The sequence below is a fragment of the Eumetopias jubatus genome, unplaced genomic scaffold (genome assembly GCF_037043125.1).
Source record: "Eumetopias jubatus isolate StellerSeaLion01/CBP00866 unplaced genomic scaffold, mEumJub1_p1.0 scaffold_12, whole genome shotgun sequence".
Classification (NCBI taxonomy): Eukaryota; Metazoa; Chordata; class Mammalia; order Carnivora; family Otariidae; genus Eumetopias; species Eumetopias jubatus.
The window spans coordinates 33,211,151-33,348,628 of record NW_028274818.1 but is presented as its reverse complement, the minus strand read 5'-3'; the positions used below and the strand labels follow the sequence as shown (position 1 = coordinate 33,348,628).

The 137,478-nt window shown below is 47.4% G+C and overlaps 5 protein-coding genes across 6 annotated transcripts; 4 read left to right on the top strand and 1 right to left on the bottom strand.

The window, feature by feature from the left end:
• Window positions 1-3,743: 3,743 nt before the first annotated feature.
• On the top strand, window positions 3,744-7,168 carry CUNH1orf116 (chromosome unknown C1orf116 homolog). Its single transcript, XM_028120345.2, has 2 exons — window positions 3,744-3,921; window positions 5,388-7,168. Exon 2 carries the CDS (start codon window positions 5,828-5,830, stop codon window positions 6,911-6,913), a length of 1,086 nt encoding a protein of 361 aa, XP_027976146.2. The 5' UTR covers window positions 3,744-3,921; window positions 5,388-5,827; the 3' UTR covers window positions 6,914-7,168.
• A 48,414-nt stretch (window positions 7,169-55,582) lies between these two features.
• On the top strand, window positions 55,583-66,825 carry FCAMR (Fc alpha and mu receptor). Its single transcript, XM_088017038.1, has 6 exons — window positions 55,583-55,618; window positions 58,654-58,726; window positions 62,984-63,322; window positions 64,473-65,229; window positions 65,885-66,003; window positions 66,641-66,825. The coding sequence occupies exons 1-6, from the start codon at window positions 55,583-55,585 to the stop codon at window positions 66,823-66,825; spliced, it is 1,509 nt and encodes a 502-aa protein (XP_087873164.1).
• Window positions 66,826-77,278: 10,453 nt separating this feature from the next.
• On the top strand, window positions 77,279-94,399 carry PIGR (polymeric immunoglobulin receptor). Its single transcript, XM_028120050.2, has 11 exons — window positions 77,279-77,444; window positions 84,602-84,697; window positions 85,448-85,792; window positions 87,170-87,823; window positions 89,198-89,530; window positions 90,103-90,420; window positions 91,303-91,468; window positions 91,838-91,959; window positions 92,929-93,060; window positions 93,186-93,244; window positions 94,304-94,399. Exons 2-11 carry the CDS (start codon window positions 84,655-84,657, stop codon window positions 94,397-94,399), a joined length of 2,268 nt encoding a protein of 755 aa, XP_027975851.1. The 5' UTR covers window positions 77,279-77,444; window positions 84,602-84,654.
• A 6,885-nt stretch (window positions 94,400-101,284) lies between these two features.
• On the top strand, window positions 101,285-119,055 carry FCMR (Fc mu receptor). Of its 2 annotated transcripts, XM_088017227.1 has the most exons (9): window positions 101,285-101,473; window positions 102,747-102,848; window positions 108,610-108,945; window positions 109,677-109,808; window positions 110,790-111,012; window positions 112,828-112,958; window positions 113,305-113,460; window positions 113,744-113,802; window positions 116,078-119,055. In XM_088017227.1, the coding sequence occupies exons 2-9, from the start codon at window positions 102,830-102,832 to the stop codon at window positions 116,252-116,254; spliced, it is 1,233 nt and encodes a 410-aa protein (XP_087873353.1). In that variant the 5' UTR covers window positions 101,285-101,473; window positions 102,747-102,829; the 3' UTR covers window positions 116,255-119,055. The 2 variants fall into 2 exon arrangements, with proteins under 2 accessions (XP_087873353.1, XP_087873352.1); XM_088017226.1 differs by lacking the exon at window positions 102,747-102,848 and having other exon boundaries at window positions 101,286-101,473.
• Window positions 117,868-122,216, bottom strand: IL24 (interleukin 24). Its single transcript, XM_028120108.2, has 5 exons — window positions 122,046-122,216; window positions 120,836-120,898; window positions 119,808-119,966; window positions 119,276-119,350; window positions 117,868-118,176 (listed from the first exon to the last, which is right to left on the bottom strand). Exons 1-5 carry the CDS (start codon window positions 122,214-122,216, stop codon window positions 118,093-118,095), a joined length of 552 nt encoding a protein of 183 aa, XP_027975909.1. The 3' UTR covers window positions 117,868-118,092.
• Window positions 122,217-137,478: the final 15,262 nt, after the last annotated feature.

The following is a 137,478-nucleotide window of genomic DNA, read 5'->3' as shown; positions in this document are numbered from 1 at the left end:
TTGACCTTGCAACTGTCTTTTAAACTAAATTCTTCCAGGATTTCATTTTAACATAAGAGTGTCACCTCTGGCCTTTTCAGACCTTGACTGAGATTTTCAGAAGGAAGATAGTACTGCCTTCCTTTGCTATAACTGTTGGTACAGTGAACTGGAAACTTTTTTTTCCCTAAGAGTTGGAGGCCAGGGGGGAAGCTACGTAGGCCATTTCTCTTGTTCATTTGACAAAGTTTAGGGAACTTCACTGGAAATAAACACAACATCGAGGGGTGGTGCTCAAGAGGGAAACTGGGTTTGTGTCAGCCTCTGGGCTCATGTGCGTGCCTCCCAGACTGGGGAGGTGATTGATGGTGGCTGTGGGGGTGGGCGTGGGTGTGGGGGTGGGCGTGGGGGTGATGGTGATGGTGTTGGCTCGGCTGGCAGCTAACTGATACTGCACAATATGTTTTATGTGCAGTATATCAGTATTTGTTCCCGACAACCCTATGTGGTTGGTACTATTGAGGACCCTGTTCCTTCTCTCCCATTTAACCCAAACCCTTCTTTTCTAAACTCTTGTTGCCTTACTTCAGTTTGTTTTGATCCTAGATGGATCTTGCCTTTTTCTTATTACAAGAACAGTAGCAGTTCTTACCTTATTCATTAAGTATTTACTACCAACTAAGCTGTGCTAACTGTTCTCATTTAACACCACATTCACCCGATTTAATGAGAAAAACGGAGTCGAAGAGTAACTTGCCTCAAGTCACATAACTGGAAATGGTGGAAGTGGGATTTGAATCCAGATCTGACTGCCTCCAGAACCCCTGTACTGTTTGGAGTGATGGAAATGTAGGTTAAGCCCCCTGATTCAGAGAAAGAAGGCCACTAGGAGCGATGGAATCTCCTTTCTGACTAGACTGCTCCCGCCCCCACCCCCTGCCAGGCCCTCCCCACCTGCGCTAAGTCCACCCTTCTGCACGTGCCCGAGCCCGCTTCTGTGTCCTTCCACGCAGGCTGGGAGGTTTGGGTGACGGCTGTTCACGGCCCCGTCCAGCTCTCTGCTTGCTGGGCGTCCCTGCCACCACGCTGCTCCAGGGCTTGGGCAGAGCCTTGCCAGAGAGCCTCAGCTTGGCTCACACGTGGCTTTGATTATTCTCTTTTCAGGCCGGCTTGGGACACTCTCCACTTCCCTCCACTTCCCCTCTGGGAGCCCTTTTCACCGTACCCCCGCACCTTGCTTCGGGCGATGCCCCAGAGGGAGCTGTGGCCAGCGGGGCCTGGCTCGGAACCCGTGACCCGCCTGCATCGGCAGCTGTGACAGCATCATGAGCACCACGTCCACCCGCTCTGGATCTGTACGTACTCCTGGTCCTGCCGCCTGGCCGGCTCTCTGCACGCCCACCCCGCCCCACCGCTGCCCGGCCCTGCCCACCACCGGCCCCACTGCTCCTCCGCTTTCATCTTCCTCCTCAGGGAGTGAATCTCACCAGTTGGTATTTCTCCTCTGATTCACCCTGGTTTTCTAGAGAATAAGGTGGGACCGCCCCAAAGAGCAGGAGGACAGATGAGACTTGCTCCCGGTTTTCATTGATTGGGGACTAAGTTGAGGTGAGAGCGAGGGCCAGTGATCTGAGCTCCTGGTGGAAAGGATGGATGGTAGATCCCTGGAGCACAGGTATTCCCGAAGTCTCCTGCAGCAAGCTACATTCCTTTTAGGAAGATCAAAGAGAAAAGAGTGATTAGGAGCCTGGGTTCTGGAGCCAAGCAGGTCTGAATTCTCTACCTATAAGCCGAATGGCCTTGGGCAAATTACTTAATTTCTGTAAGCTTCAGCCTCCTCAATTTTTGGGTGGGGATAATGTAAACACTGAATTCATAAGGTCTTCTGGGAGAGTACAAGACATGCATATAAACCACTTAGCACATGCCTCTATGTAGAAAAGAAATAGTCTATCTCTATGAGCAGCGATTCAGAATCTTCCAAAGTCATTGTGTTTAACAGTGAGTGTGGCATGTAGTAAATTGTAATTTTTCTGGGAATGAATGTAAATCTCAGTTGCCGTAGGCTGATGTGAAAGAGTGAAGCCTGCCGTATGTATGTCCAAATGTAAGCATGCCTTTGTTCTTGCTGTTCATCATGTACATAATAACCCTTGAGAATTTATACTTTATTGCTTTATATCCTATAGAGGTACTTGGAAATTTAAGGATTATAAGGATCTCTACCAAATGTCAAAGATGTTTAATATAGTCCGTGAGTTTTGATATGTAAAAATTGAGTAGAGAAAGCAGTGCACACACACACACACACACGCACTCCAAAGCGCCCACAATCTGCATATCATTTCTTTTTGATCTGAGATGATGGGACCCCAGAGACATCTTTCTGTTTCTGTTAGGCTGAGGCCAATATGAGCAGTTACATACTACTGGACACAGAATGTGGCAGGGATTAAAGGTTTTCAAAGTGCATCCTCCACAAAGGAGAAATTCAAAGTTAGATTATCTTTGGCAAGGCTATTTTAGGAAGAAAAGGGCAGTAAAGAAGATTTTGTTCAGGGAACCCCTGGAATTGACTTCAGGACTTCCAAGGGCTATATGTGGGGCTTCCTTTGACATGTAAGCCTCACTTTTGTCAACTGACAGATGGCTCTTTAGGAGCCAGGGGAACTGGTAGGGTTATTCCGAAAACCATCTCCCAGGATATATTTAGGGCTGTCTCAAAATCTTCCCTGGCCATCTGAGCGGGTCTGGAGAATATATAACTCTGAAGTATCTCAAATATCAGGAAGAGGGTTGAGATACACGCCAGGAAGGGACTCAAGCCAAATTTCTTAGATTTCCATTTGCCCTTTTGGTTTTCCCTTCAACCTTCAATTTTAGAGAGTGACTATTCTCTGGATCTTGCTGGCCTTGTAGAACATAGGCAATAACCATTTAAAATGGCCATAACACTTTTTCCCAAATATCCCTATATGCTTTTTCATCATGACAATCATTTATCTAATATCTACTTGATATTTCACACGAAGTTGCTTTCTCCTCCTCCCACACCCATCCAGTTTCTCTCCCCTCCCCCCTTCAAGTTAATATTTGCTTAAGAAATGCACACTTATTTGAATGTTAGCCAGAGCCAAATGCCATCAAGAAAGTAAATACACAAAGGAAAAAATCCTGTATGGAATGCATTTCAAAGTCAAGTATAAATTATTTAGTAAATGTATCTGTGGCTAGTCATGCCACTGTTCCCATTGGCCTGACAGCCAGTGGTTGGCGGCAGTTTCTTGTTTGTCCTCATACTGTCCTTGACATAGCAGATTACGGATGCAAAAGTCCTTTGAAAAGTTAAAAACAATACCATTCAAGTTTAAGGTCAAATCATGATGTTGTCCATGTCACTTAGGGCTAAATCAGAGACACACAAAGTGAAGCGCTTGACACAAGTCACACAGAGGAACTGGAATTAGAACCTGGGACTGCTTCTGATCTGTTCCCCTAAGCCTTCCAGCCAGGACTGGGCAAAAAAGGTCAGTTGCCATCTGGCTGCCCGGCGCTGGGTGCTAGCGGGCCAACAGCCCGGCAGTGTCTGCCCTGTCCATGCCTGCAGTTTCAGGAGGCAATCCCTGCAGTGCACATTTGCAGAGAAGCCTCTCGGAAAGGTTTCCAGCTCTTCAGCATTCCTTCATGTTCTCAGCCCCACCAGTTTCTGTGGAGCTCCCTCTCACAGCTCCCTCTCCCTCTCTGTCCTCCACGCCTCATTCCAGAGTGATAGCAGCTACGACTTCCTGTCCGCTGAAGAGAAAGAGTGTCTGCTCTTCCTGGAGGAGACCATCGGCTCACTGGACACTGAGGCTGACAGTGGACTGTCCACTGACGAGTCTGAGCAAGACACAGCTCCGCAAGGCCCCCGAGCTCTGCCCATAACCCAGCCTGCTCCCCAGGGTAAGAGAGACTGTCTGGGGTGGCACCTCTCGCAAACCCAGGAAACCAGTACATCTTTATGGCGGCTTTGCACCTCGCTTGCCCTGTGCTCTAAGGGTCATGGGCAGAAGGAACAACAGCATTCCTCCCACGCTCCTGGCTAGAATTAAGGTCTTGTCCTGGAGAGGAGGAGGGACTGCTGACAAGCCAGCTTCCTCTGTCTTTCTATGAAGTATCAGAGAAGGCCTGGAGGGAAAAGCGTTTGACCAGCTCCCATTCTTTCACAGAGTGAGTCTGAAGAGACATGACCACAGAGGTGGGGGAGGCATTCAGGGAGCAGCGGGTGGTTGCTCTGGGGACACTGAGTGAGTCTGGAGAGCTAATCTGGATGATCCAGGAGGATCAGGTTGCAAGAGATAAGAGGGAAGCGCTCCTTTAACTTCAGTGGGTGGCAACTCGAGGCTCCTGTGAGAGAGTGTGGAAAGCCAGTAGTAGTGAGGCTCCATAGAAGGGGGACAGGGTGACACACAAGTGTGGCCATGACTGTGGGGCCATATATCCTAGAGTGAGAGGGCACTTGACTCCCGAGGACAGCCCCACTGGTATCGGGACTGCAACCATGTATTCATTCATTTAGCGAATCTTAATTGACAATGTGTTAGACCCTCTGTGGAGATAGAGCAGTAAATGGGGGCAAGGACTGCACTGCTCCCTGAGACTGAGTCCGTGGCCCAGTGGGCCCGATACACCTGCCTAGCTTGCTGGAAGGAAGGAGCCCATGTCACTCTCTGGTGTGCGGACAGCTGGAGCATCAGGAATCATTCAGGTGCTTATAGAAAGTGAAGGTGGGGGGCACGTGGGTGGCTCAGACAGTTAAGTGTCTGCCTTCGGCTCCGGTCATGATCTCAGGTCCTGGATCAAGCCCTGCTCAGTGGGGACTCTGCTTCTCCCTCTCCTTCTGCCCCTCCCCCTGGCTCATGCTCTCCACCTCCTCTCAAATAAATAAATAAAATCTTAAAAAAAAAAGAGAGAGAGAGAGTGAAGGTGGAAGAAGGCAGAAGTCTGGTCAAATCAAGAGCACATCGGCTATTGATGCTATTCATGTTCAGTGCTTCCCTGGACTCCGTTACCTGGGCGCCCACCCCAGGGTAGCTGGAGGGCCTGTCCTGAATCTCTCCCCAATGCCAGTGTTTCTGTAGATGGTTAGGAAGAGCTCGAGGCAAGGACATGGAGTTATGTGAGGCTGCTCTTGCCCCAACCCTCATGAAAAATTAATCCTCGGCTGTCGGGAATCTGCTTAGTGTCCATCTGTCAGTCTAAATGATATCCAGGCTACAGTGTGGCCCCTTTAAGAGCAAATAATCAACAAAAAAACAAAACCCATTGCTAGGTGGAGATCAGAGTTCAGGAATTATTTGCTTTGCCCTGGGCAGCAGGGTTCTCACCTCTGTCTACTCTTCTTTGCCTGTTCTCCGGGACCCTCACAGGATATCCAGGGGAGAAGATCGTTCAGCAAGGACCAGAGCCAAGGAGAGGGACTCAGCCCAGCTCAACCCATCTGCCTGAGCCCCAAGGCCTGGGCCTCAGGTCTGGCTCCTATAGCCTCCCCAGAAATATCCACATTGGCAACAACCAGAACCTCAGGAAAAGCACCACCCAGACTAATAGCCACCGCCCAGGGGAACCAGAGGGGCTCTTCTCCGAGCCTAAGAAAGAGCAGGTCAGCCAAAGCTGTGAGGCCAACCAGGCTCCGGCCGGCCCCCAGCCGCCTGCCCGGCAGTTGGACACGGTGCCCATCCCTCCGCCAGAGGCCTTCCAGGACGGCCAGCACGAGCCACGTGAGCAAGACCACCTGCCCCTGGGGCCCCGGCAGCAGAGCCGCGCATCACTCCGCCCCCAGGAGAGCAAGGACACTTCCTCAGAGGCCATGTCCCAGAGGGCCAATAAGAAAGGCTCGTCGGGGGAACTAGGGCAGCCTCGGCCTCCTCCCACCACGTCGTCTCAGAATGTGAGAGCCAAAGACGCTCCCGTCCCACCAGGGGGGGACCCCAGTGCCCGGCTTGCGCCCCTCACAGCCTCTAAGCCCCGGAAGCTGCCCCCCAACATCGTTCTAAAGAGCAGTAGAAGCAGTTTCCACAGCGAGCCCCAGAACTGGCTGTCCCGCCACTCAGAGGCCGGCCCCGGAGACTCGGGCCTGGCCTCGTCCTCGCTGCAGGAGCAGAAGAAGGCGCGCCGAGAAGCCCTGGAGAAGCTGGGGCTACCCCAGGACCAGGATGAGCCCAGCGCCCACTTAAGTAAACACGCCAGCTCCACCCGACTCCAGGGCCCCCTCCAGGCTCGGGCTCCGGTTCAGCCTGCAGTTCCAGCTCAGGGCACAGCCGCCGTGCCCACTGGAGGAAAGGCTCCAGCCCCAGCTCCAACACGGGGACCTTCTCCGGGGAAGGCCCTGACTCCCACTCCTGCTCAGGGGTCTTCTCCAGACAAGGGTTCAATTCCTGCCCAGGAACCCGCTCCAGGGAAGGCACCAGCTGCCAAATCCATGCCAATTCCTATCCCTATGGCCCCCGGGGTAAGTAGGCCCCTGACCCAGCCAAGGCCAGACCCAGGGCTGACTCTCCAGGAGAGCAACATCCCTGGCCTGAGACAGATGACCTTCAAGTCCAACACTCTGGAGCGCTCAGGCGTGGGGCTGAGCAGCTACCTCTCGGCTGAGAAAGACCCCAGCCCCAAAACCAGCACCTCTCTGGGCAAAGACAAGATGTCTCCTAATGTCTTGCGTAACTCGCGGCCCCGCCCTGCCTCCTTGGGCACGGGGAAGGACTTCGCAGGGATCCAGGGGGGCCAGTTGGCTGACCTGGAGCGGGAGCAGAGCACCAAGCGCCTGTCCTACCAAGGACAGAGCCGTGACAAGCTGCCTCGACCCCCCTTCGTCAGTGTCAAGATCTCCCCAAAAGGCATCCCTGATGAGCACAGAAGGGAAGCTCTGAAAAAGCTGGGACTGTTGAAGGAGTAGTCACTGGCCCCCAGCATAGCCCCACACAGCCCCTGCCTCAGCCCCTGCCATACAAGAGGAGGCTCGGGGTCTTTCCCACCCAACAGCTCACAGCTTGGGCACGAGCGGGCTTCTCTCCAGGGCTTTCCTCTCTCTGAGGCGAAGGGGAGGGAGAGGTAGGTCTCCAGGCATACGCATACGTTTATATTCAGAGTGGTTGTGTCAATGAGTGCCTCCCCAAATCATCCTGAAGGTGATTTCCACAAGACAGTGTGTGTGTGTGTGTGTGTGTGTGTGTGTGTGTGTGTGTGTGTGTTTACTATAGGCTGTATATTTCACTGAAGCTATTTATATGACGCAAGGAGTCATTGCTCAGAGTTCTGCTTGTGTTGGAGATTTTCTTACCCTGGGTAGAATTCAGCCCAGCCAGAACTGAGGGGACAGGGGTGGCTAAGCCTGAGAAAAAAAGTCAGATGAGACGATGGATGTGCCAGGGGCATTAGGCAGATGCCGGGTCGTATGAAATGTGGGCCTCCCAGAATCCCCGCATGGAAGGAGACTGGCTCCTACCTTGTAGGATCCCTCTCTCAGTTCTGAACTTCCGGACGGGGCCCAGGAGGAGTAGCTTTGTCATCTCCCCCACTCTACCTTCTCACTGTCCCCAGCCCTGAGGACAGGACACATCCCTGTAACTAAAACTCTGTTAACTGGGGGTGGGAGGGCTCTGGGTGGCCTGAGGAGGCAGGGTAAGTGACCACCCAGCACGCTTCCACTGGGGAAGATCCCGGCCCGGGGGCCTGGCGAATTTATCATCGCAAACGGTGCAGTGATCCCTGACGCTGCTGTCCCTAACCTCCTGCTGCCTACCTCAGCCTGCACATGACTGACCCCAGGGCTGGGCCAACCCTGAGATGGAAGTCTAAGCCCTGAGGCTTTAGAAATACGGAAGAACTATTTGAGGCCTTTGTCTCGGCTACTGCATGTAGTTTTGTCTGTTTCTATGGGAAGGCAACCCAGTACATTCTCTGCTAGTTATTCACAGAATATCTGAGCTGGGAAGAATCTTAGACAGGAAGGAGACTCTCATGTCCCACACTGTTGGGGAAGGGAAGCGACTCATCCGTGGTCATTCTGCCATCCTGTAACAGAGCAGGGACCCTGGCTTCTCATTCCATGCTGTCTGCCGCGTCCCTCACACGGCACCCTCAGGATCAGCAGTCATAGTCAAAGGTTCAACCCTCAGGCCCTTCAAGATCCTAAGGTGTCTTCTGAAACATCAGAGATTAAATGTTGCTCAAGACCATATTGAGTGTTGTTTTTTCTACTATGTCTTTGGAAAGTAGCGCTATAATAACTCATTGTGAACCCCAATTTCCTGACCATGTTGTGCAACTTGACGAAATGCCAAGAGAGGGTAATAGGAGTGGGGGGTATCGGTTTGTGGATACACGCTTGGAAATGAGGCACAGCTAGACATGACCCCTGTTTCCCCTAAGGAAATAAATATTGTTCACAGCCGTGGTTGGTGCAGGATCCCCAGATGTGAGGGGCAGATAAGGGGAACTGTAGTTGGAAAGGTGCTCGTGAGGTCGGCTGAGCATTTCTGGGCTGTATCCTTAGGGAACCAGCACTGTCAAAGCATAGTATTTCTGAAAATGTTGAAAAAATTAAGGTACGGACAACAAATGGCTGCACCCTGTCATGGTATGTGGGGTGTGGGTGTGACAGTTTCTGTATACACTCTCACACACACACCCAAAATCCTGTGGCCTTCCTCGCCCTGGGTCAGGACCTGGTCTGTCAGAGCTGATAGGGACTCGCACAGCTAGCCAAGCCATTCCTTAATACAGACTCCCCCAAAGAGAGAAGGCCCCTTCCTGGAGGACTGGTTTGACACATGCTGTGTTTGGTTGAACTGCTTCATGTGTGTATTTCAGGAGAACCTAGGAATGATCACTTAATTTTTTTTAATTGCCCTGATTAATAGGGAAACTTGGTGCTACCCATAAAGTAAGACTTGGGAGGAAACCAGGGCCCTCGCATCAACACAGGTGGGTGAGGAGTACCTCCTCTTAAATCCTCACTCCCAGGTAAAGGTAATTATTTCTCCAACAAAACATACTACATACAGCTTGCCTTCTCACTCTGCATCCTCAGCCGGTGACATGCCCATTCCCCCAGCAACTCCCTTCCTACTTCCCCAGGTCTTTGCCCTCCAGAGGGCATGTTTTACTCTTAGGATGGTCTTTGGGATTCAAGAATAGGATAATAAACCCAAACCCAGCTGTTCTCATTTTGAAGAGGGGCAAGGGAACCCAACTAGGGACATTTGCCATCCTGAAGGTGAGGCTAGACCGACAGAAGGAGTTTTATCTATCCTCTTTTAGCCATATAGGATTGCTCTTCATTGGATGGAGGCGAGAGTGGGGTCACTGCTGTTTGTCCCTTTTTGAAAGATTTTGGATGGAAGTTGTCAAGGCCATTCACTTGATTTTAAAAAACCCGTGTGACAACTCTACTTCCACTCGGCCTTGTAACTCGGCTCTAGCCTGCTATAGTCTTGCTGCTACTGGGAACAAACTATCTGCCAAACAGAGGAGCTGGCTTCTCCTCAGCCTGACACGGTGGGATCTGTGCCCTCAAGTGTGTTGACAGCTGCTTCTCTAAATCACCCCTCATGTGTTATCCTGGGAGTTCTGTACCCCTACTTGGTGTGGTAGGGCCAAGTGCTATCCTATACAGAAGTCGGGGGATGGGCCTGGTCACCTCTCAGGTGCCTCCCTCCATCATGGGAAGTATGGTCTGGCAGAGGCCATCCTGAAACCTGGCTTTGCACAGGCTTGCAAAAGTAAGTATTGATTCCATGGAAGAAAGGGCAGGTGGAGGAGTGGAGAGCAGGCCCTACTTGATGTTATGGGTTAAAGCTGGAGGTGAAGATTTAAGAGTCTACAATACGTATAAGCGTGCGAGATGAACCACTCCATCCCTGATTCGTGATCACATGTGTAGGAAGAGGAGGATCATACTGTCAAAACGTGAAACTCATAGGCTAGAGAAGGTGGAGACCAGTGGGATGGGCAGGAGAAATCATGTCCTTCTCAGAATCTAAGGAGGAATGGGGCTGTAAGGTTCCCATGCTCTTTTCCTCATGTGAATGACTATAGAGCATATAGAGCTGGGCTCAATTTGACCTCCATCACTTACCAACATGGGAACCCTAGGGCTGTCACTCTAACTTTCCAGACCTTAGATAATAATACCATCCTTTCAATATCATTGAGGTGAACAAGTGATATAAAATATATAAAGCTCAGTGCTTGACATAGTGTAGATACTCAATACATGATAGTATTGTCTTCTGCATCTTATTTCTTTCTTCTCAAAGGGACCAAATGGAGACAGGGTTGGAAGCCAAGAGCTCACCCAATTCAGCTCTGAGAGGAAATAGGAGAGATCTTGCTGCAAGTAAAAGTCCAAAGTACCAACTAGGCTTTGCCACACCCTCCAGGTGACTCAACTTCACCCACGCCAGGATTCCTGGAATTGGAGAAGAAAGGGATCAGTGTGAATATGGTGTTTGTGTCTCAGTGAAGCCAGCTTCTCTATTTCTAAACCCGGCTTTTGATTTATCATCAATGTCTTGTTGCCCATGACCATGTAGTTTACTTTTTTTGCTTCCTTCAACTTCCTTTTGCTGTGTGGTTCAGGAAACTATATGTTGTTCTATAGTTACTCATTTTTAAAATGGAGAAAAAGAATAAGCACACATAACAAGGGGGACTGATGGCTCAAGTCAGGAAGAGATAGAGACTAGAAAAGGTTTCAAGCTTCCTGGGGCATTTTCTAAATAAGGTAGGCATCTTTCAGGAATGAATCAGGCGTTAGTTGGCAGGAAGCAAGAAGGTGTGTTGGATGACTCTGCACATCCCTTGGGATATCAGGGCCCGGGGAATCACGGGAGACATTGCCATCATCACTGCCACCATCTGCCACCACCATCATCATCATTGTCATCATTGACCCTTGGCATGTAAGTGAGGTAAGAACAGGTGACGTTCTAATTCCAGGCTGCCATTCCCTCTTGCTCATGGTCTATCTGGATGGTTGTCCTTATTTAGCACTTGCCATGTATCCAGGTTTCAAAATAATCTGAAACAGAATGGTATCCTGGCAAAGCTCTGGACCAGATGAGCTTTAGTGAGTCACTTCATCTCACTCATAAAATGGGGAACTTGGACTGGACTACCGCCTAGATCCATGCCAGCTCTGAAACCTATGTTAAAACGAGTACAAGCAACTTAATTAGAAACACAAACACTCTGCCAAAAATAATCACAATTTAGTCTAAGGTAAAATATACCTCATAGAACCTAAGACCTGGAAGAAAAGTTTTAGATTATCTAATTCAACCTCCCACTCAAAAAGGAATTACATCTATAAGTGGATAAGGATATAGTCAGAAAGATGTATGTCTGAATGGTTGGGTAGATGGATGGATGGATGAATGGACGGATGGATGGATGGATGGATGGATGGATGGATGGATGGATGGATGGACGGACGGACGGATGGATGGATGGATGGATGGATGGATAGATGAGAGAGAGGAGGGGAGAGGATTGAGAACATGGCCAAGAGTGCAAGCTTAGGAGTCAAGCTGCCAGCTACTCTGCACCTCAGTTTCCTTTTCAGTTTATTTTTGACTCCTTTAACTTCCTTGGGAAGTTCAGGGAACTATATGCTATTTTACAGTTATTTAGTATGACCATGGAGTATAAAAAAAAAGGAACTTATAATAGGAATGAACCCTGTAGAAGCAGTAATAATACTTACAGTTGCAGTTGTTATGAAAACAGAATCCAAATGAGATAATACATATGAAAAACATATAGCACATTGCTCAATAAATGGAATCTATTGGGCACCTGGGTGGCTCAGTGGGTTAAGCATCTACCTTCAACTCAGATCATGATCTCAGGGTCCTGGGATCGAGTTCTACATCGAACTTCCTGCTCAATGGGGAGTCTGCTTCTCCCTCTACCCCTCCCCACTGCTTATGATCTCTCTCTCTCTAGAATAAATAAATAAAATATTAAAAAAATAAAATAAATGGAACCTATTAATATTAGTATCGTATACATATGTAAGTCAGATGCCAATGGGTGCCCTTGAGGACTGGATGAATATTAGCCCACCCTTGAATTCCTCAGCCTGGAATAGTCAAAAGCCCTCCTCCAATTTCCAGAACCTGCAGCCAACCTCCTCACGATGCTGTGTTCTCTGTGTCTGGGTGTGCTGTGCCAGGGCCTCCCCACCCTGCCTGCCCTCCTGCTCCATGCACTGCTGCCCCATTTCACTCTCACTGTCCCCACTCCCAGCAAGTTCATCAGACCCACGCCAGGCCAGACTCAAAGCCCAGGCCTTTCATTGACTGGCATGGGAAATCAAGTTACTTTAAGGGGGTTTATTGTTTTCTGAGTTTTTAGCTAAAGACTGGGGTAGGAGATATCGAGAGAACCAACGCAAGGCACACACCTGCCACCACCTCCCAAGCCACCTTTTCCATCTTCTTTTTCCCTCCTGCCGTGCTCCTGGTGGAAGTTCTCCCCATCACCCACCCACCCTCAGAGCCCCTCATGATCTGAGCTTCTGCCCCTAGAGACTTTTCAAAAAATGTCTTATCCATGAGTGGGGCTATCTTCTTGAAATGAGCTCTGGAATGTTCTCTACCTCCTTACCTTCAGGCCTGAAAACAGGGAGGAGGAAACCCCATAAGATCACTTTTGGCATCTATACCTCCAACTGATACCGACCGCCACTACACTCTTCCTAAGGAATTCAAAGGGGCTCCTTTCAATTCCTCCCTGCTGTGTCCATCTGCTTGGATATGGGGAGAAGTCTGGTCCCCTTCTCCTCCAACCCCAATCCCTCGGCAGGGGCTCTATAATAGCCAAGGTCCCATGGAGGTCTTGTGAGCTGCGGGGATATGGTTTAGTTGAAGTTAGCTCAAATACAGCATCATTAGCATTTTAGGGTGACTTGAAATCGGGCACAATTGCAGCCCTGATCTTCTGTCATTCCACTTCCACCTAGAGGGGCAGGGACAGCCCTGTGCCTCTGACCTCACCCACTGGGAAGGCACAGTCTTCTGATAGGCACACTGCCCTGAGCAGCCAGCCTCCTGTAAGAAGAGATTGGGGCGACTACCAAGGCTTTGGTTTGGGTTTTGTTCTTCTGCATGGAACTGGAATATCTTCCTGCAATATTCTGATTTGTAATAAGAAATACACTTCTGGTCTTCATTTCTGTCCCTGTTTCTGGCACTGAGCTCTTAAAAACCCTTGGGATTTCCTGTGATGAGAGAGATAAGGGTATCTTTTGTTATATTAATGAGGTGACTTTGGGAAAGCCCCTAGAGGGGTACCTGGGTGGCTCAGTTGGTTAAGCGTCTGCCTTCAGCTCAGCTCATGATCCCAGGGTCCTGGGATTGAGGCTTTGTCGGGCTCCCTGCTCCATGCGGAGTCTCCTTCTCCCTCTCCCTCTTCCCCTCTCCCAGCCCATGGCCCTCTCTCTCTCTCCCTCACCTGTGCTCTCTCTCTCACTCACTCTCGTTCTATCTCAAATAAATAAATAAAACCCTAAAAAAAAAAAAAGGGAAAACCCCTAGATCACCTAAAGTGGGGGCTGGTTCCCAGGGGAACGAACCAATCCAGAGATTAGAGTTTGGAACTTTCAGTCCCACCCCCACCCTATCCCCCAGCTCTGGGGAGGGGAGAGCGGCGAGAGGGTAAGTTCAATTGCCATTGGCCAATGATTTAATTAGTCATACCTATGTAATGAAACCACCTTAAAACCCCGAAGGACAGGGTTTGGAAAGCGTCCAGGTTGGTGAACCAGAGCACATCCACCACAAGGATAAAGCCTCCTTGTTTGGGACCTTGCCCTGTGTATCTCTTCATCAGGTTGTTGATTCGTATCCTTTAATATCTTCTGTAATAAACTGGTAATCTCGGGAGTAAAAAGGCTTCCTGAGTTCTGTGAGCCACTCTAGCAAATTAGTCAGACCCAAGGAGGGGCCGTGGAAGCCTCTAATGTGCAGCCAGATGCTCGGGAACACCAAGGACGAGCTGGACTTGACACTGGCGTCTGCAGTGGGGAGCCGTCTTGTGGGACTGGGCCCTCCATCCGACTGGAGTCTGCTGGTGACCCTGGGTAGTAGTGTCAGAGTTAGATTGAATTATAGTTCACCCAGCTGATGTCGCAGATTTGCTTGGTGGTGTGGGAAGCCCCCCTTACTGGAACTGGGTGCAGATCATACTCACTACGCTGCTGCCCTCTTATTTTCTGACCTAAGTGTCCGGAAAACCAGGGCAGAATCTGTGCAGCTTGGGACATTTCTCTTCAGACCTCCCCTCCCCTCTGTGCTGTGTGCCTCAAGGGCCTAACTCTGCTTCCACTTCAAATTCAACACATCCAAACAGACACAGGTGGGGGACCCCTCCAACCAAATCTGATCCTTTTACAGTGTCCTATATCTCAGTGAGCGGCACTAGCATCCATCCAATCCGTAAGCCAGAAACCAAAACCTCATCTGACAGGGCCGTGTCCCTGACCCTCAGTAATCAGTTACCAAATCAGGGCAATGTCACCTCCAAACACTCAAACCTGTCCTCCTTTCCTCTTTTCCGCTACCACCACAGCTGCGCTGGGGCCCCAGCATCCCTCTCTTGGACCTGGGTGGCAGCTTTCTAGTTGTTCCTTTACATCCATTCAAGCCCCCTCCAGCCCCCTCTCTACCCAGGAGCCACACTTTTCGTCTGTCATGCACTACTTCTCATGTAAAGAATAAAGTTCTAAGAAAATGCGCATGTATCTGCACATTCGTGCAAGAAGAAATACAGCAGGGTTAAACCAAAAACGAATGGGATTGATTACCTACTGGGAGGAGGTGGGAAAGCTGTGAAAAGGGGCAATGGGAACAGGGTAGGAGGGAGGAGGAGGACGGTCCTTCTCTGAGTATACCTTTTCGCATAGCTCAGATTTTAGAACTGTGGTAATGTCTCACATATCCAGGAAATAAATATGTAAATGATAAATAAATAAGCAGGATGTGTGTGTTTGGAGGAGGAGGGTGGAAGGATCCCAAATGAAATACAAACAACATCAAATAAGCCTAATCATATTAAAGATGAATGTCCCACCACACTAAAGGGAACGAAGAAGAAAAGAACTGGTCTAACTTTGAAAAAAAAAAGTACTTTGACTATGTGATTGCTTCATGAAAGGGACGTACATGCAAAACCACCTCCAAAGACCAAAGGAGCTCTAAGACCTGCTGACATGCCCAGCTTGACGAGAAATGGTTCAGTAAGGGGACTGAGGGGCAGAAGCATGTCTTGGACAGCTGCAAGACCCAAGACACGTAGGTCTCTGCAACCTCGACTCCGTAAGACCTGCTTTTATTACTCTAGAGCTGGGAAGTATGTGCTGGTAGACCACCAGACAGGAAATGTTGTATCTTCAGAGCAGATAAAGGCTATAATACCCCAAGGGTGCACTTAAGGGTGTGGTTAGACAAAAATGGAAGAATGTGGAAGCGGGGGCTGTACTGGAGAAGGCTTCAGGTCACAAAGCAGTCATCATGGCACATTGGTCCAAGACGGTGCGAGTCCGGTTCACACAATGATGTCAAAGGCTGAAGACAGGTTCTCGTTGATGAAGGTGTGTTTCACATTTATGGGTTAGCTTTCTGAATTTACTTTATGTGTATTATAGGATCGGGCAAATAAGTAACTTTATTATGGATGAAAGCACTGGGTTTCTCACTGTTGGAGAAGAGAGATAAAAATAAGAAAACGAGGAAGACTAGAATAAACCTTGTGATTTTGGATTAGATTTGGATTAGATTCTCTTCTGGAGAATCTCCAAGAAGAAAGCAAGGTGGGAGGCTGGGTTGGTGTGCTGCCCTGTCCTTTCCCGGTGCTGACCTCTCCCCATCTCGGCCTGACTGCAGACAAGGATGAGGGTGACCACCCCAACAACAGCTTCAGTCCCTGCAGTGCCCATGACCGTAGGTGCCTGCAGAAGCACTTCGCCAAAATTCGAGACCACAGCACCAGCGGAGGTATCAATAAGAATTCATAAGTTTTTAATATATATATACAGACAGGGGCGCCTGGGTGCTATGGTTAGTTAAGCATCCAACTCTTGGTTTTGGCTCAGGTCATGCTCTTGGGGTCATGGATAGAGCCCCAGGATGGGCTCCCCACTCAGCACAGAGTCCACCTGGAACTCTCCCTCCCTCTCCCTCTGCCCCTCCCCCCTTCCTCCACCCCCACATACTCTCTCTCTCTCAAATAAAATAAATAGATCTTAATATATATATACAGACAGACAGGTAAGTATAGACAAAGATATAGATGTGTGTGTATATTTGCACATATATTTCCTGGTTCTGTTCATTGAAAGGGCTTAGAAACAATGATACCCCAGTCCCAATGAACATGTCTAGCACCCTGATCTCAGCTTCTTAATATAATTCCAAAAAGGGATCCAGGGGTCCTTAAAAAACTCCAGGGTGTGGGACACCTGGGTGGCTCAGTTGTTAGGCGTCTGCCTTCAGCTCAGGTCATGATCCCAGGGTCCTGGGATTGAGCCCCACATCGGGCTCCCTGCTCGGCGAGAAGCCTGTTTCCCCCTCTCCCACTCCCCCTGCTTGTGTTCCCTCTCTCACTGTCTCTCTCTCTCTGTCAAATAAATAAATAATATCTCAAAAAAAAAAGAATTGAAAAAAATTTTTAAAAGCCCAAAAAACTCCAGGGTGAGAACATAGAAAGAGCAAGAGGGGCCCCAACCATCTTGTGATGTCAAAAGTAAGGAAGTACTCAAACAATGGTGGGAGCTTGTCAGGACAGAATAGCCAATGTAAAGGGTCCTTCTGTAGCCAAATATGGAATAAGTTGAGCAACAAAAGAAATGATAATCATGAGCTATAACTCACAGAATAAAATAAATATACATGATTCCATACTGATATAAATAAATCATTGGATAAATAATTAAATGGGAGTTAAGAAACAACTCTTTGTTTTAGTAGCTTTCCAATCAATATGTTGAAGGAATGATGGAAATAGAAAAATTACAGTTTGGCAGACACCATAGTAATAATTGTTGCAGGCAAAAATCATTAATATATGTTAAAATTAGTGGAAGAAAGTATGATGGGAAATAGGATTTTTGCATAGTCGCAAGGTATCCTCCTGCAACTTATGTATTAATTGAAAAGGGAAAAACAGTAACTTTGCAATGAAAACACTTGGTAGACACAAGATGAATCAGTGATCAAAGCTAACATCACCAATTATGATGCATATTGATACCAAAGGCCTCTTATTACACCGCACGGAGAAGGACACAATGTCACGGTATTCTTGCCAGCAATGCACAACCTGAACTTAAACGTGAGAAAGCATCAAATACCAATTGAGAGACATTCTACAAAAATAATCGGCCAGGATTCTTGAAGAGCACCCTGATGTTGAAAGACAGACTGAGGAACTGTCACACATTGGAGAAGATAAAAAGACATGACAAATGCATGCCATCTAAGATTCTGGGTTGGATCTTGCATTAGAAAAGGACATCCTGATTCACTTTTAATAAGTGTACTTATGTAACATGCTCACATTTGGGGAAGCTGAGTGAAGAGTATGTGGGAACTCTCTGAACTATTTTTGGAAATTTTCTAAAGTTGGAAAGTATTTAAAATTAAAAAGTTTTGAGAAAGATTTTTTTTTTTTTTTAATAAAAACCTGAAGCAGTCATGACCTGGCTTCCCCACTGCTCTTAGGACAAGTCCAAAATTTTAAACATGGACTCCAGCCCCAGGCCATCCCTCCAGCCTCCCCTTTCCCCTCTCTGAGCTCCAGTCACTCCTGTAGTTCACGGAAATAGTCATTCTCTTCCCCAAGAGCATTTGCTAATAACTGTTTCATTAATGTCCACTCCTTCATTAGCCTAAGCCCCGTAAGACCAAAGACCACTTCTCTTTTTGGTCATCATTGTATACCCAGCACACAGTATGTACTCAATGAATATTTATTGAATGGATAAAGGAATATGTGGTGGAATTGGGTGCAGGGTGCCACAAAGGCACATCGTTCCTACAGGTTAAAACAAAGATGAGACAATTCTGATTTACTATGTCTCAGGTGAACCGTTTAAATTTTTCTGGCTCTGCCCCATTCATATTGGGACTTGCAGGGTGGTAGGTAACCAGGCGTTTCGTCCTCTTGGTAGTCAGCCTTGAGAAGCAAATGTGTGGACATTGTCTTCACCGAGAGCCTGGGAATTTACTGAGGAACCCCCTAACCAAAGATGAAGAACTTCATCCTAATTTCCCAGGAACACACTCATGTCCCTGAAAGGTAGTAGAGAACAGGGTAAAAGGGTAGACTCTGGAGTCAGATCCCAGAGCTCATCTTGAGAATTGTAAGGATCGGCAACTTCTACTGAAGTTAAATATATACAAGACACAGAGGTAGGCACTTCACCCACACTATCCTGTTCAATCCGTACAACAGCCCTAGTAGAGGTGGAAACTGAGGCATAAACAGGTTAAGAGACTTGCCCCAAGTCACACAGCTAACAAGTGGTGTCAGGTCTTGAAGTCTGGCTGTTATACAAACTTCCTAAAATTGTCTTTTCTTTGCCATCTTCTCAAGGAGGTGAAAACTGTCCAGCCTCAGGAGATGTTCCAGTGCGAAAGGTCTCTTAAGAGCCCACTCCTGTGGCCTCTCTGCTCTGCTCGCCTGTCACATCAGGATAGGATCCTGCCCTTTTAACAGCATCTGGAGGGATCATCTCCACTGTTGAGCTTAACTGGTGAGTGACTACATCCAGGAATTTGGGCCCAGGAAGATTGGGCACATGGTCAATAAAGAACCTTCTGGGTGGGCACCTGAGTTGCTTAGGAGGCAGGCAGACAGTCCACCCCATCTCTGGGTCTAGTTCCTTTCCTGGGGTTCATCTCAAAGAAGCGACTATCAGCTTATAGAAGGCTTGGGGCTGGTTTTGGCTTCCTGCTCATCCATGTTAGTGATCCTTTTCATGAGCATCCAATGACCTGTCTTCCTCCCTTCATCCCCCTTCTCATGCTCCTGGTAGCATAGGTTGACCATGAACAAGTCTTCCTCATTCCTCAGCTCAAACCTTTGGTTTCTTCTCCTTCAGCCTTGAAGAGGGGAAGCAGGGAAAGGTTCCAGCATATGGAGTGGAAGACCTGATTCTTCCATCACGTGGCTGCTGTGTGCTCTTGAGCAAGTCACGTCACATCTCTCCTACCTTCTTGATTCACAGAGTTGTTGTGAGACTTACATGAGATACATATTAGGGAAGCACCAGGAGGTCTTTTCAAGGCTGTGCAGATGTTAGTAACTCTCCTTACCCCTCCGTGCTAGAACAGAGACCCAGAGTACTTCTGCACAGAGTTGCTGGCATAGCAGCTGCAGCCTGCCCAGTGAGAGGAAGCAGAGTTCTGTGGCTTCGGCTACCCAGCAGCATTTAGACTACAGCTTGTCTCCAGGCCGCTGGCATCCCTGCTGGATCCCACCGAGGCTGAAGACCTCCTTCCCTCCCATCCACTTCAACTAACATTTCAGATCTTCAGAGAGGCCTTTGTTAATGCTCCATCTAAAAATGACCCTCAATCTTTTCCTTCGTCATACCACACTTTAGTGCTCTGCCTAGTTCTCACCACTATCTCCTATTTTCTTACTCATTTGCTTTCTCTTTCCCTCACCCTCAACCAAAATTAAACTCTGTGAAAGCAGGGGCTTTGCCCATCTTGTAGAATAATTCTTGGCCCATAATAAGCATTTGACATTATGCCCCAAAACAAGCATTTAATAAACATATGGAAGGTGTACTCTGAAAGACAGGAGAGAGAGAGAGCGGGAGAGAGAGAGAGAGAGATTCTGGAAGCTAAAATAAAAAAAAGAGTTTTTAGAAGGAGACATGGTCAACAGTATCAAATGCCCCAGATACATCAAATATGACAATAACTAAAACATTTCTATTGGATTTGGAAATTTGGAGGTCACCAACAATCTCAGCAAAAGCAATTCTGGTGGAGAGTTGAGTACGGAAAGCTAACTTGAGAGTTGAGTAAATGGAAGTGAGACAGTGAGCGTAGATTTAAGCTTAGCTTTAAAGGTGGAAGAAAGCTAGGGAAATTGACAGGTCATCAGGCTCAAGGAGGGTTGTTTTGTTTTGTTTTGCTTTTGCTTTGAGATGAAATAAATTGAGCATGATCATACGCTAGGAGGAAAAATTCAACAGAGGAAAAAATTAACTATGTAGGAAAGGTGATCATTATAGAACAAGGTTCTTGAAAGAAAGGGGGGTTGCAATCTAGTGAACAAGAATGAATTCTTCTTGGGGAGAAAGGTCAGCACCTTCTCCTCCAGGTCAGGGGAGGAGAAGGAAAGCATGGAGAGATGTAAAAAAAAAACAAAAACACCGAACTTTATGGGCAGAGGCTGAGAAATGGAAGGAGTTCCCTCTTCATGGATTATATTTTCCCTTTTAATGTCAGTCGGTGATAGCAAGAGAAGTAGGGGAAGGGTAAGACACTTGATAAGAGAAAAGGTATAGAATGGCCATTGTAAGTAAGGATGAGAAATACAGTGCATTTGGAACGAAGACAGACAAGAATGTGTGGTGACACTGAGGTCTCAAATGAGGTCAAAGACTACCCATGTACTCTTAAGGAAAGTGTGAGTGTGCAGAGAAAGGAAGGTGGTGTGGGGTCAATCCAGGCTGGAGGGAGTACATGGTTGTCCTCAACCCTGGTGCTTTGACTGAGGCCCCCTGCCTCACCATTACACAGCTACCACATAAAAACACCCTAACAAAACACAACTGTTGTGCAGAAACAACTGCCCCAGTTTTCCACTCGGTTAAACTACATCCCCAGCTCTTCTCCCACCCTTGCCCATTCCCAGAACTTGTGCGGACCACTCCAGCATCCCGACAGTACCTGAAGTTGCTGTCAGTACCTGCAGGCTGCTGAAAGGGAACTTTAAGATATACCCTCGAAGCACTGAGGAGTTGGTACTATACTTCAGAGGGCAGAGAAGGCACATTCTGGAAATGGTCTGGGGTAAGCAGAACACTAACGCTGCCTTCCAGGGTCATCTCAGCCCCTTGACATAAGTGGGGGAGGGATGAAAAGTGGGGAAGCATGTTTCAACTGGGGCAGGAAGTAGGAGTGCTCTGTGAAATACTGAGAGTTTTACAGCTCATAGAAGATGCAGGGGCATGGAACAAGGAACTGACTGGAATGCTCGCATCCAGGGCCTCCGTTTGGGCACAGGCTGAGGGCCTTCCTAGGTGGTGTTCGTGTTCAAGGAGTTGGGATCTGCACATCATAACACAGGCTGGGGGGAAATTCTTCCCTCTCAAGTTTTCACTTCTCATTCCAGGTGGAGAGGAGGTGATTAACCCCTTCCTGAGACACGCAATTGCCTTCAAGGCTTGGAAGAATCTAACAAAACTCATTTTGTATCGTTTACTGTAGTCAATGCCTTAACTTGTTGATGGGTGGATGGTTGATCTACATGAAATAACATGCAGTTTATGTCCAAACCTGAGAGAGAGAAAGAGACTTTCCACACAGACCTTTCAAACACTGTCTATGGGAGAGCTGAGGCTAGAATCAATATTTAACAAACATCTAAAGAACTTGACTTCTCATATTCAGGCTTTGAGTTGCAAGGAAGGGAGTTCCCAGTCTAATGGGGGAGACATAGATTGTGCCCTCAGAAAGCATTCCAATGTGAGAGCCATGCATGCAGATGAAAAGCACCACAGAAAGAGGGCAAATGAGCTCGATTTGGGTGAGGTACATAACCACTGAGGGAATGGGGAAGAGTGTTGATAGACGAAAGGGAGCTAACCGGAAGGAAAGGATGTTGAGCTCCATCTTTAAAGGATAAAGTACTTCATCTGAGAAGCAAGCAGAAAAGAATTCTTTAACAGGCTTGAGTTTAGAAGGCGGGAAGGAAAAGATGTAAGAATCCTTTGTCCCGAAGAAAGGTAACTGTGTGTAGTCATTCATCGAATCCGTGTCATCCCTGGACGGGAAGCCCTGAGCAAAGACGTCATCATGTCAGCCCGTCCTCGGGTGTTCTCCCTCCCAGAGCAGGGCTGCTCTCTTTCTCCTGCACCATTGCATTCAGAGCCACCCACAGACCGGAGGCTCTGGGCCGCCTCCCACCTCCGGAAGGGGCCAGAAAGAAAGGTAACAATGAGCCAATGTTTAGCTCAGGAGACAAAAGGCCCTTTGATAAGACCCTGGCCTTGGCGGACTCCTCAGCTCTGCAAATAAGCTTGGACTGCGTTCAGGAAAAACAGGAGCAGGAAGCCGTGGTCAGTGAGCAACCCCCTGTCCCTTCAGAGGCTCTGGCTGTGGTATGGACCCTACCGTTTCGGCCCTGGCCTGGAAGTCCTACTGTTCATCCCCTCTGATCAGGCCCTCCTCACACCCAGAAATTCCGTACTTGCTCTGATAATGATGGGAGCGGGGCCAGGTAGCCATGTGGAGAGAACCAGGACTTGCATCCACTCTGGACGGCCTGATGCTTGATGCTGGGATCAAGACCTGTCCTCGAGTTAGTCCCTGAGCCTGCATTTCTAGAGGCCCATCTCCTTGGCGAATCTGGTATTTCAGCTAATCACCTTTCCAAGGCAAAATGTGGAAAAGAAAACTAAGCAGATGTGCAGTTCTGCAGGGAAACAGAGGTCCTGAGCAGGGGCAGTTGGCTTGAGAGGCCAGTGGGCTGGGGGCCATGAGGAGCCCCTCAGGGGGGGTTGGTGGGGAGGGCAGCCAGGCAAGGGCTCTTGGCCCAGACCCCAGGAGTGGTGCTGGCTACACCTGCCTCACTATTCCCCAATCATCCTTTCTGACACATGGTTTCAAGTCCCTCCTCAAGCTGCGAGATGATCTTCCCTTCCTCCCCCGCCATGTTGCTTATCCTTCCAGACTTTTCTTGGGATAAATAGAAGACCCTCTCCCAGATTGGGCCATTTTATCCCAAGGAGTGCATTGTGAAATCAAATCTTCCAGCGCACCATTAGCATAAGCCTTTCTTCCCTTCTAAGTTGGGAAGGGGAGTGGAATGTTTTATAAGGCTTTAGGAGGAGAGGGGAGAGCCGAAGTTCATCTGGTTTCAGGAATAGTTGGTCAGGACTGGACTGTGCTTACACATTAGCAACCATTGTTTGGGCCATATGAGTTTTTTCAAGGACATGGAGAGAAAGAGCTAGGGGCTTGTGATATTGTGATATGTAAGAAATATATATTTGGTCTTCACACAGAGCTCCTAAAGCCCTTGGAATTTCCTAAATGGTGAGAATAATAAAGGGGTTTTTGTTATGTTAATGAGGTGAGACTGGGGAGGTTAGGGGACTGTGGCCTGCTCAGACAGGACAAGGAAACTCCCTGCCCTTCCCCATGCCTTGCCTTCCACATCTCTTGCACTTGACTGCTCCTGATTTATATAGCCTTTGATAATAAACTGGTAATCTAGGAAGTAAAGTGCTCCTCTGAGTTCTGTGGGCTGTTCTAGCATATTTATGGAACCCAGAGAGGAGGTTGTTAGAACCTCTGATTTACAGTTGATTGGTCAGAAGCACAGGTGACAAACTGGCCTAGTGATTAGCCTTGGACGTGGAGGAGCCTTGGGGACTGAGCCCTTAACCTGTGGGATCAGATGCTATTGATGTAGAAATGTTGGGGTTCAGAGCCGATGGCCAAGAAAGAATTCTTGAGATGTCTTCGGTGCAAAAAGGTGGTTTTATTAGGCACGGGGACAGGACCTGTAGGCAGAAAGAGCCGCACTGGAGTTGTGAGGAGTGACTGGTTATATACTTTCAAGTTGGGATGGGGTTAGGGATAGAATAAGTCTCTAAGGAATTTGGAAGCAAGGTTTCCAGGACCTCAAGGGGCTAGCTATTGTTAGGAAAAAGTCATTTACTACAGTCTAGTAAAACCTGAGTCATGAGACCCTTCAGATGTAGATCAGTGGGTCATATGCTTGGAGATTGATTGCTAACATGTATCTTGAGGGGTAGAGATAAAGGAAGTTTCCAGAGGAATTTTTATATGTCAAAGAAGACTTACAAGATCCTGGAGGTCAGGATAATGTCAAGCTAAGGTTGCCTTTTGCCCTTAGCCAAGTATTAACATGGAGGCATCTGAGTTCCTAAGAGGAAGGTCACCCTGCCTGTTTCAAGAACTTGTCAATAGACTCTAGGCAGTAAGGAAATATAATCTTTCCCTTTTGCCTTTGTTCCCCACAATACTATCTCCAGGGAGTCAGTGTCAGAATTGAGTTGAATTGTAGGACAGCCAGCAGGTGTCCACAAATTGCTTGGTAGTGGGGGACCTCGCCCCCCCAAAATTGGAATTGGATCTAGAAAAAGAGGGTTAAAGTCATGTGTGTGCAGGAGGGGCTGGGGGGACAAGCTGCGGGGGACAAGCACAGGAGAGAGCCAGCATGGAAAATTCAGTCTGCTAAATGTGAAGTCTTTTCTGAACAAATAAATGCATACCCCTCTTTGTCCTTTAGCATCAGTGCCTGCCCTCCTTTGCTCCAGCCTGCCCTATGCACCCACCCCTCCTCACTGCCCCCCCTTCCCCTCCCCCGCCCAACACACAGACGGAAGAATCAGGGATTAATGAGACCTGGGCTCTGGGGAGGGGAGAAGAAAGTAGAGAAACCGGCTTAACAAGGACAAAGGATTCTTGCCATTCTCTTCCCAGGCTGAGGGGGGAAAGGAGTAGGGGAGCAAGTGAGGTGAGCTAGTGGAAGAAGAAGGCAGGGCCTCCAGAGGCTGGGTGCTCTCCCATCAAGAGCAGAAATGGGGGCTGTGTTGTCTCCTCCATGCTTGCAGTGGGATCTGAAGAAGGCAGGCTGCTGACCGGCCCCGTCTTGCAGGTCCAGGCAGGAGGAGAGGGCATGGTAAGTTGCCTGAAGGAGGATGGAATTGGGTGGGGAGGGGAGAAAAAGCAGAGCGTAGACAGATTGAGCTGGGTGCCATGCAGAGCCATGCTGATCCCAGATGCAAGATGGGAGCACCCGGTGCCGCCTGCACGAGGGCTGGCTTCTCTGAAGGCTGAGAGGGTCTGAGGGTCTTGGATGTCCTTGAGCATTCTCTCCTGCCCAGTTCCACGCCTCTGGGCGGCTCTCAGCCATTGAACAAAGCATCCGCCAATCACTCAGAGGTACAAAACCCAGGAGAAAGGAAGATCCCCAGGCTAACGAGGGCCAGCAGTGCCATCCCCTCATTTGACCCCTGTCCCAGCCTGATTGGATGGCCACCACACCCCCATGCCTGGCTTCTGCCCCTCCTGCCCTCCAGGGGCCCCCCCGGCCAGATGGAGACTCTCCTCATTTCCTGCTTGGTTTAGCTGAACCAAGGCTGGAATTGTTTCCAAAGAATTTGATAGGAAAGTGTAAGAAAGGCAAAACCCTTAAATAAGAAAATCCGAGAGCCGTCACAGCTCAGACCCCTTACTGAAGTGTGACCACATGCTGATGTGGCTGGCGGGGGTCCTGGTTCTGGGGCTTCATCACAGAACACTGGGGGACCAGGTGCCGTTCTTGTCTTTCCCCCCAGCTCCCGGCACGGAGCCTGCCATCTTACAGGGATTGGGCGAGTGTGCATTGGGTGAATCAATGAATGGATTCCCAGCATACAGGAGTAAAGTGTGGCTTTACTCAAAGGCCACTTGCCCAAACACCTGGGGGCCCCCAACCTCTCTGCAGCCCTGTCCTCAGAAAGCAGAGCATATCCCAAACCAATTGACCACACAGATGAGGCTAGTGTGGTGGGACAAAGTCCAGGGTGTCTAGGATGCTTCCCTGTAGCAGGCTTAATTCTCAGTAAAGCAAAACACTCCTCGTTGGGCTCTGGGTAATGCCCCTCTTGATCTTCCTTTGGGCCTGTCTTTCTGTGGGTGCTGCTGTTCCCCTGTCTCTCTATACCTCCTCCGTGTTTCAGCCTCTCTGCCTCCCTTCTCTGTGTCTCTCTGGATTGGAGGCCTGAGTCTGAAACTGGGATCCTCCCAGGCTGGCCTCTCCGACCCTGATCTTCAAAGGAGCCCACCGCACCTTCGGGGTGTTCGGGGCTGAGCAGATATGCACAGACAAAAAGATAGCAAGCATGCCTGTCAACACATACAGCCCCAAAGACACACGACATTTCCTTAGGCTACGGGGATGGGTGCATCCAGATATTTTACAGTCGTCTTGTTTTGTAAGAATTATGCACACTTGAGTAAGACGTTGGCATTTTATTTTTCTTTGGAGGTTCTGGCACAAATAAATGAAAATACCTATCCCCACTGCAGTGTATTTTCTGTGAAAAATAAATTTGCAAGGCATTGTGTCAGCCAGTCCTAGGCTCCCTCATCCACACATGTAAAGTGTCTCATGTTTTACAGTTAACCAGCAATAAAAACAAGTAAGCATTTTTCCCCCTTTTTCTTCATTCTCTGACTGAAGCTCGTGAGCTATACCTGTAATTTATAACACAAATGTGTCACAGATGGTGGATTTACTGGAGTAGGGAGACAGGCTGAGGAAAAAGCGAGAAAAGCACTTCACTAGGTCTTGATAGTAGGGTGTAGGTAACTCGCTACGTGCCAACAGCGCAATGGATTTATCTGACTACCTCCTTTGATAAACAGCAAGAGGAAAAGTAAAAGATGGATGTGCAAGAGGGCTGAACAATACTTGCCCCGCACAGTGATGTCGATAGGGTGCGTGCTTGATAAACGAGCAATGGCTGGATTGGAAGCGGTAAGTCAGAGGGAGAAGTGGTTCATGACAAACCAGTTCAGAGCACCAGCTCTGAGATGGTCCTCGGAGCCCCGGGTCAGCCTGCCCGTCGCCCCTGATCTCTGACACTAGCGATCTCTCCACCAGCCCGGCATTCCTCCGGGGACAGAACATGCCCACAGTTACAAGATCATTTGGATCTCAAAACACAGAAGAGGAAGCTGAGATTTGTAATTCTATTTTACAGATGAGGAAGCTCGTCTGTTGGAGAAAAAGATTATGTCACTGACCCAGAGTCCCAAGGGGCTGCTTCCACGGACCAGAACCCCAGGCAGTTAACCCTGACTCCCGGGCCAGGTGGACTGTCAGGCTCTAACTGCATCCCCCCGAGACTTTACTTTGGATTCAACTGGCCACGTGGCTCCACCCCGGATGCTTCCCCGGGGACTGACCTCGTGCTGCTCCTACCCCGGGACTGATGTGGCAGGGCACACCTGCCATGAGGCTTTTAGAGCCAGGTCCCTGCCATCGTTGTGCTCATGTTAGCTCAGGAAAGTTTCTCTATACCCAAAACCACCGGCCTGTGACATCCCCGGCGGAACGGTCTCCTCGACTCTTAAATGGGCTGGCAGATCACATCCACTGGCCTGCCATGCGATGCGGAGGAAAGGTTGCTTTCCTGGGAGGCAAACACCCAAGCATTAGTTCTGGGACCTCTCTGGCTAAGTAACGCTAGGCTGGTTATTTCACCTCTTTATCTGCAAAACACAAGAGAGCAATACACAGCATTCGGGGCTGTCCACAGGATTAAAAGAGGGCTCTTTTATGAAGGGCCTACTAGGTGCTCAGCAAAGGCTACCTCTTTCCCTCCTCCTCCATCTGTCCATCCCTCCTCCCTGCCTTTTCTTCTTTCTCCTTTGCTGAAGTTCAGCTTACATAACACTCCCAGATGATCTTTCTGGAACTCCACTAGCATCAGGCTGCCCTCTGCATCACAAATCTCAAATGCCTTCCCATTGCCTGTGCCGCCAGCCGCCTCTCTGTCTGCCATGCAGGACCCTCAGCTCCAGACACGACCTGTCCTCTCCACGCTTCCTGTCTTACTACTCGGGGAACGTGCGCTGTCTGGTTGTGGGGCAGGCATTCGTGCCGACTTGTTCCTCTCTGCCCTTCCTTCTGCTGCCTCATCCTCCTGGAATGCTCTTTCCCGCCTCTCCATCGCTGCAGGCGTCCCTCGTGACCATGTGGATCTCTCCCTTCTCTGATTTCCAATTTCATTTACTTTCGTATCAGTTTCTTCGGTACCAAATCACGGAGGCAAATATGTCTTCAGGTTGTTTCCTGTGTCTCTACCTTTTTCTTAACAACTTTACTATCTGTTTCTCCAGGGCAGACCGAGGTCATGTACCTCTCGGATTCCACACTGGCCAGCAGAGCCAAGTGGGGACATGGGATGAGCTCTGGACTTGTGCCTCCAGGCCTGGGTCCAAATCCTGTCTAGCACTTACTAGCGATGTGATTTAGGGAAACTTGTTTTTGTTTTGTTTTGTTTTCAGCTGTAAAATGTGTAACTTATCTTCATCAAAAGGTTGCTTTATTTCAAATGTATTTGTCCATTGAATAATATTTATTGAGCATCTACTATGTGCCAGGCCTGTGCTTTCAACACACATAAGCTCGTCTAACACTCATTATTTCAGTGTGGTAACCTCAGCTCTGGAACCCCAAATCTTAGCATAGAGTTCCTAGGGATTAAATAAATTAAAATTGTAAATGAATTTGCATGATGTTTGATACAGAGTAGATGCTCAGCCAGTCTTTGCTGAATCTGTTAGGTCCTCAATAAATTGAATGTAACTGACTCACTCAAAGACAGTGCTGAAGATACAGTAGTGAGTAGGACAGGTTCCCTGTCCTCATGGAACGTTCAAGTCAGTCTAGCAAAGGATGAGATGGACATTAAATAAACAGCGACAACTGTCATAAGGAGTATTTTTGGAGCATTTAATGGGACCGACTGTACTGTAAGGGGTAGAGTATTGGGGTAGACGTCTCTGAAGAAGATGATCAACTCACATCTGAGGGATCTGAAGTAAATAAATGGGAAGAGAAAGAGAAAAGAGTTAAGAGGTGGAGAAGGTGGGCCTTCCAGGCAGCGGAAATAGCAGGTGCAAAGAAAAGAAACCACAGAGCCTTCTCCAGGAACTTGGGCTTAGCTTGGGGAGCAGTGAGGAGAGAGGGGCAAGGGGAGGCTGAGGTGGGCTCTTCTAGAGCAGAGCCTGGCTGGCCATGCTGAGGAGTCTGGACTCGATGCACGAAGTGGAGGACCCCCGGGGGGAGTCTTAGGCCAGGGGGAGTCACATGGTTAGGTCTGTGTTTCGAAAGCTCACTCTGGTGCTGTGTGAAGAATGCGTAAAAGGGTGACAGTAGGATTCAGGAGAGCAGAACTGAGTGAAAGAGACACCAATGCCTGGAACTCTCCCAGTAAAGACTCCAGAGTGTCTGTGGGTCTAATATCTGACTTCAGGGGCCAGTGCGCAGAAGAGCAGAAGTGGCCTCCAGTCCTGAGCGCTGTCATCTTCCTGAAGCACATTTGTCCCAACCCCACCACCTCTTGCCTTGTCCACACTCTTTCTGGATGGACTGCTTTAGGGTAGGGGTTAAACTCCCCCCCCCAAAAAAAAACCAGCACCACCCCATTCTGAAGTGTGGGCTAAGCCACAAACTGGTTTGAACTTGTCAGTTCAGGGCTGGCTGCAAGGCAAAGACCTAGCTGGCCTGGCTCTGGGCCGCCTGTCTGCATTCCTGTGCCCACACTCGCCCTTGGGAGGTCAGGGCAGAGGCAGGGCCCTCCTGCACCCGTCCCTAGCCTGGCGGCTGGCAGTAGCCCAGCCTCTGATTACATAATCTGGGCCCAGGGCATGGCTCCACCCTCTCGTCTGGGCTGGGTGGCTTCTGAAGGTGGGGTTAATAGGTAGGTTCTGGGTCAGAGATGGGGAAATAGAAACGAATTTCTGGTCTCCGTAGTTCTGCCCACTAAGAAATGACGGTCTAGGCTTTGGGCATAGCCACAGCTCCCACACCCCAGGCTCAGGTGCTTCTCCCAACCCCCACTGTTCAGCGTTCTGTTCTGTTGAGAGAAATCGGAGTGACCTTTGACTGGGTCAGGGGAATGTGGTCTTCGACCTCTCCTCTGTCACCAACCCGGTCAAAGAGCCTTGACTTCCCTGGGCTTTGGTTTCTTCAACCGTAAAATGCGGGATTGATCACTTGTGCAGTGTATGCTTGACTGGGAGAAAGAAGACCAATGTGAAGGTACTCAGAACAATACAGTGCAATGCAATACCAATTAAAAATCCAATACCGGTGTAAAAAGTATCAATAATAACAACAACAATAATGATAACCTTATGTCCACGGGCACTCATCCATGGCCGTCAAAGTCCTGAGTACCCTTTAACTGGATCTCCAAAAGTAGTGATGTTTCCCATCCACATTTCCCTCCTGGCCCTCAGCCTATCGTGGTCAAGGCTGCGACGGGACGCTCCGCCCTTCTCAAAAGTTACGCTGCCCTGGATCCCGGATTAGGGAAGCTTCATCAGGGCACTGGGCTTGAGTGCTAGACATGCCATTTCTCAGCTAAGACTCTTATCATGAAGCTCCATCTGACTAAAGTAGGTACTTCCTAGGGAAGGGGTGGATCTGAAGGGGCAGTTGCAAGGTGCCCCAGGCAGGATTGAAATTGACAGGGAGAACAGGATTCCTGGAAGGAGTCAGTGCCAGAGGCCAGGAAAGACAGGAGTACTAAGCCAACCAGAGGGCAAACTACAAAGTAGCTAATGTGCCTTCCAAGTCCCAACCTCTCTTCTCCCAAGGGCGCTCCTCTTTCTCCAGGTTTTCATGAGGTTTTCCATGTCTGACCTCCCCTGGGACTCTGACACTGTAGAAAGCTGGTGCATTTAAGCCAAAAGAATGAATCCCTACGCACATACCTGTATTGAAACCTAATCAGCCAAGACCACCAGGCACAAATCTGTCATCTGACAAAATCACATTTAACTCAATGCCATGAGGGAGGGTATTTCAGAGGAACTGTAGAATGAAGCTCAATAAGAGGAAAGAGGGGAAGCATCTTTGTACGGTTTGGGTTCCTGCTGAAGAATTTTGAGGGGAGTTTCAAGGAAGTGAGGTTCAGTTCTGAACCGATTACTGTTTCCAACGCAGGATTAGGATATGCGGAAATGACTTAGGGATTGGATACTGTCATGAGTTGAGGGCCATTTAGCAACTGGGTATCCCCAGCAAAGTGAGTCTGTGAGCATCTCTGGGTAAGAGAATAGTGGTCACTCAGATGGGGGGGTAGGGGACTCTATTCTTTATGCCATTTCACATCTGCTGCATGACTTTGGGAGAAACAATGTTTCTTGTTAACTTTGTAGCTAGTTTTTTATCTATGTCTGTCCTGCAAACGTGATTAAGGGAGGGTTGCTTTTTATTTTTCATTCACTCTTTCAGTTTAGGACATGGATTTTACCCTTTCACCTACCACCCCTGATTATAGGACCTTCAGGTTGGATGACTATCTACATATCAACCTATCTATCTATCTACCTATCATCTATCATCATCTATCTAAAGTCATGACGATTTGGGACAGTGCTCCGGGAGTCAGACTGTCTGTGTTTATATCCTGCTTCCACTACTGGCTTATCCCCAAGATCTTTGACAGTGATTTATTGTCTCCATCTCTCAGTCTTCTCATCTGTAAAGTAGGAAAAAAATAAGAGCACTTACCTCATAAGGTTGTTGTGAAGATTAGCAAAATAGTACATGTGAAGTTCTTAGACCAGTGTCTGGCCCTTAGTTAGGGCTCAATAAACATTAGTGCTCTTCTTCTTATTATTTTTATTTTATTTATTTTTTAAAATATTCAATTAATTAATTTATTTAGAGACACAGCAAGAGAGGGAACACAAGGAGGGGGAGTGGGAGAGGGAGAAGCAGGCTCCCCCCCAAACAGGGAGTCCGATGCAGGGCTCGATCCCAGGACCCTGGGATCATGGCCTCAGCCGAAGGCAGACGCTTAACCGACTGAGCCACCCAGGAGTCCTGGTTAGGGAGTATTTTGTTTTGGCGGCTACATTATAATCACAGAAAATGACCAGACCTCAAAGAGGTAAGCCATTAAGGATGGTATCAATAGTCCGTGCTCAAACCAAGACAGCATGAGAATTTCAAGGCCACAAGCTTTCCAGTCGGTTCTCAATAAAAGACTGCCATACAACAACCAACAACCACACACAAACAAAACTCCCAAACAAAAACCAACAGAGGGCTTTTTCTCTTGAGACACTGAATGGTTCCAGAGAAAAAATACCCCCCAAATGGCATTTAGATGTCGGGGTAACTGCTGGCTCGCACCCCACCTGTGTGAAGCAATGCACGTACGTGGACACGGAACTCCCAATCTGATGTTTTATAAAACACGAATAGACAACCAAGGATAACCAGATATCTTAAGAGAGGCTTTACTGAGAAAGAGGGAGAAACAATTGTAAACAAGTGGATAATTTAAAGAAGGGAATTTTAAAAATATTCAAGTTAATATTCTCAGAGATACTTATCACATCATAAAGAAGGGCAGACCACAAACTTAACATCCAGGGTAAGGATAGAAAATAAGGATTTAATTTTTAGAAGTCAGGAAATAGACACATGAGTATGCATATATCTAGATAGATAAATAGATGTAAACTTAATGAACAGATACATAGAGATAGTTGAACCTCACTTTAAAGGATAATCTATACTATTCAGATAATACCACCCACCACCTCAGGTATACCTATCACCTCACTTCAGAAAGAGAATATTACTGGTTCCTTTGACATCTCTGTGGCCCTCCCTGATCAGATCTTTCCCTCCCTCTGCCCCAATTTTATGGTGATCATTCCCTTGCTTTTCTTTATAGTTATTCACATCAGTATCTATTCCTAAGCAGTGCATTGCTTAGTTTTCCTTATTTTTGATCTTTATATAAATGAAACACACTTACTGTGTTCTTCTGGTTTTTTTTTTCACTCAACCTTATATTTACTTTTAAATAAGTTTTATTAAGATATAATTGACATAATGTAGAATTTACCCTTTTAAAGTGTACAACTCAATGGTATCTAGTATGCTTAGTATTGTATTCACAAAGCTATGCAACCACCTCCACTATTTGACTCCAGAACATTTCCATCGCCCCCAGAAAGAAACCCTACACTCCTCAGAAGTCACTCTCCATCCTGCCTCCCCCCGTCCCGGGAACCACTGACCTACTTTCTGTATCTACGGACTTACCAATTCTGTACATTTCGTGTAAATGGAATCATATAATATGTAATCTTTTGCAACTGGCTTCTTTCACTTAGCATAATGTCTCCAAGGTTCCTCCATCCATGTGGTAGCACGTTATCAGTACTTCCTTCCTTCTAAGACTGAGTAATGCTCCGTGGTGTGGATGTGCTACATTTTTGTTTATCCATCCATTGCTGATGGGCAATTTGGGTTTTTTCCACTTTTGAACTATTATGGATAATGCTGCTGTGAATATTTGTGCAGTTTTTTGGGGGGGTTAGTTTGTTTTGTCTGCATCTGGGGTTTTATTTTGTTTTTTGCTTTTGTTTTTCATGGATCTATGTTTCGATTTTCTTTGAGAACACTAAGAGTGGAATTGCTGGTCATATGGCTAAGGCTCTCCTTAACTTTTTGAGGAATTGACACACTGTTTTCCAAAGTGGCTACACCATTTTACATTCCTACCAGCAATGTATGATGGTTAAGATGATGTTTTGAGATGCATTCACGATGCCTGCGACTATAGTTCATCCACTTTATGTCCTTACCACCTTTATGCATTCTATTGTTGAAGTCATTTGGGTTATTTCCAGTTTCTTGCTGTTACACACAACACTTGGATGAACGCTCTCCTACAGGCCACCTGGTGGACATGTGCAAGAGCTTCTTCAGAGTCTATGCCCAGCAGTGGAATTGCTGGATCATACTGTATGCACATTTTCAACCTTCTTAGACAATTCTGAATTGTTTTCCAGTCTCATTCTAATAAGCACTTAATCCACACTGTTTAAGAGCTTCTGTTTCTTTCTCTACATCACCTCCAACTCTTTTTTTTTTTTTAAGATTTTATTTATTTATTTGACAGAGAGAGAGAGACACAGAGGGAGAGGGAGAAGCAGGCTTCCCGCCGAGCAAGGAGCCTGATGTGGGGCTCAATCTCAGGACCCCAGGATCATGACCTGAGCCGAAAGCAGACTCTTAACGACTGAGCCACCCAGGCGCCCCAATCATCTCCAACTCTTGACATCACATTTTTAAAATCTTAGCTAACCTGTTGAGTATGCAATGTTGTTTCATTGTGGTTTTTTTAATTGGCATTTTCCTGATTGCTCATCTTACTGAACATCTTTTTGTACGTTTTTGGACCATTTTAGGTCTCTGCTCCAGTGAAAAGTGAGATGTCTTTTGTCAGCCTTCCCCCTGATTTATTTTTATTTTTCTTATGATTTGTGGGTTTTTTTCCTATATTCTAGATACAAATTCCTTTGTCACTTAGGTGTGTGTTGCAATTATATTCTCTGACCTTGTGGTTTTTCTTCTCTTTCTCTTTAGCACCATAAACAGTATCAAAGTCAACTATATACAGTATATTAATGTATTCAAGCATATCCACTTTTCGTTTGGTTTGTGATTTATATCTTGTTACAAAATAAAACCCTTCTTTTCCTTGAAGTCATGATATTCTTCTGCTATATTCTTCTAAACCTGTCATTAATTTGTCTTTTACATTTAAATTTTTAATCCATCTGGAATTTAGTTTTGTATATGGTGTAACGAGCAATTTGATTTGCTTTTCCCAGACTCTGAAATCATGACCTGAGCCAAAAGCAGACCCTCAACTGACTGAGCCACCCAGGTGCCCCCAAATTAATTAATTTTTGTATATTTATTTTAAACTTGGAAATTTTGCTAACCTGCCAGTAATTCTAATAATAAATCTAGATTATTTGGAGTTTCCCATGTGGGTATTCATATCATTGGCAAATAATAAGAATCTTATTTTATCTTTTGTTCATTCTTATATTTTTTCTCTTTTTTTCCTTGCCTTTACCAGCTGACTAAAATCTTTACTGCCATCTTAATTTTGTCCCTGAATTTAAAAGCACTACTTTTAATGTTTCACTAATGATTTACCATGTTAATCCTGTAGTTGTTTTTTTTTTAAATAGATTTCTTTGATCAGGTAAAGAAAATTACTGTTTCTAGTTTACTAAGAGGTTCGTTTTGATTTTTTTTAATGGATAAATGTTGAATGTCATCTCATATTTTTTCTACACCTATTGGGATGACTATCTCTTTAAATCTCTAATGGGATGAATTATATTAAGATATTTTCCAATATAACTTCTTGGAATATACTTATATTATTTGGGAAAAAACATAGTTAGATCATGTTTGGAATATTTAACTTAGGTTTTTAAAAAAATCTGTATTCATAAGTATGACTGATCTTTTTTTTCTTTTTCATACTTTCTCTGTACAGCTTGGGGATCCAGCTTCCAATAATCTCATAAAATAAATTTGGGACGATTGCCTCTCCCATTACCTTCTTTAAGAGTTTAGTAAATTTGGGTTATCTACCTCTATCTCTTGAATATATGACAGAACTCACTTTTATAATTGTTTGGGCCCAGCGTTTTCTTTGAGATTCAATTTCTTTAAGAGTTATAAATCTGTTAGAGGCAGTTGCTACCAGTTACATTTTTCATGCAGAGGTGATTGTTACCAGTTATGTTTTTCTAGGAGTTTGTCCATTTCACCTAAGAATACAAGTTTATTGATTTAAAGTTATGTATAACATTCCTCTATTATCTTGAATGTTGTTAGTTACTATTTTTTCATTCCTGGTGTTGTTTGTGAGTGTCTTTGCTTTCCTTACTTGAATCATCTTTCCAGAGCTTGGTTAATCCCTTTGATCTTGTTGTCTCTCTGTATTTTATATTTCTATTTCAAGTGTTGCTCTTGTCTTACATTTTCCCTCTTCACCTTTACTTGGTTTTCTTCTGTGGGTCTTTTTCTGACATCTCTAGTTGGATTTTTGATCCAGTTTAATTATTTAGTGTTCAGCCATTCTTCTCTTCTAATACAATAGAAGTTTATAAATTTCCCTCAAATGGTTATTTTAGTTTTGAAATTTAGTCTTTTTTATCATTTATATTGAAATATTTTTCTAATTCATATTATTTCTATTTTAATACTTCCAATATTTAGAGATCTGTTTTAAAATTTCCAAATACATGGCTCCTAAAACATGGTATGTTTTTGTTACTGAATTTTAATGTAATTCTTTTGTCATCAGATGATAAGATCTGTTTGATACTAACTCTTTGAAATTTGTTGAAAACTGATTTACGGTTTACCATGGTGGTCAATTTTTGAAATTTTTTTAAAGTCTAATTTTAAAAGAGCATGTTTTCTTTCATTAGTACATTTAATATGTGTCCATTAGATCAACCTCGTGGTCTTATTCATAATGATATTTTTAGAAATGCAAAGACTGGAGAAATTTACCTGTTGAACTTCCTTTGTTAATAAATGATTAGCAACATGCTTCAGCAAATAAAGGAGTCTGCTAAGATTGAGGAAAACAAGGGACCCAAGAAACAGTGGCTCTCAGGAATGCAGTGACACCCCAGAATGCCAACTACGCAGGGAGTCTCCAAGCTCTAGGAGGAAGGTGTTCTGCAAGCAGAGGCTTGTATCCCCCTCCCCCATTCCAAGCAAAGAATTGAGAAATTGTAAATATTTTGGATGGCAATTTTTCAATATGCTATCAAAATCTTTAGAGGTTTCATTTGATAAAATCACTGGAAGGTGTACAAAGATGAATGAATAAGGATATTCACTGAATCATTATTTATGTTAAAAAAGTGATTATTAACCAATAAAGGATTGGTTGATGAACTTATAGTCTCTGTATATGATGTAATGCTCTGTAACCATCTGAAATGATGTTATAGAAGATGAAATGACATCAGTAAATAAGTCTGGGTATACTGGCAAATGAAAAAACATGACTTGTAAAAAAAGTGTTTACAGAATAGTTTAATTTTGTGGGAAAATACACATGAGAGATAAGCACTCAGATGTTAAAATTGGTTATCTTTATCTGGTGGAGTTATGGGTAAATTTTAATTTTCTTCTTTAGCTTCCTGTATTTTTTTAGTATAAAACTATGAAACTGTATTATAACTATTATAATAAAATCCATTTTTTTTAAAGATTTTATTCATTCATTTGACAGAGAGGGAGAGCACAAGCAGGGGAGGCAGCAGGCAGAGGGAGAAGGAGAAGCAGGCTCCTGGCCGAAGGCAGACACTCAACCGACTGAGCCACCCAGGCGCCCATAAAATCCATTTTTGAAATAGTAAATAGTTTGTTCCTGTCTCCTCAGCACAACTGTCTTTGGGAACTGGTTTTGATGTAAGTCAAGCCTGTTGGGAGTGGTCTTGGGGGGCTCTCTTACTGTAAAAGGGAAGCAGGAACATGGAAAATGGACCAGCAAGGACAGGGTGAGAGAGACTTTGCACATCAGGACTCGTAAGGGTGGGGAGAGCAGCCGGACCACACAAGTGTCTCTAGCCTGTGCGCTATTAATCCATGGTACACCTGCCCCTCGGGGGCCCCAGTCAGCGAACACTGGTTGTTCTGTGCCGTGAAGGAGGAGAGAGAGCATAGTCTCTTTGAGCCTCAAAGGGCTGGTTAAAGGGGAGGCGGGGAGTGAAACAACTACAGAGGTATGCAGTAGAAAATTCAAAATAATCTAGTATTATTTTGATATACTGGCTGAATCATGTAAGAGTGGTACAGAGTAAATAATCAGAGTTCTGAGAATTTGTGAAGGAAAGGTAGGTGAAATGCATGGAATATAGACTGGTTCTAGCCAAAAAAATCTTTTTAAAGAGTGCGTCATGCCTACTATGCATGTTAGTTTCTCATTAAGTGTTTGGGGAAGGAAAGAAGGTAGAAAGGGAGGAAGAAATGGAAGGGAAGGAAAGGAGGGAGGGATGAAAAAAGAGACTTTTCAGGAGGAGGGTGTGGCTAAGGCAGTGTTTCTCAAAGTGTGGTCCTGGGGCACCTGGGTGGCTCAGCCCGTCAAGTATCTGACTCTTGGTTTCAGCTCAGGTGACGATCTCAGGGTCTTGAGATTGAGCCCTGCATTGGGCTCCATGCTGAGCGTGGAGCCTGCTTAAGATTCTCTTTCTCCCTCACCCTCCCCCCCTCCCCCCGCTTGCACGCCCTCTCTCTAAAATAAATAGATAAATAAATAAATAAATAAAAAGTGTGGTCCCTAGACCACCGCGATCAACACCAACTGGGAATTTGTTAAAAATGCAAATTCTCAGGCTCCAGCCCCTAGCCCTGTGGTACTGAATCAGAAACCCTAGGGTGGGGCACGGCAATGTGTGTTTTAACAAGTCTTCCAGGTGATTCTGATATAACTAAAGTTTGAGAACCACTGGGCTAAGGAAAATCGTTGAAGCTGGCGGGAGCCCGTGGTATGGAGATTCGCTTTGCCCGAGCAATGAAGCCATATCAGGGGTTGATGGGAGACCAGCCGGGAAATATACAGGAACTCTGTATTATTGGAGGTAAAACGAATTGATTTTTTTCACAAACAACATGGCTGATATTTATATCCAACTGATATGAAGGAAATGTGTTAAAGAAAAATAATCACCCCTACTCTCTCCTCGCCAGCATATCAATTAGCTTAGTATTTTCCCTGTTCCTTTATAGTGTTTGGACATATGCGTAGATAATGTTTACACAATTATAATGAAGTCCTACAGGCAATTTTGGGGATGTGTTTGCTTGTTTTAGTATTTTGTAGAGGACCAGCGTTTTGATACATTCATCAATGAGTTTAAACTTTATTCTGGTTTATGCTGTTGTATTTTATATCTTTGCTCTTCCCAGGCCATCTCTGGAAGGTTGTTAGGACAGGAACAAAGAATAAAATAACCAATTATTGGGTTTAAAATTTCAAAAGCTGAGTTCCAGGCCAAAGACAAAAGCATTTGGAAGTACATAAACCGCCCAAGTCAGTTTTTCTCACCTCAGAGACGTGATGAAGTCCACTGGGCTCGGGCAGGGCTGCGGAGAATCCGGAGGAACATGTGTGTCTTGGGCCCGTTCCCCACACTGTCCGCTCCCCCAGGACCTCGTGGATGAGACCTGAACCACCTTCCTGAAAAGAGCCTGGAGAAGTGCTAAGTGTGGCAGAGGTCCTTCCACTTAGCGCCCCGTAAGAGCGGCAATGGCTCTATGACCCAGAGAAGACGTGAGGACCCTACACAGCCTCTCAGGACTCAGGGACCCAGAGTCATCTGATGAAACAGACCGAATGTGGCTAAAACAGAGGCTGGCCTGAGGAACCTCCGCATTAGGAACACAGAACAATCCAAGTCCGGCACGGATCCGTGACCAGAGAAGACAGAAGTTGGTGAACATCCTGGTGGGTGCCAGCAAGGGCAGGTAATGACAAAGTACCAGGTACAACTCCAGGGGAAACAAACAGTTGGGAGGAAAGGTGGTAACAGGACAGAATTGCCCAAGAGTCCCCAGATGGAGCCAACCAGAAACATAACCCTTCGCACAATGGGGGCTTGAAGGAGAAAGTAAGTCTTCCTATAGAAAATTAAACAAAGGTACATTTTTGGCACAACTGAGCATGTAGTCTAAGATTTGTACTCGCTGTGATGACGTAAGATTTTTTTTTCATGTCTTGTAACAATAGTTATGAAATTGACTATATCCTCATCAAGTATACTGTATTTTATTTAATCATTTCCCTATTATTGAAAATTAAGATTGTTTCCATTTCTAATATGATAAAAATACAATAAAATAGTTATTCTGCACCATTTATTTGCCACCTACAATGTGCTAGACCCTGGTGTCCAGAGGGGAGAGGAACACAATCTCCTTAGTGTCTGGTGGGAAAGTCCAATGTATAAAATGATCATCGGTATAACATAAATAGGATTATAAAAAGCGTGCGTAACTTGAGTCTTCTTTTCCTTAAGGTAGATTCCAAATAGTGAGATTCCTGGGTTATACAGTATTGACAAGTTGCTTTCTAAAAGGCATCAATTTACACTGCAATGAAGCAATGATTGTTCCTATTATACTCCCCATTCCCTTGATTCTTATGTGTTCTAGAAATGTTTTCCAAATTTTGTTTACCTTTTTGACTTATTTAAATTGCTGTTGGGGGGCAGGGCAGATTTTTAAAAGTATTTTAATTTCTCTTTTCCTATTTTATTTCTTCCATGACTTTAAAGCTTAGAAAATTACTCCTTAAGAGATAGGATACTCGTTTCTATTTTCTGTGAGTTTTAAAACATGATTTGATTTTTCTTCAGTTGTTCAATTAATTAATCCATCTAGAATTTATTTCAACAATTAATTGGAACAATCTCTCTAAACTGCTAGCTAAGACTATTCTTCCTGTACTTATTATTTGAAGACACTTATCAAATGCAAAATTCTCACTGTTCTAGGACAATATTTTTTGAGATATTATGCCTGGTACTGCCTAGAGTCTGATTAGCCTGTGGTTCCCGTATGTTGAATTAATGGCGTTCGCAGCTTCATGGGGAGGGAAGAACCATCAGGAATGGGAGAGCTACTGTTCCAGGCTCCGTTGAGAAAGTTTAAAAAAAAAAAAAAGAAAAGCTGGAGGAGTTTCAGAGAGCCCAAGCTTAGTGAGATGATCCCAGGACAGATCACTGATGAGAGAGGAACACGGAATAAGATGGTAGTGAAGTTCCCACCACAGAGGAAGGGCAAAGGTCTCCCTGGTGCTGAAAGCGGGAGCAGGGTGTGAGAGGGAGGAGAGAGGGTGAAGGGTTGCCTGAAATGCTTGACTCCCTTCCTCACTCCAGGATGGAGCAGTGACAAAAGGTGGGGTTGGAGGAGGTGGGGAGACAAAATGACAACCAGATAGATTTGGAGAATCTGAGAATTTCAGGAGGCTGGTGTTCTGTACAAGCTGGGTGGAGCGTGGGGAAACTACAGGCCGCGCAGAGAAAGGCTTCGCTGGTGGGATGCCTCACTGACGTGATCCAAGATGGGGGACGTAGTAGTGGCTGAGCCAAGCTCCCTCCCCGCCCCCGCCCCCCCCCCCCCCCACAGCTTGTCGGAGAGAACACAATCTACAGGTTTCTGGCACTCATGAAGAGTGGGATAGCTGACAGACCAGAAGAGACCTAGTCACCAGAGGCAATAGCAAGGGCCAGGGTGTGAGTGGCAGATGCCACTATGTGGCCTATGGACCAGATCAGGCCGGCTGCACCTTTGGCATCAAGCGGGATGAGGCTCTCAGTGGAAGCTGTTGGGGAGTAGGGGATAGCTGAGCAAGAATCACTGCACCCAATATCACTTCCCAGCAACCCGGGAAGGGGTGACCCTTCTAAGCTGTTAGGACTTGACTGCTTTACCCACAGAAGGTCTGAAGATGAGAGAGGTTGAGCTACCATTAGTCACTGGTTGAAGTATCTTGCGAGGGTCACCTGGTCCCTGCTATCAACAGAAGATAGCACCCACTGTGGAGAAAGGGGACCCCTCCTACACTGTTGGTGGGAATGCAAGCTGGTGCAGCCACTCTGGAAAACAGTGTGGAGGTGCCTCAAACAGTTGAAAATAGAGCTACTCTATGACCCAGCAATTGCACTACTAGGTATTTATCCAAAGGATACAAACATAGTGATTCGAAGGTACACGTGCACCCCAATGTTTATAGCAGCAATGTCCACAATAGCCAAACTGTGGAAAGAGTGCAGATGTTCATTGACAGATGAATGGATAAAGAAGATGTGGTCCATATTTACAATGGAATTGTATTACTCAGGCATCAAAAAGAATGGAATCTTGTCATTTACAACGATGGAACAAGAGGGTGTTATGCGAAGCAAAATGAGTCAGTCAGAGAAAGACAAATACTGTATGATTTCATTTATATGTGGAATTTAAGAAACAAAACAGATGAACATAGGGTAAGGAAAGGAAAAATAAAATAAGATGAAAATGGAGAAAGAGACAAACCATAAGAGACTTTTAACTATAGGAAATAAACTGGGGGCTGCTGGAGGGCAGGTGGGTGGGGGGAAGGAGTAACTGGGTGATGGGCATTAAGGAGGGCACGTGATGTAATGAGCACTGGGTGTTATGTGCAACTGATAAATCACTAAATTCTACCCCTGAAACTAATAATACACCACATGTTAACTAAATTGAATTTAAATAAAACATTTTTAAAAAAGAAGTTAGCATCCAGAATAGAATGCAATTGTAAAACAAATATTTCACTTCTATGTTTCTGAATAATATATATATATTTTGAAATTACCTCCACCACCACACACACATACACACAGGAGGCCTTTCCTGGGCTTTTTGTTCCTTTATTGATTTAAAACATTTATTTATTTGTTTGTTTGACAGAGAGAAACACAGCGAGAGAGGGGACATAAGAGGGGGAGTGAGAGAGGGAGAAGCAGGCTTCCCCGCGGAGCAGGGAGCCCGATACAGGACTCGATCCCAGGACCTTGGGATCATGACCTGAGCCGAAGGCAGACGCTTAACGACTGAACCACCCAGGCATCCCTAAAACGTATCTTTAAAGTCAGAACAGAACGTTAAGTGTGTTTGGGGCATGTTGTGTCCATAGGCAATGGAGAAGGAGATTTCTTTTCTTTTCTTTTTCCTTTTAATAGGTACAGTTGGGAATTCTTTATACTTTGTGTCAGAGGAACTCAAAACTCTTCCGTGTATCGTCAGCCTTGTATGCGGTGAGTGGTACCCAGCGTGGGTAGTAGAGGAAGCTTCGTGGGGGGAGTCAATGCTGGGAAGCGGGAAATTTGGGAAACTCTGCCAGATTTGCCTCTAGAGAACCCCGCACGGCCTCTCGTTCCCTCGCATTCCATATGTCCCGGGTTGTCTGGGACAGTCCCCACTTACACTGCTGTCCCAACGCAATAACTAAAAATGCCCCCTTTCACTTTCCAAAGTGTCCTTGTCGGAGTAGTAAATCACACGGCCATCCCGGCCGTGGAGCCTTCCTGCCACAAGGGGGCAGCATCTGCCCAGACTTGGCAAAGTACTGCAGCTTGCGGGCAGTTCCAGTGGCTGAGGCAAAGAAAACGGCCCCTTCCTTCACCCCGTACAGGGCTGGAGATACAGCACCGAACCCTGAAATGAGGGCACCGTAGAAGGACATGTAAGTCCTTGTCCATCCCCTGCCACGGGGCAGACGGCACAGGCATAGCTGGTAGCGGGGAGAGAAGCGGTCCTGGGGCTGGGGCGCTCTGAGCATGTGGGATTGACCTTGCTCCAAGCACTTCCGGTGAGAAGCTCAGGGGAGGGTCCTCTCCACCAGCACTTTCTGAGATCCTCACCTACAGAGACACTAGTCTTTGCGTGGAAGGTGCAGATGCTTTGATAGGTCTAACAGGCTCATGAAGAAGATGTTGGCTTTCCAGATGATACGTCCATTAGTTGTCAACTCTTTTCTTTTTTTCTGCCTGTGAATGGGTTGAATTTTGTCTGCAAAAAAAAAAAAAAAAAAGATAGGTTGAAGCCCTAACTCCCAGTACCTCAGAATGGCCTTATTTGAACATAGGGTCATTAAAGATGCATTTAGTTGAGATGAAGCCAGACAAGTAGAAGGAGCCCTCCGTCCAACAATGCCGCCCTAGAAGAGAAGAGGTATAGATTGGAGGCATGCTACCACAGGTCGAGGGACTCCTGGGGATACCAGTAGCTGAGAAAAGCAAGGCTGAATTCTCGCTTAAAGGCTTCGAAGGCATCGTGGCCCAGCCCACACCTGGATCTTGGACTTCCAGCCTCCAGAACTGTGAGACAGTGTATTTCGGCTATTTTCAGCCGCACAGTCTGTGGTGCTTTGTAACAGCTGCCCTAGGAAACTGATGCTCCCCTCTCACACTTTCGCTGATCCCAAAGTAGTATTAGTATCTACTGCTGCGTAGCAATCTTGTCATACACTTAGCAGTCTAAAACAGCACATATTTATTATCTCATGGTTTCCTTGGGTCAAGTGTTCCAGCAGGACTTAGCTGAGTTCTCTGCAAGGGTGCAGTCGAGGTGTTGGCCATGGCTGGGTTCTCACTGAGAGCTTGATTGGGGAAGCATCCACTTTCAAGTTCATACGATTATTGGTAGGATTCAGGTCCTTGCGGGTTGCTGGATTGAGAGCCTCAGTTTCTTGCTGGCCGTAGGTTGGAGGCTTGCCACATGTCTCTCTCCACAGAGCAGCTCACAACATGGCATCCGGCCTCAGCAGAGCCAGCAAGGAAAAGAGTCTCCTTGTAAGACGGTGTTATGATCTGATGCATCTTCATCGTGGAAGTGACCCCTCATCACCTTTGCTGTGTTCTGTGGGTTAAAAGTAAGTCACAGCTCACCTCACACTTGAGGGAAAGGCATGAACATCCTGAGGTAGGAGTCTGGGGGGCCATGTTCTATAAGGAGGATGGACAACACATTCCTGTGTTGGGTTTCCAGACTGAACTTTCAGGGGCTCAAGTTTCTGTGGTTCTCCCTGGTCAGTGCCTCCCCATACACCCAAAAAATAAAGAAATATTTTTTCCTCCCCATTCCCAAATGGGGAGCAATTTCCCACTGGGCTGTGGGGTGACCCCCTTCCCAATTTTCCCCGTTTCTCCCTGCTGCCAGTTGGACCATGACGTAGAAGGAAGCCCCTAACACCTGGGGCAGGAGCAGAGCATGAAAGCTGAAAACAGGCTGGTCGTGTTTGGACAGGCCGTGTTTGTCCAGAATTTGATGGGTATTATCTTCCTTTGGGGATGAAATGAGCCACTGCTCATGCTCATCACCTTTTCCCTTGACTCTGCTTCTGGGTTCAGGGTCATTCCACTTTATGGCAGGGACAAGGGACAGTGTTGTCCTGATTGTCCATGTCTTTACATTTTCCCCACCCTCCTTTACAGTTAGGCTGGAGCCTAACTTAGCCTAAACAGAGCAGTTTAGGCTAAGTACATTTGGTGTGGTGCTCCTGGGATGACTAAACGAAAAGCCAGTGTGTCTTGTCCATCCCTTTTTCCCCTGAGTCAGCAGGCATGGAGGCGAAGTGCTGAGAGGGCAATGCCACCAGATGGAGGGAGCTTGGTTCCTGAGAGGGGGCTGTCCTGGAGAGAGAGCCCTCTGCCAACCTACATGGGATGTCACTTGCATGACAAATAAAGTTTGGGTTGCTTTATCAGCCCTCAGGCAAAACATTGCAAAGAGCAGCTCAGCCAAGCACATTTGAAACATCCAGAACCTGCCTTGGGATCAAGAGACCTACTGGGGCCCCTCAGATAATAACATGGACTATTGATCCTGCTCTATGCGATTTATAAGCCTTGTGACCTTGGGCAAGTTATTTCACCTCCTTGCCTCAGTTGCCATACCTGTAAAATAGGGTCCTCCCAGGACCTTCTCATATGGCTTTTGTGAAGCATAAATGAGTAAAACATACAGAGCAGAGGAAGTTTCCAGCTCACTATCTTTGTTATTGGCTGACAAGCACGCATATACTCTGGACACCATGGGGGTGCTCCCTTTAACCTTTTCCCCAACCTGTCAGCACAGGTCCCTGGGGGCTTTTCCTTGACCCAGGTAAAGGATTTGGCCACCCACCTCCAAAACAAGTCCATACTTAACATTCTTCCTTGTTACCCAATTCCCTTCCTTGCAGGCATTCCCTTCCTTTGCTTAACGCTAGAGGGCACTTCATGCCTGGCACCATCCAGCACTCCAGCTAGGGTTCTCACTCCCTCCACTTGGCAGCCACAGGGGCCCAGCAGGTGGTTGAACTTGAACCTGGAACATATCTGAAGGAGATGGGCTTTTCACCCATCACAACCGCCAACCAACCAGCTCACACACTCTCCAGACCTGGCCTGGACCACTTTCATACAGCCCTATTCTTTTCCTTCTGAATAGTTACCAACATTTGTAATTATGTACTTGTTTCTATGCTGATCAGGTTAATATCCTTCTCCCCCACCACACTGGAAGCTCCATGAAGGGAGGCACATATCTGTTTTGTTCACTATCCATTTCTGACACCTAGCATTGTGTCTGGTGTATTTCTTCTTCTTCTTCTTCTTCTTTTTTAAGATTTATTTATTTATTTGAGAGAGAGAGAGAGAGAGTGCATGAGCAGGAGGAGGGGCAGAGGGAAAGGGAGAGAGAGAGAATCCTTGAGCAGACTCCCCGCTGAGCAAGGAGCCCAATGGGGCTTGATCCCAGGCCCCTAAGATCATGACCTGAATTGAAATCAAGAGTCGGCCATTCAACCAACTGAGCCACCCAGGCACCCCTGGTGTATTTATTCTTGATAAATACTTGAGGACTCATTAAAATCATCCCTCTATCTCTTCTCATGCCCCCCTCCACCCACCAACCCCCATACCCCCAGACTACTCATCACTACCATCCCAACCTCATCACCTTTGGTAATAGTCACATTTTCCTAACAGGTTTTCATTTTTTCCAAATGTTTACGCTCCAATACATTTTGTCCACTCCACTGCCCTGCTGAAAAAACAACTGTTTTAAAGACATTCTGACACACAAAAATTTATCTAGAAGGGAGAAACTTAGGAGGAGAGGGTGAACTTCCTTGAGGCCCCAAGATTCTTATTTATGCAGTGAGGATAGTAATACTGGCTTGAGGGGTCGTTGCAATGCTTAAATGAGATCATGGCAGGCATGGAGACTGCAAGAGATAAACATTCAATAAAGGATAAATATTTGCATCAGTAATATTCTATGATTTTAACCCAAAGAAATGGGGACTATTTAGATAAGCAAACAGAAGACCTCAGTGGACTAGTTCAAAGGCTCATGAAAGAAGTAGATTTAATTTTATATTTTTCTTTCTAGAAGGCTTAAGTATTACCAATAGGTAGGTATTAAAAGTAGTTAGATTTTTCTCAGCGAGGATTTCCTAAAAATTGGAAATATGTGAAAATGGAATTGGCTTTGTGTGAGCTCCCAGGCACTGGAGGTAATACCACCTTAGTTATGCCTCTCTTTTAAAGATGTCTTTGAAGATTTTGCACATCAAGTAGAGACTTGAGTTAGGTCATTTCTAAGTTTCCCTTACACTTTATAATCCTATTATGATTTATGATTCTATGAGAATCCATTCCTAACTTTTCTGGTCCACTGAATTCTCTCACTTTTTTGAGGTTTCATTTTTTGGAATATATGTTTATATTGATATTTGAGTTTTCAAGTTCCTTCCACAATAAGGTAGTAAGTTTCCGGAGGATGTAACTTATATTTGTGCCTCACTGCCCTCTCCCTAATGCACACAGCATTATGCTGGATAGTCACTGAATGCTCAATAAAGAGAGGTCAGAGGGGAATGGGGGATCCAGACAGGTCTTGCTTTTAGAGAGAAAAGCTCCCATGCTGAAGTAGGTGGGACTGCAGGATTCCATCCCCTTCTCTCCTTCAAGATAAACCTCTGCTGCATAAATGGAACATTTAGGAAGGAGATAACCCCAGGAATATTGGGGATCCTATACATCACTTTTTGAAATGCAAAGTGAGGCTTCATCATTTCTTTAGGTATCTTTCGTGTAGAAGTTATTTAAAAAAAACCTCATGTGAATAAAAGATTAAGGTTAATGATCTCTGAAGAAAATTTACCTTCTCAAATTAAGTAATTTTTTCACTGTAGAGCTTGAAAGGTGATAGTGTGAACAAACAGGCTTTATTTAGAATTTAAATAGGAATGAAATCCCCCATCATTATGGAGCTTGTCCCGTTGTCGTAAATCTGGAGGCTAAATACATCCGTTTATTTCAATATAAATTGCCCTTGAAAACCCCCTTGTTATCAATTCCTGTGGGATTTCAGGCAGGTTGGGCAAGTCCCATAATCTCTCTGTAGAGGAAAGCTGAACCTGTCCTTTCTATTTCATACACACGAACAGGCTTGAGTCCAAGGGGAATGGAGACATTTGTAGAGGAGATGGAGCCCCAGAACTTGGGATGGGACATCTACGTGGATGATTCCCCCCAAATGTTTAACTCCCAGATTCTTCTAAACTCTCTGAGCCTGCAGAATTAGGCTGCCTTTCTCTCTATTAAGAGCTAACTCTACTGTTTCTATTCCTACTCCCACCTTGCTCGAAGATACTTCAAAGACCTCTCCTCTCCATCTCCCCTCCTAGTAAATAGGCTTATAACTAGGGTTAAGTCACAGCATAACCCAGCTGGGATGTTTTGGCCCTGGTATTGGAAGAAGGGTGTTAAAAAGCAAAAATCAACTGAGTAAATTGAAAGATCTAATTGGCTTTATTTAATGATCTATGAAGCAGGCAGCATCCTATCCTAGCACATAGAAAGGCACGCTGAAGAGTTGTACAAAATGGAAGACCTTATAGGCAGGAGGCAGGGCAATGAAGTTATTCTAGCAAAGAGTGAATTGTTTCAGGCAAGGTCACCTTCCTTTGGGGGAAGGCAGGGGTCTATCCGGCAGGTTACCTCACTAGTGCTAACCAAGTAATTCTAGATTAACTGATTAAAGGTTGCATTCCTGGGAGAGACTGAAACTACATTTATTAGGTATTAAGTCTTGGTTTGTTGATGTGGGGTTTAGCACAAGTGACTCCATGTTAGGCCTTTTTTTTTTTTTTTTTTAAATAAAATGACTAGACCTCACATGAGCTGTAAGTCCTACTCAGCAGGTACAAGCAAGAGTCAGAAGAGTTCATATGGTACTGGATTCTGAAAATGCTAGATCAAGGGAGCTGAAGCACAAGATAAGATGGGGAAGAGTATATTGATTTGGAGGGAAATCCAGGGATACAAGTTTTAATGCCTGGCAGGGACTTCAGGAGGTATATGACCATGCTGTTCAAATGGCTCCTAGAAGTATGGAAAAAGTGATGACCCAAGCTGTATGAACTTGAAATGCCAGGACTGCCCCAGGAGGCAGTGGAGGAAGAAATGAGGGGGCTCAGGAAGTGAGCATGCTAGAGTGGATATACTGGAAGACTGGAAGACCTACCAGATGATTCTGTTCTATGGGAAGGCCTAGGCAATACATCATTCACAAAGCTAGAAGAAATAAGCTAGTGAGAAGGACACCAGCATCATCAAAAACTCAGTCAAAACTCTCTTCTGTGAGCCAGGGCTGAAGGTAGAAGTAGGTAGAGAATTTGGCTTAGTGATACTAATGGTGACGATAAGTCCAGAACCAAAAAGGCCAGATGGATGCAGTTATTATGATGAGCAATAGGGTTGGTGTGGTGGCCAAAGGGGCCCGACTCACAGACAGTAATGGAGATGATTAAAAGAACATGATATTCCTAGAGGCAAAATAGACACTCAGCTAACAAAGCTATTTCTTAGCTTGTACCATTAGAAGAAGTTAAGGATGGATGACAAGGAGTCTAAAAGGCAGTGGCCCCAATAACATGTCATGATCTCTTTCCCATTTTCTGGACCTGAGCTAATTTTCAGACTCAGACTCAGCTAGATTCTCAGGAGACAAAACCCTGCAACACCACAGCAAACATACACAGTAATGATTCCATAAGTCCTTTCCAAAGGAACGTGCCGTCATTTATTTGGGGAAATGTATACTGGGGAAGAGGGATTCCCAGATGTTTGATCTTAGAACATAGAGTCCAAGCTGACGTGATACCCAGAGAACCAAACATCATCATGGCCCCCTATTCTAACTAGTGGGGCATATGGGGGCCACGTAATAAATAAAATCCTGGCCACGGTCTGGCTTACAGTGTGCCCACTGGGTCTGCAGATACATCTAATGGTCTAAAGGTAATCTCTCCAGTCCCTGAGTGAATAATTGGGGTTGACATCCTTGTTAGTTGGATCATTAGATCTTAGGCTTATGCAGTAAGAACTGTTGTAGTGAGGAAGGTCAAGTGGAAGCCTCTGAAATGGCCCCACCCGCCAACCAAGATAACAAATCAGAAACAATATCACATGATGGGGGGATTGTTGATATTAGCATCACACTTAAGGATCTAAGGGATGCAGAATAGTAGTTCCCATGATGTCTCATTCAATTCAATAGTTGGCCTCTGCAGAAACCTAGCGGACTCTGGAGGATGACTATAACTTACTGCAAACCCAATCAGATATTGGCCCCAATTCCAGCCACTGTGTCCATTTATCTATTACAGCAGAACTGACATGGCCTTGGGCCCATAGTATGTAGCCTTGATTTGGTGAATGCATCCTTTGCTATTCCCTTCAGAGAAGAGGATGAAAGACCATTTGCATTTATATGGGTAAATAACCCATATATTGACAATTTCCCAAGGCTATGTTCAGTCCCTTGCCCTCTGTCATAATATAGTCCAAAGGAATCTGGACCATCTGGGCATCCTGAAGGATGTCAGCTCAATCCATTATTTATTGATGATATTACGCTAATTAGGCCATGTAAGCAAGAAGTGGCTAACATGTTGGAGGCCTTAGGCGCACATGCCTCAGGGGATGGGAGGTAAAACTTATGAAGATCAGGGGACTGTCACATTGGTAATATTTTTAGGGGTCTAATGATCAGGGTCCTGCCAGGAAACCTCCTCCCAAGTAAAAGACAAGATTCCATCTTGCACCTCCCACCACAAGGAAGGAAGCCCATACTTGGTGGGCATCTTTGGTTCTGGAGGCAGCATATACCACACCCACAGATACTGCTCTAGCCCATACACTAAGTGGCAGGAAATGCTTGGTCAACCTTAAAAAGAAAATGGCACGTTATTTTACCAGCAAAATCAGTTTATTTGGAAATAGGAGAGAAATTGCAATTCAGGACAAGCAAACTCTGGTGAACCATAGGCAAGTTCAGAGACAAAGGGCAGGTCAGCTTTTATTAGGTCTTAGGAGGAAACTGGGGAGGGTTGTTTTAAACCGAAGTTCACTGGAGAAGAAGTGTTGGAGGTTGTGGCAGGTTCTCATTGCCATACGGGGTGGTTGGTGCATTGTTGCTGGGGCGGGGAGAGATCTTCCTTCTTTTTCTTAAAAGTAAGAGAGAAATTCCTATGTGAAACATGCCCTCTCTTGTACAGATAATTCTTACCACCCCCCACCCCCGCAAGCAGGCTGCAGTGTAGTTCGTGCACAACAGCGCCCCCTTCAGGGCTTCCTGGCCCCATTTCAAATGAGTATTTCACAGTTTCTACCTTTGAGTGGGGTCTGGAGCAGGGAAGGCCTCTGCCGCAGGTCCAGGCTGACGTGTCAGCAGCCCTGCCTTTTCATATCAGAGGTATAGGTGTTGGGGAAAGATGCTGTATGGCACTTATGGCAAGTCCCAGGGGGTGGGAGAATCGCAGTGTAGAGTCACATAGTCCCCGGGGGTCCTTTGGCAAAGCCATGCTGTGTGCAAGGGAGATTAATGTGTCTTTTGAAAAATGACTCCTGGTGTGATACTGAGTCCCGGCAGAGACGTAATCCCTGAACACAGGACCCCAGATGAGCATGCATCTGCAACTGTCCATCATGAGCTGAGAGCTGTTACCTGCATGAAGTCTTAAGGTCAGGCAGGCCAGCAGTGGTTCATCGTAAATTGGAAGTGGTACAGCTGGGTCTGGGCAGTGGAAGGCACGAGCAAGCAGCATGAGTAAGTAGCCCAGCCCCTCGCTTCAGCTACACCGTTGTATGAGTGTCCCCCCTCCCTCCGAAGGAAGGGCCACATAGGCGCATCCCTGATAAACCACATGGCAGCGGAAGACACAACCCAAGCTTCAGTTATAGATGAGTTTGTTCGGTATGTGGGTTCAAGGTGAAGTGAACAGTAAGTGTGTTATAAGGAGTGGCCTTGAGAAACAGCGGCAAGAGAAAGTCCTTCCAATAGGCAGAAATTTGAGTTGATGTTCTACTTTGTGTGGAAGGAAAAACGGATGTTAGAACAGATACAGAGGCCTGGATGGAGGGAGATTGAAAGAACGGTTGGAGACACATGGGTGGACGTGGGAGTGGCGTGAAATGTGAAACTCTTTGCATCACATGCCAATGCCCAGCAGAGAGCACCCACCTTGGAAGAAGCCGTAGATTACCGAGCAGACAGAATGACTTGGCCACCTGACAGATCAGCCAACTGCAGGCACTGGCCACCGAGGTGCTGGCACGAGGGACACGTGAGGGATGCAGGCCCAGTCAGAGGCATGGGGCTGTGCACGGGCTCCCACAGGCAGCATAGCCTCCTATGAACCCAGGCTGAGTTCAGCCTTGTTGCTCATGACCATCCAACCTGCCAGCAATAGAGCAGAACACCCAGCCCCCCCATCTAACACCATCCCTCGGTGGCAAGTTAATTACTGGGGGCCCCTTCCATCCTGCAAGGACTCAGGATTCATTATCACAGGACAATGTCTATTCCAAATAGCATCATCATGAAATGATTCCAACCAGTAAGAAATGTATTTGTTTCAGTCTCCAAACTCGTCACTCCAGAAAGATTGTGCTGAAAGCTGTTGATCATGATTTCCTGCAGCCATCTATGCCAAGGTCTTAGGCGATACTCCTATGAACTAGGAAATGATCTCCCGGGATTCTTTCCTCTGTGCTTTTACCAGTGGTCTGTCGATTAACTTAAACCATCTCAGCGCTTGCCCAACTGCCTTTGGGATGTCTTCTGTATTTGGAGGGCTGTGAATGTCGCTGGATTGCAATCTTTGCTATCAGCTAAATGATGTGGAGGTTGTAAAAGCCTGCTAAATGTCATTATAGAATGATTACTTGTGCTATACAAATACTTTCTTCTCTCTTATCCTTTGGAGGAGTGACAAGTCTCATAGTTCACCTTCCTCTATGAATTTCTAAGTGATCAAGGCTTTGTAGTGGTAATCCAGGTGTTTCTAAGCAATGCTTTCTTCAGCATCCGGTATTCTCACCAGAACTTGAGTTAGGGATGGGGAGAAGGGCTGTGTCTCTCTTGCTAATAACTAGGATAGAATAAAGCTTGCAGGGGCGCCTGGGCGGCTCAGTGAGTTAAGCCTCCAACTCTTGGTTTCGGCTCAGGTTGTGATCTCAGGGTTGTGAGATCCAGCCCCAAGTTGGGCTCCATGCTCAGCATGGAGTCTGCCTGAGATTCCCCCTCTCCCTCTGCCCCTCCTCCCACTCTCTCTTTCTCTCTCTCTCTCTCTCAAATAAATAAATAAGATCTTTAAAAAGAAGAAAAAAGCTTGCATACATAGGTAGAGCAGCAGAAAACTTTGCAGTGATGTATAAGGAGGAATGTAGGCTTTGACTATGGCCATGTGGGTGCATAAAACATCTCTATATATTGCTCTTAATTTATTCATTAGAAAACATGTTTTGGAGAGGGAAGAGATCAATAGAGATTGTGTTGTAGCACAAAAGGCTTTCCTTGCCTTGGTTAGCTGGTTTCTGATTTTTACTTCATTGTGTCTGTTTAGCAAATAAAGTCCTTTGCTAAAATTGGGATTGGGGGATTGGAGGTGGGGGGCAGGGAGTGGGCAAAACTCTTCCCAGATCTGACATTTGGTCTCAGTATTATTTAGTTTTTCCTGGAGTCTGGGACCTGGAATCAGAAGGTCACAGTGTCATAAACCTACGTAAAGATGCTTCCCATGGCTTTGCATTAAGCAAAGCAATTCAGTTACACTCTCAAGAGGAGTAGCCAGGACAGAGTTTTCTCCCCCATAAAGCTTTGGAGAGGGAGCCACCGTGGCTCCAGGTCAGTGCTCTGAAAACTGGCCCAGGGCTTTACAACTAATTGAACTTTACTATGGCTTATGTCTTTAGTAATCAAGAAGTCTCCAAAATGTTCAAAAAGTGATAAACTAGAAAAAATATCCTTAAGGATGTAAAATAGCTGCGTGGTTTATACAATACAATTTGACAAATATTTATTTTAAGATACAAAATCAATCCAGACATGTCCTTAGACAAATTGATTTATTTTTAATCTTTCAAATGCCAAAATGATCAAACGGCAAAAGAAAAAAAAAAGGGAAAGAAAGAAAAAAGAACGAAGGAAGGAAAAAAGAAAGTAACAGACCACTGAATAGATGAAAACCTTCAAAAAGGACACTTTTTGAGGCTTTGATCATTAAAAGACACCTGCTTTCTGTTGTTGTAAGCCAAACTATTAATATTATCGGCTGACGTTTACTGAGAATTTGCAACATGCAGGGAAATTAAGTTATATGGATTGTCACACTTAATCCACAAAATAACTTTATGAGATAGGTGCTATTATTTCCCGTTTTCAGATGAGGAGAACAAGGAGTAAAGCGGTTAAGTAATCTGACTCATATCACTTTTCCAGTAAAAAGTAGGGCTGGGATATTAACTTGGAAGGAGTCTTAACTCCAAAGTCTATGTGATCAAACCACAATGCTGTACTGCTCCCAGAGGAGCTGGGAATGGAGAATGTAGCCAGGCATTAACCCTCTCTACCACCATTCAGTTCTGGGGATAAGCAGGGCCACCATGTACAGTTCTTCAGGTTGTGCACTGCTTAAGCATGCCACAGCTAAGGGAATGCATTTCCATTGTAGATGTCTTCGAACTTATATGAGAGGCTGCAGGTGTTTGTGAAGATCTGGACCTTCTAACCAAGTCCTGGGATAGTGACACACACTACTGTGCACTCAGAAACTGGCACACACATGAGACCACCTTGTCCCAGCCACACTCCAGGCAGCCCATGGTATTGTTTCTTTTCCTCTTTTATTGCTTTCAGTGACACAGTTCCTACCCACAGCCTGTCTTCAGACCTGGAAGGGGGAATGCATAGACAGTACGTGTTGCTATCTGTGGTTATTGTACAACAATACATCAACTGCCTTGATTTTTCTAAAGAAGAAGTGCCCTTTCTAATTGGCCCAAGGGTGCTACAGTGTCCCTCAGGGGCCTGGTGAGCATCCTTCACTAGAGTCTGCAGTACCTCCGCCCCTTGGAGCTCCTTAATTGTCATTTTGATGTCAGTTTAAAACCAACAGAGGTAGGCATTACATCTTTTACAAGGAAGAGAACCCACCCATGATATATTTTCCAAAGCAAAATGTTGGGGTATTTTTAAGCATGTTGTTATCCTCCGGGATGAGCCATGCTGGTCAGTGCTCTCTTTCCATGGAAATCATCTCATTTCCTGTATTGTGCTTTGTCTGGAGCATGAATTAGGGACTACCAGACGTGCAGTTGACCTGGAGTCTGTGACCCAAACTGGCTCTCCTGGGAGCCGATGGGGCCAGGCCAGCAGAAGGCACCAGCTGCCCAGCCAGACTACTGGGGAATTCCTCTCCTGAATTTTCTCTCCTCCCCAGATTGCTGCATCACTTATCCTGAAAGGGCAAGCTAAACTGGGGCATCCTGAAAAATCTGGGGCCCTGGACTGGAGGGGAAATAAGAGATGGAAGGATGTGGATCCTTGATGTCACTGTCACCACCCCTGGAAAAGTTCTGCAAGAGTAAGTGACAGTGAGGACCACAAGGAACCAGGACCAGCTCCTTCCTAGAACCAGTAGGCAGGGTGCAGTGACTTGCTGCAGCCGTGGAGAGGCGAGGTGCCGAGCTCCATCTTGTACTTGGAGCTTCTTGTAGCTCCAGCTGTTTCCAGCTCTCCAGGGCTGATTCTCAGTCTCAAGGTTAAAGAAAAGAAGCTAGAAGGTGTTCAGCAGCTCAAAAAGAGAGAGAGTAAAAAGAAAAATCCGGGTGGATTTTATCTCTGGACTGAGATGGCCGGAGAAGCCTCAGCTAAGCCAGGAGGACAGGTGAGACTCGGCTTTCTCCCCAGCGGCTGGGGTCTTGTCTCTCCCCCATGGGGAGGGGTGGTGGTGGTGACTTGCAGCAGCAACTCTCAAGTGTGCATTCAGGGGCCTTTCCTGGAGCAGGCTGGGCTCATGCCCAGGAGGCCAGGGAAGGACCATGGGGTTCAGCCCACAGCATCTCCCTCCTGCCTCCCCACTCTCCTGCGCACCCTGACTCTCCCTCCCACCAGAGTGCATGATTCCTTTGAGGCCCTGAGTCATGTGGAACCAACAAATGTCAGAAAGAGAAGGAGACATGGAGATCACACAAAGTTCTTCTGCTGTAGTGGAGACAAGGATGCATTTGCTCTAGGTTGTTCTATAAGCCGTGAGCAAAGCGAAGGCTCCAGAGTCCTGGTTCTATGCACTTCCCTCTACATCACATGGGCTCTTTTGCTTTCTTGTCTGCTGCCCCAGGGGTAGGGAATAGGAGGGAAGTGTGGGGGGAGGCAGTAGGGATTTGGGGAGTCATACACCAGCCTGTGCTGGAGATGTAGATGCCCTTCCCAGCAGGACAGAGGGATGAGAGCCCCCCACCACGTGGCCCTCATCCCCTAAAATGCTGTGCATTATTACAGAGGACTGTAGCCCCAGGCTGCTGAGTTGGGGCTCTCTGTATCCTGGAGAAAGGTTTTCTGAAGGTCACTGGCAGGGTGGTTGGCTTGGAGACATTTCCTCGAATATAGTCCTTTCAGCCTCCAATCAAGGCTGATAACTCCCCAGAGACCTTTTATCTCACACTCCGAGCTTCCTCATTGCCCCTCAGGGGCGAGGTGGCTTTTGCTCCCAAGCCTAGAGATTGCTGCGCGGGTGGACTTGGGAGGAACTAGGTGGTGTGGTGCGGAGACTTTGACCTCAACCTGTGCCATGTCAGCACCTAGTGTGTTAGAAAAACAAGCCCCGAGGAACCTGGGCTTGGTGGACATTAATCAAACAACAGATTAGGCGCAGGCACACCTGGGAGAGCCTCCAGGTGAAGGCAGGCAGCCAGAAGCTCTGGACGGCGAGTAGGGCCTAGGCTGCCATGGCGGCGCCCAAGGCAGGGGCATCGCTAAGAGGGCACGAAGGGGGCGCGAGGAGCCTGAGGACCCTTGTAGCTTCCTCCGCTCTCGGGGCTCTACCTGGATAGAGCAGGCCAAGGCTTTAGGGGAGACGGCTGGGCAGAGCCAAGCTGAGGTGACAGTTTGCAGCTGCAGTGCCAACCTATGGGTCCTACCATTCTCCTGCCCCCTACTCTCTTCCTTTGCCCTTCCTTTCCTCTCCCGCTTCTCCTTGCCTCCCGCGTTCCCTTTCCTCCTCCTTTAGCCTATGTCCCAGCCTGGCCACTGGCCTTGTGTGGCTTAGTCTCATTGGGCAAGGGTGGGCGGTAAGGGTCTCCTGCGCTCAGGCCAGACCACGATGGTCTGCACCTGTTCTCAACATTAGTGAGGCAGGGATTAGAGGGGAGAGGAGACTGTGATCGCTAACTTAACTTCCTTTCTTTCTTTTTCTTTCTTTCTTTTTCTTTCTTTCTTTCTTTCTTTCTTTCTTTCTTTCTTTCTTTCTTTCTTTCTTTCTTTCTTTCTTTCTTTCTCTCTCTCTCTCTTTCTTTCTTTCTTTCCTTTCTCTTTGTTTCTTTCTCTTTCTTTGTTTCTTTCTTTTCTTTCTTTCTTTTCTTTCTTTCTTTCTTTCTTTCTTTCTTTCTTTCTTTCTTTCTTTCTTTCTTTCTTTCTTTCTTTCTTTCTTTCTTTCTTTTTCTTTTCTTTTCTTTTCTTTTCTTTTCTTTCTTTCTAAATGTATAGGTCCTAAGAACTGCAGGCAGTAGATAGATTTAAAGCACAGATTTTGAATCAACCCAAAAGCATCCATGAAAACCCTGGGGGGGGGGGGCGCCTTGGTGGCTCAGTCGTTAAGCATCTGCCTTCGGCTCAGATCATGATCCCAGGGTCCTGGGATCGAGCCCCACATCGGGTTCCCTGCTCGGCGGGAAGCCTGCTTCTCCCTCTCCCACTCCCGCTGCTTGTGTTCCCTCTCTCGCTGTCTCTCTCTGTCAAATAAATAAAATCTTAAAAAAAAAAAAAAGAAAACCCTAGGGGGAATACAAATGAAGTATAATGTACAATCTCTGTCTTTATAATCAGCAAGCAATAAAAGACTACTGAGTGGGGATCAGTATGGTGTCTCTTCCGAGAGTGGTCCATTCTTGCTCCTGCGCCATGCTACATCCAGCCCAGAGCCTGGGGTAGAGTGATGGCACATAGAGTCCCACCTGGCCAGCAGGAGAGACCAGAGTAAGGGGAGAGCAGCGTGGACCGGAGGACAGGGAGGGCTTTCTAGAAGTTGTGGAGAAGAAAGAGAATAGGACCCTTGTGCCGACAATTTCACGTCCTGAGAGCTAATTTCTAAGTCCTTGTTACCACCCGGCGGCACCCCACCAGCAAAACAGAAAGCTTCTCTTGAAGGAACCAATTCTCTTTCTGCAAAATGAAGGGGTGAGAAGGGAAGGGGGAGGGAGCTACTCTGTACCCAGCACACTGCCAGCACTTCTAACACAATCTAGTTTCAGTTGTGCAACAACTCCCTGACGCATGTGCTCATTCTCCCGGGGAGGAAGCTGACCCCTGAAGGCCCCACAACTCCCGCCTACGTTTCAACTTCAAGGGTGTCATCTTTCCACGACACAAGGCTCCCCCACATTCAGAGCTCCACGCTGGCAACTGGGTGCGGGGGCTGGGATCCTACAGGGGGAGTTCCAACTCTTCTGAACACAGAAACCCCAAGGGTGGGGACCTTTTAGCCTTGGTAGTGGTGACTGGGCCAAACAAGCATGCTTAGGAGTGGGTGATGGAGTCATGCTTCTCTCAGGGAGGGCAGTTCCCGTCCTGCCCTTGGTGACATATACCCCATCCAGCCACAACACTGAGCACACTGAGGTCCTCCAGTGAGAAAGGGCCCGCCCAGGTCGCCCTGCTGCTCACCCTAGCTTCTCATCTGCCCCCCTCAGGCTTCTTCAACTACAGTGTTTTTTGCAGGTTGCCAACCAGAGGGCAGGTTGGAAAATGCCCGTCCTCCTCACGTTGTGCCTCTTGCAAGGTGAGTCCCAAACACAGCCCAGAATCGGAGCTTGCAAAACCAGCCCTGTGCCTTCCAGGCTGCGGAGATTCCTGGCAGGCGGTTCGGTGGTGGCGTTGACCGCTGCCCCGGCACTTTGGCCATACCCTTGGCTCTCTCTCCCGGCATCCCAGACCATGCAGTGCATCCAGGGAGGGGTCAGGTCTGGGCCTGGAGGGAGTGAGAGGCGCAAGAGCTCACAAGAGAGAGCCGATGCCTGCTTTGCTCATTTCTAGAATATTCACTGTTAGGATATTCCCAATGTTTCTGCTCTCTTCCCTTCAAGTTGATGACTGAAAGTTGGCGGCATTTGCAAGATGAGGGTTCCAGAGCATACACACAAGAGACAGAAGGGGTACTGCTCATTCCCACTCATTCCAAAAACACTCAGTGCCAGGCCCAGGACTAGGGACTTAAAGATGCAGACCTGCCCTCCTCAAAAGTGTTCAGAGTCTACGAGAAACTGGTGGGTAAATAAAATTTGCATCTCTGCATCTACTGATTTAGTCAGCACACATTTATGGAGGGCCAAGCACGTGCCAGTCACAAGGGACAGCTGGATGGAGGACAGAGTCTTTGCCCCAGTAGGTCCTGGCAGGCTGGTATGGTGAGGCTGGCCAGGTATGGATCAGGCTCAAATGATGCATGGCCCTGTCTCCGTGCTGTGGTGTCTAGATTTTATTTTGATGGAAATGGGGAACCATTGAGAAATGTGGTGAATATGTGCCCAGAGTGTCTGGTACCTAGAACTTAGTCCCATGTAGATACTGAACAAATAATCATTAAATGAATGAATGAAAATGCTCTGGTAATACCAAAAAAAAAGGATGAATAATTGGGTTTGGCTTATAAACAAATCAGAATTTTAGTGAACCAAACGTTCATTTTGAGCAAGAGCTCTCTGTCATATAATCACACCATCTCTTGATTTGAATCTCCCACTAGCTGCCTTTGAAAAATTTTCAGTAGAAGCAGGTGTCCCCTGCCCCCAGATGAAAACTCAGGCAGGCCCATGATTTTTCTGCTAACATATTAATGTAGGTAAGAGTCCTGACTCAATTCCCTTAAGTCTCAAATGCTGAATTTGATACTTTTAAGGGTGCAGTTAAGTATTTTGGACAGCATTTCAGTCTTCCTTCAAAGAAATGCCCCCTCAGCCCCTCAAGGCCTGCGGTCAGGAAGGCAGCACAGGGGATGGGGTGGCCCCTCTCCGCTGTCCGTCTCCTCCTTCTCCTCCCCATGTTGGCAGCTGACACGTGGGACTCCAGCAGTGTCACAGGAGCCAAAGGGAGGCAAGGCAGAAGGCAGGGAACTCTTACTTGATGGGGTGGCAAGGAGTTTACAGCCGGCTCTTCCTCTCATGGCTGCATTTGTGAGCTTAGAGGGTCCCCTGATGTTTCATCTCCTCCCTTTGTCCCAGGTTCTGCTTTGACCCAACCACACAGAAGACCCCATCTCAGATGCCAGTGGAAGGGCCCTCTGCCCTCCGGGCCCCACCTCTGGGCCAAGGAAACACTCACTCCTTTCCCACCCCCATGCCGGATGGAGGAGACAGCCACTGCAGGTGCAACCATTCTCCCCCTGTCCTGCCTCAGACCTCTTGTGCTCTCTCAGACCGAGTTGGTCTCTAGTCCCTGGGCTCCCTCCATCCACAGGACCCCCCCTCACTCCTCCCCGGGGGAAGCCAGAGCCACAGACAACTGCAGGGAAGTGATGGTGGAATGAGTGCAGGGCCCCTGCCTCCACCAAAGGGATGAGAATCTGCAGCAGGGAGCCCAGGCGGGCACCACATGGATCCTAAAATGCTAGCCCACAGGTGACCAATAAAACATTCCAAAGTATTTATAATACATACCAAATATATTCCCAATTATATAGTATATATACACCTTAATTATATATAACTAAGAGCTACTGATCAGTAATTCACCAAACGAGTTCTCAAGGGCAAGTAAAACTTGGTATTAACAAAAGAAAAAATGTTCACTGCAAGAGCTCATTAAGGGTTCTTAATCAGCCTTCTCCTGCGAGGTCAGACTGCCCCCATCCTGCTGATGAATGGGGCAGAGAGCCTCTTGTATGTGCCATGTGTAGATTGCAAGAATTCATGAGAACTAGGGTATGAACACTTTATCAGGGCACCCCATCACTGTTGTCCCGAGACGGTCCTTGTTTGTAGTTGTGAATATTCTTGACTTTTAAAGATAAGTTGCCATTTAGCTTTACTAATAATGGCATAGTTGGTGGCATGTCATTTAATTAAACTTACGGTGAGTACTGCCACAGTCATAGCACCGTGGCCTCGAGTCTTCCTATAATTAGACCTCAGGACATATGTAGCAGGCAGGCCGGCTTCATGAGCATGGGCCCTGGGCAGTCATAGGGCCCCAGACTCAGAAGGTGCTTGGTTTAATGCTCTGCTATCACCATAGTGAACAGGGGTTAATAAACTCCGAACAAGGGGTTCTGCATTTTCATTTTGCACTGGGCTTTGCAATTCTGTAGCCAGTTCTGGCAACAGGATATTAAACTGAACCTTCTTGGGGCTCCTGGGTGACTCGGTACATTGAGTGTCTGCCTTCGGCTCAGGTCGTGATCTTGGGGTCCTGGGATCGAGTCCTGCATCAGGCTCCTTGCTCAGCGAGAGCCTGCTTCTCCCTCTCCCTCTGCAGCTCCCCCTGCTTGTGCTCTCTCTCTCTCTTTCTCAAATAAATAAATATCTTTAAAAACAAGCAAAAAAACCTGAGCCTTCTTGGCTTCAGAGGGCCCTAAAGACATAGAACAAATTGATAGATGCCAGGCACCCACATCCTAAAGCAGGATGTTGAAGCGCCTGCGCCGGACTGTGGCGAGGACCACAGAGGGGGTTGTGCCAGCCACAGCCCCCCATGTAGCCATCTGAAGAATCAGCAGAGGGTAGCCGAGCTCACTGGAAGAGCTGTTTTGGAGAGAGATGCCGGGGTGTTGGGCTCGCCTTCACCTGCGCCCTCACATTCAGTCAAGTAAGAGAAGGAACTTGTAGAAAGCCACTCACCAAGCTGTCCCATGTCCCAGCTTCTCCTGATGGCAGGGCCAAAGTGTGCTTCCCGTGACCAAATGTGGGACCTACAGAAAGGAGCTGGCCTGGGGGCTCCACCACAAAGGCCACCCAGAAAGGATGGGGACTACCCAAAGAAGGGCAGGTGGCCCGAAGTCATAGGTGTGGTGGTGTTGGAGGAGGGGCAAGAGGCCAGCAGGAGAGGCGGTTCTTACAAGGAAGGAGCTGCGGCCAGAGGGCCGGTCTGGGAGGCAAAAGTTCTAGGAAGATCTCTGGCCATCCCTTGTTGCTCCTCACCTTCCCCTCTGTCCCTCCAGATGCAATCCCCGAGGGGCCTAAACAGCAGTTTGGAATAGAGGGAAGAGAACAAAGAGACAAGAGTTGCAACCAGTCACCGGACGGGACTGGATAGATATATTGCTCTTGACCAGATTGGACTTTTTCCTCCCCATGTAAGACTATGAAAGTTACTGTACCTGAAGTTATGCCTGAGATTTATCAAGGAGCAGAGCCAGTATGAAGAGACAGTGTAAGAACAAGCTTTGTTTCTGTTCGCACCAGGTCAAGTTCATGTCACTCAGTGAACAGGCCATAGACGTGTTCGAGCATGATTTATGCCTATGGCCAAAGCAGGCATATTTACAGTATTGTTCATCTGTGCTTGGATGGTGGTACGTGTTTCTATTTCTACAGAAAAGCACGGTGTGAACCGGTGTGAACATTTTTCAACCACCGGTCTGGGGATGGACCCACTGAGTGGGCCAGGATTCTTGTGTTCAGGGCACCCTTCCCTCTCAAGGGAAAGCACACTAATCTGTCCTCACCTCCTTACCATCTCTCTTGGGTTTTCCATCAAACAAACCATAGTCCTCCCATCAGATGTTGACCCAGGCTCTGGACGGACTTGTATGAGAACGTCCGGCACATGATAGGTGCTAGCTAAATAGTTGGTAAGAGTACTCTTGCATTTCTGTCTCTCAGATGGGGCCTTAGACACAGCTCCATTCCACGGCTGGGGTACTCCTGATCCAGGGCACTGAGCTCCGACGTGCCCATATTGATTCTTCTTCGCTTCACTTTCATGAAGGCATTTTCTGACCTGTTCCCTAAATCTGGCAGAGTTTGGAGCTTGTAACTCCCCACACAGTGACTCTACCCAACACTCCCTTTCCTTTGACTCTCCCCCCTCACCCCTCCAGCAGCTGCAAATGCACTGAAGGGCCCGAGGCTGGTGTCTGGGGAACCTGGGGGAGCTGTCACCATCCGGTGCCATTACACCCCCTTGTCCATCAACAAGCATGTGAGGAAGTACTGGTGCCGCCTAAGCCCCGTGACGTGGATCTGCCACACCATCGTGTCCACCACCAACTACACTCACCTCGGCTACCGCGGCCGCGTGGCTCTAGCAGACTTCCCGCAGAGAGGCTTGTTTGTGGTGAGGCTGTCCCAGCTCTCCCCGAATGACGTGGGGCGCTATCGCTGTGGCATTGGAAACACAAACAGCATGTTCTTCTTCAGCATGAAGCTGACCGTCTCTGCAGGTATGGGCTGATGGCTGCTGGGTCAAGTCTGGTGACGTGAATGCTGGGAAGGAGAAGGTGCAGGCGCTGACCGACAGGTCCAAGAGGGCTTCAAGCCTGAGGGGGGTGGGGAGTGATGAGGAAAACCTGGGGGTAAAGCAAGGACTTTAGGAAGTAGCCTTTCATTTCAGAAAGAAATTACCTTCAGAAGGAAGGTAGATATTTGGAAAAACTGCCTAAATGGATGCATGCAAGCTGTCCCACCCACATTTCCCCAAATTTTGTGGCCTGAATATTTGGTTTTCTTTTGTTTTTTTTTTTAATTTTTTAAAAGATTTTATTTATTTATTTGAGAGAGAGAATGAGATAGAGAGAGAGCATGAGACGGGGGAGGGTCCGAGGGAGAAGCAGACTCCCTGCCGAGCAGGGAGCCTGATGCGGGACTCGATCCCGGGACTCCAGGATCATGACCTGAGCCGAAGGCAGTCGCTTAACCAACTGAGCCACTCAGGCACCCCTGTGGCCTGAATATTTGAGAGGACTCCAAGAAGGGAGTGAATTGAAAAATGTGGCTTCTTCGGCTCACGATGTCTCTTTGTTCAGATAAGCAGAGCAGGTAAGATACTCAGGACAGAAGAGGCTTTTCCTGAGACCGAGCCCCTCAGCAGACATCTGAGAAGCTGCCAGGTCCATGCTCTGCATGGTAGGTTCCAGAGACGCGACCTGGAGGTGGGCACCCAGAGTCCATGGAAGGGGGCCCAGGCAGTGGCTGGCCAGGAGAAGTGGCATGTCAGAGGACAGGCAGAGCCTGGCATTGCACTTGTCCGGTTAGATGTTGCCCTGACCATCTGCGGAGATTGCCTGCTCCGTCTGAGGAGCAGTATGTGGTGGGCTGTGGGAAAGGGGCCAGCATGGGAGTGCAGGACAGCTCTCAGAGTGTACGTGGGCATTAAACAAGGAGAAAGGACCACAGAATGTCAATATTTGCGACAGGCTAGAGAATACACCTGGTTTTCCCTCATTTTTATTTTATCCATCATACTGACTGAAGACTGTGTTGCTTAGTGAGGTCGCATTCCTTGGAGCAAGCACCTTAAGCCTGGCATCCTTTGCTAAATGCTGCAGGCAGCTGGGGTAGCCTTTCCACATGGTCTCCCTCTGCCATTCACAGATCCTTCCAGAACCATCCCCATGGCCACTCCAGCTGCCGGTGAGCTCGTCATGGGATCCTTCGGAGCAGTGTCACCAGCGGCCAGCAGACGGACCTCAGGAACGGCTCAGACTGTAGAAAGCCAGGGGACAGGATGGGATAGAGTTGCTCTGACTCCAGGGACCAACAGAACAACAGCGTCAGCTGAGGGAAGGCAGACTCCAGGAACAACTGAGGCAGTGGCTCTAGGGACGGCCAGCCAGGTAGAGGGTTCTGTCTGGGCAACAGTCCCCACTCCAGAGAGTCCGGCTTCAACAACTGGAGGCGTGTCCAGTACGACAAAAGGTGTTTGGGTGTGGGACACCAGAAGCTCAGTAGCGAATAGGGCGAGGCCCCGCCAGGAAGGGAGGGAGACAACGACAGAGGCCGATGGGCCACCTGAAGAAACAGAGGGGGTCGGAACAGCTCCGGATGTCACTGGGAAGGTCATAGGGACCAGTAGGCCATCAACTCTGGTCTCAGAAAAATGGGTGCAGGAAATCCTGCAAGAAGCAACAACCGTTTCTAAGCCACATGACCTGGGCTCCATTGAAGGAACTACCCCAGCTGCAGGTGTGTGGATCCTGGGGCCCACCAGCATAGAGATGGCGTCTGAGGAGGGAGCCACCGAAGAGGACCTAGACATGCCTGTTGGAGACAGCGATCCCCAAGCCACACAGAGCCAGGCCCCAGCTGCTGGGTCCGTGAGCCTCTTGGGCAAGGTGTCCTCCATGATGAGGTAAACTCCCAGACCTTCACCTTGGCCCGGGCTCCATATCTGCCCCACTCCCGGCATGCTCCTCCGTGGGCTGACCACTGTACCCCACTCCATCTGCTCACTTCTCTCTTTATAACCCCACGACAGCGAAGGGCAAGGACCATAAAAATCGCAGACCCTCCCTTGTTCAAGAGTCCTTGCTAAGGAGCCCTGAGTATTTTCATGTGGTTTTCAAGTAAAAATCTAAACATTAGGAAAAGAGAATATTTAGGTGGAAACTTTGGGACTTTTTTTTTAAAAGATGAGGAACAAAAGCTCTAGAGAGGGAGAGGTACTTGCTGAAGCCACAGGGAAAGATTGTGGCAGAGCCAAATGGCCAGGGTAGATTCCCTGACTCGCTCCGTCCTGTTTCCCACTGTGCCACGCAGTGGGGCCCACACACACGGGCAGTGCAGGAGGGACTGGGATTCAGGGCATGGGAACCTGCAGACAGGGGTCCTGGTCCCAGCTCCTCTACTCACCCGCCGGGGGAATGAAGGCAGCCAACTTCCCTCACCTCAGCTTCTCACCTGTAAAGTGAGGGGCGAGGGCCAAATGCCCTTCAGCCTCCTGTCCAGCTCCAACCTTCCCTCCCCTGTGCTCTTCCTCCTCCCCCCACCGGCTCCTTCCTCTCCAGCGTTTCTCCAGGAGAGAAAAACATCTCTCGGATCCTGATTCTCGCCTCCACGGTGCTGTGCCCCCTTACACTTGTGGTTCTTGGCCTGTTGCAAAAGAAGCTCTGGAGAAACAAGATGAGTGAGTTCAGTTGAAGTAGTCCCAAGGCTGGGGAGGGAGTTTTCGTTCCAATCAGACACCCTCAGGACTGGGTGGCGTCAGAGTTGGTGCCAGGACCTGGGATATAGAAATGCTAAGTTCTCGTCGGAGCCATTTAATCACTCCTGGCCTTGGTTTATCAATGAAATGGGAGAATCATCTCTATACTTAGGCCTTGGTGACATCCCAGAACTGAAGGAGAAGCTCCTCAGAGGATGGTAAGACAGATGCTAACTGTAGGCATGTGAACCACAGGAGCAATCCCAGACGTGGATGGCAGGAGTGCTGGGACCAGATGTGGGGGCAAACTACACTTGCACCCTCTGCATGCCCTGGCTGAAAGTCTCTTCCAGCCCAGGTTTAAATACTCCTAAAATGAGTGCTCCGTGGTGGTTAGCTCTGATGAAGAGAGGGTGAGATTTGTGGGAGCAAGTGGAAGAGGCTAAGATGATCACCCCAGAACCCCAAAGGCCTGGCCCAATCCTTTTCAATCAAAGGGGTCAATTGCAATTCTTCTGTGTCAGGAAGTTCCCAATGTCTTGTGGGGGTTGGGGTTGGGGTCCTCAGGGAATCAAATTCAGTTCCCAGTCCCTTCACAGCATCCTCTGTGTCTGTGCAGCTCAGGAGGCAAAAAGAACAGCAGCGGTCACCTTGATTCAGATGACATATTTCCTGGAACTGAGCCTCCAGCCAGACCAGCTGCCCCCCCACATGGAAAGGAATATGCTCCGGGATGACTGTCGTCCCCAGGCCAGTCTGACTGTCCCGGAGATGCACCCTGGACCCCGAGAAATGGAAGCATAAGCTGCTCAGTCACCATGGAAAGAGAACCAGGACCAAACACCACAACTTCAGTCTTTTCTCATCCTCCCTCCACCTGTACGAAGGGGAGCTAATGGAGCTGGGGCTCCATCTGGGAAAGCAGAGGTTGGCCATCCTTGGACCCAGGAAGGTCAAACATTTCCCACAGCCAAAGGTGATGCATGACTCAAAGAAGGCTTCAAGAAAGGATTGATTGAACCCTGATGGAGGTCACCTAGGAAAGTGTGGAATTTCCCTTCCTGGGGGTTTGAAAAGCTAAGAGGCTTCCAATTACTATAACTTCTTAGCCATCATTCCTAGCCCTTGCTAGCTGCCCCCCTTTCTGAAGTCTGTCAGCACTCAGCCTGCTGCACACATTTCATCGTATTCACGTATACGAGGCTTGCCTTCTCAAGTACATTCTAAGCTCCTTTAGGGCAGTTATCATGTTGGATCCACCTCACTAAGTCCCCAGAGACCTTCCAACTCAGTGGGGCCCCAGTAAATATTTGTGACCGAAAGGCTGACTGGAGGGCATGGGTTCAGTGGCCTCTGAGATGCTCTGAGTCCCCTTCACTTGGGAGTTCCCCTGGTTGACTCCACCGGCAGGTGCTTTCTCCATAGAAACCAAAAAGAACAACCCCATCCCTCAAATCATCCCTCCCCATTTGAGCCCACACTCATCATGCCATAGACTTTTTGACCCAGGCAAGATTTTCTGGGATTTTCCTAAACTCATGGATGAGGAGGGTATTTTTCAGTAGATTCTCACCTTCTTCATAAAGCTCCTCTTGTTCAACTGCTTATAAATCCTTGATATCAAGGACTGTTGATGAAGCTGGGAAATGGTCATTTTAAGGGGAGGGCGGTGTTAACAGACAAGGTGGCCAGAAGGAATTTTATGTGGACTCTGCTTTATGAACACTTCATTCCATGCCTATCGGGGAACTTTCACACCACCCTTGGTCCCACTGTCTTTTCAGGGGTCACATCTGCTCTTTTATTTTGCCAAATCTGTTAACCAGCTGTCTGAACTTCATGTTTGGGCAAAGCAGCCTTTGAGCAATGGGAGAGAAAGAAAGGAAACACTCCGATATCAAGTTGAGAATTGTCAGGTTGACAATTCCAGAAGGGTCAGCCCTGCCTCCTTATGCAGTCAGCAACACTAGAAACCCTCCATTAATACCTCCTCACAGCTGGTGCTGAGCACAGACACTGTCTCCAGAAAATCATGGTGAGTTAGTGGTCAAAGTTGGTGAGAGAGACCCCATTGTTTTGGATAAGTAGGGAAGTTGAATGGATCTAGCCAAATGTAATCATAGACTTTCAGAGCTAATAGATCTTTAGAGTCTAGGGTGAAGTAACTGAGGCCCTGTGGGGAGAAGTTATTTGGTTAAACCCAGTTAGTAATAGAGTAAGGATCACAAAAGGGAACTCCCAACCTTGATCTAGTGCTTTCTCCACTTCGCCATTGCTAAATAATCAATATATCAAAGCAAAACTAATAAAAAAAATCAATAACACCGCAGTCATCTTGCTCCAGACCATTTTTGTGAACACTCTCTCAGTGACCAGCCTGAAAAGCTTTTAAGAGTGATAGAGGAGGTAGGACAGCCATATTTCCCCATTCTACCAATGAGGAAGCAGGCCCCGGGGGTGGGGGTGGGGGTCGGCCCAAGTGTAATACAGCCAAGGTCACTTGGCCCATTAGACGAGAGCTCAGGCAGTAGAGGAGAATTCCACCTGACTAGTGTTTACGGGGCATCCACAGAACGTGAGCTTTTTTACGAGGTGTTCTGAGGGGGAAAAAAAAGTTGCGGTAGATCAAACAAGTTGGGAAATGTCGGTTAAACAATAAACGGGTTCTTATGCGTACAATATTTTGGAGCCTTTGATACAATAAGGGGCATTGTGAATAGCCTTAGGGTGTGGGGATATGTTTCCCCTGCGTTTTGGACTCTAGTGTCTTGGTGAAGCAATCTGGCTGGCCTGGGTTCCTCAGATCGCTCTTTGTTGGGGAAAGCTGGAGGCACGAAAGCAAAGGCTTGTGAACCCTTTCATGGCAAAGGCCTGCTAGTAAATACTTTAGACTTTGTAGGACACATAGCCTCTGTCGCAACTACACAGCGCTGCCGTTGTAGCACCAGATTGACCAAGGACAATACGTAAACGAATGATGCTGGCTGTGAGCCAACACAATTTTATTTTACAGAAACAGGTGTCAGGCTGGATCTGGCTCTAGAGCCATGATTTGCCAATCCCTGAGCTAAGCCATAAAAGCACACAAGACTCTGATGTCAAGGACCAGACCCCACTCTTCCTCATGAGTTTCCCTGCCTCCCCCTGCCTCCCCCTGACTACCCCTCTCAGGGACCTCTCCTTCCTCCGAACTCCTGTAACACTTTCTGCTTGGGGTTCAGCAAGGAGGATGCCCAGCCTGACGACTCCATCTTGGGGAAAGAGGGGCCCAGCCTGGTAAGGGTGTTGGCCAAGTGGCTGGAGGCAGGAGTGACTTCTGGAAGTAGAACCGGCTGCCATGTCAGGGTGCATGAGGGGAAGCTGAGGTCTGCCAAGGGGAGGGGCCAGTACAAGTTCAAAGGGTCAGAGCAGAGTCAAGATTAGAGTCTCGGGGCCTACACTTTGGAGCTGGGCAGAGATAAGATCTGAGGGAAACTCTCACCGGGAAGGAAATGGGGCAGCCCCAAATCTTTACAGCTCTCCTTTATGGGCTAACCGATGCCTGGAGTGGGGCAGAAGTCAGACACCGCAGGCCAACTCCACCACTTGGGATGCGTCAGTGATTCGTTTTTCATCTTCTATCCCCAGCTAGCATGGTAGTCACATCACTGGGACGAGGGGCAGGGAAAGATCCATCACCAGGCTGGAATCGGGGAAGTCTCCCTGGAGATTTGAATGCAAGATGCAGTGAGCCCAGACTTTCCCATGATGGACAGGTCCTCCCCGAGAGCGCACAGCTCTTAATGCAGCTGCTCCTTGCTTTAGTATCTCTATGTAGCAGGCACCACCCTCGGGTCTCACATTGCATTTGATGCAATGCTCCTGTAAGGCAGACATGAGAATTCTCACTTTCCAGACGCAAAAGCTGAGGTCAGAGAAATGAAGTAGTTAGACTCCTAGGGAAAGGGCAAGCGGAGAATTGAACACAAGCAGTCTACCTCCAAGGTTAAATCCTCGATCGGTACCCCACGCTGCCTTCCTCCACACTTGGGTTTATGCCCTGGCATCTGATCAGGTCTTTTCTTGTTTAACCTTTGAGAGCCTTCTTTGTTTTCCTCTTTAAGCCCATGCATAGAAGGTTTTATAATCATTTCCAGTAATTTGTTTTCTTTGGTCACCTATCAGGCTGATTCCAACCTGGCTAAGCAAAGTATACAAGTTCACAGAGCTGGAACGGAGAGCTAAAAAACCAGTCACTCTGTCGAGGTCCTTACTGGCATCATAGAGCTCAGATCTTTCATTCCCTGCAGGGTTGTCCGTCCATCTCAGGTAACCTAGGGCAAAGGCTTGACTCCCACCCCCCAGCAACTTGTCATTATTCTCCACTAAGATTTTGGGGGTTTCTTCCTCTCTTCCAGCAGCAGGTGTGGTCTGGGAAATATAGAATCAGCTTAAACACAGCTTCAGTCAGACACAAAAACGAAGGTATTTCCATGGAATGATCTGTAATGCACTTAAGCCAAGTAGACATGAATTGTGTGACTATTTTCCACGGGTACAGATACTCTAAGGCTAAGAACTTGACAGATGTTGAATGGAAATGGAGATTCTACACAAAAGGCAACGGACCCTCTGGCAGGGTCCAGCACCACCAAGCTCTCCACTTCCCATTAAGGGATGCCACTTGGCTCGTGGGCATTGACCACCCCCCCCCCACCCTGGGCCAGCCTGCTCCCTTCACTATAAGCAGGAGGATGAATTGTCACCACCCCCCACCTGCTCCCCAAGGGGTCAGCAGAAACCAGAAAGGCAGCAGAGAGGCAGGGGAGGACACTATGCCACCCTTCTGGAGGCACATAGAAATCATGAACGCTGGGGCACTGGGCCAGTAAGCCACTATTTGTCCCCTGGTCCCATTTTGTTGAAGACGCACATTCCCTTGTTAGCATCCAGAGTCTTCTCTGTTCCGCCTTTTCCAACCTCTGGCCGAGTTCCCAACTTTTGCTTATTTGCTGACTTGGTCTAGATCTACCAGTTCTGCTCTGAGAATAAAAGGTCAAAGAAGGGCCACTTCTTTCCCTAATGTTACAAATCCCTGACTCCCCCGAGTATCTTAGCTAAGAGGGGAAGAGCTAGGACTACCATGACCAAAGATGTTTTCCACGTTGCCCCGCAAGTGCAGATGTTGCACTTGAAACAAGAGTTCAGGAAAAGGCCATCAGCGAGTTTTGCTTCTGTAGAGCCTGGCATGGTAAAGGGCAGACTGGTTAGTGAATGCAACTGGCCTAAACTCTTCATTTTGCCAACACATGACACCACCCGTGTAGTGCAGACAACTAAAAATTAATTACAGTATATGTCACCAGAAAAAAAAGTGGATTGTACACCATTGCACTGATGGGAATGTTGAAGCTCAGAGGGGCATGGGCTGCAGGGGATCACAGAGGATATTTTTCCAGTGGCTGTCTGACAGGTGAACCGTGGGCTGAAGGCCAGGCTCAGACCAGGAACAAGGAAATGGCACATCTGCAGAAGGACCCCAGTGGCTTATGAGAGGGGCTGGGCCCTGTTACCTGACACTCTGCCTATTGACTTTGGATGTCTGCTCTAAAAATCTTCCTCCTTCCGCCCCTCCCTGGCCAGAGTATGGAGGTAGGAGAGGGCAAGAGAGCAGTTTGGTAACCTCAGAAAAGGCTGGTTCATTTGTTCTTGCCTCTCAGAATGAAAGAATAAAAGTCTCTGGGGCTCCTTGATTGGGGGCCCCGGGAAATTGAAAGAGCCTTTGGACCAAGACCAATTTTCCGATCCAGCTTCACTATTCCTTGTTCTTTGCAACAGGCTCCTCGGGGCTCCCACCGCAGTCTCTGCCTTCACTGCTCCACCACCCAAATGACGAAGACAAACTCCCTTACCCCAGGAGCCCCCGAGGAAATGTTGTTTTCACTCCCTGATTGAGAGTGAATAGAACTAGGAAAACAGGTGAGGGGTGGGCCATGTGGGCAGTGACACAAGGAGGCAGGTAATCAGGGAGAAGGAGGAGGCTCAGCGAGTTCATGTGGAGAAAGGAGAGTCCTTAGGCTCTCATGTGTACTTGGTGGGGTAAGCTGCCCTCCCTGACACTCTCCGGTGACCAGAACCAACTTCTTCCCCACCCTCCACGCATCTACCACCCAGCTGGCCAGCCTCCGATTTCTCCCTCATTCAGGTTGTTCTTGACATTGACGTGATGCCAGTCCCAGTCCCAGATGTCAGGCTCCGAGCTCCTTAAGAAGGGCCTGGGGAGCCAGGCAAATGCAGAGTATTTATAGCTAATCCCCCCCCCACCCTACTCCCTAACAGGGAGGCTCACCTGGGAAAAGGCTCAGGCCTCCAAATATATGTCTGGGCTCAGGAGCTCCCCAAAAGCCTCCCTGAGCTCAGCCAACTAGACTATTGCAGGGTCCACTTTCATGGTGGGATTCCAGGCAGCGGCCCCACGAGGGACTGTCTTCCAGCCCGCAGCACCCAGCTGGGCACCAATGGCAGTAGTCCCCATCCCGTGGCCTCTCTCCAGCCCAGGACGGAGAGAGCACATGCTGTGTTCCTTCCAGTGGAAGACAGCTAGGGGCAGGAATTACTAGAATATTACCTACTGATGGCGAGGGTAGGGCTGCTTGGACATGATAATCCCACATAGTCAATATCCTTAAAAGGGGGTGGGGAGGGGCTTGATATTTAGTGTCGGTAGATTCACGGTCATAATTCTATTTTCCAGTGATTGACACTGACATGACCATATGGTTGCTTTGCTGAGGAATGCTGGATTTCGGGGCTGGCTGGCCTGGGATTAAACATTGACTCTACATGGGGTTAAACATTGACTCAGCCAAAGATCTGCCCATGGGAGCCGAGAACTGGCAGTAAACAGCAGCAATAGCCTGTTTCATCTGTCCGCTGTTATCTCCCTTGGCTGGGGAAAGCCGCATTTATAAGCACCATCTGCAGGGAGGGATGCCAGAATGTCAGAAGGGCAGGGGCGGTCTGGGGAAGGACCCTCCAGCTAAGGCCTCCCCTTCTCTATGGGTGGCTGGGTCAACCCATGGTCTTGGAGCATCCACCTGACAATACCAGCCTGTAGCGTCAGACCTGCATAGGCCTGCATGTTTGGTCCTCTCCAGTCTTCCCTGAATCAGTTGAAGGTGCAAATTGCAGTCTGTTGCTGCCCAGAGAAGTCATTCCACTTCTCTGCCCTTGGTTCCTCATCGATCAGTGGAAATCACTCTTTGTTCTGAAAGCCTGTGTTGCCCCATTCATTTGAAGCTGAATCATAAGCTCCTGTAAGATACCAGCCACTGCACATATTATACTTAATATTTGTAACAAACACACAAGCTAAGTATAATTAGCCCCATATTATAAATGAGAAAATTGAGGTCCAGAGACCCTAAGAAACTTGTCAAGGGTCCCCTGGGCCAGCAGATGACAGGGTTTGGATGTGAACCGGGTATTCTGGGTCTGGAGCCTGTGAGCTTTCCCCAAGACTGCACTGCCTCACTGCGAGGGCTACTGCCCAGCTGGGGTTGCTCCTTGGCAGTGGTGTATGGGGTGATGGCTTCTCAATTAGACCAGATGCCCTTGGGGAACAGAGAGGCACACTGGTGATATCTGTAATCTCCCTGGACCTCATTCAAACTGATCATGGGCATAGTAGATGCTTGCAATAGGCTAGAAAGTGGCCTCCCTTCCCCAAAGACATGTTCACCTCCTGATCCCTGGAATCTGTAATGTTACCTTATTTGGGAAAAGGGTCTTTGCAGATGTGATTCAGCCCAGGCACTTGAGATGAAGACATCATCCTGGATTACTCGAATGGACCCTAAAGGCCATCACAAATGTCTTTGTAAGAGAGAGCCGAGAAACATTTGAGGCACACACGGAAGGCAATATGAGCACAGGGGCAAGACGGGCATGATGTAGCCACAAGCCAAAGAATGCCCAGGGATCCAGCAGCAGCTGGAAGCCAGGAGAGATGACGAATGGATTCCCCCCCTAGAGCCTCCAGCAGGAGCATGACTCTGTCCACTCCTGATTCAGACTCTTGGCCTCCAGAACTGAGAACACATTTCTGTTGTTTCAAGCCAGCAAAATTACAGTAATGTGTTACATCAGCAAACGCAGCGCTCACTCAAAACACAGAATCCTAGGACTGGAAAAGCCTTAGACACCGCATGGCCCAGTCCTCCCATTTAACAGAAGAAATAATCGCAGCCCTAAAGGAGGAATCGATTTGGCAAAGGTCACTCAGCAAGTTAGAGACAGAGCCAGGACCAGGGCACGTGTCCCGAGTCCAGACTGGTGCTCATGTTGAGTCCCAGGGTCATGAAAGTCAAATGAGAAGCCCTAGTTCTTATTATTAGTATATTCTTCTCATATAATTATTTCAAGAGGGAGGGGGGAACTTGAAAGCCTAAGATGGGACGTAAGTTTCAGAAGGTATGATTATTGCTGACTTGGGCAGTTGGACCCTCTTGGCCAGTCCCTCCCCACTCAGGACAGGGAGGCAGGGGTTATGCTTCAGGGCCACTGAGTTCGCAATGGGGAAGCCACAGTGAGAGAGGTGAAGTTGGGTGGCTCCAATCTCACCACTAGCATGTGGCTGAGCCCAAAATAAGATGCAGGGTTTTGACTTCCCCACTCTTCCCTACATTCTGCTTCCCGTTTTCCCTTTCCCCTAGGCTCGGTCAGTAGGCCCGGCGGGCTGTGCCTATGTGCGTGTCTGCTAAGATAGTTTTGAGGACTCCTGGGAGCACACACCAGGATGGAATCTAGGAAATTCTCCCCAGTACAGAATAAGGAAACGGAGTGGGAGATTTCAGGCCCCTGAGGCAGCCTGAGAAGCAACCATTTCGTGGATGTGCTTCCCTCCCTCCCTGCAAACATTTATCAAGTTTCTGGCCTAGTAGTCAGCGGGCCTCCCTTAAGCCCTCCTCTAGCCCAGACAATTGGATCCAAGTTATCCCCTGCCATGGGGCAAACGAGTTAACACAAAACAAGAGAACAAAACCTACAGATATCTGGCGATTGTGTCTGAAAGGAGAGAAGCGTAAGAAGGAAAACCTTTGAAAGGAGCTGTAACCTGGCAGAACCAGGCTTGTCCTATCCCCGTCCCCATGCCGTCTTCACCTCCCATGGATAGTCACCCTGAACCCCGGGCAGGAGAACGACTGCTTAGCTACTGATGCACCCATTGCCCTCCCACTCACCACAGTGGGGCTTATTCTTTTTTTTTTTTTTTAAAGATTTTATTTATTTGACAGTGAGAGACACAGCGAGAGAGGGAACACAAGCAAGGGGAGAGGGAGAGGGAGAAGCAGACTCCCCGCGGAGCAGGGAGCCTGATGTGGGGCTCCATCCCAGGACCCTGGGATCATGACCTGAGCCGAAGGCAGACGCTTAACGACTGAGCCACCCAGGTGCCCCAGTGGGGCTTATTCTAGGGTTAGAGGTGGGGAGAGGAGATGGACAATGATGGAGCTGTCCAGAGCGGTTTGGGGGTGCCAGAGCCAGGGGCAACTGCACCTTGCTTGTCCTGTACAGCCCTTCAGTGGTCCACAGTCTTGTTGACATTCACTGCAACTCCAGTTACACAGGAACGATGGGGCCCAGAAGGCTACAAGGGGTGTTAGGAGAGAATGAGGCTCTGCCGCACAGGCTCTCCCAAAGGCATCGGGAGGATGCAAACGAGCCCGACTTACCCTGCCTCCATAAGAAAGGCAACGCAGGGCTAATAGATTGCAAAAGTCCTACCTGAAGGAGCCCAGAAGTAGGGACAAGGAGAACATAGAGTGGGCCATAGATAGTCTCCAGATGAGCAGAGACAAGGGCCACCGACCAGCAGGACAAGTCACATCTCAGAAGACAAGGCTATTTCCTGCCCTGGGATGAAGCCAACATAGAACCACGACAAAGCAAGGTCAAAAAAGTAGGGCATTCCTTCTTACTGCCTCGACAGTAAGGTTGACATAAGCCACCCCCTTGTCCATGCCCCACTTCCCCCAGATTTAACATAAAACCAGAGGAGAGAAGGGAGACAAAAAGGAAAGAAGTCCCAAATAAGACTGAGTTTTAAATCGGGAGTGAAGTGACGGAGAGCTCGTTGAATTGCACGGAGCTTGCCCGGAAGCGACTAGGTAATTTTATTTTCTAATATTAATCAGATTGTGCATTTAGGGTCTGAAATTAAGTTCCATGCTAGAAAATACAATTTCTTTTCTTGCCATCCAAACCAATAGTTGCAGGCTGATATCCACTCCTGAGTGAGTGGTGAGCTAAAATAAGACTTGGGGCTTTGACCGCCTTGCGTTTTCTGGGATTCTATTTCTCCTTTCCTCCTTCCCCTTCTGGGCTTGGCCGGCAGGATGCCGTAGGGAGAGCCTGGGTCAGTCCCGCACAGGTAGGATGGGGCAGGATTCTGTGGGAGGGGTGTGTGTTGAGGGGTAGGGGGACATATGAGTGTGTGTTGGGGAGTGGGCTTCACTTGTGTGACACGGGACTACTAAGATCATTTGGGGCACCTCTGGGAGTCCTAACGGGATCATCTCCAGGAGACCACCAAGGACGACCTGAGGTAGGGAAGGATGTTCCCCACCCAGCTCGGCAGATAAGCGCCGACTTTGCTCTGGTGCAGAGCCCGGGTCCCAACATGGCTCCGAGGTCCGCCATTTTCCGGGGAGCCCAGAAGCAGCCCGTCTTTAATCCTTGTAGGGAGTAAAATCGAATGAGCCACAGTCCCCCAAGTTCCTGGAAGCACTGGGGCTGGTAAAAGGGGACTCTTCAGAAGATGTGTAAAGAGCGGACTTCATCCAGGCTAAGTATCCTAGAAAGTGGGGGGTTCTCGAGAGAGTGGGGAGATGAGGCCAAAGGAGCGTGAGCCGTTCCTGCCACCCGTGCTCCATCAAATGCATATGAACCTCATACCATACCTGGACCAGGGTTTTACGTCTAATATCTGTTATACCCTCAACCTGTAGGTTTGGGATTACTAGCCCTATTTGTCAGATGAAAAGAAATATAAAGATGACTTGCCTAGGATCTTGCAGCTAGAAAAAGGCAGAGTTGGCTCTTCATGCTTGTACTCTGTCTCTCATCCTGCTGCTGTAATGATGGAGGGTTCCCTGGTAACAGTCTCCCCAAGGTCAAGGGGAGCAAATGGAACCAGTCAGAAAAGCTGAAAGGAAAGGAAAGCAAGGGATCTGTGAGAGTCACGTGCCCCTGGCTGGCCGCCAGGCCTATGGGAAAGTGTCCCTTTAAGAGCCCAGGTGTGGGTCAAGCACTGCACACAGTTTCAGTTTTGGCAGCACCATCCAGTGTCCTGCTGGCAACTTTTGGAAAGCCCCAGGCTGTGGACCAGCCAGCAGGCTGTGCCCCCGAATCTGAGTTGCCGGGAGAGAAGAAAGTGGCTTAAAGTAAGTGTGGCTGCTCTGGGATCTGCAACGGGATGCCATCTGGGAAGGGCCTGGGATGGTGGCTCAGGCAACCTTCTATATTCACAGCTCCCAGCCTGCAGACGGTGGGGTGAGGAGGACAAGGGCCACAGCCTGCGAGGCTGCGTATGTGGTCGGGGAGCAGAGGTCCATGGCCCAGAGAGATGAGCAAGGGTGCACATGTGTGTGGAAACCCCCACCCCTTTTCTGTGAAATATCAGCCGGTGGGAAGAAGGAATGTCTGTGGTCAGCATATGTACTTTTTCTATAAGTTCGTCCCCTGAATTCCCGACTAACTCCTCCATAGTTTAACTGTGTGACCTTAGGCAAGTCACCTCATGGCTCTCTGAGCCTCCGTTTCTTAATCTGTATAATGGGGATCCAAATAATACCTATCACTCAGGTATGTGGGGTTCAAATGAGAAAATAGGTGTGAAGTTGCTTTGTAACCTCCAGAGGAACATGAAGATCGTTTGGTGAGTCTCAATTTCGTTCAGTTACTCAAGGAGTTAACTGAACACCAGACAGACCTGGGTAAGATAATGCAAAGCAAGTCCTCTAGTCTTGGAAGCTTTCCACTTCTGGCTTTCTGGTGAGGGCACCTACAGCCCCTTTTCAGGGCTTCAGAGAGGCTCTGGGATCCTTTCCTGTTTGAACCTAGTTTTGATCCAGTTGATTCCTGCCGTGCAGAGGCATAATATGTGTGATCTTATCACCCTGCCCTCACTAAGGTGGGGAAAATGAGGTCCTCCCCGGTTGAGTAAGTAGGGCAGAGCCCCCTCCCAGGCACAGACAGCATTCTGAGTCCTGATGCTCCCCCTGGCTCTGCAGCCAGGAGGCCCCCTTCCCTCCATGCTCTCCCTTTGCCCATCCTGACAGCATCGCTAGCCAGCCACGGGACCCTCGTCCATAAGCACAGCGGCTGCACAAGCTCCATTCCTGGGCCCCCAGCTCCGTTTGCGCAACTGTCCCAGGCCTGGGGCCAGCCGACCTGCTGGTGGCTTTGCACCAAAGCCTCCACCACTGCTCTCCCCCTTCACTAGGGGGATTACAGTTTCCTGAACATCTCGGGTGGGGAATGCACCCGTTCATGGGTTAGGGTAGAAGGCAGTTATCTGCCCCCCCCGCCCAGAGCCAGCTCTGGAAGTCTTCATCCAACCATGCTTCTCCTTGGCCTTGGATGTGGTGATGTAGCAGAAAGAACAGGGCAGCAGAAGTCAGGAGAGCCACTAGCTCTCTGGTCATTAGCTGTCTCTTAGCGCCTCTAGAACCTCTGTGGCTTTATTTTATCAATAGTGTGAAGACAGCAAATTCCATGTCGTGAATTCACTTACCCTGGGCTTTCACAGCATCATCACATTCCCACCTGAACTAAATCTAGGAAGTAGGCAAGGTAGGTATCATAATCCCATCTATAGGTGAGGAAATGACTCCTCCGTGAGTTCCTGTGAGTGGTATAAAGTCACCCAGCAAGTGTGAACGATGACATTTTGGTACAGCCATTTTGACAGGGTCATGGGGACCTTTCGACATCGCCTAAAAAACAAACTACCCAACTTAAAAAAAAGGTAACTTTATCCATGCTTGTGCTCGGCAGGGGCCCTCCTCAACTGTGTCTTGCCCTCTGTCTGGGTGGGCTGTGGCTGGGATCCCAAAGTCCCTGGCATTGACCATGTAGAAAGAAGCTTTGGAGGCAATGTGTCCAGTTACAGGAATCAAACATAATATGCCTTACACATGGTATGGGCTACATAAATAGCAGCTATTATTATTTTTCAGGAAGAAATTTCTCTGTTGGCACCTACCTGTGGGTTCAGGTGTCTCTTTACAGGAACTATCTTTCCTGTGAAAAGTGAAGAGGAGGAAACTGGAGTAACTTCTCTAAGAGTGGCTTTCCTGCTCCCTCCTCTACTGACCGCTTCCTCGCCATTTCAAGACCCACCTAGTACAGCGTAGCCTCTGCTCTTGGTCCTGAGTACCTGAATTTGAATCCCATAGCAGTCACTTACCAGCTTTGTAACCCTGGGCAGATTTCTTATTCCTCTGTGCCTCAATTGTCTCATCAGTGAAATGAGTTTGCCCATTTTATTCTCTCTTAGGGTGGCTGCGAAGATTAAGTGAGGTAAACACATGCAAAGCACTTGAAAATAATTCCATATGTGCTAGCTATAATTATGTCTCCCACTTCCAACCTACTCTTTTCTTCCAGACCATGCTGGTCTAATCTGAGTAGCTCACCCCCAGTCCTCAAAGGATGCCCAGTAAACAGACTTCTATTCTCCTCTCACTATAGGACAGGAAAAAGAGAAGACTGTGCTCATTTTAGAAAGGAGATGGGAAAGGAACTAACATTTTTTAAGCCGCCAACATACTAAGGACTTTACATACGTTGTTTCATTTAATCGTTTATAGCAATTCTCTATACTAGGTACAATTGACGACTTGAGGCTCAAAGAGTTTAAATATCCTGCCCCCAAATCACACAGCCCCCAAGTGAGAGACCTGATAACCAAGCGGTGGAGCCCACACTCTGTGCCACTGTCCAAGTGCACGGCAACCATGAAAGTCAAGTGCACAGAACCCCACTCCCTTGTGCTTAAGAGTGATTGTAACCTCCTACATTGGAAGGGCACTTTATACTATTTAAGTACTTCCATATGCGTACCCCATTTCCCCCTCCATAGTCCCCATCCCACAGAAGCCCTTCTCTCTAGAAGACTCAGGGACTATGATGCCCATTTTACAGATGAAGTTGTTGAGCCAGTGTATTTTGCCCAAGTGATAGAGCTCTTCTGCTAGCCTGTAGCAGAGAAGGACTCAGGACCTCTGGGTTCTCTTCCATCCTCTGGGCTCCTCTTCATGCAACTGTCCCTGGCATGCCCAAAACCGAGAAGGCATTTGGCAAAGTGAAAGGAATCAGCCCTGACTTTGCCCTTCCCACAGAGAGGGTAGAGATAGAACCATTTCCAATCTCATTTGACTTTGCTGAGCAGCTGGTCCTTGCCAGATGCTCTCATGCAAGCCCCTCTGGGCTGTAGAGACTGATCTCAGTTGGCCTCTGCCTTCCAGGAGCGAGCCATTTGGTTGAGTGGACGAGATAAGTATCTACATATCAAGGTAGAATGGGATGGAATCAATAACAAGGTTCTAAGTTTTTGCAGAAAGGTCATCTGGAAATCCACGAAGCTTATTCCCAGAGCTTCATGGAGCTGGTATTTCAAATGCATAGTTTCTACTTAAATTTTGCATTAATGCAGGCCATTTTTGACAGGGATAGGATTAGAAAGTCTTGGATCTTTTTAAGTCATGCATTCTTCAGACCCCTTGACTGTTCTTTCTCCATCTTCTTGCCCTCTAGAATTCTTATTCCCTTGCTCCAACATTGCCTTTACTTGGAGACTCTCCCACACTCCAGGACTTACATAAATTACATAAACCCTCCTAAGCTTCCACTTGTCATTTCAAGTCTGCAGCCCTTCCAAACCACACAGCCTGCTCTCCCTCCCTTAGTGATAATGCAATTTCCAGGATCACTCTAGTACGTGCTCTGCTCCTGTGGACTCGGGCGGTGCCTTTCTCTCAGGAGAAAGCCCCGACCCCAGCCAGGCAAGTTGCTTCCCACTCCTCTGAGCTCCAAACTTCTTTCTCCTCCAAGTTCACACTCACAGGAAGATGTCAGAAACTGCCAACTTGGCTTCAAGTCCCCGTAGTGCGTGCTCTCTGTCCTCTCTGAAGCCCCTGGGGCTGTGAGGCCCTGACCGACCCTCTGCTAGGTACCAAACAGATGACGAGCTTAGAGGGGCTAAAGGCCACATGGTTCACCAGCAGCCATGCTAGGACCTGGTCCAGGAGATCCCTTTCCCTCTGAATAAAAAAGGAAACTATAGATTCGATGGACAAAGGTTTGGATTCCACCCTAGTAGAGCTGAAGTTCAGTCACTCTAACCGAAGGGGAGCCAGGTGGATAAATTTTATAAGGTGATAAACTCTATTCTCCAGCACAGCCTAAACCTGTCCCAATCCTCAATTGTGTGGACATGCTGTGAATGTGTCAGAGACAGTAACTTGGTAACATGAGAGTGATTTAGAATATCCCAGCCTAGCTGGAAAAAAGAACAAGTCCTGTTTTAAGGACAAGAAAAAGTGCCTTCATGCATGTTATCTTAGCCTATGTAGATTCCAAAAAGACAGGTTCCTCTGCTCTTCTAAGGAGTGATAATAAGGTAGTGCTCTGATTCTGCTGTGGATTCTTGGGGCCAAGAATTTCTCTAACCTTTAGCTCTCTCATCTACAACATGAAGATAATTATATCTACCTCTCCGGGTTGCTGTGATGATGGATGAAGTCATGTAAGAAAAGCATTTAGCAAAGCATCTGGTGCCCTGGTAGGTGCCCAATAAATATTATGTTCTTTCCTTAAGCAAATTGTTTAAACCAGCTCCAACCACCATGGACTGGGTCCTCCCTGAGACCTGAATTTCCCAGGTTTGGGAGAAAAGTCTGGTTTTGAGAGGAAAGATCTCTATTGATTTTCAAAGCCCAGCGTTCTTTCAGCTGCTAGCAGAGAAATTGTGCTTCAAGTTTAGCTTTGGACAAAGAAGATTTCCTGCTTCCGAGAGTGGTGGTGCTCTTGCCCTCCCACCATCTCCCTTGTGATTAGACTCTGTGCTCCTCACCAAGGTCACTCCCTACCAGGTTTGCCTTCCAGCTGTGCACGCCTGATGCTCTCATTCCTGGCCCGAGGCTGTGCCAAGGCTAACAGGTCCATGTGCATGTCTTCTCCCCAGGTGGACACTCACGGCCATGTAAGCATGTCACAAATGAGAGGAAGCCTGAGCCAGAAGTTGGGACCCCCACTTGGGAAAAGCAGGCATCTGCTTCTCTGTAACCCAGAGCAAATCACTTTTATCAATCCCGAGGAGGCACCCATTCCTGTCACACAGAAATATTAGGGAGCTTGTCTATCTAAAGGTGAGAATAGGAACCAGAACTGCTGGCTTGGTTCTTAAAAGCATGTGGCATTTTGTCCCTGCCCCCAAGGCCCAATTTACCCAGGGTAATTTCCTTGGGACTCTGCAGCCAGCCCATCCCAAGTCTTCCGGAGGAGACAGACTTCCCAGCCTTCTGATGCCTAGTCCCACCTGGAAGTCTCTCTCATGGTGACCCGTAGTGACCACTCAGGTGGTTCCTCTAGCCAGCATCTCCTGACTGCATCCAGTTTGGGGCTGATGTTGGCATTTGGCTAAGAACCTACCCCAGAAGTTAATCATTGGCCTGGTGTGAATGGTCTGGGGCAATTAACTGGAATCAAGAGAACCTCAAGCTGCCACCGAACACCCATATCTGTCCTCCCCTTTCCTAACCCACTTCCCTTACTCTTCCAAAGAACTGAAGAAACAGAATACCTTTATCTGCACAAGGAAATGAAAAGGTTCCTTGCTGGGGAATTCCCCCCGCCCCCCGCCCCGGAAAAGAAATAACCAAGATAAACAGCTCTATTGCCTTTGGCTCAAGCTAATGAAGGGAGTCTCTGGGAGCAGAAACATGGGCCAAGGTGGTTAAGAGGAGCCTGGGAGATCCCTCTCTGGTCTCCCTAGTGCTTAGAGCTTCCTTATCTTTATAGGTGCTCATTACTGCCTTGTGCTTATTGACATGGTTTTCTCCCTTAACGCTCTCATTGTCAAATCCACTCCAAAGGTTAAAGCCTACAGAAGTTCGTGGGAAAGTGGGGCTCCTCTGTCCACCTCTTTCATCCTCTGGGCTGCAGTTTGGATCTTAAGGACAGCAGTGGTAAGGCTGAGCCCTGGGACCCTCAAACTTCAACACCCCCCACCCCACCCCAGCCTAGGACTATATCCACAGGTGTGACAAGGTTTACCAGCAGCGGACCCTCCAAGGGACCTTATTTTAGATTCTCCAGCTTCCTCTGCCCTGAATCATAAGGCAGGATAATAAGTCACAATACCTACATTTTATTTTATTTTTTTAAAGATTTTATTTATTTGACAGAGAGAGACACAGCGAGAGAGGGAACACAAGCAAGGGGGAGTGGGAGAGGGAGAAGCAGGTTTCCCGCGGAGCAGGGAGCCCGATGTGGGGCTCGATCCCAGGGTCCTGAGACCATGACCTGAACCAAAGGCAGACGCTTAACGACTGAGCCACCCAGGCACCCCGTCACAATACCTGCATTTTAAACCCTGACCCCATAACCAAGTCTCTGGGAAATCTTGGGCCTATCACTCAGCATCTCAAGATCTTGATTTTCTTAACCATAAGATGGTTGTAATTATATCCACTTTGTCTTAGTTAAAGGGAAGTTATAAAGCTCCAGTAAAGCATAAATGACAATGCTTTGCTAAGCAGTGACAAGAATGAGCGCAGGGCTAAGCCTGCGGCTGGGTGTGAGGTGTGACCCAGTGCATTGGGAGAAGGCAAAGAGCTTGGACTGTGGAGTCAGACAAGTTTGGGTTCCAGTCTTGCCCATCTCCCGCACCTCACCCTGCCCACCGAGACACTTCATTCCTATATGACCTTGAAGAAAGCACTTAGCTTTAAGCTTTTGTTTATTCCTATGTAAAATGTGGGGAAGAACAACCACTTCAGAGGGGGATATTAAGTTTAAATAATACATGTACATTATTTAACACAGTGCCTGGAAGGAGATCATGGTAAGAGATTATCATTGTGACATTTACAACTTTAATCCTTATCAGACCTTCTCTATAGGTCTCAGTTTGCTCATATGAACAAACCATAAAGTATGCCAGGGATATAGGGAGGGCAGCTGAAACAGAGATGGGGCCACTTGTTGGTATAACCCGTCATCCAGTAAGCTGTTCCTGAGATCTTACAGACCATGCCGCCCAGAGGGGACACAGGAAAAATGGCACCCGTGTCCTTACCCCAAAGGAATGTGCAGCTTAGTTGAGAAGACAAATATCTACTTACAACTATTAAGGAATAAAAAGCACTGTGAAATAGTGGGACTTTGAACTATAATGGGAAAGGTGGAGCCATTCATTCTTTCAACAGACTTTTTGTCAGTTACTGGAGCTACAAAACCAAACAGGTGGTACAGGAACTCTAAGGCCAGCTAGCCTTGGAAAACACAAAGCTTCATCCTTTCTATTGTCTTTCAGCCTCCTGCAAAGAAGTTGGCCTGGGTGGAACAGCCCCTCGAGAGCTACTAGCGATGGGGCTCCTCTTCCTCACCTACCTGCTGGCTGTCTTTCCAGGTGCGTCTGTCAGGACCCAGCCCACCCCTCCAGGACCCAGTTCCTTGGGAACACTGAAATCAGGCCTATCCCCAGGGATGCCACTCTCAAAACTTGCACTGCCTCAAGGAGGAGTCACAAAGATGATGCTGAAAGGTCACATCTGAAAAAAAAAAAAAAAACATGGTGACCTAGTGTTGGGGGTCAGGAACAGGAATGGCAATTCCTCTTTTCAAGACCAGGAGTCTGGTTAAAGGTCTTCACCAGGAAGAAAAAAAAAAAAAAGACCTTGACCTCAAACCAGACATCCCTATGAGTTGCTATGGGGTTTTGGGGAAATGACTTATCCTTCCTGGCTCTCAATATTTTTATCTGGAAAAAAAACAAACAAAAGAATCTACAAAGTGTTTTTAAAAATATAAGAAAATACTAGATAACAAATGCAATGGTGTAGCACTCCACAAAGTGACTTTTTTTTAATGGACAAGGATATCATGAAATAAGTTTGACGTTCCATTGTCCTTAAAATGGTGATCTTTAATGAGTCACAGTTAGAATGTCATAATGATTAATCAATCATTTTACCCAATCGCAGCAAATCATGCAGCATTGTCCAGCAGCAATTGTCCCGCTGTAGTACATAACAAATAATCCACAGAAGGCACATGTGTCAGGCGCAAGATTTCATCTCCTCGGGGGAGGCCCTCGGGATCCTTTCAGCAGGCTTTACCTGCCAGGGCCTCCGAAAACCTCTGTCTTTTGTCCCCACAGTGGTCTCCATGAAGAGTCCCATATTCGGTCCCCAGGAAGTGAGCAGTGTGGAAGGTGGCTCAACATCCATCACATGCTACTATCCAGACTCCTCCGTCAACCGGCATACCCGGAAGTACTGGTGCCGGCAGGATGCCAAGGGCCGCTGCACGACACTCATCTCTTCGGAGGGCTACGTCTCCAAGGATTATGAGGGCAGAGCCAACCTCACCAACTTCCCAGAGAACAACACATTTGTGGTGAACATTGGCCGTCTCACCCAGGCTGACTCTGGGCGCTACAAGTGTGGTCTGGGCATTAGTAGCCGAGGCCTGTCCTTTGATGTGAGCCTGGTGGTCAGCCGTGGTAAGAATCCAGGCTCCCTGGGCTCCTTTGGGAAAGTGAGAGGGACTCATCACAGCTGTCATGGGAGGGCCTGAGGAAGAATTTCCTGAGAGGGAAGAGTGTTTGGGCATGGGGTGGGGAAGGCTGTGAGTTCTCTTTCCAGAGGCAAGGACTTTTCATAATAGAATGTGGAAGTGAGACAGATGGGACCCCCTTGGGGGTGGTGGGCACTCTTTCTAGGTCTTCAGGGCCTATGACATTCGAAGGTTTTACTAAGGCAGTAGCTTAGAAGAGCATCAGGAGGAGGAGTTCTCTCACTGTGTATGTGTTGCTGGTGAGGAGAGAAGTCTTTGAGCTGAGGGAGACAGAAAAGGCAAGGAGAGATTTATAGGGACCCTTAAATCCCTTCAGATCAAGACCTTAAGGTCACCAGAAGGCTTCTTTCAAAATGCATTTTTGACCTGGGATCCATTAGTCCTCAACATAAATGAAATGATCAGTTCTTGCCCCAAGACCAGGGCCCTGGAAGAGTAGGCCACTGAATAAGCCTGTTCTAGTTAAGAGAAGAGAAAAATAGGAAAGATCTTTCTGACAAGGGTTCAACAACAAAGGGCATTTCAGTTAATCAAAGGAAATTAAGAGAGAAAGAGGTCTTCAGGGAGGAAAACTGGAGGGGTTCTCAAAGATATGTCTCAAAAACATTCCCTTGGGATATGCCTGGGTGCTATCTATGGACTGAATAAAGAGTTCATTTGGGTGGTCATGGAGAGTCAGAAAAGGGAAGAACTTTAAGAGCGGAGGAGAACTTGGAGTTGACCCTATACGGGATGTCTGAAAGAACACTGGCAACATTGGGTATACAGCCTCTGATTAAACACTTGAAATGGCAGAAATTTGTTGCTTTACAAAGCAGGTCCTTCCATATTTGGACTGTTGTAAATTTTAGAAACTTCTATCACAATGCACTGAAATCCATCACCCTATACTTATATTCATTCTGCTTATTTCGACACACATTAATTTGGGTGCCTACTATGTGTAGGCCTCGTGCTAGGCAAAACATGGGGGGTCAAACATGTGTAAAGCATGTCTTTGCTCTCAAGGGACTTCCAGGCTGTGGGGAACATAATTAACTCTAGGCAAGATCAGATATAATAAGAGATACAGATGTAAGTGTCAAGAGAGCAGAGGAGGAAGAGATTAGTGCCGGCTGGGGGAGAGCTTCACGGAGGAGACAGCAGTAAGACTGGTCCTTGGAAGACATATTCTGACAGTGTCCTTTTTGGAAGGAGGGCAATGAAGGTGATAGGCACAGCCAGACCCTCACTGGGAATACTGAACATCCCTCTGTTGCAAGAAAGTGAAATCACAACTTGCCACCTGCCCATTATCCTGCAGGTCCTGGGCTCCAAAACGACACTAAAGTCTACGTTGCTGACTTGGGCGGAAGAGTGACCATGAATTGCCCCTTCAAGCTTGAGAATTCTGAGAAGAAGAAGTCTGTGTGCAAGAAGGAAGGCCAGAACTGTGTTCTAGTCATTGACTCCACAGAGAATGTGAACCCCAACTATAAGGACAGGGCAGAAATCGTTATTCAGGATACCATCCAATCAGAATTCAGTTTCATTATCACGCGACTCCAGCTCAGCGATGCTGGGATGTACATCTGCCAGATCGGGGATGATTCCAGTGGTGAGAAGAGCAACATGGACCTCCAAGTGCTGAAGCCTGAGCCTGAACTGCTTTATGGAGATCTGAGGGGCTCTGTGACCTTTGATTGTGCCCTGGGCGCCGAGGTGAAAGATACAGCCAAATTTCTGTGCCGGATAAGCAATGGGAAAGACTGTGATGTGGTCATCAACACCCTGGGGAAGAAGGCTCAGGCTTTTGAGGGCAGAATCCTGCTCACTCCCACGAATAAGGGCTTCTTCAGTGTGCATATCACCAACCTGAGGAAAGAGGATTCAGGGTACTACCTGTGTGGAGCCGACTCTGATGGCCAGCCTCAGAAAGGCTGGCCCATCCAGGCCTGGCAACTCTTTGTCAATGAAGGTGAGACCTGAGATGGGGAGGGGAAGAGGTGTGTCAGCCCAGCAGGTGGGTGACTGGCTCATACCCTACGAGTCTATCCAATATCCATCAGTCAGTCAGCGTCATCTGCTCCCCATCGAGCCCTGAGCTGCCTGCTATGTGGGCAGCTGGACAGGAGAGCTAGAAAACACAGCCTCAGCCTTGTGTTATCTACTAATTCTTCTCTGTCAAAGGCCTTTTGATGGCTGTCCCTGTTTAATAAGAAGGAGAGTGAAGCTCCTCGTTGAGGCAAGACCCGCAGATTGTTTGGGTCTCAGAGAGCCATGGTGAAGACTTAGCATGGAATCCCAGTGCCATGGCAGGGCTTGCAAGGGCCATCTGTCCCTTCTCCCTGTCTTTCAAGCAGGATGGCACTTCATCCCTCATACTGAAATGGGAGAAATGTTGACTTATCTTGGTGTCAGCACTCTCCCAGGAAAACAATGCCCCAGCCTCTAACTTTCCCCCTCAACATCTCGTAGGGTTATTTGTTATTCTGCCATCTGGCCTACTCAACTCTAGTTTGGCAAGTCAGCAAGGTGATGAAATCATTAAATCCCCGCCCCCCCCAACCTGGGAGCACCCTGCAGAGAGTTACCCTCATGAGAAACAGCCTACTCAACTCTAGTTTGGCAAGTCAGCAAGGTGATGAAATCATTAAATCCCCGCCCCCCCCAACCTGGGAGCACCCTGCAGAGAGTTACCCTCATGAGAAACAGCAAACATTGCAGTTCAATGTCACCTGTGACGTTTCCTTAAGGGGCTCACATTCCCTGCGCATCACTTTTATATCCCGCTCAGTCCTCACCACATTCCTTAGCATCTTCAGTCGTCCAGTGTTCCCAGTGGACGTCAGCTTTAGTTTTTTGGAGAATGGCCATCTTTTTTTTTTTTTTCCTGAGATGGCCCTCAGAGTTGTCAACAAGTAAACCTTCTGTGCTACATAGTTCATATTTTAAATCATACCATCTATACCAAATATATTTTCTTAATTTGGAGAAAAACTATCTGGCCATTTTTATGAGATGAGCTAATAAATAGACAAAAACTTTTTATAGAGAGATTTTATAAGAAGCCCAAGGAGAAGAACTGATAGTGTCTCCTTAAACTCCTTCCATTCTCTGCCCAGAATAAGATGTGGAAAGGAAACAAGATGCCCAGACTAGCGGTGAGGGTCACTGGAGTCTGGTTGGACGTCTCCAGCTACAGGCTCTGTGACATTAGGAAAGTCTTTCTCATTCTCTAAGGGGAATGAGGTAAATAGTCTAAACCTCACTCTCTGCCCTAGCTGAGACCATGGGTAAGAGGTTGCCCAGACCATGTTGCTGAAGTTCTATTCCATCTCTGTACTTCTAGAGACCATAATTCCCAAGAGTCCCTCTGTGGTGAAAGGTGTGGTTGGTGGCTCTGTGGCAGTGTTCTGCCCCTACAACCCTAAGGAAGCAAACAGCCTAAAGTACTGGTGTCGCTGGGAAGACACTCAAAATGGACACTGCCAACCACTGGTGGAGAGTGACAGGCTGGTTAAGGAGCAGTACAAAGGGAGGCTCACACTGCACGAAGAGCCAGGCAATGGCACCTACACGGTAATACTCAACCAGCTCACCACCGAGGATGCTGGCTTCTACTGGTGTGTGACCAATGGTGATCATCGCTGGAGGTCCATGGTGGAGCTCAAGATTGTCGAAGGTAAGAGCTGAACTGGGACAAGAGGGAGGGGAGGCAGCCCCAGGACCCATCAGTCAGCAGTGACATCCCCCTCAGGCACTCTTCCTCTTATCTCATCCCATGCTGATGGGACAAACCTCAGGAGAGAGCCGACCTACCGAGACATCATGTTTTCATAACTGTAACAAGCACCCTTTCCTGTGCATACCCCACACTCTCCAAACTACCACGTGTAGCACCTTTTATTATCAAGAATATTGGCCTCTTTTACAGTATATATGCCATCAGCTGAAGTAGAGTGCAGCTCTTTGTATTGCATCTAGAAGAGAAGAGAAGATCAAGGAAAGCAAACTGAGGTCAATGTGTAAGAGTCTATGTTTTATGATAGACTAGATTAATGCAGGAGGATCATCAATAATAATTATTACATAGGCATGTAATTACATTCTTTATGTATTCAGTATAATGTATTTACTTATAATGCTATCCAGAGAGGAAATGCGCCATGGATAAAGGTCCCCACCACAGTCACTTCCCCGCAGTATCACCAATGTCAACTTCTGTGCCCATCTCTCCCTCCCTCCCTGCTCTAGGAGAACCAGGCCTCAAGGCACCCAAGAATGCCACTGCTTGGGTGGGAAAGACCTTCAATCTCTCCTGCCAATTCCCATGCAAATACTACTCCTATGAGAAATACTGGTGCAAGTGGAGTAACAAAGGTTGCAAAACTCTGCCCAGCCAAGGGTCCAGCCAGGCCGTCGTGAACTGTGACCAGAAGAGCCAGATCATTTCCATGACCCTGAACCCAGTCTCCAAGGCGGATGAAGGCTGGTACTGGTGCGGGGTGAAGAATGGCCTCCGATACGGAGAGACCACAGCTGTCTATGTGGCAGTCGAGGAGAGGGTAAAAGGTAAGTCTCTGAGGTCTATGTCCCCCGGGGACACCAGAGAAGGATCCTGCATACCAGCTCCTCCATCAGAGGTGGCCCCCAGGTTTGGCTCTAAGAGACTGGAGGCAGGGGAGATTTAGCCTCTATCTAGTCTCATTGAGCCCTCTACAAGGAACATCTGAAATAAACATGCAAACCGGAAAAAAAAAAAAAGTGAGTTTGCCATATAACCATAGCTTCAAGACAAGTCCTATAGTTGCCCCTTCAGGCTATTTTGAAGCCCTTTCTGTAAGTGAGATCTTCTACATAGTGAAATTTCAAAATCACTATCCCATGCAATATACTCTGCCAAAGCCTGCTCTCAAAAGAGGGCCAGATATCTTCATGTATAAGATCTGATAAAGAAAATTAAGGCAAATTCTTCTAGCTTGTTTGCATTTTAAGTCTCTTTTTAAAATGTCACATGAAGTGTTTTATCCCTAGTAAGGGTATTATTAGTCCCTTTAGAAATCCTACTGTGCCATGGTCCCACTTGGTCTGGTTCACTGAGGGACCCATTGCCAAGCTACCACCAGGGCGCAGCACGATTGCACCCAGCCCTTCGGTCAGGAGACCTGGGGCAGGGTTTCAAAAGCTGAGAAAAATCCCCCTATCTCCAAATGATGCGTCAGCCCCTATGCAGAGCTGGATCTATGCCATGGAGCCTTGTAGGTGGAAATGAATTTGGTATGAACGGGACAGAGATCATCTATTCCTAGTGTTATCCTGGACTGTCCTCCAACAGCCTTGAGATCTCACCCTGACCCTATGATTGCTAATGAAGTCCCACTCTTCTAATTCCCTAATCTCAAGGGGTGAAAACATAGAAAGAACAATAATCCAGACCCACTTGTCTTTCTCCAGGGTCCCAAGATGTCAGCCAAGTGGATGCTGCTCCTGGTGAAGAGTCAAGTGTCAGGGAGGTTGAGAGCAAAGTTGTTCAGAATCCCAGGCTTTTTGTGGCTGACAATCCAGTGAAGGATACCGGAGACCCCGCAGATGGGAGCAGAGCATCCGCAGACACCAGCAGGTGAGGGAAAATATCCCAGAGGACAAGGACCTGAGCTTGGGCGGTGGGGAGCCCAGAGGAAAGCCCGTCCTCCTCTCGCTAGTGGGGCAGCCCTCACTGCCTTGGCTTGTGCTCAGGAGGGGCCAGTGGCGCTCTCAGCCCTTCTCCTGCGGCTGGGGTGGTGTCCACCATTCAGTTCAATTTCCCAGGCCTGGGATGCAGAAACGGCCCAGTCTTTGCCTTTGCCATGTCTGGGAAGTCTCCTCAGAAGAGTAGAGCTAGGGGCCTGTATCAAGAAGAGGGAAAGAAAGAACTAATAGGAGCCAGCCTGCTGGCACATCCTGGGGCCCCAGGCTTCCCTTCCAGTGACTAACTCAGTCCTTCTTCCAGCTCTGAGGGACCAAGTGGGAGCTCCAATGTGCTTGTCTCCACCCTGGTGCCCCTGGGCCTGGTGCTGGCAGTGGGGGCCGTGGTCGTGGCAGTGCTTAGAGCACGGCACAGGAAGAATGTTGGTGAGTGCCTGGGATGCCCCTGCCCCCCCAACCCTGAGCCCTTGGACCTCAGTGGGGGGCTTAGCTGCCCTTAGTGTGGGGTTGCCATGGTCCCTTCTCTTTCATAGGCTCTTTGAGAAAGGGTTCTGGGAAACCCAAAACTCATATTAAGTGCTCCTGTCTCTGGAAGGCCACCTGTGATGGCTCAGGGTCCACGTCCAGAGGCAGGACTGCCTGGACGAGGAGCTCAGGATGCAAGCCTACTTTGAGAACTGGCTGGCTGTGTGACTTTGGGTGTCCCCATTTCATGCCTCAGGTTCCTCAGGGCTCAAGGCTGGGATAATAATAAACGCCTCACAGGGCTGATGTGAGAAGAGAATGAGGCGCTGTGCCTTGAAAGGTCAGAGGTTGTTGGGGCGCCTGGGTGGCACAGTCGGTTGAGCATCTGACTCTTGGTTTTGGCTCAGGTCATGATCTCAGGGTCGTGAGATTGAGCCCCGTATCGGGCTCTGCTCTCAGTGGGGAATCGGCTTCTCTCCCTCTCTCTCCCTCTCCCTGTGTCCCTTCCCCTGCTCTCTCTCTCTCTCTCAAATAAATAAATCAAAAGAAAGAAAGAAGAAAGAAAGAAAGAAAGAAAGAAAGAAAGAAAGAAAGAAAGAAAGAACGAGAGAGAGAGAGAAAGAAAGAAAGAAAGAAAGAAAGAAAGAAAGAAAGAAAGAAAGAAAGAAAGAAAGAAAGAAAGAGAGAGAGAGAGAGAAAGAGAAAGAAAAGAAAAGAAAAAGAAATCAGGGGTTGTTGAGTATTGATTCCCTGCAAGAAGGGACAGGAAAGGAGACTCTGATCATTTCCATTCTGCTCTGGGTCAGAGTCAGAGATGAGCGACATGCCATGCTGCCCCCTCCAGCTCTCCTGAGGGGTTCCCTCAGAGGCAGCATGTCCTGCTTGCATGTGTCCTCTGTCCCTACACCAACTCGCCTTTCTCCTGGACAGACCGGATTTCGATTAGAAGCTACAGGACAGACATTAGCATGTCAGACTTTGAGAACTCCAGAGATTTTGGTGCCAATGACAACATGGGAGTCTCGCCAGTCACTCAGGAGACAACTCTCGGAGGAAAAGATGGTATGTCCCTCACTCAAGGGAATGCCCAATGCCCCTGGGAGAGCAAGAATTAGACCTGCCTCTGCCTCTGGGGTGGGAATATAAGGCCAGTGAAGGCTAATCCCCCCATCTTGCTCCTCCCACAGAGTGCAGCACCACCACCGAGAACACCGTGGAGACTGAGGAACCCAAGAAGGCAAAACGGGTAAGAGTGAGGAGGGAGAGGGAGGCCTCACTCGTGTGACAGGAAGTGCAGCACGAGGGACTGCAGTTAAACCTCAGGAGAAACCACCTCGGTGTGGGAGCTGATGTCAGAATAGGGAAGTAATGAAAATAGTATTCAGAACTTTTTGAGGGCAAGGTGTGTTTTACTGGTTGTGGCGTTGATGTGGCTGAGGCAGAGGCAGGAGGTAAGCTGAGAACATGCCAGAGGGAGGGAGGCCGAGAGATGAGAAGGAAGTGCATAAAAGCTGCAGACACAGTGTGGGAAAGGTCAAATGTCAAATGCCAGTGATTAGGTGGATCCTTTTCCTGGGCTGTGGAACCTGTGGACATCAGGCCACCCAGCCTCCCCGGAGAGTTGGCTCAGGACCAGCCTTCTGCTTGGGTCTGAAAGACATTTGCTGACAGTGGGCACTTTGGTAGTCACCAGAAGCCAATCCCCACCCCAACCAAGTGCCACATTGCTTACAATCCTACCAGAGGTGACTCCTGACTCTGCGTCACATATTACCCTTCTCCCATGCCCTGTGCCTCCTTAAGCCAGGGTTTTAATGCTTGCTATCCTATCTACTCTCCCCGGAAGCAGCAGAGACCCCGAATCTGGAACAAGTAGGGGAGGAAGCTTGTTCTGGAGACGGCCTTCCCCTCTAGCTCTGTGTCGTGGCTGAGCTCCATCTCTGAGCAGGTAGCGAAAGAAAAATGTGAACCACTGTGCCTGACACCAGTCTAGACCACCTTGCCCTTGGACTGTGTGGGCAGCTCTTCCGGGGACGGGCCCAAGCAACAGAGCTGGTTCCACTCCACCTGTCAGAAGGCGGTAGTGAGACAGAGGGAGATATTTTTAGAAACTGCAACTTTCCGCTTCTCAAAATTAGTCCTTGGTGAGAGCATGGGGAGCTAGAATAAGAGCAGCAGGTCAACACAGGCTTGGGTTGCTTAGGCCAAGATTATGAATTCAGGATATTAGTGCCTACCCTCCCTCCACCCCCCACCCGCTGAGCCAGTGCCCCAAACACTGATTCCTGTCGTATTGCCCCCTTAGTCCTCCAAGGAGGAAGCCGACATGGCCTACACCGCCTTCTTGCTCCAGACCAACAACATGGCTGCCGAAGTCCAGGAGGGCCCTGGGGAAGCCTAGGTGCCAGGCGCTCTCTCCTCTCCCACCACTCATGACAATCGCCTTCAGAATCATATTGATCCTCAGGGGACCTCAGCTCCAGGGGGCTTTACTGCGTGCACTCATACCCCACTTTCCTACCTGTGCTCAGAGGGTTTATTGGTCCCTCCTCGGTGGTATCCAAGCCCGGCCTAACTGTTCCTGGTGGGGTTGAGGGGCCAAGAGGGGTTCTGTCTGCAGCTTATTTTAATGAGAGAGCCCAACATGTAGAAGGAGAATTAAAATCTTGGAGGCACCTCTCAGAAAGAAGAGAGATCACGTGGGTGGGAAGATAATTTCAGAAAGAAGGCTTTTCCACACCCTTCTAATGGGACCCTCACTGGGGTTCTCCCCTCCACTCCACCCTTCCTTCTCTGCATCCCTCCCTTACATCTCCTCTTCTTTCCTTCATTGAAAATACGTATTTGGATACTCACTAGCACCAAGGCATTCTTCTAGACACAGACAGAGAGGCTGCAGACCCAGCCAGCAGCCTTTTTGTAAACATCCCTCAATCCTTGGAAGCTGCAGCTCCTCTCGGTATAGTTACACTCGCCAAGACCTGAAATCCTCATCAGGGACACTTACCTCCACCCACAGTGGGAGAAATCATAAACTGTCTGGAGTCCTAGGGCCTGAGGGATCATGTAACATGGGCATATATACAAGGAATCATAAACACACATGCTAACCATTTCGCAGGAGAGAAAATTGAGGTCCTGAGAGGCAAAGAGGTTTGCTCAAGGGTACCACGTAGCATAAACTAGTGTCAAGATGAGGGGTGGCCAGGAATCTCTCTATAAAAGCCCCTGCACTCCTGATGGAGGCAGAGTTCTAGAATAAGGAGGAGGAGGAAGAAGAGAAAAACATAATGGGGACCGGTCTTTCACAAGTCCCACCTCAGGGAAGAGGACTCTTTCCCTTTCTGTCACTCAGAGGGACACAAGGGGATAAAAGAGTGGTCAAACACTGGTAAGCCATTTACTTGAAGAGTTCCCAACCAAAGGGAAGTAAAGATGGTGTTTGATGATGCCAGGGAGGGGCTGATCTCCAAAGAGCTAAGGTTTAAGGTCATTTTCCCTCTGAGCTCTGTCCTTCAACCAGCACCTACCAGCTGACACTCGCTTACAAATCAAAAATGTGACTTCATTAATAATTAAAGACCGTGATTGCCACCAACGAGGCTCAGACTGCATTTGTACCCATACCTTCTGTTTCCCAGACAGCCCTTTCAGAGTGTTTTGCTTTGGTCCCACTCTCAGGTACTCCAGGCTGTGGGCCCAAGCCAAAGTACCCCGCCCCCACCTTCAATGCTGGGCTGAGAGGGGGCTAGCAGACTGCCTACAAGTGAGACCAAGGTGATCTTCAGTAAAAGAATAGTTAGAGGTCTACACCAATGGTCAAGATCCCAAAGCTCTCTGTTACAGAACATAATTAGGACTATTTGTAATGGAATAAACTGAAAGCAAGTATAACTGCAATCCTCTTTGGCATTAAAAAAAAATCTTGGTTATGCATCCTTGGAATACTTGACCTTGAATCTCATACCTTCCTGGGGCATCCTCCCAGATGGAGAGGCTATTAATCAAAAATCAAGTAAGGAAATGAGTAAACTCCCTCCATAGAAATATCAACCAGAAGCTCATTAAATGATAACTTAGCTTTTAGAATAGTTGACCCAAAGTGTCCTGGGGGACAGCAATTAGATAAAGGACCTCCTTGTCTGCCAAGGCCATTTCAAGGTTCTGGCACTAAACCTTGTCATGGCCTATAAGCCCCCAGCCCACGCCAGACTCATCCTCGCGGCCTCTGTCTATGAGAGTTCTCTCTGGGAGAAAGTTCTTCCCAGGTTTCTATCCTGCCTGATATGGGGCAGAACCTTTGCTTCCATATGGACCTTGAACATACAGCTTCCGTTACTTCGTGCTTCTAAGTCTGCCCCTGACAAGACTTAGATTTCAGTCCTCCTTGATCTCCCCTCCTGCTTTACCAACTGCAGTGTCCAGGCTTGATTCCCAGACCATGAACTAGGTCAGAGCCTTGGGCTTCACCCTGGTCCAGAGAGGTGGTCATCAGGAATGTTTATTTCCCTGTTCTCTGTAATGGGGATGCATATCTAGCTTCTTCTGGAATGATGGCCCATCATTCCAGAAGAACCCAAACTACAAGATCCATCACAACCTGTCACTGTTTTCCCCCTAGAAGCTGATCCCTGACCTCCAAAGCATTATTTGTAGGTCAGAAGGATTAAGATGCAGCTTCTATATTAATGCCAATAACCCACAAGCCAATCCTGACCTCAGACAGCCTGTCTTGGTCCCTAGAATCAAAGGCCAAGAAATGCCACTAAACAATTGCCATAGACAACCTTACATTATTCTTAATTGATATTATAAATAAGTGGTACCCGGTATAATAATGTACTACCCAAAGTCCACCTTAAATCTTTATATGAGTAAGGAAGCTGGGCTGTAGCTGAAATGGGATATCTAATAAGTTAAAGACTCACCAGTTTGGGGGAGTATATTAATTTCCTAGGGCCACTGTAACAAAGTACCATAAACTGCGTGACTTAAAATAACCATAATTTAGTCTCTCACCATTCTGGAGGTTTGAAGTCTGAAATCAAGATGTCCACAGGGTTGGTTCCTTGGGGAGGCTGTGAGGGGGAATCTCTGAGGGGGTTGTGCCTCTCCCCTCGCTGCCAGGGGCTGCCAGTAATCCTCGGTGGTCTCTGGCTCATAGCTGCACCACTCCAACCTCTGCGCTATGCCCCCTTGACCTTCTCCCGCTGTGTCTCTCTGTCTTCACATGGCCTTCCTACAAGGACACTTACCATTGGATTTAGGGTCCACCCAGATCCAGTGTGGCCTCATCTTAATGAATTCCATACAGCAAAGTGCTCGTTTCTAAATAAGGTCATATTCTGAGGTTTCAGGTGGACATAAATTTTGGAGGGACACTAGTCAGCCCAGTACTGGGGAGTAACAATCAACTGTGGGGTTAATGATAAACCAAATAGCAATGATCAGTGTCCAGCAGTCACTCAGAGAACTACTTAAATATTTCCAATGACAAAAGAATCTTGTCAAGTCCTTGAATTATCTTGATTTTTTTTCTTTTAAACAATCTATTATGTAATAACGATTACATATTACTAAGGCCCAATAGTAGCTGAGAATCTGCTTATAGCAGTTGATTTTGGTGTGTAAAGATATATAATCTATATTTATATCATCTATTCTCTATCTATCTATCATTTATAGATATACAGTCTGTCCAAGACTTTCCCAAAAGTCAGGACAGAACATTTCTCCTAAGAACAGTAGACCCCAGAGAGGAGCTGACTGTGGTAAGGTCTTGAAGCTGGTCCCCAAGGCAGAGAAACAAGGACTGTCCCCCTGACCCCACAAGCTTCTCTGAAATGATGAACTCTACCAGGGAGTCTATACAATAAAAATAATAAGAGATCACCTCAGAAAGACCACATATCTAAGTAGACAGGGGGTACACCATGAGAGGAGATGTAAAACTGAGACTGATGGCCCCCAGTTGGCCAGGGAGCTGAAACAGGAGGGGAAGGAAGATGGTCTTGTAAGACTCCAGGAGTTTCATGGGCTTGGTAAGCCCCTCCTAACTCTGATAAAGAAATGGGCAGCCAATCCAACCTCTCTAGAGTCAAAGTGTGTGGAGGTGAATACTCTAAATTCCAGATTTTTGCTCATAAGCTATATTAAAATTCGTGAAAAATTCTACGTATTCGGGTTCTAATCTTAGAATGCCAATAAAAGTATAGCCCTATTCAGGTAAGACGTCTTACCATTTCTTGTAGCAGAAAGCCACGAGTAGGCTTATAGTAAAGGTTGACCTTCCCAAAGCCCCGTTCCTGTGGAGTGGCTCACTCCAGGATAGGCAAGCCTGTGGCCCAAGTTCTTAGAAAGTCGGAACCTCAGGATACCTGAGCCAGGTATCTCTACCTGAAGTGAGCTCCCCAGTGAGTCCAGCAGGTGGGGGGATTCTCATGGTCTGTCTTTGGGGAGAGCAGTGCTGGGTCATGGGGAGGGCCACCTAGGATCTTAGCTCTTGGTCTGGAAAGGCCCAGGAGATGGCTGTTTGGAGACGGGTGACATGGGAGGTCAAAGTAGGGTGATGGATGCTATAACCAAGCACAACCCATAAGGACTTCCACCTTAATGGCAAAGGCTAATCTCCACTGCCCTTATATTATATTCCAGGCATCTTGCTAAATCCTTTGTAATGCTTACCTCGGGCAATCCTCAAAATAACCTTATGAGAAATATCTCTCTTATCACATCTGTAATTTAGGGAGGATAATATAAACCTAAGTTATTATGGGGACTAAGTGAATTTTCCCGAAGACTTAGAGCAGTTCCCGGTGTACTTGGTATTATTTATTCTGTCCACCTGCCTGTCATGAGACTCAGAATTTTTTCCTGGGGTTCATCCCTCTGGTCAAGCACTGGCGCCAGAGGATGTTAGGCCATGGAGTCCCCTGCACATCAAGTGGGCTTCAGCTTCTCACCCTTGCTCCCAGGAGTGGGAGCTCCAGGACACTGCGCTGCCCTTAGAGGCAGAAAGGAGAGAGAAAATGTAGGTGGGGAAAACAAGAGAGGGAGAAGAGCATGAAGACAGTAAACTTCTCCCACTTTGAGTTTAGCCAGGGTTCGGCCTTCCCCCGCGACCCTGGGGCAACATCTGGAAGTAGAGACCTGATGGCCCAGGTCTGGGAGCTTTGATTTCTCAGGCTCCAAACATTCCCTTCCTGCCCGGCCGTCGTGAGACACCTAGTTCTTGCTCTTAAAAACCCCAACGTGATGTCTCTAAGGGTTTTATCTGGGCCACACATGATGTGAAAATCTCTCATCCCACACATGCCCAGGCCTTGGGCCCCAGCACAGCACATCCAACCTGCATCTTCCTAGACACATAGATTCACACAGGCAGCATGTTCACACCCACCCACCACACACCCTGCACTCATTTGCACACTCACAGCCATATGCCACACATTCACACATCACATCACACACATTCACACACTCAGTCACACATCACATAATCGCACCTCACATGCCACACACATCCTACACTCACACACTAACATGTCACACATGACACGTTCCCGTGCCATTCCTCACACTGTCCCACATGGCGCGTACTTCACACACAGTCACACATCACAGTCATCTATCACTCATCACTCATACGCTGCACACCCACATTTACACACTCACCACCACTCACACACTACACATTCACACACACACACTCTCATGCCCACTGTCACACACACATGTCACATTCACTCATTTATTCTCTCTCTCTCCAAGCCAGTCCCAGGCGTTGAGCCCAGCAAATGGCCAAGCCCCAGAGTGGGACAGCTGTGGGGAATTGGGAAGAGCCCTCCAAGTAGGGAAGGGTGGCAGCTGGCCAGAACCAAGACCTCTGGTGGTCACTCACTCTAACCACAGGCCTCAGGCCTGTCCTCTGCCACCTTGGCCCAGTTCGCGGTTGGAGGAAATCAGAACCACAGCAGTTCGGTGCTGGTGGAAACCCAGGCAGGGGTGGGGAGGGCAGGCTGCCCGCCCACACACATTTCCCCTGCACCTGCTCTGGGCCTGCGTGCGACTTCCAGTGCGGATGTTGTCTTTTTGTGTTTTGCAGAGCATGTGACAAACCTGGTGTGTGGGGGCCAGGGGGAGCAGTGTGCACAGGATCACTGACAAGCCTTCCCAGGAAGGGGGTGGACGTAGCCTCAGGCCTCCGTGGGCTCAAGAGCCTGCAGTGCCTGGAGGTGGGGATGCTGGGAAGCCACCTAAAATGTAACCATCAGGAATGAAGCCCTGGGGATCCCCTCCTAAGGAACAGCCCCTGGCATCTCCACAACAAAATGCTCTTCAACCACCTCTATGACCATGGCTTCTGCTGGGCCTCATGAAAAACCTGTGACGCACACAGGGCAGGAACTATTCCTATTTATCAATGAGAAAACTGAGGCCCTAGGCAAGCACCAAGCCAGGACCAGAACCCACATCTTCTGACTGGATCCCAAAGCTCTTTCTGTGATACCTCGTGACTGAGGGCCTCAGGCATTTCTCTATTTTCCATCAGTCACTGGACCTCCCCCCATGGTCCCTTGGGGGCTTGAAGGCTAGCTCTGCCAGGCTGTGTGACTTAGACACTGTCATATCTTCTTCTGGCATGCACCTGTGGTCACTGGGTGGTGGCCTGGGCCTCCGCCAGAAGGCAACACCTTTAGGGGCATAGCTGGGGGATATGAGGAATGGTGGATATGAGGTGCTGGGTAAACTGGGGTTAATTAAGACTCCAGGAACAATGATCTGCAGGAGGGAATGCCAGGCTCTTCTAGTCCCACCTTCATTTTCTAGATAAAGAGATCTAGGCTTAGAGAAAGGGAGTGAATTCCTCAAAACCTGTAGTTAGTAGTCCCACATAGTAGGTGCTCAAAATTATTTGTCAAATAAATTCAAGGGCTACAACCAGCATCTTCTGACTTCAGGCCTAAGCTTCTGTCCATATGGTCTTCCCCAGATGGAGAAAATTGGCGATAAGTCTCTTTTGTCCTGAAGGCAGGGATAAAGCAAGTGACTCTGGCTCAGAAGTTAATGAACATACATAAAGCATGGAGGACCCTCCAAGAAAAGGTGCCTAAGGCAAAGAAATATCATGCCTGAGAGTTTCTAATAGTTTTTAGGAGCTGCCTAGAAGCCCTTTGAACCCTGGTGACCCATTCATACTCAACATAACATGTTTTCTTAATTCCTAACTTCCGCTGTGGTTTGCTGGTATTTTCTTTTTTCGTCTAAGACTAGTTAGCAAACAAGACAAGTTGTCATTTCCTCATTTTCAAGCCTTGCTCCCTGTGGGGCCAGAAATCTCTTTCAAGCTCCAGATTGTGAAGGTTTCCTGGGTGAGCAGTGGGTCTCTCTCTCCCGTCTCCAGGGGCTCGTGGATGGGACCTTGCTCTGGAAGGAAACATGGACCTCTGGCTTTGGTCAATTTGCTTCCTGCCAGGTAAGTGCCATAAGAAAACACCCCGCACATCTTACGAGGTTCGAAATGGCCACAGGTAGGGGAGTTGCGGACCATCTCTAGGTCTGCTGTTCCTGGATGGATTTAGTTGCAGACCGGTACCTAGGGCAGGATAAGGATGGAGACCATGTGAGGTTTGGGAGGCCCTCCCCACTCTCTGCTAGTGCCCCTCTCTCCACTCCAGACACATCTCCTATGGGGGGCTCAGGTGGTGACTCATGAGGGCTGAAGGTGTCACCTCTCCTAGACATATTAGCCTGGTAATGGGGGATCTTAAAGCAAGTGCCTCCAAATTCCTTTCTTCCTACCTCTACATTCTCTTCTCTTTCTTTGGGTCTCTTTCACTGCTGATTTTCAACTTCAATTTTAAATGAAGACTCCCTCATCCATTCAGTAACCCCAATCCATTTCCCAAGTTCCACATCTCAATTTACAGCTGTCTTCTGGGAACCCCCGCTTCAATATCCCACCAAGATCTGAAGTGCAACATGCCTAATACCTTACTTCAATGTCCTCATTGGTTCCCATCAAATCAGGTACTCCATCCATCTTAACTATCTCTGATATCAGCTGCAGAATGCAGAATGTTTTCTTTTTTTTTTACCACCTCTTCCCATTTATCCCCATCCAGACTTTCACCCAATCAATGGCCAATTCTTGTAGTTTCTGGGTTAGTATTACCAGAACGAACAACAGTGGCAGTCTCTGCTAGAGAGGCTAACAGAGGGAATGGAAAGGAAGAGAACACACAGTCATCCCATAACTATCGTTCCCGCTTCCTCCAACCTGACCCACCTGCAGCTCCAGATTACTCTTTCTAAGGCTTGACTCTCACCATAGGATCGCCCTTCCCAGCAAACTTCAAAGGCTCCCACTGCCTACCAACTCGTCCCTTGTGCTCCCCTTTTATTCTCTGAGCTTACCACACTCCCCTGAACTTCCCTAACCTCCAGCCAAAGAGGACTCCTGCTTGAACATGTGCTACACCTTTTTGCCACCATGTTCTCCCTCATGCCATTCTTTCTGCTAGGATCATCCTTCCTCTCACCTCCACCTTTTATCCTTCAAAGTCCACCTCGGCCTCCACCTCCTTCTTATAACACTTTCCAGAGCCCATCTTCTGCATCCCCATAGGTGACCTCATTCTGCTTTATATTGTGACTTGGCATATATTCCCTTCATTTTGTTGATTAAATGATAAGCTCCTTGAGGGTCAAAATTATTTTTTAATTCATATTTGCTTTCTTCCTGATAGCCTGAATATGGAAGAAAGTCAAATATTTGTTGAGTTGAAGATTAAAAAGTCATAAAAGTCCAAGGAAATGCAGCTTTAATGAAATGTCAGACTCTGTAAGAGGTAACTGAAATGTCAGACTCGGTGAGAGGTAGTAGGACTTATGTGAACACAGTGGATGGGTAACTAAACTTAGGCCTGAGAGGAGAGAGGGGTTGGGTGGGGGTAGAAGATCTCTAGGAGTGAGGGGTACTTAAATTGTACCGCTAAAGTCTGTCCTGAGCAATACCACCCTTCCAGCTGGGCCAGAGGAATCCCTGCTCTGGGTCCCATCCTTCTCCGTTTGTGACCTTCCCCACAGGGTGAGGAGTTCACAGACCCAAGGAGATTGTCCACCTCAAGCCCCCACACAGGTCCCCTCTTCTAGACCTCAAGTTCCCTGTCCAAATGACTCTGGGCCCACTTTTAATGACTGTGTGAACCTCTATCCTGGGTCTTGTATCCTAGTATTGTAATTCTATAGAAGAGTGGCCACAGGTGACCGTCTGGAATGATATGAGCGGAGCTAATACATAGAAGCTGGGTTATCTGTCATGGACATACCAGGACTCTTGTGGTGTGGGCAGGAGACAGGGATGAGGAAAGAAGGGAGATGGGACAGAGACTAGGGATGTGGGGAACATTCTTTCCACATAGAAATGATTTAGAGTGGACATCTAAGGAGTATGTGAATTTGCCAAGACAGTTCATTCGTTTGATTTATAACTTTAAAATACTTAGACATATGATATTTGGGCCTTTATTTGTATTTCTGCCTCAGGTTGTAAAAATGTTGGGGTGGTCCTGGTTCCCAGTAACCGGTGCATGGGGCGCCAGCCATAGACCACGTTGCCTGGAGCCCTAGATGAAGTTCCATAATAAAGCAAGGCAGTATTACATGGTATAGGCTTTCAAATCTTTTTTTTATCTTGACCCCCAAAATAATAATACATACACTTGTTGTTGTGACCCAGCCCATGCATGCGCGTGCACGCACACACACGCGCACACACACACTTAAAATTTATTCTTGATTTTTTAATATAATATGGGAGTGAGTTTTGGACTTCAGCAGTTGGATAGATGCTGGTGTAATCTGAAGCAGGAAGAGCTTAGAAGGAATAAGTTTTGGAAGAGAAATCAAGAATTCTTTTGTTGTTGTTGTTTGTCTATTTTTTTTTGCTATTGTAAGTTTGAAATACATCTTAGACATTCAAGTAGAGTCCAAGTGGAGATAGCAGAAAGGCGATTCTAGAGCTCAGAGGTACAGACAAGACTGGCGATAAAAGTCCTGGTGAAATCTACATAGAGTTGGCATTACAAGCCATGGGCGTAAATGAGCTAGTGTGGGGAGAGTAAGGGAAGACCAAGAAGAGAACCGGTCCAAGTTCCAGGCCCTGGGGCAGCCCAACATTGCGAGTTGGACAGAGAAGGAGAAGAAAGTAAGGAAATTGAAAAGAAGCAGTCATTGAGAGTGTGGTGTCAGGGAAAGCCACAGGACATTAGCGTTTCAAGGTGGGAGGGCTCAGTTCCCTCAAATGCTGCCAAGAGGCAAATAAATGAAGACAAAGACACCAAATGTAAGGAAGATTTGGGGAAAAAAGGAAATTTGGGGAAAAAAAAGGAAACTTTTGCTGACCTGGACCAACAGTTCTAGTTGAATGTTGGAGACAAAATTCTGACAGGTGTAGGTGGAAGAGGAAGTGGGAGGTGTGGAAGTGGATTCCATGATCATGATGACTCCTTTGAGAAAGAGAACGGAAGAGGGGTGGCAGCTGAAGGGGAGGCAAAAAGTAAACAGAGGGCTTTTTCAACACGGGCAATATCAGAGCAGGTGTGTAAAACCACGGCAATGCCAGCAAAGAAGAGACCAATTGCACAGGGAGGAGAAAGGGACAGCTGTACCAGGACGGACTCGGGACACAGGAGGAGGGACTGGCTTTTGGGAGGAGAAGGGACTCTCCATTCCTTTTTTTTTTTTTTTTTTAATTATGTTATGTTAGTCACCATACATTACATCATTAGTTTTTGATGTGGTGTTCCATGATTCATTGTTTGGGTATAACACCCAGTGCTCATGACAACACGTGCCCTCCTTAATACCCATCACCAGGCTAACCCATCCCCCTACCCACCTCCCCTCCGAAACCCTCAGTGTGTTTCCCAGAGTCCACAGTCTGTCATGGTTCGTCTCCCCCTCCGATTCCCCCCTTCAGCTTTCCCTTCCTTCCCCTAGTGTCCTCTGTGCTCTTCCTTATGGTCCACATATGGGGACACTCCATTCCTTGTGACAGGACAAAGAGCAGATGGCCAGCCCACACACACCTGTTGGCATATGTGGGGGTGGGAAGTTGAGTTGGACGTTTCTCATCCTTTTTTAAAAAGTCACACTCCATCTGACAAACATAAAAATCTCAGGCCAACTTCCTCTTCCAGACATAATTCTGCTGCAACTTGAGTTGACAGGGCTCTCATCACCTGGAAAACCATGGCTACACAAAATCCAAAGTCTATCTCCAGAGCACGGCTCCAGCCAAGGCCTTGTGGGCATTTACCATATTTTTCATCATGGAAATTATGTGTTTTTTTTCCCCATGCTCCAAAAATATATTTTTATATTTATTTATAATTTATATATATAATTTATATCTATTTCTAATATTATATGCTTGTATCCAATTATATGTTGAGAGTGACTTTTTAAAGCACATATATCCCTGTCCCCTACTATCACCACTAACAAGCAAGTCACCAACTTAGAGATCAATGTCGCTTACTGAGTAGTCTCTCTAAAATACCAATTTTAAGCAGGGGGGGGGGTCCTTTAGTCACCTCTTCCACCCCTCCCGTTAGTTCCCAGAATCATTTGGAAATATAGCTATATAGTTCAGAATTGCAAAAATTCAAGGGCACCTAGGATGTTTATTTTAAAATCCAACTCCACAGGCCCCACCCTAGATAGATGTAACCACCATGACAAAAGGGAAGATCGGGTCATCTGCAGCCGAGTAAGTTCCTCCAAAATGAATCTTATGCACACTGTGCATAAGCTCTATTTTTTTAAAGATTTTATTGACTGATTGATTCATTCATTCATTCATTCATTTATGAGAGAGGAAGAGAGAGAACGAGCGGGGGGGGGGTGCGGTGTAGGTGCAGAGGGAGAAGCAGACTCCCCACTGAGCAGGGAGCCTGATGCAGGGCTCAATCCCAGGACCCTGAGATGATGACCCAAGCCGAAGGCAGATGCTTAATCGACTGAGCCACCCAGGTGCCCCTGTGCATAAGTTCGAAACCAGGAGATTATGTCTGTCTTTTCTCTCTTTGGGAAATCTGCTTTTCTAGGCTTTGGGTGTGGGTTAGAAGCTACTATGAACTCCAAGGAGAGCTGGGGTCTGGTCATTTCACATCTCACCAACTCGTGCTTCCCTGGGACCAGCGCTCAGTGTATCCAGCAGTTTTTCTTGCGTTTCATCCATTCAGAGTTTGCACAGTAAGGATGCCTTAGTCTGTTCTGGCTGTTTCAATAAAAAACCATAGACAGTGTGACTTAAACAACAGATATTCATTTTTCACAGTCCTGGAAACTAGAAGCCCAAGATCAAGGTGCCAGCAAATATTGCCCTTGGTCAAGGTCCTCTTCCTGGCACACAGACAGCTGCCATCTCCTTGGGTGCTCACACGGCCTCTTCTTGTGTCCACGGAGGGAATGAGGACACTGATCCCATTATGAGAGCTCCACTAACCTCATCTAACCCTGATTACTTCCCAAAGGCCCCACCTCCTACTACCATCACATTAAAGGTTAGGGCTTCAAACCATGAATTCTAGCGGGACACAAACATGCAGCCCGTAACAGAGGATCTGGGTAAGCCAAGGCTTTTCCAGAAGCTCATCCCTGAGCAGAGTGAGGTCACTGGAGGTGTCTGAATAGGTGATGGCCCCCCTCTGCTCTTTCTTGCCGCCGCCCACATTGTAGCATCTCGCTCTTGGGAAAGCAGCATTCGCTCTCCTTTCTGGCTGAGTTGGTCCAAAAATACATGTTCACTAGCAGGTGCTGGGCCTCACACACAGGTGTGGGATGTCTGGTCACACAGGGTAATTCCCCCACCCCCTTGATCAGGTCTTTCTCTTTGGAATGGGTCGCCCTTCCATTGCCATGTTCTAGTCATGAGGCTGTCTCACACACCTCAGTTTCCAACAGCTTAGATTACTTGTGTGAGGGTCCTCATGGCAGATATTATGGGTCTGGCTGGCCCCCCTGCTTCTCCTTGCCATTTAACACCAGCTACGCTCTTAGATTCGAACACACTCCTGTAACTGCTTCCGTTCCTGCCCCTCTTCCCCACCTCACACTCCAGGGTTGCTTCAACCTCTTCACTGTTATCCACACTCCCCCCTCTCTCCGGAATGTCCTCCCCAGCTCTCTCTGCTCATCCAGAAACCTCAAGCCCTGCTTCTTTCCTTGACTCTCCTCATCCTACTAAACTCTTTGGAGCTATTCTTAATGTGTGGCCAGTGAATGAATTTCAAGAAATTCGTCAACTCCTCTCTGCCCCACGAACATTCCATGTTCTCTCTCCTCTGCTGGCCTCTTTGGGGGCTGTACTCACTGCCTGGAAGAGTCTTTCCTCCGGCATCCAAGTGCCCTGGCCCCACTCCAACACACTCATTTCACCCTATGCCCCTCTTCCCAGAAAAAGTGGACACTTATTGGGACCCACTTAGTTGATATTTAATCTTACTTAGACTTACCCTCTCTTCCAGCTGACTCAACTGCATTAGACCTGTCTTCTCTCAGCCAAAACATAAGCTTTTTGATTTCAGGGACTCAAGAACGATGTATTCCCCCATGCTTCACACCCTCCCCCACATACACACAATGTGCACACACCTGTGCATACATGTACGCACACTCACACACACCCTTGGCTTCCATCTGTGTTCCCTACTCCAGTGAAGACGATCATCATTCTCTCAGCTGCCTTCCACGCCCAGTCTTTCAGGTCACAACTGAGACATCATTTCTTCCAGAAACCCTTCTTCAAACTACACCATCCCTCTGCAACAACATGGACCTGGTGTCTCCGCTCACTGCTTCCAAGGAACGCTGTGTATCTCCGTGGTGGGGCTCATTACACTGTGCTGGGGCTATAGTGACTGGCCATTTGTACAGCCCACTAAATGATTCACTGTGTGCATGGAGGGATGCCAGCTACCTTCCTGCCACATGAAAGGCATTCAATAGATGCTTGAGTTTTGCTGTTGTTGTTGTTGTTTAATGATTTAGCAAATGAAACCAAGGGTGAACAGTCGATTTGGCTGAGTGGATCTGAGGAAAACAAAGCTAGACAGAAAACCTCTTGCAGCAGAATCGCACTGTGCCTCCCAACACCACACTGAAGTCACTTGGGCGGCATGTGCTGTTTGGAGTCACTATGGCATAACATCTCTCCTTGGCATGGGGCAGTAGTTTGGCTATATTCTTAGGGGGTTGGTGTCTGGGATCTTATAGGTTTGGGTTTGAATGAGGTTGAAGGTTATGTTAAGGCTTAGGCTGGGAGAGGTCTGGCTGGGAGCCAGGCTCCGGCCAAAGGGACCAGGGCATAGAGTGGGCTGAGGACATATATAGGGTTAGGGATGAGAACAGGCGGAGGATGAGGCCAGCTCTAGAGAGCAGGAGAGAGAAGCTGAGGGCCGGCTGAGGCTTGGTCTGATGATGGAGATGGGTCTGGAGCTAGGAATGGGTGTGAGGCTGGGCTGGGGCCTGGGCTGGAAATAGGGCTGGAGTGGGGGATGTGGTTGGGAATGGGGCTTCCTCTATATTAACTCCCTCTCCCTGCAGTGGCTGGGGCTCTGAGGATCCTCCCCGAAGTAAAGATGGAGGGAATGCTGGGTGGATCCGTTACCATTGAGTGTCCGCTTCCTCAAATGCATATGAGGCTCTATCTGTGCCGGGAAATGGCCGAATCTGGAGGATGTGCCACCGTGGTGTCCAACAAGAACTTTGTCAAGGAAGAATACAAGCACCGCGTCACCCTGAAGCCTTGTCCAGATAAGAATTTGTTCCTAGTAGAGGTGACAGAGCTGGCCAAGGGTGACAGTGGAGTCTATGCCTGTGGGACAGGCATTAAGACAGACCGAGGCAAGACCCGGCTAGTCACGCTGACTGTCTACAATGGTAGGTGCCCCAAGCTCAGTGCACCCAGCAAATGTCTCCACCCCAGAAGGCTGGGACAACCACTGAACTATAGCAGTCCTGCAGACTCTCATGCCATTGCCATGTTAGCCAGTCCAAAGATCAGTGGGATTTACATAGTTGAAACCTCACAGTCCCCCAAATTTCCTGTCCAAACCATTTGAAAGGAACAAGATAAGCACTCTTCTTGTGTTGTACTGTGTCCATCCTACCCAAGGCCTGAGGGGAGTGGGGGTTTAAGATTGAGGAGAGGCTCTGAGACAGGGGGAAATTAGAAGCAAAGGGACATAATTGTCCTACATAGTTGTCCCATGAGAAATAGCAGGGATAACTTTAAAGGAAAGACAGTCATTTTTCAAGCCACGTCTGTAGGCCAAACTTGGTACTTTATAATCAGATCCTTTCCGTATGTCTTCTCCCGAATCCCACCTTTCTCCATTCCTCCACTGACTTCCTAACTCAAATGCAGCACTAATCCCACAGCCTAGAATCCCAGTGGTGGCTGGTGCAAAGGTTGGCTGAGTGAAGGTGAAAGAATATTTATTTCGGGGAAGCCTCAGCCCATTTCTTGTTCTGCTCTTCCTGGTGGACCCCGTTCTCATCCCCTGGCTGCCATCCACCCTGGCTAGGTCAATTTAACTCCTACCAACATCCCTTCCCCTGGTCTCAGTCTGCTCTTAGCGTCCACCAGTGTATTCCCCTTGCCTCCATAGAGTATGAGCCATTCTGGGAAGAGGAGCCTGTGCCCGAGCCTCCACCTTGGCTTCATCAATTTCCACACACGCCGATGCCCCCTTGGCTCCAGATGCCTGTGCATGACAGTTCTTTTGAATTCATACCTAAAGGTCAGTTCACCAAAGCTAGGGCAGGGCAGGAGGTGGGAGAGATGATGTGGCATTGTGACAGTGGAGGAGGGGGGATGTGTTCAGTTCATTGAATGGTTGGCAGAGCACAGCTGAGTCTCAGATGTGTATTTCCGTGTGTTGGGAGAGGGTACCTCCCTGAGATTAGCATCCTTTGTCCTTCAAGCCCATCCTAAAGCCTTGTTGACTTGGCACTAATTGCAGCACTTACATATCACCACCAGGTGGCACCACAAGCAATGAGGTTTGTGCTCCATTCACAAAGAAATCTTAAGCTTTTTTATGAATGACTTGTGGAAACCAAGACTGGGCAGACCTTTTCCAGCCAGAGGTCCTTATGCCTGCTTTTCCCCATAAGGCTGTCTACATTTGCTGGAATACAGTGATTTTAACAATTCTATTTTGCAATAAAAAGACTGATGATTATACTTATGGTACCTTTACTTTCCTATATCCTTTTCCTGTTTTAAATGCATTTTGACATGCAATATTTCCATCACATCCTCACATCTATCTTGTGAGGTAGATACATTAATCGAACAATTGTTACACCACAGGACATTGCTGGGTGCCAAGAAGGATAGTGTAACTGAGTGTACCATATACCCAAGGTTGTGACTGATGGGTGTGGGCTAGAGGAGAATAGACAAGCACAGAAATACAGCATAAAGCAGCATGGGGATGGAATTATAAACAGGGTTTTCTCCATGCTCAGAGGAGGGCAAGCTCTTCTGCCCAGGAAATCAGAGAAGGCTTCCTGGAGGAAATGGCATTTTTGAAGCAAATATATAGAGAATTCACTAGGTGTAGAGGACATGCTAAGAAAGCATTTCAGGCCATGAGGACTGCAAGTACAGAGTCTAGGTAAAGGGAAAGAGTGTGTTCAGGAAAGAGAGGGTGACCCAATCCTGCTAGAGACTAGAGTGTATAGAAAAATTCACTTTTTTCTGTTATCTCCTGCAGTTACCACACCAGCTGAAAGGACGGAGGTCCCTCCAGAAGTCCACTCCTCCCCCACCACCCCAATCTCTCATCACCTTCGAGTTTCCAGGGCATCTTCAGTAGCAGCTGCCAAGCCCCCAACCTTCCTGCCATCCACCACAGCCTCAAAGACCTCAGCTCCGGAGAGGCTGCTTAGGCCCCAGACAGCCAGCTACAACTACCACACCAGGCTTCATAGGCAGAGGTAAGGGGTCTCCACCATCCAGGATGGGCTAGAGGTCAGGCAATTAGACTAAAGTTAGAGGTTCCACTGAACTCTTCCCGCAACATTTGCCAACAGAGACGCTTCTTGTCTCTAGGCCACTGTGTACTATACTACCTATGAGTGCAGCACATTAGCTCATTAGTCCAATGACAAGATTACACTTGGCAATGTCCCAGCAGGAGATCCTGTAGAAATGAGACCCAAATCTTTAAGTCACTCAGCATTCACTCAGATCTGCTTTGATGGGGAACTAAATAAGAATAAAACTAATGATGAAACTATTAACTATTCAAGTTAGTTTCACCTATTTTCTTTTGCTTTTTCAGTGTGGCTACCAGGAATTTTAAAATTACATGTGTAACATTGTATTTCTACTGGACAGCACTGCTCTAAAGGGTGGGGGAACACCCAGAAAAGTGCTGCAGTGGACCACTAGGGGATTAGAGCAGCCTTCCAAAGAAAACCTTTAAGAATTGGAATGAATTTTGCCTAAGCAAAGACAAGCATGTTGATGAAGAAAGGGACCTCCAACATCATTTGGATTTTATAGATGAGGAACTGAGGTCATGAGAACTATGTGTTTTCAAATAGAACCAGGACTCCTGATTCCTAGTTCAGTAGACTACACAAGCCTTCCAGTGGAGAAGAATTCAAGTCAATTCAACCAACATTTTTTTTTAAGATTTCATTTATTTATTTGACAGAGAGAGAGGTAGCAAGAGCAGGAACACAAGCAGGGGGAGTGGGGGAGGGAGAAGCAGGCTCCCCGCAGAGCAGGGAGCCCGATGCTTGGCTTGATCCCAGGACCCTGGGATCATGACCTGAGCTGAAGGCAGATGCTTAAGGACTGAGCCACCCAGGCGCCCCTCTTTTTCTTTTAAAAGATTTATTTATTTTAGAGAGAGCACAAACGGGAGGGGCAGAGAGAGGGAGAAATAATCTCAAGCCGACTCCATGCTGAAGCCGTCTGGGGGCTCACTCGTGAAACCCTGAGATCATGACCCAAGCTGAAACCAAGAGTCAAAAGTTTAACTGTGCCACCCAGGTGTCCCTCAACCAACATTTTCTGTTTCCATTATCTGCCAGGCATTGTGCTCTGTCCTGAAAAATTAAGAAAGATGAAAACATGAAATATCCAAGTCTTCTCTTACTAATGCAAGTCTGACTGTGATAAGGGTTGTAAACTGTATAAACACAAGAACTGAGGACAGTGAGAAAAAATTGATTCTAGTTTGCCATGATTGCAGAAGAAAAGAGAACTGATGTACTGACCCTTTAAGGAAAGTAAAATTTTAATCTGTAGAGAAAATGGAGGGAAGACCTAAGCAGAGGGCACCTCATGAGAGAAACATCTTTTCCATAGTTAAAAGAAAGTGAACTTGTTTCGTATTTGCACTCATCTTGTAGAGAAGCTGAGATGCAAACAGTCAGAAGGGGAACTGACATTTACTGATTGCTGCTTGGACTAGGTACTTTCACTTCTTTATACCTACAATTTTGTTTCATCCTTGAACAGTTCTGTGAAGTAGGCTTTACTATACTCATTTCCTCAGAAATGAGGCTCAGCGAGGTTCAGAGACTGATTCAAGATCACACAGCCAGTAGAAAGCTGAATCTGAATTTGAATACAGGTTTCCTTACTCCATAGACAAGGCTCTTTGGGGGCGGGGGGCGGGGGATTTTGTTAACAAAGGGACAAACCTCAGCCTTCTCCAAAATGTTGGCTACTCAGGAGTGCTGCCTTAAACCTCCCTCCCTCACAGACCTCTCCCTTCCCTCTCCTTCCTTCCTCAGAGCCTTTCACCAGGATCCCGTGCCTGGGTTGGAAGACCAAGGATTTCACATCCTGGTGCCCACCACCCTGGCCCTCATCCTGCTGGCACTGCTGGGACTGCTGATGAAAAGGGTCATTCAAAGGAGGAAAGGTGAGCGGCTGGGGGCTCAGGGCGAGGTGAGCATTCAGACTCCGCTGGAACCTCCTTCCTCCCACCCCTCAAGGGAAACCCTGGAGCTTCAGATAAGCAGCCTGGGGCATGAGCACCTTGGGAGAGGGGTCAACGGTCTGGAAATGGGGACGAGGAGGGCGGCCCTTTGGTCTTCACTGTTGGGCAAGGCTGTGCCTCATACATTCAGAACACCTCCACTGCAGCCCCGGCCAAGCCCCCGAGGAAGGAGAGAGCCTGTAGTTTCCCTACAGGGACCCGAGGGCGGGGACGGTGGCCACAGGCCCCTGATGCCTTTCTCCTCTTTACCCGCGGCTGTGCGCGGCAGCCCTCTCCAGGCGGGTCCGCCGAGCGGCCCTGAGGATGCGCGCCCTGGAGGCATCCCAGCGGCCTCCGCTGCATCGGCCCCGCGCGTCGCAGCCGCCGCGCTCCCAGAACATCTACAGCGCCTGCCCGCGGCGCGATCCGGCGGCGGACGCGAAGGGTGAGCCGGACACCTGGGACGCCGGGCGGGGCGGGGACAGCCGGAGGGGCGGGGCACGCCGGGGACCGCCGGCGGGGCGGGGCGGGGGCAGGGCCGAGAGGGACTGTGGGCGGGCTGCAGCCGCAGAAACTGCGCGGACGCCGAGGCAGCGTACGAGCCCTGCGCCTCCAGGAACGCCCCGCGCCTCGGCGCCTGCTCCGCCTCCTTAGGGCTTCCGGCGGGGCGGGGCGGGGGCGGACCGGACCGCGGCCAGGCCCTCACCTCCGTCTCCTTGTCTCCTTAGGTGACGGGGAGGTACCTCTCCCACGCCCGCGAGCGTCGGCGCCCCTTGCCGCTCCTCAGGTAGGCTCCGCCCCGCCCCTGATTGGCAGCCGCGGCCCGAAGGGCGGCCCTACACCTGGGCTTGGCCCGGGGGTGGGTGCGTGGGGGGCGTTCCTGGAGCTTCCCGTTGGCCGGAGGGCACAGCTTTCCCAGCAGTTCCTGGGCCCCGAGTCTGGGAAGAGGTTGTGTCAGTTTCCTCCTTTGAGGGTGTAGGTGGACTGAGTGCCCAACAATTGTGGTAGACTTCGTTACCTGGCTTCTAGCCAAGCATTACTGTGGGATAAGTGGGCGCTCAGTAGAGGCGATGGATGGCAACTCTACCGCACGGAAGGACTTTCATGTGAAAGAGCTGCGATTTCCAGGAGGTCTTAAGGGATTGGAATCTACCCAGTTTTACCTTAATATGAGGGAGAACTTTCTAGTAAACTCTGTAGGATCAGAGGAGGTACTTTGCCCAACGCTGGAGGTAGTAAGACTGGCCTAGAGGATGACTTGGCAGACAGATGTGAAGATGTAGAGAGGATTCAACCCTTGGGTGAGGAGGATTCCTCTGGAAATCTATGAATGGACATAGGGAGCTCCTGTGTCTATGGATGGCCATTGGCAGATGGGTAAAAAGTATTTAAACTGTCCATTCATTTTTGTTTATCCTAATTAAGAAGAGAAACTTTTATTCTCTAGATTAGCTCACAGTAGTTAAAAAACTACTACTATTGCCTCGGGAACCAGGAAAAAACTATGTGTGGTGAATGTTCTTGTTTTAATTAGGGTGTAAACGGAGCTAATGCAACAGACCCTAAACCACAGGGTTCACAAGATGGAAGCCTGTTTTCCTCCCAAGTTAAAGCAGGGGGCCAGGAAGAGGTGGCCAAAGCCACTAGGTCATCCAGGGACTCAGACACCTTCTGTCTTGTTGCTCTACTATCCTCTGGAGTCCTGCCTGGTCCACCGTCAATGCTAAGTCACCAGCACCATGTCTCCATTCCAGCCCTTAAGAGAAAGTGAAAGGTGCTTCTTTAAGACCATGACGCTGAGGTTTCACACATCCCTTCCAGTCACATCCCACTGGCCATAACTTAGTCATGTAACCACACCTATCTTCAAGGGAGACTGAGAAATGGAGTCCCTAACTGAACAATTGTGTGCCTTGCTAAAAAGGGACGGTGATACCCAGTAACAAGTAACAGCTCTGCCACAGTCACCTCCAGCTTCCTGGCCTTGCCCTTACCCACGCTTGCTAGAGAAGTTTCACAGTGGCGTAGGTATGGTCCAGCAGCACCATCTACCTTTCCACCAGCCCTTTCCTCTTGAACTTCCCTGCTGCCACACACACCCTCAGCTGAGCCTGTACCTTGCTCAAATCTTACTGTTCCTCCCTGCTTGAAACTCTCATTCCCCCTATTAGGGACAAAAATCTTGACTGAACCAGTCCACCACAAGGTGTCTATGGTTAATAGCTCAATATTTTAGCTTTCATAGGGAGCATCTTGATTTTTCAAGCAGAATAAATTACTCTTAACTGATGAACTGTAACAAGCAGTAGGAGATATATTTTTGAAACAAATTGCAGCTCATTCCCTCTGTGGTAAAGTTCACAAAGTAATAGTTCCTTTCCATGAGTGAGCCTTCCTGAGTGCCTACTATGTTCATGGGGTTGGACTTGTAGTTCTTGGCACTTGTATTTCAATAGGTGACTCTCCCTACTGAAGCCTTCTTGGGTGGATGTTATACTAATTGTGCAGTGTTGGAATCGTGGCACAGCCCTGTCCTCCCAAGAACTGACCCATTCTGAAGGCAGGTGATCCTGAAGTTTCCTTCCGGGGAAGAGGCCAAGTGGCCTACTGCCTTCCTCCTCTTCCCTACCCCTTCCTGGAATGTACTGTTATGCCACACCATAGCCTCTCTGAGTCCTTACAGAGGTGCAGGGGATGACTCACCCTGCTTCTGAATAACTCCCTAAGAAGATGCATATTTATTCCACAAGTCATACCAACTAATCCCAGAGGGGAAACTCCTCTGGCAGCTGAGTCCCCTTCAGACCCATGCTTAGCCATGTGACTTTAGCCCGAGCCCCATTTAAGGCACTTCCTGCCCACGTTAGATTGAAGTGGTTTCCAGTTATCTGCGGTGAGACACCACCCTGAAACTGCCCGAGGCTGAGCCACTTATGTGTCTTTGCCTTCTAGAAATCAGCAACCATGCACATACCCCCTATTGCCCACTGTGGAAATCTATCTGGAGAGATAACTAAAATCACCCTCCCCAGATCCAGTGATGCTTCTTTGGTTGTTTCCAGGTGTCTGAAGCTCTCTGGCTCCATGCCCCATCTCTGAAGACCAGCTGTGAATATGTGAGTCTCTACCACAAACCTGCTGCCAAAGTGGAGGACACTGATTCAGATGACTATGTCAATATTCCCTGCCTGACTCACCTATCCAGCTGTCCCCCTGGGCCCAGACCTTGGTCCCAATGAGTCCTGTCTAGCTGCTGGTTTCCAATACTTGCTCTGTTTTCAGAGTCCTCATTACCTCCCACGCCAACCTCAAGTCTCGTTCCTGTCTCTCCTGAGAATAGCTCAGTAACCCCTCGCAGCTCTTCTTGCACACCTCTGCAGCCCCCTGTGGTTTTCAAGTGGGCTCTGGGCATGCAGAGCATTTGTCCCAGCACCACCTGCTTCTCCTCCAAGCCATGGGATTTGCAGAGTGTCTTTGATCACAGGGTCTTCGCTGCCCTGGCTCTAGACTCATGGCATCAAGCTGGAGCATAGGCATAGGTGTTGCTTCGGGACACTTTCTCAGCCATGGGCGTCACACCAATAGAAGGCCCCTGGACTTTCTGACGAAGATATGAAATGCCCCTGGCAACATCTTTGCCCTGATATTGAGGCTGGCTCTCACTAGTGAGCTTCTATTCATCTTGAGTCCTATGGTAAGGACATTTTTTTTTTTTTTTTTTTTGATGAAAGGTGGTAAATTTTCAGAACCATGCTTGTTAGTGTTAGTGATTATATGTATATATTCCTGAATCTTCTATACTGTCTCCCTCCCTTGATGTACATAAGTACCTTGACCCCAGTGTCTCCCCTCTTTTAAAAATAGGATGGTCTGTATCATCTCTTTATCTTCCTTCCGTGGCTTAGCACTGATATTTGTGCACTTAATGTTGTTCTGTTTTGACCACCCCAAACCGTTACATCTATCTGCATTCAGAAATGCCCCCTCATGTCTGCCAGGTAACTTCTGGCAATGTAGGGGAGGAAAGTGGCTTCTTGGAGGGCCAGGTGTTCTGCAATGGCACTTATGTCATGAAAGGAGAGCTATCCCCCCTCCTACGTATACCTTCTCTTAAGTTTTCTGGGCAAGGGCATAGACAGACATTACATCTTTGGACTAAAGTCAACTACAAAGTTCAGCCAGAGCTTGAGACTAAAGAACACCCAGTCTTGCTCTTCAGAAGAAGACCTTTCCTGGATGCATAACTCAGCCTTCCTGGGCACTTGCCCACACTTCGGGAGAAGAGGCTGCCAGAATTGAGTTCCCTGCTTCTTATCAGCAGGGAGTGTCACTGAAGATTGGACAGCAGTGTGATGACACCATTGGCCGTGTCAGCTTGACAATGGCACCCTCTCCAGGGGCACATAAGAATGAGTAGTATAAGAAAGGAGGGCCCCCAAGGAAAAGGGATGGTAAGGATAAGATGGGGAGAAATGAAATGTGTAGTAAGCCTGCTTTGTGCTGGGCACTTAGCCTGCGTTGTATCTCCTGTCACTTACATTCTAAACTGATGCCCCTCGCCTCCACCGAACACCATGCTGTGTTCCTGCAGGTCTCATGGCAATATGGTCTCTACGCCCTGAAGTGCAACTTCATATCCCAACACCCCTCATTGTTCCTCAATCATTCAAAGACAGACAAAAAATCCCGTTTATGAAGCATTTACTGAGCACTCATCCATTGCCCCGCACCAGGTGCAAGCATTGTGGAGGATAAAAAAGAAGCATGGGCACTGTCCCTGCTGCCTACACAGAACTTACAGTCTGACAAATAAATATGGCATCAGTTAAAACACTGACAGGAATTAAATAGAGTTGTAATAAATACAGAAATCTACTTTGTAGATTATTCACAGCATCCAAGAGAACCTTCCATGACTGTCTTTGGGGCCGCTTAAAGAATGAAGTCTTTGAGGATAAGCCTAGCCAAGAATGAAATCCATCGTCAACGGTGTGAAGTGCCCAGAGAACATCACATGAAGGGATACGGCACGTTTGAAATGACATGGAGGACAAGAAGTGTATCCTGGTCTCGGCATTCAGAACTGGTAGAATCTCTCCATCCAGGTCAAGAGAATGTCCACTTCTCCAAAGGCTTTGGTTTGGGCCGCTTGTATGTCCAACTAAAGAGAGAGGAGAGTTGATGATCTACCATATTAGCTACAAGAATCGGTTTCCTTCCCACCCACCGCTCCTGGAGCTGGCTGTACCAGCTCTGGGAGGGCCTCTGATGAGCGCACCCACCCATCACTTGTTCCTTCACAGGGGTGGGGGAGGCAGTGAGGACTAATGGACCAGTGGGTAGCAGTGGGTAAGGAGCAAGGGAAAAGCATCTGGAGTTCCTGATAACAAGAACTATAGAATCCCAATGCAGGGTGGATTTTGCCACCTCCTGAATCTACTATGCAGATGAAGAATCTGAGATCCAGTTGCCCCCCTTCCTCTGTATATGATTACTCTTCACCATTTATTTTTAGGATGATATATCTGTTCCTCAAAAAAGTGATCAAAATCATATATTTTTTGTAGGGGGTCTGCGGATTAAATTTGGATTTTCTTTGTTGTCTTTATTTGGGAGACAGTAATGTATTTTCCCATACTTTTTTCCTCACAAACTAGACCATTTGAACATTATGGAAAATACTGCAGATAGGTAGCTTGTGTTTGGGGTAGGGGGCGCACCTCAGACTCCAACTGCCTAGTTGGAGTAGTCATAAAACTTTCACAGGGTAAGTCCTTAAAATGAAATCCTCTTGTAGGGAAATAGAAAAACATTTTAATATGAAAACTGGCATGGGGCGCCTGGGTGGCTCAGTTGGTTAAGCGACTGCCTTCGGCTCAGGTCATGATCCTGGAGTCCCGGGATCGAGTCCCGCATCAGGTTCCCTGCTTGGCGGGGAGTCTGCTTCTCCCTCTGACCCTCCCCTCTCTCATGTGCTCTCTCTCTCTCTCTCCTTCTCTCTCTCAAATAAATAAATAAAATCTTTAAAAAAATATGAAAACTGGCACAAAAATGGACCATGTATTTTGTGGAGCTTGTGCAAAGTAGATGATAATTGATGCAAATATCCCTGTGCTTGTGCAAAATTAGGTGGCTTTGGGGCACGCCTGGTGGAGTCACCTGCAGTGGGTTCTGCATGAGGTCTCCAAGGCACCCTCGTGTAATGTTTCAGGCTAGTCTACTGGTGGATAGGCAAGCTCTCGAATCCTGGCCTTGATTACCTGCTTAAATGCTCTCTGGAACAGCAGAAACCGCCGGCGTGCACTCTCACTGATAGAAAACATCTCCTTTTCCTGCTGGATAATAGAAAAAAAATTGTGCCAAGGGTTGGGTAGCAGCAGAGGCAAGCCCCCTCCACTCCTTCCTAGTGATGCCAGAGGGGTTCCCCCAGGCCAGCTCTGAATCCCACATTCTCAAGGTAGCCACTGCTGAACTCCCACTGGCTGTGGGGGCTGACTCCTTTCATTTTCACAGCAATCTGGCCACGTAGGGGTGATTATCTACATTTTATAGGTAAGAAAAACGAAGCTCAGAGAGGCTGACTGCTTTGCAAAGGGTTATCCAGCTGGTTAGAAGCAGACCTGAACTTGAATCCAGAACTACAAGTTCCAGATTCCAGAGCCTGTCCTCTTTCCCATGACAACATCGAATCCCTGTCATGAATAAAAGCCAGGACTGGAGAAGGAGAGGGAAGATGTCTTCTCAAAACACATCATTTCCCGTGGGCCCCAGTCACAGCGTTGTTCGACTCACACTGGGTTGTAGTTTTGACGCAATGACAAAAAAGTTGTTGGCCAGAGTAGAGAATGACTTCCGGATCCTGGAGTCAGCTGCCTTATCCAGATAGTTCTTGAAAACAGTATTCAGGTAGAACTTCAGCAGGGCACGGAGGAGGTAGCAGCTCTCAGTGTCCTGGGGAGGGTCTGGGTTACCGCAGAGCCGAGCCCTCTGCCCCCACCCTGACCCAGGATGAACAACCCACATGCCACACGAGGCAAGATAAGCACATAGAGAAAGAAATCTTCTAGGAGATGCTGATAAACATTAGATCTGAAGGAGCCTTCAGGGGCACGCAGAGCAGCACCTTTGGTTGACTGGAGGAACAGCAGACCCAGAGAGGACAGACACAGAGCCAGTGGCAGACACAGACCTAGGTCCCAGGAATCCTGATTCCCTATCTGTTTAATATTCTTTCCTCTACACCACATGGCCTCTCTAATAGGGGTGTGTGGGGGGGGGCAGGGGTGGGTGATGGACCCTGGAAAGCACCCGACACTTGGTGGTCCAGAGTTGAGAGTCCAGGGAAAGAACTGGAAAGAGAAATGAGGAAAGGAAACTACACTCTGGAACACAGGGATTGCACTCGAGCTCCCTTGAGCACCAGAGTGAAGGTCAGTGCCTTGCAGGGATCAGGGCTCAGTACATGTGCTCGCTGACTGCCTAGCTGGGTGAGGGGACAACAGTAATGGGTGAGAAAGAGGAATGTGAACCCATGAGACCTAAGCAGATGTGGAATCCTGGCAACTCTGGCTAAATGGAGAAAGATGCTTGTGAGCCTCAATCTGCACCACCCTCCATGCCACCACACACACATACCCACATAACCTGGACGCAAGGGTGATGACCCAGATGTTGACTTCTCTGGCTCACTGCCCAGCCATGTCCTGTGTAGGCTCAGTCTGGGCAGAAGTGGTCTCTATCAGCCTCCCCTAGACCACCCATAGAAGACAAGCCAATATGGCACCAGACAGAGGCATAGTCCTTCCCCAGTGTCTGATTACCGAGACGTTCTGCAGAACCTCCTTCCGTAGCAGCCGGACGCTGGTGATGTTATCCTTAGCTTGCTTTGGGAATAGAAAGAAAAGATGTGTCCAGCTTGATGGGCAGCAGAGAAACCAACCTTGCAAATACATGCGTGCCCCCAAATCTATCCAGTCTGAGATCTCAGAGGCCAGAGGAACCAAGGGAGGACCCAGGAAGGGCTGAGCTGAGGTGGCCCCTCGGGTGAGGGTACAAGTTTCCAGCCACAGAAATCACTAAGCTCAACCCCCAGAGGCAGATGGAATTCCAGGAACTCTCTAAGACTTGATGGGGGACCCGTTTGATTCCTTTGGTCAGGAGGAAATAAGCCTATTTGGTTTAAGAACGACTAGGGGCAGGGTTTTGCCTCTGTATTCTGTGGGGGTTGGTGTGGGGTGGGAGTTGCACCTCCGAGTTGCCTCTTGCCCTTGGAGCTTCCCCTGCAAGCAGCCATATCCTCCAATTCTCAGACTGTATTCAAAGCATCTTTGTGAGAAAAGAGCTTTAGAGCTCATTTTCCCACCTCCTCAATGTGCAAACAAGGAAACTGATGGGGGAGGGGTTTTGTGCCTGGTTTCGAGGTCAAGATCACACCCAGGTGTCCTGTCCCCAGTCCAGCACTCTCTTCTGCCCCAGGCCACCTCACTAAGCTCCCTCTTTCTGCCCCAAATCCGAATCATTGTTTAAGGAGTGCATTTGCCAGTGTGAGTACTGGGTCACATTCAGGATCCGGAGAAATTCTCGGTCACATTTCACCAGCTGCCTCCTCCCACTTCGGCATTAGCCATTCTTTTTACCATTAACTAAAGCCTTTGCAGGTGGGAACAGACTAGCAGGAGCCTGGCAAAGCAGTTGGTGAAAACTCCAGTGGGTCGGTCTCAAAGCAGTTCCCACGACTTCTTGGTGGAGTCCCATGTCCCGCCCCCCCTGCACGTAGTTGAAACCCAGATGAATCAGGCCCCCTTCTTTATTCCCGTTAGGCTAATTTATTTTCCTAGAGATTGACCACATCTTTCTGAGCCTCTGTTTCCTCATGTGCAAGAGGGAATGTGCACTTGTGATGCCTCTGATTTCATAAAGTTATCATATAGGAAAATAATTAGCAAGTTGCAAAGGGCTCCATAATCATAAAATAGTCTCCTGCGCTCACAGGAAGCCCCGCAGCTGGGCCCAGAACAACATTTCACTCACCACAATGTCCTTCATGGCCCGGAAGGCCTCCCACAGTTCCTGGAGAGCTACGCCCTCCACTCGGCACGGTCCAAACTGGAACTCTTGGCCCTGGACCCCTGGCACCCGGCTCCTGAGAAGTAGGACCAGACTAAGGCAGAGGAGGGCAGTTGTCTGCCCTGGAAAGCCCATCTGCAGCAAAGGAAGGACCAGGAGGATCCTGCTGGAAGAAAGGGAGGCATCCCACTGAGGTAGGTCTTCTGCCCCACCAGTAGCATACCCAGAATAATGCTCCTTGGCTCTCCCTCGGCCATCTTCAGGGACACACAGATGTGAAGTCAGAGACCAGGGTAAGTTCCCAGTTTAGAATATTGCAAACATGTGGCTTTGCTGGGGTGGGGCGCAGGTCTTTCTGCCCCTCCATCTCGTACCCGCTGGTCTCGTGTCTCTCTGAGCTTCCCCACCTTGCCTACCCACGTCCCCCACACGCAACACCTCCATACTTGCTCCATGACAGTTCTCTCCAGCCAACAACTGGCCAGTCAGAATTTAAGCAGGAAGGGTGAAGAAATGGGGGGGGGGGCGTTTAAAGTGCCAAAGAACATCTGTAGAACATCCTCCAAACTTGGGAGGGTAGGGACCTTAATTAGGCATTTGCTTCTCTGAGCTCCGCCCTTGGGCAGGTCTTTTCTCCTCCCCCAGGAGAAGACCATCCTGACTCCTCATCATGAGGGAGCCCAGGGATTAGTCCTGACCCACTGGGAGGGGCCCAGACAGTACTCTGCCACCTCAACTGACCAACTCACCCCTGACTCGAAGAATTAACTTTTCAGGTAACTGAACAAGAGGGAGGAATCAGATTTCCAGGTGAATCACCTTTAAAACCTCCCACTAAAGCACCAGTGGATGACTGTCTGAAGGGGCCCCAAGCTTGGGGACCGTAACCCATTACCTGTTTGTCACACCCACGTGCAGAGAGTTCCTTCTCCCTGCTTTCTTTGCCCTTTGCTTTCCTTCCTTGCTTCCTTCCTTCCTTCCTCCCTCCCTCCGGTCCACAAACATTTAAGACCTGTCTCACTCTGGGCACTGGTCTCACACCCGAAGCCACTCATTTCCAGCCCTAGCCTGGGCAGGAAGGTGGGAGAAGACCTGTCCCCGGAATGACTGCCAACACATAGGCCAGAGGGTGCAGGATGAGAACCCAATAGCCTCAGTCACGTAGCTCAGTGCCTCACTGTCTCCCTCAGAGCCTTTTCATTCTGTTCCTTCAAACGCCACAGCCTTTGCAGCCTCTCTTGAAAATGCATCCCTGGGCCTCATAATCCTTCCAGCCTTCCTTCTGTCCAGCCCAGATCCTTCTTGGTGTTAAAGTGGAGAATGCAGCTCCTCATCCATCCCCCTGGCTCCAGTTCCCGATGAGGAAGCGGGCCAGTGCTTCGAAGCAAAGTACTCCTGCATCTCCCATCACTCACCTCAGGTCCTGCAAGGGATGCTTGAGGGCTTGCTGTTCAGGGGTGGCTGGCTCCTGTTTATGGAGGGGCAAGTTGGACAGGCACCTTCACCATTCACTGATCAGGGGTGTAACCATGGGTGCAAGGTTCTTCTCCCAGCAATGAAAGCTGTTTCAAAAGTAAAGATGTGCAGGCTAGCAAGGCTTTGTGGAGATCATATATATATGGGGACGGGGGGGAGGGGCAGAGGGAGAGGGGGAGGTGGAGAAAGGGAAATTGGTCATGCTTTCCTAGAGAATTACTTCACTGCCTACTCACCCTTCACTTGAAGACAATGGGGCAATGGTGAGCTGAGGTGAGCTGAGGCCTTGAGCTGAGTTCTGGCTATGCCACCAGCTCTGTGACCAGAGGCAAGTCTCCCAGCTACCCTGAGGCTCAGCTTCTGCATCTATAAAATGAAAACAAACAAACAGAAAACCGCCCCACTTCCCCCAAAGGGCAGGTGCAAGGAGCAAATGGGAAAATGACACAGTGCTTTGTAAACTCTATACACATGTGAATACATTTTTGCTGTACAGAGTACCCCAGTCTCCTTGCTCCAAAATCATTCAATAATTATGCCCTATTAATGACGGGACAGTGACCTGGAGACTCAGGATAGCCCACCCATACTTCTATGATGGCTCAGGGCCAGGGATTTTTGAGTATTTCCTCACATGCAGCCATCAAACGCCCTGTCTCAGGTTCAGGAAGAATAAGGCAGTGTGTGCATGACCAGGCCTGGAAAGCTGAGGGGCCCTGGTGTCCTGGCAGGCAGGCTAGCCTCAGCCTGTGCTGTTTGGCCCAGGATCACCCAGGGGATGCAGCATGTCAGCAGCCAAGGTGAAGACACCCACCCATATGCCCAGCTAGCAAGCTGCTCAGGCTTCGGTTGCCCTGTGTATAAAATGAAGGGTAGGCCTGAACCATGCTCCCAAAGCACGTTGTACAGAACCTGATCCTGAGGGACAAGAGACTTCCCAGTCAGTAGATTCCAGAAGGCTGGCTCATGCCAGCCCCTCTTGGGAACGTGTAACACTCCTGAGAATAATGAAGACTGAGAAGTCCCATGAGGGCCAGGGGTGGGGACATGTGTTTGACTTTGTTTAATGCAGCATTTCCCATGAGTATTTGACCATGTCCCCAGGACACATAGTGGGAAACGCCAGATCCTGAATCAGGGATTGACAAACTACAGGCCAAGAATAAGCTAAGAATGGTTTACCCTGTGACCTAAGAATGGTTTTTACATTTGTTAATGACTAAAAAAAAAAAAACCAAAAAAATGAAAAAAAAAATCAAAAAATGAGAAGTACATGAAATTCAAATTTCAGTGTCCATGAATAAAATTTTATTGGGACACAGCCGCACCCAGTTTGTTTACATATTGTCTATGGCTGCTTTTATGCTACAATGATGGAGACCAGCAGTTATGGCTGAGACCGTATGGCCCACAAAGCCCAAAATATTTACTCTCTGCCCTTTGCAGAGAGAGGCTGCTGAGCCCTGCTCTGAATTACCTTCCTGCACAAACATCTGGGCTCAGGCAAGAGACATGGGAGTAGAATGTGATGTGAGGAGTGGGATCATTTTCCCCAGCTCAGTGGAGAAGGAAGAACAGGGGACCTTGGAAGGAATTGGCCCTTCCCAATCTCTCCGACTGGCAGACCCTTCCCAGTCTCTCTGGCACCAGCACCCCTTCCCCTCATCACACATTCGATGGCCTTTATTTCCTTAAACAGACAAAATACTTGCTGCAGTCCCCGGCCAGAAGCCTGGTCTGCGGCCGCCGCCTGTATGAGGGCCAAGCTTGAGTCCTTCGCTCCTGGAGGACCTACATCTTGCTCTCCAGTCCCCGGCAGGAGCCCACACCACACCCTTTCCTCCCCCTTCAGGATCCAGGGCATTACTAAAAGTCCCTAACTAATACGGGAAGAAGGTGCCCAGAGGCATTCATGAGATAAAAAGAACACAAAGTAAGAATGTAGCAGCAGTAGACAAGGGGGAGGCAGGAGAGGACTGGAAAGACAGACAGCTGAGGCAGGAAGCTGAGAGAGAAAGTGAGCCCCAGGGCAGCTGCAGTGCTAGACAACTTGTCTACTGACAGGCAAGGGGGCAGGAGGGATGAGCTGTTGCAGGGCAGGCTAGAACAGAGGCATGAGGTCATGGATAGAGCTCGTTGGTTCCAGGATACCCACCCGGGGTCACGAGCAGCTCATTCTGTCTAAGGAAGGCATAATATAATATGGATATTCCAGGCAAACATGTGCCTAAGCTTAACACAGCACGATTACCTGGGAAGAGAGGGCAAGGAGAGAACTCAAGGACCTTGGCCCAACGTCAGCTGAGCTTGCCGGTTAGAAGCACAAGCCTTGCGCCCAGGCAGACTTGGGTTCAAAACGTGATTGAGTCGCCTATGAGCTGTCTGTGTCTCAGCTTTCTTACCTATAAAGTCAAGTCCCAAAGTCTCACAAGGACACAATGACATAGAGCCTGTTACTCAAAGTGTGGTCTGTGGACCAGCAGCAACAGCAATATCTGGGAGCTCATTAGAAATGCAGAATCTCAAACCCTTCCCCCCAAACTACTGAACCAGAATGTGCATTTGAAGAAACTCCAAGGTGATTCTTAAGTATATTAAAATTTGAGTTCTGCATAAAACACGTGAAGGACAACCCAGTGTCTTCCACGTGGTGAATGCATAACAAATAAGCGCTTCAAGTCAAAGTGGTTGGACTAGAGCAGTGATTCTCAATGGGGCAATTTTGTCCCCAGGGGACATTTGACAGTGTCTGGAGACATTTTGGGGCATCTTAACTGGGGAGTGTGGGAGGTGCTTCGGACATGGAGTGGAATGGGCCAGGGCTGTGGCTGAACATCCTACAGTGCACAGGACAGCCCCTCACCACAAAGAATGATGGGACCCCAAATGCCAACAGTGCTGAGGCTAAGAAATCCTGGGCTAGAGGAAAGTAGTGGCTGTGGGGGAAAGAGCTGAGATAGCACCAAAGATGGATAAGAAGGGAGCCCTTACTGGGAAGGGGGCAGTGGACAGATCACATGGTCAGGGAAGTGGAAAAAGCAAGATGGCAGCTTGGGAGGGAGCAGATGGGCAAGGCCCAGCCCACTCCACTGGCTCACCCCTGGGCAAGCTCTGAGTCTCTGACTTTGAAAGGTTGGAGAAATTGCAGCTGGTCCTTCGGCCTCTATCCACGTATTTTTACCCAAACTCCATCCTAGACTAGACTAAGGCCAGAGGCTCTTCTAATCTCTCTCACCCAGAACTTGGGGGAATTTCCTTTACAAAAATATTGGGTGGGAGAAAAATCTCTGAGAATAAACTTTGATTTACAAGGCTACTTCCCCCCCCCAAAAAAATATTCTTTATTAGATTTGGGAGGTTTACTCTGTTAATCTCATACCACCTGCCATGTATATCTCTCTACAGAGTTTCAGTTTTATGTTTCAGAAGTAAATCTACTTCTACCCCACATCTCCTGTAAATCCCCCTAAATCTATAGGGAGAGAAAGGGACTGAATCAGGATGGAGAAGGGTCCCATCTGCACTCTCGGTGAAGCAATAAAGAACTCACTCTTAGAACTGAATACTCCCTCTTTCTGACGGATGGAAACACCCTGCAGGAGAGAAGCAATAACCCATTAACTAGGATTTCCTGATAGCCAGGAGAGAAAATAAAGTTACATCATTTTTTTCTTCCAGCGAACTGACTTTAATCTTCACCCTAAAAATGATTGTTATCGTGATGAACATAACATAATAAAAAAAATGATTTTTATCTCTCTATTTGGCTAAGGAACTTACGCAGTAATAGATGTGGGTTACCTGGGTATTTTGTCAGCCTTTCCCTGTCTTAGCTCCTTCCAGGAGCAGAGATGAAACATGTGTGTCTACTGGTTGGCCCCCTTAGACTGGCACTCTGCCATCCTACCGTCTCTTCTGTTGTTGTTGTAACAAGTAATTTATTATTACAGGCATTTCAAAAGATGAAAGTAAAAACAAATTCTTCTTACATTTGTACAGCATTCTTAGATATAAAAACCACTTCCAAATAAATGTTCCCATTTGATATACACCATAACCTTTTTGAGGTAAGGGGGACAGATATTATTTCTTTGCAGATTAGAAAGCTGAGAGTCAGAAGAGTCAAATGATTTTCCCTCGGACACATAAATAATTGACAGAACCAGAACTGGAGTGCAGGTCTTCTGGTTTTTAGCCTAGTATTCTTTGCCCTGTACCACCCTTTCTGTGCCACTTTCCAATCGTGCAGATGTGCATTCATTTACTGAACAAACATTTCCTAAGCACTACTGAGTGCCAGAAGAAGCTATACCAAAAAATGAATCACTATAATAACATTTATGTAAAAATGTCCAGAAAAGACAAATCTATACAGACAGAAAATAGAATTGTGGTTGCCTAGGGCTTGGAGTTAGGGGTCTGGGTGGGTAGGAGGAATGGGTATGACTGCTAATGAGTTCAAGTTTTCTTTTGGGGCATTAAGAAAATGTTCTAAAATTAGATTACAGTGATGCACTCTATGAACATTCTAAAAGCCATTAAATTGTACACTTTAAACAGGTGAACTCTATGGTGTGTAAATTATTATCTCAATAAAGCTGTCAAAAAATAAATTAAGATGCAGTCTTCTGGGCTCTAATGCGTCAGTAAAGTGGAGATACACTTGCAAACAGATAAATTGTCACACTGTGTCTTGGGTGCCCTTAACAGAAGATAGAGTTCATGGGAACGTGGAGGTAAGACAGAATCTCCCCCCATTTTGGGACAGTGCTGAAAGGGGTAAAGAGGCTTTGCAGTAGAGATGATGTTTGATCTGAGGCTTGAAGCCTGAGCTGGAGTTTATAAGCAAAAACAAAGGGAGGACACCTGCTTGAGACCGCTGTGACCCTCACAAATACCATGGCCATACAACTACTGTAGGGGACTGAGGGAAAGAAGGATCTGGAAGCTGCTAGAAGAGGGACCACCACTGATTGTTCTTTTGCTTAATGATTCATGGAAACCAACGGGGAATAGCAATTCAAATACAACTTAAGAGCATGTCAAGGGACCTAGGGTGCTGCTGATCCCTCAGAGCTGCAGGCAGGAATGGAGAAGTGAGGGGAAGAGCCATGGTCCTCACCTTCTAAGCAAAGGCTTTTGGCCGATCACAGGAAACAGAACCACACGAGACATCCAGTTCTGAGAACTGCCCCTGCTCCCCAGAATCAGGCTCCTGTACCCTCCCACAACCTGCAAGGCACCAGCTTTGAGTCCCAAAGACATGAATATTTTAAATACCTGACAGTATACAGGCTGGGGAAAATGATAGTTATAGTCTCCTGAGTAGATCCAAGTCAGGACTGTGGTCCTTTTTCCTGTGTCACTCTGTCTCTCACATATCCCAGATTGCTTTTCCTAATGGAGATTTTCCTTTTTTAATGGAAGGAAGGAAAGGAGGGAGAAAGAACAGAGGCATGAAAAGAAGGGGGGAAAGAAAGGGAAGAAAGAGGAAGGAGTCTTACGGATTCTTCTTGTCTCATCTCTTTTTAAAACAGAATGCACACTACTCTAGAAGAAACTTCTAAATGCACAACTCGATTGTACTGCTCCTCACCCACCAAATCATCTTTGGTTTCTGGTGAGAACCCTCTCCCTTCCCCACTCCCACCCATCACTCTTCTTTTCCGTTTCTGTATCCCAGCGGTGCCTAGCACAGAGCCGTCTACTTATCGGGTGTTCAGTAAACGTGGTTGTTCTCTAATCAATTGTTAATTTCAAAATTGCGTAAATGGAATGCACTTAAAGGGGAGATAAAGTAAATTAACCTGAGTTTTACTTTTGTGTGATTCTTAATTGATTATTTATGGGTAAAAGCTACATAATGGAATGCTGTCCAGCTACTAATAATTTATATTTAAATTCTTAAAAAATTATAACATTTTAGGCATAAAAACAGTTACAGAATGATATATGCAGTATGATCCAATTTTTATAGCAAAAACAGTGGGCATATATGTTGAAAATGATCGAGAACTATAAATACCAAGATGTTAACAGAATTATCTTTAAGTGGTAAGATAATGGATGTTTTCCTCCTCTATAGTTTTTCTTCATTTATACAAATGAAGAAATTTATACATCATTTATACATCTTCAAATTTATACAAGTTGAGTATAAATGCAAGTTTCTTTAAAAGCTATTTTTAATTTGGGGCATCTGGGTGGCTCAGTCCGATTCTTGATTTTGGCTCAGGTGAAGATCTCACGGTCGTGGGAGCAAGCCCTGTGTCAGGCTCTGCGCTTAGCATGGAGTCTATTTTGGATTCTCGCTCTCTCCCAATCATGTTCAAATAAATAAATCATGCTCAAATAAATAAATAAATAGAATCTCTCTTAAAGTTGTTTTTAATTTGAATAAATCACCATTGCTCACTGAAAATTGTTGAAATTCCCTGACCTAGAAATAAATGCACCGTCTCTGAGACTAGGTCCGTTCATTTTCCCAGCTTTATCTCTTCCCCACACCTCTGCACATTGTGCTCCCAGCCCAGCTGAGCTGCTCATCTCCACCTCCTGCCTCTGCCCCTCTGTGCATAATCTGTGATGTCCTTACCACCTGCGAAACACTAACCACCACCTGTTGCCTTGACATAGAAAGATGGTCATGATGTATTGTTGACTGTCAAAAGCGGATTGCATACATATGCATATACATGTGCACAAACACACACACACACACACACAAACACACCCTGTTAAGGATACTTATTTTGAAGGAGTAAGAGCACAGGCTGAGTAGAATTTTATTTTTATCTTTAAACTATTTGGCATAATTGGCATAACCAACAAACACCTACAACCTTTTCATTAAAAATTTTACCTGCTCTTCTCTTCCTTGAAACCATTTCCAAAAGCTGCAAAGAATTTCTATCACCCTTGAGCACTGTAGCAATTTGAACCTTTTTTTGCAGTACTGAATCCCCTCCTCTTCCCTTCCCTCCCCTTCCCTTCCCCTCCCTTCCCTCCCCCTCCCTCTCCTGGACTAAGATCTTGGGAGGGCAAAGGGATAGATATTATAACCTTCTCTTTTCCTTACACTGTTCAGCATAGAATATGTTATTGAATAAATAAAGAGTGAGTAAGATACTCAATATGAAAGTATTCGGAGTGATTTGAAATCTGCATTTTGTTGAGTTAATCTTAGCACGTGAGTCAAGATTTTAAATCTCTGAATGTACTCTAGGTTGGACACCCACTTTAATGTATGGCAGACATTGCAGTTGCTCCTTACATTTGCAGTTTACCTCTTCCCACGACATGGGAAAATCACACTCCCCTGTCCCATTGAAGTTAAATGGGCCATGTGACTATTTTGAAGAGGAAGAAACATGTCATTTTGGGGGGAAGAATTAGAAGCCATGCATACTTCTCCATGCTCTCTCATGTCCCACTCGTGTTGAGGTGGCAGCATTATAGGAGAGAAGTAGTTCCTTCAGCCTGGGCCCCTGAGTATCCATGACAGGCAGAGCCTCTTGTTAACGTGTCTTGGATATGTGAAATAAGTGAGAAATCACTTCTGTTTTATTAAGCCACTGAGGGAGATGAAGGTTTTGTTTACTTCTGCAACATAACTTAGCCTAACCTGGTTAATGTTAGAGGGAAGAAGAATTTAAATGTCTTTAAAGATCCTTTCAACCTTCAGGAAATGAATTTAGACCCTAATTTAGGAAGAACTGTTAGTCTAGATGCTATTTAGACAACTCATTATAAGTCAGAGATTCCCAAAAATCCTTCTTTGATGGAAAGCACTGCTTTCTCCTGAAGTACAATGCAAGCAATGCACTCAGCAGGTCTGGCATGATGCTCACCACTTTGGGATCCAGCAACTGGTTGCTCAGTCATTTAGGAGTCACACAATGGGAGAGCAGCTCCAGAATGCAAGATGGATGGAGTCCGAAAGCCTGCCTGCAAGAGAGAGCCTTGTGCTCCTGGCAGCAGTGATGGAGAGGACCCTTCTGCTGGTAGGCGCCAGTAAAAATCTTTGGACAAGCCAACAACACACACACACACATACACACACACACACACACACACACATGCACGCACACACTTCTCCCACATACTTACTTACTTACCACATGGATTTTAAAACAGACAAAGAAAGGCAAGTCTGAGCTTGCCCCAGAGTATGAGAAACTAGAGATTGTGTCCCTGAAAAGCCTTGCGTATGATGCTTGAAATGCAAAATGACTTGTGTTCTTAAACCCAAATTTTTGTGTGTGTGGTTCCTTATCTCCAGACTTTACCCACAGATACATGATCAAATCCAGGGAGTCATCAAAAGTCAAAGGACTGGTGATGAGGAGTCGCTGCTTCCAGCAACAGTGGGTGGAGCTCATTGTCCATTCTGCCTTCAACTTCCGAAAAATATCCTCTTAGAAAATGTATTACTCATGGAAATGAAGAGAGGGTATTTCCCTCTGTGGAGTATTTCCTGCCTTGAAAAGTCACCATGCCTTTTCCCAGGTCAAAGAGAGAGCCCTCCAAGAATGGAGATGTAATGGATCTAATTGCTTAATCCTGGTTGAGTGAATTCCTCTTTCCCACAATAAAATAGTAATAAAAATAACCTGGAATGGCATAATCTGGATGTTCATGTTTCATTAACCTCTGATTAAAAATGAGAAATTAAATATCTCAAAGTGCTGTGGTCCCAAAGACTCATGCAAACATAGCAGGTTCTTACAGAGTCCCACTCTCCAGAGCGTTTTGAGAATTCTCAAAGGCGTGTCTTTCATAGGCACGTCCATGAACCAGCCTGTACCATCAGGGCTGGCCGAGCCAGCTACCATAAGCTCGAGCTGCTGCCCCAGGGATGGTGAGAATGGGGTTCTCCTCACCAGGTTCTCAGAGCCAGTTTGCTCCAGCCAAAAAAATGTTGCAAGGTCTCATTCACCCCTAATAGGATGTTGGGCCCAAAGTGTTACAGAGTTCAGAGAAACAGCTTTCCCAGTTTATATTGCAAGCCCTTCTTGGCCACATACTGAGACACCTACCAGGATAATTGGTCTGGGGACAACTTCTGGTAGCATGGGACTGGAATTCATCATTTCTTTGGCGAGGTGGGGGTTAGAGGGAGGTCTCAGCTCTAATCCAATAAACCAGCCAGTCGTGTTGTACCTTACAAAGTACTTCTGCAATTTGATATTCTTGAAAACCATGTGGGAGAGAGCAAATATCATCTCCATTTCATGGATTAGAAAGCCAAGGCAAAGAGAAGTTTTGTGATTTGCCCAAGCTTATAGGGCCAGCAAATGGAGCTACCTAGACTTGACCCTGGGATTCTGACTCCAAGCCTGAGTGCACAAAGGGCAGTGAGCACAGTAACCGGAAAACATGCAGCCATGGAGTCACACTTCGTGTTTGGGTTCCTCGCTCTGCAATTTACTAGCTGTGTGACCTTGGATAAGTCTCTTAATTCCTCTGTTCTTCAGTTTCCCGCCTCTATGAGTGAGAAGAACAATGCACCTCATAGGTATTTGTGAAGGTTAAACAAGAAAGTACATGCAAAACACTTTAGAAAAGAGAGCCTGACACATTAGTAAGCACAGGAAAGAGTTAGCTGCTACTACAATATTACTTTTATATTTATTTAAATATTATTTTTATATATTACCATGACACACTTAATGCCTTTTATTAATAAAAAGAGTTTGAGATGGCTATAAATAACTTCCTACCCTTTAACTATATGCTCTTCCATTTAGGAAGAATAAAAGTAGCGCTTCTAATAGTACTCCATAGAAAAACAGTAGACTAGACTGTGGCTAATCCCAGTTTCTTAGGATGTCTGCAAAGTTGCTTTAAAATGATAATAGTTCAGGGGCACCTGGGTGGCTCAGTCATTGGGCGTCTGCCTTCGGCTCAGGTCATGTTCCTGGGGTCCTGGGATCGAGGCCCGCATCGGGCTCTCTGCTCAGTGGGAAGCCTGCTTCTCCCTCTCCCACTCCCCCTGCTTGTGTTCCCTCTCTCGCTGTGTCTCTCTCTGTCAAATAAATAAATAAAATCTTTTTTAAAAATGGTAATAGTTCAGCCCCAAGAAAAGTCATATGAGAATATTATATGAAAACCTCAAGACCAGAATTTGTGGAGTGAGCTCTTTTTTAACATTTATAATGAAAGCAAATGAAAACTGAGTCATTTCCTAATAAGCCAGATCACCTTGTCCTGGAATCATCACGCCTTAAATAACTATTCGTACTTTCTGCTAAGGTTTGTTGATCTGAAAATGTTTTTATTTCATGTTTATTTTTAAAACAATAGCTTTATTGATATATAATTCACATACCATAAAGTTCACCCTTTAAAAGTGGTTTTGGGTATATTCCCAGAGTTGTGCAACCAGCACTGTTATCTAATTCCAGAACATTTTCATCACCCCAAAAAGCAACCTCCTACCCATTCTCAGTCACTCCCCATTCCCCTTGTCTTTAGTCCCTGGAAACCACTGGTTTATTTTCTGTCTCTATGCGTTTGCCTATTCTGAACATTTCCAGACAATGTATTTGAAAAATTATAAAGATAATTTCAAACTTAGAATATAATTTTCCTCTGAGGTGGATTTATATTTGCTTCTGAAAGGGAGTAGGGGATTAGTTATCTCAGATTACTTTAATTACTCAGATTACTTTAATAAACTGAGATGATTCAAAACTGATTTTTCTGTCCCTGTTAGGGCCAGTCTATGGAATACGATGACTCCTAGGGGCGGCTCTTTGGGGTCTCAACCCCAAGCTTGGCAGGGAGTTAGTAGGGCCCCTCTTCAGCAGGCTCTGAGCGCCTAGTGTTGTTGCCCCAATCCTGTAAATTTGTGTTAAATTCTACACATCTTCTCAGTCTCCCAAACTTTCCTTAACTTTTCTCAACCTAGATGACTTCCCTGAGGGAAAAGCCATCCCCAGTGCCGAGCCCAGCACTGACTGGATTTCCATCTCCCACGTCTTGACTCTGTATTTCTTCCTGTCTTTTTACCTCTCCAGTATCTTCAGTTTTTATTTCCATGTTTCCCGATTTTTCCAATTTTTCTTGGACTCTTCTCAGTGAGAAGTTTCACTTAAAATCCAACAGCTATTTCCTCCTTTATGCAGAACAGATGAAGAGGAAAATACTTCCACATATTCAAGAGCTCCCAACAGCTTCAGAAAAATCTCTGTGCTCTGCCATTGGGAGGACAGACACCCCCACTGTGCAGGGTCTGGGTTCAATGAGGTAACCTAGACCAAGTGCTTAGTGAGGTTGTAATAATCATTTCCCTATTTGTTCCAGTCTGTATAAAGCACAGAGCCAAATTTTGATCCTTCTAGCAATTTATGATTCAGAATCTTATGATACATCCTTTGTAGAAAAATCTTAGCCCAACTTCATTGTATTGTCTGCATTCCAAGTGTTTCATCCATTTTCCTTACATCTCAGATTGCATGTATCTTTATAAGCCACTCTAAATCACTTTAGTAGGAGGTGGGACATAAATAAGTAAATAAAATAAGTTAAATAAAGTATTTTTAACTGCTATATGATATACATGCAGAAGGAGATATTGATATTAGCACAAGATTGAACAAGTTGTCGGAGGTAGCAGAACTTTGAGGTCCTTTGTCTTCTCATGCCACTTGCTGACATCCTTGCTCATCCTTCAAGGCCTAATCCAAGGATCTTTCCTTTGGAAAGACTCCACTGGTCACACCTCCACGCAAGTTTCTTTCTTTAATCATATTGGGCCATCTATTGCTGGACGGTGACTTGCCCTGCCAACCTCACTCTCTTTATATGCCTATAATCTCCACAATATCTAGAAAGAGAAACTGCCTTAAATTGAATTATTTTTGTAACAGCTTTACTGATATATTATTGTCATGCAATAAACTGCACATATTTAAAACGTGCCATTTGATAAGTTTTGGCGTATGTATACATCTGTAAAACCATCACCACCATCAAGACAATAAACATATCCACCACATTAACCATTCATTTATTGGTGGACATTTAGGTTGTTTCAAAATTTTATTTAAAAGAAAGCTGCTCCAAGGATTCATGTACAAGTCTTCATATGGGCATATGCTTTCTTTTCTCGTGGATAAATGCATAAGAATGGAATGGCTAGGTCATTTGGCAGATGTTTACTTACCTTTTGACAAACCGCTAAGCTGTTTTCAAAGTGGTTTTATCATTTTACATCCCCAGTAGCAGTTTTTTAGCATTTTATCATTTTATATCCCCAGTAGCAGTTTCTGTTCCCCCACATCCTCCCAACACCTGGTATGGCCACTCTTTATACTTTTAGCCATTCTAATTTGTATGATTCGGTATCTCATTATGGTCTTAATTTACATTTACTTAATGACAAATGATGTTGAGCATCTTTTCATGTGCTTTTTGTTTTGTTTTGTTTATCTTCTTTGGTGTCTACTCAAGTCTTTTGCATATTTTTTAATAGACTGTATGCTTGGATCTATGGTCCATTTTGAGTTAATTTTTATGTATGGAGTAAGGTATGGAGTCCAAGTTCATTTTTTTCCATACAATATCCAATTACTTTAGCACCATTTCCTAAAAAGGCTATTCTGTCTCTACTGAACTGCCTCTATAACTTTGTTAAAAATCAATTGCCCATGGGGAGCCTGGGTGGCTCAGTCGTTAGGCGTCTGCTTTCGGCTCGGGTCATGATCCCGGGGTCCTGGGTTCGAGCCCCACATTGGGCTCCCCGCTCGGCGGGAAGCCTGCTTCTCCCTCTCTCACTCTCCAAGCTTGTGTTCTCTCTCTCGCTGTGTCTCTGTCTGTCAAATAAATAAAATCTTAAAAAAAAAAATCAATTGCCCATGAATGTGTGGGTCTTTTTCTAGACTCTCTCTTCTGTTCCATTATTCTATATTTACAGCAATACCACACTGTCTTAAAGGCCATAGCTTTATGTAAGTCTTGAGATTAGATAATATTAATTCTCCAATTTTGTTCTTCTCTTTCAGAAGGCTATTTTTGGTCTGTTGTATTTTAGTAGGAATTTTAAAGTGAATTTATCTATTTCTACCTTTAAAAAAAGGCTGCTGAAAATTTTATAGTGATTGCATTGAATTTATAGATTAATTTGGGGAGAATTGACATTTTAGTAATATTGAGACTTCCAATGCTTGAATATGATATATCTTCCCATTATTTAGATCATCTTTTATTTCTCCCAGCAGTGGTTTGTAGTTTTTAATGCAGAAATCTCTGTTTAAAGATATATTTATTTGAGAGAGAAAGAACAAGTGCGAGTGGGGGAAGGGGTAGAGGGAGAGACTCTTTAAGCAGACTCCCTGCTCAGCGCAAGTCCTGATGCAGGTCTCCATCTAACGACCCTGAGACCATGACCTGAGTCAAAACCAAGAATCAGATGCTTAACAAACTAAGACACCCAGGTGCCCCAATGAAGAAATCTTTTACATCTTTAGCTTGATTTATCCCCAAGCATTTCAAAATTTTTCATGCTGTTGTCAATAGTGTGTGTGTGTGTGTCATATATACACATATATTTATGTATATTATTTAATATATATTTAATATATATTATTATGTGTATTATAATAATATATATTATATATGTGTGTATTATAATAATATATATATATTATTATTTCAACTTCCAATTGTGTGTTGTATATGGAAATACAGTTGATCTTTGTATGTTGATCTTATATTCTGCTACCAGAATATAAGAATATATTCTGAAACTTTCTTCTTAGTTCTAGGAACTTTTTGCGGATTCCATCAGATATTTCTACCCAGACAAGCATGTCATCTACGTATAAAGACAGTTTTACTTCATTTCTACTATGGATGACTTATTTCTTCTTGAATTGAGGCTTAGTAATGTTGGAAGTCCAGGAACCTGAGTTTTAAT

Excerpts from the sequence above, each read along its gene's own strand:
- CUNH1orf116 (XM_028120345.2), top strand. The coding sequence starts at position 5,828 with ATGTCCCAGAGGGCCAATAAGAAAGGCTCGTCGGGGGAACTAGGGCAG.
- FCAMR (XM_088017038.1), top strand. The coding sequence starts at position 55,583 with ATGGCCGGAGAAGCCTCAGCTAAGCCAGGAGGACAG. Across the intron at positions 65,230-65,884 it reads AAGGTGTCCTCCATGATGAG|CGTTTCTCCAGGAGAGAAAA; the intron begins GTAAACTCCCAG and ends CTTCCTCTCCAG. Across the intron at positions 66,004-66,640 it reads GCTCTGGAGAAACAAGATGA|CTCAGGAGGCAAAAAGAACA; the intron begins GTGAGTTCAGTT and ends GTGTCTGTGCAG.
- FCMR (XM_088017226.1), top strand. The coding sequence starts at position 101,437 with ATGGACCTCTGGCTTTGGTCAATTTGCTTCCTGCCAG. Across the intron at positions 109,809-110,789 it reads TTTTGAATTCATACCTAAAG|TTACCACACCAGCTGAAAGG; the intron begins GTCAGTTCACCA and ends TATCTCCTGCAG. Across the intron at positions 113,803-116,077 it reads CGCCCCTTGCCGCTCCTCAG|GTGTCTGAAGCTCTCTGGCT; the intron begins GTAGGCTCCGCC and ends GGTTGTTTCCAG.
- PIGR (XM_028120050.2), top strand. The coding sequence starts at position 84,655 with ATGGGGCTCCTCTTCCTCACCTACCTGCTGGCTGTCTTTCCAG. Across the intron at positions 85,793-87,169 it reads GAGCCTGGTGGTCAGCCGTG|GTCCTGGGCTCCAAAACGAC; the intron begins GTAAGAATCCAG and ends ATTATCCTGCAG. Across the intron at positions 87,824-89,197 it reads GCAACTCTTTGTCAATGAAG|AGACCATAATTCCCAAGAGT; the intron begins GTGAGACCTGAG and ends CTGTACTTCTAG.
- IL24 (XM_028120108.2), bottom strand. The coding sequence starts at position 122,216 with ATGGGCTTTCCAGGGCAGACAACTGCCCTCCTCTGCCTTAGTCTGGTC. Across the intron at positions 119,351-119,807 it reads CGTCAAAACTACAACCCAGT|CAGGAAAAGGAGATGTTTTC; the intron begins GTGAGTCGAACA and ends TCTATTATCCAG. Across the intron at positions 118,177-119,275 it reads TCCAGAGAGCATTTAAGCAG|TTGGACATACAAGCGGCCCA; the intron begins GTAATCAAGGCC and ends CTCTCTCTTTAG.